Source organism: Neophocaena asiaeorientalis, unplaced genomic scaffold, assembly GCF_003031525.2.
Source record: "Neophocaena asiaeorientalis asiaeorientalis breed wild unplaced genomic scaffold, Neophocaena_asiaeorientalis_V1.1 scaffold79, whole genome shotgun sequence".
Lineage (NCBI taxonomy): Eukaryota > Metazoa > Chordata > Mammalia > Artiodactyla > Phocoenidae > Neophocaena > Neophocaena asiaeorientalis.
Window position 1 is genome coordinate 4,681,369 of NW_020175402.1, and position 113,713 is coordinate 4,795,081.

Below are 113,713 nucleotides of genomic sequence, written 5' to 3' on the forward strand. Positions count from 1 at the left end.
TAAAAACTTTATTTATTTATTTATTTAGGCCACACCTTGCAGCATGAAGGATCTTAGCTCCCCGACCAGGGACCAAACCTTTGCCCCCTGCAGTGGAAGCATAGAGTCTTAACCACTGGACCACCAGGGAATTCCCTAGAAGTAAAAACTTTAAATAAAATAGAGGGCTTCCCTGATGGCGCAGTGGTTAAGAATGGCCTGACAATTCAGGGGACATGGGTTTGATCCCTGGTCCGGGAAGATCCCACATGCTGTGGAGCAGCTAAGCCTGTGCACCACGACTACTGAGCCTGCGTTCTAGAGCCCGTGAGCCATAACTACTGAAGCCCACACGCCTAGAGCCCGTGCTCCACAACAAGAGAAGCCACTGCAATGAGAAGCCCGCGCACTGCAACGAAGAGTAGTCCCCACTCGCAGCAACCAGAGAAAGCCCGCGCACGGCGACGAAGACCCAATGCAGCCAAAAATAGATAAATAAATTAAAAATAAAAAAGAAAATGTTTCTTGTATTGTTCCTGTTAAGCATTTCTCATATTTTGGCATCACACACCAAAACATGATGTCAGAGGTGTGGGGTGGGGGGGGGAGCAGGTAGGGGTGAGGGAAAGATCAGGTTAGATAGTACAATGTGTGCAGTGGTGAAGAATTTACTAAATTTAATTAATCTTCAATTAGCAGATCACTGAGGATATGAATCACTCACTGGCAGTCAAAAGGTGATGTCAGTGAATGGTTATGGCTCAGCATGACTGCTTCTGTTTGCTCCTGTATTTACTCCTAGCACTATTGCTACTGCAGGGCTCTCCTATGAATTTTTTTTGGTTTTTTTTTTTGCGGTACGTGGGCCTCTCCTATGAATTTTATTGTGGGACTTTAGAAATGTCTACTGCCAAGGATAGCATTAATAAGTATTCCAGTTGATAGAGCAAGGAACAAGTTTCTTAATGAAGTTTATAAATATGGCTTTGGACTGATCTTATTGGCAATAGTCATACTATTAATTTCTAGTTGAAAGAATAAGATGCTCACAGGAGTACTGAGCCTAAGTAGAAGACTCATTTTGGTGGAAATTGGGTTAGAACAGCACATGCAACTCAAGGATTGCTGAAGAAGGGCAGGTGCATAAAGTTGCTTCATCATGAAAGGTGACTATTCAACGTGGAGACTGAGCGCCCTTGGTTAAATTTATAAAACAGTTTCTGCCTAAACTCTCTGTAATAGTTACCAATTGTGCTAATAATGGATTACAAAAGTCCTCAGTAGCCAATCAGGTTGTGACCTCCTTACTTCTAAGCATCTTCCTAGAGACTATCTTATGAAGGTTATGTAGTATCTCAATCTTCCTATGATTGTATCTTGGAAACACTGGCTGCTAGTTCATAAAAAACCAGAGAGTATGTACAGAGTCAACTAGAATCCTTCTTTTCTAGATACTTTGGACTTCCAACTTTAGCTGGGCTAAAGTGGAACAACATGAGCCATGAACTCCAGGCTTTTCTGGACAGAGTGCCATATTTTTAAGTAACCGTGATTGACGGTTATGGGAAAAAAAATACTTAAATGGGCTCTTGGACTTTGTTCTGAGGTCAAAAGGGACCGCATTAAAAAATGTGTATTCTATATCCTGATCTTGGTGTTTGGGGCAAAAATAGTGCCTAATGTTGTGTGATATTGTGTATTCTTTTGTTTGAACATAGTCTGTAGATAGACTCTATTGGTGAAAACACACCGTGGTGGAGAGGAATGTGTGTGTGTGTGTGTGTGTGTGTGTGTTTCAGTGCTGTTTTTATTTATTTTTATTTTTTATTTTTTTTGCGGTACGCGGGCCTCTCACTGTTGTGGCCTCTCCCGTTGCGGAGCACAGGCTCCTATGTGCAGGCTCAGCGGCCATGGCTCACGGGCCCAGCGGCTCCGCGGCATGTGGGATCTTGCCGGACCGGGGCACGAACCCGTGTCCCCCGCATGGGCAGGCGGACTCTCAACCACTGTGCCACCAGGGAAGCCCTCAGTGCTGTTTTTAAATGGCCTGTTGGGTAGGCTTGATGAAATGTGTTAGGTTATTTCACCTTTGTCTCCTGTTCTCTCCCTCCACAGTAAGACTGGAAGAACAACACACTTATACCCAAGCCTCCAGTAGTCTCTTTGGAAGGGTAGGCCAATTAGAACCAAACTGCTGGTCCCCACCCCCAGCCACTCTGGTAGGTTCTGAATCCAGTTTCAGTGTTGTTAAATTTCAGGGCAGAAAGTGATAATTTGGAAAAGTGCCAAAACCCACTGTAATTTTTCCTGGCAGCTTTCCCTTGGTGTCATTGGTAAGTTCTGCATTTCACTGGAGTACCGCACCACTACTACTACAGTACCTCGCAGCAGACATTTTCATTTGGTCCACTTTTATCTTTGGAAGAAGCCGTTTTTCAGTAGGGATAGACGGATTTACACTCTATTAAAGCTAGTCAGAATGCATTCCCTTAAGGGTCATTCACTTCCTGCCTTATGCTTAATAAGTTCCCTTGGATTTTCCTTGATGCTTACATAAAAAGCCTGGGATGATCATGCTGGAGTATTCTCTTGAGGCGGCTGTGTTGCACACTTGCTGTTTTAGGCTCCTATCCTGTTTCACAGGACTGCATGCCTACCTCCCTCCATTTTGTCAGTGCTCACTGGGTTTTTCCTTCTCTTTCCACCTCTCTTCTACAGACTTGTGTTGGAGCAAAAGACTCCATTCCAGATCCGTTCCAGAGTTACTATGAGAAACTTCCCCACTCTCTGACTTTTTTTTCCTATCTCAGTAAAATGGCAGTGTAAGAAAGCTCTATGCAATCAGGGCTGAAAGAAATACCCAGCTAGAATATTTGATTTTCCTTCTGATTTTCTTCTCTACTCTCAACTTTCAAAAATTTCCCCTACAATCATTTTACATGTGTGAAATTCTCTAGATTGGTTTTAAAGAATAAAGCAGAACAAATGCAGCCTGGATTGGTTTAATATGGGAAGTCAAAGAAAACAGACTTTTACTGTTCCTAAGCAATACCTTCAATATTAAGATTGGTGACCTTAACTTTCCTTCGTAGTGTTGTTAGTGTTTAGCTCTCCAGATCCAAAAACAGCTTTGTGTAATACGTACCAAACACAAAATTGTCGTGTCTCTTCTGATGGACTGTAAAGTGGCTTTCAAGCTTCTTTGTAAGTAGGTTTTTCATATCTGCACTATTTTTGTGTCAGTTGGTGAACACAAACCTTCAGTGAGGCTCAGCAGAAATGCCCAAATTCCTGATCTGCCCAGTGGTTTTATAAAACTCCAGTATGGGTTGGTTTGTTTGTCTATAAAATATTATTAATAGTTTTACTCTATCTTCCACAAAAGAATCGTCAACAAGCTCACCAATGAGATAAGTGGTTAAGGAAAATGTATATATTAGCGTGTGAGAGAGCTTGTGCTTTTTCCGTCATGTTAGATTGACTCTGGGTGCTTGCTTTGTTTGAAACCCACCACAAACCAAACTAGCCTGGACCTTTATTTATTTTATTTTATTTTAGATTTCAGTTTTGGGGTAGGTGATGGTGAGGGTAATTCTTATTTTATATTGGTACAAAAAAAGCAAGTTGACTTATACCTAAGGGTTTTTTTGCAGAGCTACTCTTCTGGTGAAAAAAAAAATGCCTCATTCAGAAATTAACATTTCTCAAAATGTGTTCCTTATTCTGAAATGTAAATTCCTTCAAATTGTTTATTTTAAAACTCTGAGATGAATGGAAGAAGGATCTAGACAAGGAGTTGTTGAGCGCCCACCATGCTTGATACTTCTGGGGTTGCTCCTTTGGAATTCTAGGTGCTGGGCAAGCGCAATTTTACCTGGGCTGTTGCGCGCCATTCGGACTCCATTCCATTTTTCTCCGTGGCGATCCAGTTCGTATCTTACAGCTCCCGCCTGGAAGCCGGTAATGTAATGAATTGCCTTGACTCTTGCTTCAATCCACTTTCCTCGCTTAATATGCAGTCCAAAGTTTTGCAGCTCGCTGTCAGATGGTACTGCTAGACTTTCACACTGCTCCCAAAGCCTACGCTGGGGCTGTTTCAGAACACAGAGTTACAAACTTTAAGAAACAGACAGCTCCAGACGGAAGTCCACGCCAGGCTTTGAGCTCTGCTTCTGGCTTCCGTCAACTGACATAGTTGCCCTTTTGCTCAAACTCGCAGCTCCAGTTCGCACTCGGGAGAGCTCCGCTGGGTATCTGCTCGCTTCGGCGCGGCGGGGACGCGTGTGAGGCTACGAGCTGGCGCTCCACGTATTTCGCCGCGCCTTAGTTCAGAACCGAGGCAAACCTTCACTTGGGTCCCTGGGCTTAAACGTCTTCCTTCAAAAAGAGTGGGGAAAGGAAGGAGCCGGGCCCGATCTTTTGTTTGTTTGTTGAATTTTGTATTTCGGACACTTGGGAAGCAAATTGCCAGAGAGGAAGGGCTGTCCTCCCTGCAAACGTTTCCCTCTCTTAGCAAACCCTCCAGGCCTCGGTTCCACATTTTGCAGTTGACTGCGTGGATTTTAATAGGCTGTTCCCTTATTCTCGGGCCCAATCCATGCACACTGTGTAGCCAGATAAAATGAGAGCACATTTTCTGCCATTTTCAGTCGGTTTGTCCTGGCAGCCCTGCCCCCTTCCTTGGCTGCGGCAGCCGCGGGAGTTAATGCTGCGCGCAGAAAACTCCGCCTGATCCTCCGGGCCGGAGATCCAGTCCACGTTTGCCAGGTGCCGTGCGGTAGGGGACGGCGATAAGAACTCTCTTGTGACGGAGCGAGCGAGACTTTAGTCCGGTTTCCATGTCAACGATACAGTCCATATTTGCCATCAGGCTGTTGGTGGCAAAGGAGCTTTCGTGCGGGTAGCGCTGTCCTAGTCCTAGTTCTCCAATCGGCGCCGGGATTCCTGAGCTGCCTAGGTGTGGGGTTAAAAGGCAGGGGCCGTGGAGGAGAAAACTCCACCAGCGGGAGGACCCACAGCCCCAAACCCGGGTCTCGGAGCTCGGGCCAGCCACGTGCCCTGTTCCTCCCCTCCCCCCCTTTCCCGCAGCCATTACCCCTAGGGAAAGCTGATGGGCCAGTTTCTAAGAAAGTTCCCGTCAACTCGGGATAGTGATGTGGGGCTCTAACGGTAGGGGTGGAAGAGGACCCTAAAGGATTTGAGATTAAAAAAAAAAAGTGGGAAAGGAGAAATCCGACATTACTACCTCCTCCAACCCAGGTGGAGAGATTTTTTGCGCACTTTATTGCTAGACAAAAATGGTGGCTGTTTTCAAAACAGCCTGCCCACGTGTCGGACAGGGATTTTGGCACTTTCCAAATTTCACAGCCATTGAAGAAAGGGGATGAGGGCTTCCTCTGGAGACAAATTCATTCTGGCTTCCAGATTTTCACTGGGCTCCAGGTTTCTCATTATCCTCCACCTCTGAGGGAAATGGCAGGGTAATTGCATGTAAAAAATTCCTCATTTGTGTGCAGGACTCAGGACTGTTTGCCAGCTCAGAGGCAGTAGATTAAATGGCCAAGCTCCATTTAAGAGGCAGCCTATAATCTGGTTTCTAGGACTGAATGCACTGGGCGAGTTGTTGCCCCTGAGGACTGTGAGTGAAAGGAGGGCACTGGTCCATTCCAGTCAGTCAGATCCTGGTAGGCCGGTTTGGTTCTTGGCTTGGGGGGAAAGAAAACACCAGTAGGAAGTTTTTGCTTTTTTAGTGTAAGATGCTCTTAGGTTTTCTTGGGGGTAAGAATGAGTTCAGGTTTTCGGAATTATTCACAGTGACCAGTGGCATGGCCAAAACTCCAGGGGCCTGCAGAATCTGGAAGTTCTAAGGTAATGGTTCTGTGGCCATGAAGTCTCCATTTACAGACTCTAAGGGGGAAAAAGGCCCTGGTGTCTAGTGACTAGCTGGCTTGGCCTCTCCCAAGGCAGCCTTGGGCTTGGTGAGGAGCTGGAATCCCCTCTGGCTTTTGTAGCCTGTCATGTCAGAGCATTCCAAGTCAGCCAGAGGAGGAAAAGGCTGCTGCTGGGGTTCGGTGGGGCCTGTGGATCTAGAATTTTCTATGTATGCCTGTAGCTCAATCAGCATCTCTTAGAATGTAATGGTAAACTTTGATGATTCTTTACAGTGTAGGACAGAAAACAAATTTGGGTTGCATCTGTTTTCTAAGTGACCTCTTAGACTGCACCTTTTCTCTCTTTAAGGCGAAAATAGTTTCCTCCATTTGGTCATCCCTCTTCTGCAGTGGTTTCTTTGAACACTTAGGTTCCTCCAGTCCCTGAAGCCTCTTCTGTGATCTGTTTACAGTTTTACAGGTACTGTCTTTGGAGACTGGGGCTCTTGATCATTGTGGGCCAAGGTGGGGCTTGTGTTCTCCCGCTAGAAGGCTGTCATATGCCCTCAAAGTAGCTTCAGTGGTGACTATTTTAAGTCAGTGTTGAGATGACCAGCTTTGATCTCAAACCCATTCTGATGTTCTGATCACATTGTTGAATATGGCACAACTTGACCACTGTTTTTTTTTTTTAATTAATTAAAAAATTTTTGTCTGCATTGGGTCTTCGTTGCCGTGCACGGGCTTTCTCTAGTTGCCGTGAGTGGGGGCTACTCTTTGTTGCGGTGCGCGGGCTTCTCGTTGCTGTGGCTTCTCCTGTTGTGGAGCACGGGTTCTAGGCAGGCGGGCTTCAGTAGTTGTGGCTCACGGGTGTAGTTGCTCTGCGGATGTGGGATCTTGCCCGGTCAGGGCTCAAACCTGTGTCCCCTGCATTGGCAGGCGGATTCTTAACCACTATGCCACCAGGGAAGCCCGTGACCACTGTTTTTTGTTTGTTTTTAATGCTAAGTAGTTAGGGGCAGCTGTGGGGACTCTGCTGCTTTTTAAAGCCACCCTCCTCTGCTCTGACTTTAAGTGACAGGGCAGTCCCCTACACTCTGTCTTGATTCTGTAAAATGGAGATAATAGACCTCATGCCCCCAGGGCCTGTGAGGACTGGCTAATGAGGGCAGAGGAGTGGGAAAACGGAAAGTCTAAAACAATGATCTGTCATTCCATGCAGCTTGCAAAGGGGATAAACTGTAAGACTCAGCTGGTTCTTTGGAGCGGGTTTGTAAAAGGTTTTGAAGAAGAAAAGTGCTGTAGAGGTGCTAAGTAGCAGCCAAGAGACCAGGCCCGCTGCCAGGGGGTCAGGCCTGGGCCGAGGCGGCCGCGGTCTCGGGCTCAGGCCAATTTTGCAGCCCCAAGTAAACTTCACGGTTGCCCGCTCCCCTACGCGCGGCCTGGAGGGGACCGACCTGGGTAGGAACGCCAGGAGGGAGGCGGCGCAGGCTCCGGAGAGGCGCGAGCTCCGGGCCGGGTTTTCCCCGAAGCCTTCGGCGGCGGCGCTGCCGAGCGAAAGCGGCAGAGGGCCTGCCGCCGCCGCGGCTGGTTCTCTCCCCTCCTCCTTTGTGAAGGGACGGGAGCGAGTCCGTTCCACGGCCTGCGCCCGCTCCGCGCTCCGCTCCGGGTTTGCCAGGCGGCCGCGACGGCGCTGGGTAAAATGGCAGTGCTGAGCCTCGTGTCGGAGTGAGGGGGACTCGGAGGAGAGTGGGGCGCTCTAGCCGCTCAGTCCGGCCGCCCGCCCGCTCGCCCGCCCGCTGCCGCGCAGCAACCTCAGCCCGCGCCGCGGCCGGGGAGGGGAGGCAGGGCGCCCGGCCCGGCCTACGCTCCGAGCGGGGTGGGAGGGGGAAAGAAGACGAAGACAGGGCCGGGTCTCTCTGCGGACGAGACAGCGGGGATCATGGCCGCGCAGGTCGCCCCCGCCGCCGCCAGCAGCCTGGGCAACCCGCCGCCGCCGCCCTCGGAGCTGAAGAAAGCGGAGCAGCAGCAGCGGGAGGAGGCGGGGGGCGAGGCGGCGGCGGTAGCGGCCGAGCGCGGGGAAATGAAGGCAGCCGCCGGGCAGGAAAGCGAGGGCCCCGCCGTGGGGCCGCCGCAGCCACTGGGAAAAGAGCTGCAGGACGGGGCTGAGAGCAATGGGGGTGGCGGCGGCGGCGGAGCCGGCGGCGGTGGCGGGCCCGGCGCGGAGCCGGACCTGAAGAACTCGAACGGGAACGCGGGCCCTAGGCCCGCCCTGAACAATAACCTCACGGAGCCGCCCGGCGGCGGTGGTGGCGGCAGCAGCGACGGGGTGGGGGCGCCTCCTCACTCAGCCGCGGCCGCCTTGCCGCCCCCAGCCTACGGCTTCGGGCAACCCTACGGCCGGAGCCCGTCTGCCGTCGCCGCCGCGGCGGCCGCCGTCTTCCACCAACAACATGGCGGACAACAAAGCCCTGGCCTGGCAGCGCTGCAGAGCGGCGGCGGCGGCGGGGGCCTGGAGCCCTACGCGGGGCCCCAGCAGAACTCGCACGACCACGGCTTCCCCAACCACCAGTACAACTCCTACTACCCCAACCGCAGCGCCTACCCCCCGCCCCCCCAGGCCTACGCGCTGAGCTCCCCGAGGGGTGGCACTCCGGGGTCCGGCGCGGCGGCGGCCGCCGGCTCCAAGCCGCCTCCCTCCTCCAGCGCCTCCGCCTCCTCGTCGTCTTCGTCCTTCGCTCAGCAGCGCTTCGGGGCCATGGGGGGAGGCGGCCCCACAGCGGCCGGAGGGGGAACCCCCCAGCCCACCGCCACCCCCACCCTCAACCAACTGCTCACGTCGCCCAGCTCGGCCCGGGGCTACCAGGGCTACCCCGGGGGCGACTACGGCGGCGGGCCCCAGGACGGGGGCGCTGGCAAGGGCCCGGCGGACATGGCCTCGCAGTGCTGGGGGGCTGCTGCTGCGGCGGCGGCGGCGGCGGCCGCCGCCTCGGGAGGAGCCCAACAAAGGAGCCACCACGCGCCCATGAGCCCCGGGAGCAGCGGCGGCGGGGGTCAGCCGCTCGCCCGGACCCCGCAGGTACACGGCTGAGTGGGGAGGGGCCTGGGGCGAGCGGGGTCATGGGAGTGGGGGGGCGGCGGCGGGGAGCAGGCCACAGCCGTGGGCTACCCCCAGTCCGGGGCCCCCACTGCTGGGGAGCTGCCATTGTCTCGCTCTTCCCTCTTAAAATGGCTGCCTGTCTGCCTTACTCTCTTTCCCTCCTTCAGCCTTTGTGTGGGGCTTTCCCTGAGGTGTCTGCTCCCCTTCTCCCTCTACCCTGGTGCCTTCCAGCTCTGGGAGTCTCCCAGGGGGTGCGAAGCAGAGTGTGCGGGAAAGGGCCCGGCCCGGGGTGACGGGGTGCTGGGGGGTCAGGTTAGGGGTATAGGCAGTGCTAGGAGGTCTGGAGTTGAGTGAACAGTTATTTGCTCACCTGCCGCTCCTCTCTGCTCCTCCCCCCACCGCCCACCTTCTTCTAGGCCGGTCCCCATCTGTGTTTTCAAGGAGGGGCCCCTCGGGCTCGGGGGGACCTCGAGGGAGGGCAGGGGCCTGCTTGGGAGCAGCTAGAGGACGGCTGCGGTCCACCCAGGGCAGCCCGGGCCGTCTCCTGTCTTAGTCTCCGTCGGCCCTGTGGCCTGGGCTTCTCCCTGGAAGTGCTGGTAAACAGCTGAGTGATTGGAGTAGTAAGTGCAGATTGCTTTGGTTTGGGATTTGAATTATGGAGGTAAAATCCTTCTGTCAAAGCCAGGAGACAGTTGGTCTTAGGTTGACATCCTATCTGTGATCTGATTGGCTCCCCATCTCCTGCTCTTGGCCATTTATAATTGCCTCTGATGTAATGGTACAACAATCCTGATGAGCTCATAAACTTTTACACTCTGCTTTTCTACCAGTGATAACCCAAACCATCGCTGCCACTATCTGCCTTTTATTCCAGAGCTGAAATTGGCTGTGACCTTGAGGAGGGAGGTTTAAGCAGCAATACTGTATCAGCAGGAGCAGAGTCCCAGACAGGCTGCCCTTGTTACATTGTGCCCGAAACAAAAGAGGAGGCAGTGGCATTTTGCTTGTACCTTGGATTTATTTTGCTTGTTATGTTTTATGCAGACTGAAATAGATTCTGTGTTGTCAGAACAGTAGCTGAGTTTTTCTCTACAATGGGTTTGCTGTTTGTTTTGGTTTTGTGACTTTCCTGATGGTATAAATGACTTCTTTGATGGCTCTGTAGATGCGTTTGTCTTGAGTAATTTTGACCCTGTTCGCTTTGCAGAACTGATATTATTTTACTGACCTTTTTATTGAGTGGCAAATGTGGGAACTTTATCAGAGGGGGTAGGAAAAAACTTTGAGAACTGAAAGCTTTCTGAAAGAGAATTTCATATTTAGGTGTTCTGTTTTAAGGAAGGCTGGCCTCATTATTTGTTTACATGTTAACACTTTCTTTTGTTAATTGAACTTGGGGAGAGCAGATCAATTTAAAGGGAAGGGCATCTTTTTTGATCTTGAGAGGGGCTGTTTCTTAAAGGCTTGGCTTGGTGAAATTTATCATTTGTTCCTGGAAATATCAAAAAGCCTAGTTTTCTATTTTGTCATCATTCATTTTACAGCTTTGAAATAGAGGTCAACCAGTTTTTTTCTTTGCATTTTAAGTTCCATTTATTTCTGTCTTCCAAGATAACAAAGATATGACCTACAATGATACTTAAGACTTGCTTAGAAATTACAACTTTTAGGTGTGTTTTTATGTATTCTGTTTTATTTTGCCCTTCCTCTTCATCATGTTCTGTCTTCAGTGCTTTGGCCAGGAATATTGGGTATTCTTTGGAGTCATCTATCTTTTCAAAGCAGAAAAAAGTCTTCCTTCATGTCTGCCCCTCTCCCAGCAGTACCCAGTTGTACCTTTGTCCTATGAGATTTTGTTCACATTTTGTTCACTTCGGCGGCCTAATTAGATGTATTCCCTCCCCATCTTAGAACTGCTTTTCTACTCTTACGTTGAGCTGGGAATTTTGAAAATATTTATGTCAGGTAGCAGGTTTAGAGGTCTGTGCCTTGACTCCGTGTCTCCCATGATGTTCTACATCTGGGCAAGAAATAGGGGAATTTTAAATTAGATTCCTAGTGTCTGGAGGAGAAATTTTGTCTTAGAACATCTTCTCTCTGGGTCATTCTATAGTTTATCTCTTTTCCCTCATTTTTTCCCTTTTGAGGGTGAGGGGGAAAGGAGGCTAAGAAATTTACTATTCTTAAACCATTAGATGAAATAATTTGGGGTAAGTCAAGGCTCATTTAAAAACAAAAATTAATTTGAATTCTTTCAGCTTGGGGATATTCAAGCAAATTCTTTTTTTTTTTTTTTTTTTGGTAAAACCAATTTTTGCCGTATAGTAATTTCTGTTTTTCAGTCATTAAATATTTGAGCACTTTCTATGTACTAGGCACTATGGTCTGTGCTGGATAAATGGTAGGAAAGTAGATACAGTCCCTGTTTGGAAGCTTGTCTGTGCTGCCTTTGTGCAAAATTTCTTATTCCCTTTTAACATTAACAGGCCTAGCACTTCACACAACATAGATTCCTGTAGGATTTCAGTTCAGTTACCTGTTCTCCTGAGACCCAGAGCATGGGCTGGTGAGCATTCACTTGTAGAAGAGACAGTGCAACTTCCAGTTTTGTGGGTTGCTTCAGGTGTGTCATCTAGATGAAGGTTGTAGGTGGGTAGATTTCGTTCTGAATTCCTTTTTGCTACTTAAGGTTAAACTACTTGTCAGACCACGATGCCCTATTCTTAAGCATTCTTAAATAATAAGATCTTGGTTTGTTCTCTTCTTTCCCTAACTCAGTCGTGAATTAAGAGTTTTTTGCAAGTGTTTCACTTTGTTATAAGGCAGAAACTAACACACCATTGTAAAGCAATTATACTCTAATAAAGATGTTGGAAAAAAAAGTTTTTTGCAGGGACTTGATTAACACAGCTAAGGTGGTAATGTTCATTTGACTGAATCTTAGGTATGTGTGTGTATTGTGGCTCTGTCTTTTTCACAGGAGCTGGTTGGATCCCATCAAACAAACTTTTCCTTTATGCCTTTCCATAAGTAGTATTGTATCTCAAGGTGTTGAATCCTGCTACTGATGAAATACTTTTCAGTCACCTATGTTCTTGAACCTCGTGTAAAGCTTTTTTTTTTTTTTAGCTGTAGTACCTTGAGCTGGTAGACTACGCTCATCAAAGTAAAAAATCCAATAGAATATGTAGTCCAGGATCAAGGTGGATTTGATTGTAGAAGCTTGGCTGTTAGTTCCTGCTATGGAAATATCAAATGATATTTCCGACTCCTGGGAAACAAATACAGGAATCCTGGGCTTATGGGAATGCCTACTGGCAGAAATTCTGGGCTGGCTGAAACACAGGACTCTTGGAGCTCTCTCAAGTAGGAGGGATCAGGAAAACCACACTGAGACGGCACTTAGTTGTGAGGGCTTCATGTTTCTCTGCTTTCCATGAGAGAACTGGGCTGATGAAGGTTGGGATGATGGTGAGAGAAGAGAGAAAGCAGTCAGGACCAAGTCTGGCTTCTTTGTATTGGGCCCTGTGGGGATTTTTTAAGGTTCCTTCCCTTGTGTGTGGCACAGAGTAACCATGACAAGTGGCACCTGCTGTAACAAGATGATTTGGATTGCATTAAATATTCATATGTTAGATTGACTCCTGTAGGGTGTGAAGTCTACAGTCACCCTTTTGCAAAGTTAGCGAACCTTATTGTGTGTATGTACGTATGTATGTATATATTTATGGCTGCGTTGGTCTGCGTACGGGCTTTCTCTAGTTGCGGCAAGCAGGGGCTGCACTTCCTTGCGGTGTGTGGGCTTCTCATTTCGGTGGCTTCTCTTGCTGTGGAGCACACGCTCTAGGTGCTCGGGCTTCAGTAGTTGCAGCACGCGGGCTCTAGAGCGCAGGCTTGGTAGTTCTGGCTCACAGGCTTAGTTGCCCCATGGCATGTGGGATCTTCCTGGACCAGGGATTGAAGCTATGTCTCCTGCATCAGCAGGCGGATTCTTAACCACTGCGCCCCAGGGAAGTCCCAGTGAACCTTTTTTAAAACGTGGAAATAAGCTAACAAAGTAATGGTCAGGGTCTTTTCCCATTCCCATCCCCCAAAGTTTGTATTGATTGGCGTCAAATCCCAAAATTCTAGAAGCAACTGAAGCATGCAAATATGGCTAAAATATGGCATTCAAAATGAATTGGCACTAAATAGTTCTTTCCTGCCAGTGAGATGGGATGATACCTTGGTCTCTGAAATGGAGTCCTGATTCCCTTGGCTTTCATTTCTGGGTTTTTCCCTGTTTAGATAGGTCATTATCATTACTGATGTGCATCGAGTTGTGTGTGGTATAGTAGTGAGCAGTAAAGAGTGCAGGAGTCAGAAGGAAGAGGAGCTTTGGTTCCAGATGCAGCTCTGGATTAAGCTGTGTGACTTTGGGCAGGGCATTTGCCTTCTCTGTTTCATTTTCTCTTCGCTGGTAAAGCAAAGCTGGTGAACTGCATAACCTTCTCTGATGCTACACATCTGTCTGTGCTTCCATACGTGGCTTGTTAGGAGGGCAGCTTCTTCCTGTACCTTTTTCAACAGGGATCCTGAGACCATCTTTCTTTCCCTGGGCTCAAGGAACTCAAGTCTGTTTTCTCTTGAGGACTTACAGGAACAAGATCTAAATAGTTGGGTGCCACTGTGGTCTGTGGCCCTTCACAGAAAAGGCCCTGCCAGATTGTTTTGCTTTGAGACTGTTAATCTGGTTGTCATTAGTCATTCCACCTGGCTGGTGGTATTAATACACTAAACAGTAATTGAAAAATTAGACTTCATTAGAGCAAGACTTGAAAAATAGTTCCTTCAGAATCTCCATGAGGGGATTTTGGCTAGATTAGGGAGGGGGTGAGGAGTGGATATTCATAAATTCAGCATTAACACTGTTTCTTTGGTGGGGGGTGGATAGGAAGGTGGGGAGAGGTAGTATTAAGCTCTCCAGACTCTTCTGGTGTTTGGGCAGTTCTAGGTCTGGTTTGGGCAGTTGGTTGTAATCTGAGTGCCTGAACTTGCCCTGTAAGTTTTGCTGAGAGAGGAGCAAAAGTTCCTGAGACTGGAACAGGAACAGGAAAAGCTAAGCGTCTCAGGGTCAGCTTCATAGGTGTATTGCCATTTCTCATACCCCTGTTGTTTTTTTAAAACTATGTTGTGTGGTTTGCAGTTGGTCCTGGAAATGCTGTTCTTTCGGCTGTTCTCCAGTATACCAGAATTTCCAATTTTTCTCCTCCTGGTTTAGTAGTTAAAAAGTGTAATTTAGGCATCTTAGAGGTGTGCTAGAAGGAAGCTTCCCTTTATGAAAGAGGGAAAAAGGTAAGAGGGAAAGGTGTTTGATAATTCTTTGCTTGACACAGCAGCTTCTTCTCTCTGAAGGAGCCAAGTGTTTCAGAGCTTTGTGTAAATACTTGCTGAGCTGTCAATATGTACCCAGGAGGTTTCTATAGTAAGATGTAAACGGCTCTATAGAATGTTTGACAGGCAAATTAATAAACAGTTTTCAAGCAAAGATAATGCTAGTTTCTTCTCACGTGGTGGAATAAAATAACATTGGAGAAAAAGACTTGGGGGTAGGGAAGAGAGGGTAATGCTGGGGGGTAGAGGTGGGGGTGGAGAGCATGGAGATGAGAAGAAATGATCTAAAAGAGGTTTGAAGTGAAAAGATGATGCCCTGGAAGAGAAACCTCCCTGTTTCTGGCTCCATGCTGAGTTCAGGGCACGTGGAGCCCTGTTTAAAATCAGTTGCAGTTTCAGAGTGAAAATAAACAGAAGTTTGGAAAGAAGGTCCTAATTTTCAGTTAGTGAACTAAGTGTGCTCCTAAAGCTTGCTTTATGAGACTGTGAGTTTTAAATTTAAAGCATTGTTCTTTCAGAACGTTTCTGTAGTTTGGTGAGATGTTTTTAGGGTTGGGTTTGCATTTTTGGAATACCAAAAAGGAAAAAAAGATACTACTACTTCAGTGCTGTCCTCAGCCTCTGTTCTGCTTTGGCTCGCAGGATTATAAGCCCACTCCTCCAAGGGCCAGGTTTAATTTTTTTTTTTAATTAATTAATTAATTTATTTATTTTTGGCTGCATTGGGTCTCCGTTGCTGCGTGCAGGCTTTCTCTAGTTGTGGTGAGAGGGGGCTACTCTTCATTGTGGTGCGCGGGCTCCTCACTGTGGTGGCTTCTCTTGTTAGGGAGCACGGGCTCTAGGCGCTCGGGCTTCAGTAGTTGTGGCACGTGGGCTCAGTAGTTGTGGCTCACGGGCTTAGTTGCACCAGGCTTAGTGGGATCTTCCTGGACCAGGGCTCGAACCCGTGTCCCCTCCTGCATTGGCAGGCGATTTTTAACCACTGTGCCACCAGGGAAGCCCGGGCTGGGTTTAATTTATATAGCTTTTACTGGACTCCTGTGCATCACTTATTTTTTGTTTGTTTGTTTTTGTTTTTGTTTGCGGTACGCGGGGGGCCTCTCACCGCTGTGGCCTCTCCCGCTGCAGAGCACAGGCTCCGGACGCGCAGGCTCAGCGGCCATGGCTCACGGACCCAGCCGCTCTGCGGCATGTGGGATCCTCCCGGACCGGGGCATGAACCCGTGTCCCCTGCATCGGCAGGCGGACTCTCAACCACTGCGCCACCAGGGAAGCCCCATCACTTATTTTTATATTAAAATTGATGCCCCAGGTTCCTGGGTCATTACAGTGTTTGTGGAGTCGCTAAGTCCTGCCTGAAGGGTTATGTGAGTAGATTCAATCTTTGTTTTTAAAATTGCCATTTTAGGATTAAAAACGTTTCTAGTTCTTCTGGTGAAACATTCTTTTTATGGAGGAGGAGGTATTTTAGAAGTGTTTTATCTGTCTGCCTATGGTACTCTCCCTTGGTAGCCTTGTGAGATGACCGGATTTACTTTCTCAAAGTCTCTTTTTAAACGTAATCCACTGACTCTGACACCAGTGTTCTTCACAAGAAGTGTTCTTTAGACCAGAGTCCTGGAAGTGCCTTTTTGACTCAGCATAGTAGTAGGGAGTATGAATGTAATTATGGCCCTGACCATAATTTTTAGTTAGGTTCAGCTAACTCACCAAAGGCTATCAGCTTGTTTTAAAACAAGATACAAAAACTTGGGTTGACACTGACATTGATTGCCCAGGCCTTTCCCCAGTATGGTGGTAGGGAGGGTATTAGAACTTCAGGCTTGTTGCTGAGAGGATGATTTCTAGCTCAGGGGGGTCTGGAGATTCAAATGGGGGTGGGATGTAGCTCTTTGTGAACATACCTACTAGATACTAGGGAGGGACTTAAAAGATAGAGGCAATATCTGCTTCAGAGGAATTTAGTTTTCTTGGGAAGCATGCTTACGTGTACACATTTGGAAAACTTGCAAAGCAGGGTTTTACAAATGGATACAGACCAAACTAAGTGTATGGGCTGAAGGAATCTGAGAATAAGGAGCAATGACATTTGGGCAGAGTAAACCTGGGACAGCTTTCCAGAGGCAGTGATTTGTGAAGTTAAATGTCCAAGAAGGCGAAAGTTAAAATATTAATTTGCTTCTTCATAATGCTACTCTGAGTTTCATGGGCTTTATAGAATTCAAGTTACACATCCATCCCCAGACCTGTAGTTGTCTCATTCTGGTGACTTTGAGAATTTGGACTGTAACCAGTTCCATGAAAGAGAGTGGTTTCAGGGTCTTAGTGGTTCCTGTGGTTATGTGGGGCCTTTAGTACAACCTGCCAAGTTCTTGGCTCGTTCAGAGGCCCTTTTGTAGTAATTTTGGGTTTGGAAGGTTGTGTCACCTTCAGAGTTGTGTGCCCTGGACAACTCTACAGTGATAGTCGTTCAACTTTGGTTAGAGAGCCTGAGTTTTTTCTTTTTCGGCAAAGTTAATTGACCTTTCTTAAAACAGGAGCCATGAGGTACCTGTCTGGACTCAGGCTGCTGCTGTTTCTGAAGGTTTGGGAGCTGTGCTCAAGCTGAGTTGCTTGGATCAGACCTTATATTGAGGGTTGTTGGGTGGGTAAGCCTGCACATACGCAGTTTGCCCATCTGTTCACAGAAATGGTCTTTAATATTGTTTTTGATTAGGTTGGCTGTGGCCAAGAAGCTCATAAATGCTGCAAACACATGCTCATTCCTTATGGGAGCCTCTGAAATGTAGTGATTTTGGTTTCTCTTTACCTGCTAGTCCATGTGTGATTGGATCACATGTGATTTCTGGCACTTTTCAAATGGTAAGTGGATGCTTAACAACTGAAGATGCTTGGAGGGTCCAGTACCGGGCTACTACAGTGCTTCCACCTGGAAGAGGAGGGTAGGTTACACTGTTCCAGTATAAGGATATGGAGTCTTGAATACAGATTCTAGTTTGGAAATATCTCTTCCACCATCTTTACCTTGCCATTCTGGCATTTTGCAAAAGTGAGTTTCCAGTAACTCAGAATTGGGCACAGTGGTTCCAGCAAGTGTGTAGGAGCTTGAGATGAACTCCTTAGTCAGTCCAGGTTTTAAGAATCCAAGTTGGGGTGAATGTTGACTTAACTGCCTTGCTGAACTTGCTCTTCCCTGAACTTGCTCTTCCCCCTATTTAAATGGATGGCATTAGTATTTATTGAATTTGAAGGGACATCTGAGTGAACTTTTATTTTTGTCAGTCATTTGTGCATACTAGAAGATGGTCTTGGGACAGGTTGAGTCTGTATTTCCCAGTGGCTTCTGCATTTTCTAAGGGTGGACTGCAGTGGGAAGAAGTCTAATGCCAAGAATGCATTCCAACATGCTGCAGAGTAGGAAATTTGATCCCTAAAATGTTGACTTAGTGTTGGTTATGGTACATATTAGAAATCACTCAGTAATCCAGGACAGATTTTTGTCATCCTCCAGGAAGTTAATGTTGGTATGAAATACTAAGGGGCTTTGGGCACTGGGCTATGCGCTCTGCAGGCCCAGAGTGCTGCTTGAATATGAAGAGGAAATGTGCCATGTGCGTTTTTTTTTCTCTTTTGCATTTGGGCTTCCTTATGGCTTCATTGCTTCTGGGTTCGTAAGTCTGCAATGTTAGGTATTAGACTTCCTCCTCCCTTGGCACTGGCACGTTCATGATTTTTTTGTGGCTCATCACCAGCAGCCAAGATTTTTGTATGCTTTTCCCTCTTAAACTTGTTAGCTTTCAGCTTGCTTGTTTATAGACGTCTCTGTTAAAAGGAACTCCCCCCTCAAGATCTAGCACCAGCATGACGGCAGCAGGGGAGTTTAGGGATTGGTGTGATATTTGAAAACCCATTTGCTGTGCGCTTAGTGTCTTTATTTTGCCTCCTGTTTTCCTTGAGGTCACAACTTGCATGAGTGCATCTGGGTCCAGCTGTTTATTCTCAACTGACTGGTGCCTGGTGTACTTTGACTTTAAGAAGAGGGTGAGTTCAGCCACGTGGTAGAGGATTAAAGGCTACATCGTGCTGGGTGCTTCCTTTAAGAGGAAACAGATATGTCTTTGGGCTCTTCTTGCCCAGTGATTTCCCCTCTCTCGGGTAGACCTTATTACAGCTTTCTGTTGTTCTTAGAGAACAAATCACCTGAGCAGAATGCTGGGAATTGGTTGCTCTTTGTTACTACATCTTTTCTGGTGAATACAGATGGCTTTGTCTCTTGCCTTTTGGACAAGATTCTGTTCTGGTTGGAAGGTGATGGAGTTTCATGGCATTAGTTTAGGAGTGTGAAACTCTTGATTCACATTCGGATAACCTGCCTTTCGTTTCCAGACTTCTAACTTTTTACCTGTTTAGGAATCTGGGCTGCCAAAGATATTAATAAGGATTTGGGGATCAATTCTATAGGTAGTTTGTCCACAACTTTGTCCTGGGCCAGGGGTAGGCCAGGGACCTCACTGAGTTCCCTGTTTTCAAGTGATGCTGTGTTGGGGGTGAATATTAATGATAATTACCATGTAGTTGAGTACTTGCTATGTGCCAAGCACTATGCTTGGGTCTGTCCATGAATTTCTTTATTTAATCTTCACAATCATGAGAGGTGGGTTCTAGAGTTATTCCTCCCACTTTACAGATGAGGAAGTAGAGTAAGAATGAGAAATTCGCCCTAGGACAAAAAACTAGTAAAAGGTAGAGTTTAGGTTTGAATCAAGGTTTGTCTGATTCTCCAGAGCTGTGTAACATTATAAAATACTAAGTTTGCCTCTCCAAAATAAATTATTCAAGCACTAGACCTTGTTGGGACATTATTTTTTGCAATAATCTAGAACTCTTTTTTTAAAAAACTATTTAGTTATTTAGGCTGTGCCAGGTCTTCATTGCGGCATGCGAGACCTTTAGTTGCAGCGTGCATGTGGGATCTAGTTCCCCGACCAGGGATGGAACCCGGGCCCCCTGCGTTGGGAGCTCAGATTCTTAGCCACTGGACCACGAAGGAAGTCCCTAGAACTCTTAAATGGGGTGAAAGACTGAAAAGCCTTTAGTTACAGTTTGACATTATGCCTAGATTTCTGTCCCATCCATCTCTTCCATTTAGAATTTTATTTAGGTTTTTGATGAATGTCTATATGATCCCGATGGTAAGAATTGGCAGGATTTGGTCCTTAGGCCCTTTTCTCTTTGAGAGTGGGGATAGAGGTAGGATTCAGGCTCAAAGATAGAGCCCTTCACTTTGACCTAAATGAGAGTAACTTGCATTATGAAAATATTTGCAGAGTGATTTTACTTTCTAGAACTTGGAGCACTCACTGGAGAGATGAGGATTATTGTCTCAATTTTCCACTTCAGGGAAGTGAACACGTAAAGGTTAAGTGCCTCACACAGTTTCATGTCAGAGTCAGCTCTAAAAGCGAGGTTTAAAGTTCCCTTAGGCTGTGTGACTTGAGGCAAGTCACTTCTCTGAATCTGTATCCTCAACTGTATGATAAGGAAAAATATCTACTTGCAGCTGTAGTAAACATTAAATAACATATATGTAAGTATTACTTGTTATCCAATAAAATTCGAACACAGCTCCTAGTTGGTAGAGGCCCCTGCTTGAGAGGGGGATAGAATTGAATGGTTAAAGACAAACAGCATTAGTCTGTGCTGAATTAAAAGCTATCCCATAGTTTTTATCTGGGCCCATAGCATTTTTACCTGGGCCCTGTTTAGAAATGCAAATACTCATCCAGACGTACTGAATCCAAAACTCTGGCAGTATGTTTTAACAAAACCTCCAGGCCACTATAATGCACACTCAAGTTTGAGAACTACTGGATTTATGCTCAGCTAGGCTACAGAATATATCTGAAATACCTGAGGGGCTTCTTCCAAATTATACCAAAGGCTAATGTTTCAGATGTATCTGCCCGTCCCATGATGTTGAAAGTGTGTTATTGGTTGGAGAAAAGGTTAAAAGTGCTAGGGGTTGGGGGAGAAGAAAGAAAGTACTTTTGAGATGGATCTTCTATACAGTAATGACACACTCTGTTTGTTTATAGGACCTAGGGACTCCCTGCCCTCCGTTTCTCTTTTAGCTCTTTGGTGGCGTAGCATGAGGATGGTTCTGGTTTGATGAAGGTGGAAAAGCTCATTTTAGGGTGGTGGCCTCCAAGTATGACCAGTTGATAAAACTGCCCAAAAAAGTCATTCTTGAAAATGCGCCTCAGAGGCTAGTATTTGAAACCTTAATTAAATGCCATGATATCCTTTCTGCTCGTTGATGGCCAGCTGATCTGAGAATCTGGTGGTCTCTGAGTATAGACCATTCTTAATGACTTCCCTCTGTCTCTCATCCTCCACCCCTCAGTGCCCCAGTGGCCACCTTGAGTTTTGCTGTGATTCCTTTCCTTGTGTCCCTTGTTGTGAAGTCCTAGTAAATAAACCCTCTAAGAAGACTCCTGACAAGTTACCCCATCTCTGAAGTGTATGAGGTCTCTTCGAGGAATGGACATTTGAGCCAAAACCTGTCCCTAGTTGTATGACTTAATAAGGATTGTGCTTGGCACAGAGATGGAAGTTACAGAAATGGTCAGATAATAAACATTAATAATGCAAAGACCAAGTGGAGAACCAGTGTTGAAGTTCATGGGGGCTTTCTGAAAACCTGATGTGGTTTCTCAATCCTTCCCATTAAAAACATGTTTCCTGTACCAGACCTCTTTTCCCTCCTGCCTGAGAAGGGAAGCTGTGATCACTGTGACCTGGCTGCGATGAAGGCAGAGGCTTCCAGGAGGCAGTATGCTGACAGTTTGATCTGTGATTTGATATTTGTATGTACAGACAATACTCTGGTAGTCATATGTTCCGTGTGTGTGTTTTTGTGTTCTAGACTCACTTTATCATCCCTCTGCCATTCAGCTTTATTTTCTCTCTGTTCTTGTTTTTTTCCTTTTTCATTCTTTCCTTTGGTTTCTAACTGTTAGTAGAATGCAAAGCACATGGAGACTTCAGTAGCTTTAACACACCAGAGCTGACAAAATGTCTTAAGAGAACCGGAGAGGCAATTTATACCACTTTCAGATCAACATCGTTTCAGTGAAGATTCCTGGTATCTGCTTACCTCTGTTGGAATGGCCTGGCTAACTAGAGGCAGGACGTGTCTTTGTCTAATAAACTAAGAAACAGAAGTTTCCTAGATGATCTCTCCCTCTTCTCTTTTCTCACCTTATTGCCTTTGGTCTGGAGACTTTCTTAGCCCTCCTTAATCTGTTTTGGAGGATCTGTTGGTCTAAGACAGATTTGTAACATTCTTGTTTTTCTTTCTAGTCTGTGATTTGAATCTTCTGCTTTCCCAGTGCAGCTTTGAATTGGCTTCTTTAAAACCCCTACATAAAACCTCAAGTGACCAATATGTGGTCTCATTATGGTATTTTGGGTTAAAATAAAATGAGATTGAGATTGCCTTATTCAAGGCACACAGAATTTCCCTTTGGTAAATGTGTCTGGGTGAGTGAACACAGCAATCTCAAAAGAGTGTATGAGCCAAAACAGACTAGGGGTGGGGTACGGATAAATATTAGCTAGATTTCCATAGCTTAGCGTGACAAGTATTCATCGCAATTTGATTATACTGGCCACAGATAGCAGGAAAGACAGCTGGTAACTTTGGTCTAGTCTCACGCATTTCTCGTATAAATGATGAAGCCAGGGTCTTCAGTACACATTTGTGTGGACAGTGGTGTAGAGGAGGGGAGGTTGGTACCAATGTACTTTTGGAGCTCTGAAAAGAATAGGAGAATCTATAGTACTCTATGGCTTTTCATTCAGGGAACTGCTGACCTTAAAAAAGCCTGAGGATTTGGAAGCATCTATAATCTTAATAAGGTAGGCTGTGCACTTGGCCGTTCTTTAACGTATTTTATTGTGCCTGTTATAGTGGACATAGGGGGACCAAGGGAAAGGCTGGCATTTTTGGAAAGTGGTCCAGGGAAGCCCTAGGAATTAATGAAAGTGCCATGGCTGCTGCTTCTCAGTGTCTTTATCAAAATATAGTACTTGATTGGATTGATTACAATCAAAGCATGATGGCAAACAGATTCCCCTACTGCATGTGAATCAAGTTCCTACAGCTAAGTGATGTCACAGATACCTTTTTTAGTATAGAAGGAAAAACTTGGGCAGAATGTAAAACTGTGCACTTAGAGATTTAGAACCTTTTTATATGACCCATGCCAGACCAAGTTTGGAGTTACAGATAAAGTAAAAGGAACGGGGGAAAAGAGAGCTTTTTAAAGGAGAAGGCAAGGAGGCCTTCAAGTTTTTTGGCTAGAAGCAGGTTTTGCCTTTGCCTTTTTTGTCTATTTTTGAGCAGTTATCTGTAAAGCAATTTAACATATGGAAGAGGGAGTAGTATTTTAGAAACTAGGTCAAAAGAACTAGGTGTGATTTAGAAGTGTTGTCTTTACTGAAAAGTTGATATATACTCTCCTGGGTAAAGCTCTGTTTGAAAGGCTATGTGCCCCTTGCCTCTCCATGTATCCCTTAAGTGTACCATATCAATTCCTGATAAATGACAAATAGGTAGGGAAGAAAATGTCTAAACCTACTTAGTGCTTCATTCTTAACCTACTCAGTTGGGCTGCGGTCCATCCACAATAAGGTCCTTTCCCTAGTAGAAGCACCAAAGGATGGTTTGTGGGAGGAAATACTTTTTTCTGATGTCAACCCATAACACCTCGTGTGGGTAGTCAGGTCTGTATATTGTTAAGTTTTTAATTATTAAGCATATACTGGAAGGCAAGTATACCAACCTGTTTTCCTTGTATACCATCAGGTTTTCTTGGACTTTGATCATATGCCCCATTTCTCAAGAATTTTCAGGATAAGAACTTGTTTTTTAGCTCACTTAATTGTCCGGTCCTGTTACTGAAATATTGTCTAATTTAAAGCATACAATAGTTGGGACTTGCCAGTGTAAGAAATCTTGTGGCAAAACTTCTTTTGAAAAACCTGTGAGTACCTGCCTACCATTTGGCAGTTGCTTACAGTAATGTAACAGCTACTTAAGGAGCTTCTACGGTGTATCAGGCAACAGGGTTCATAATGCCATGGAGTACTTTCTAGTAGGGAAAGATATATATAAATAATCACAAATAACTATATAATTATAATTGTATTAATGCACTGGGGAAGTACCGCCTTCAGTAAATTATTTTCCAACTATTTCATAAAGTAAATTTTGATTTATGATTACCTTGGCTAGTGGGTGACTTTGTACTGTTGAGCTCTTGGGATAGGTGCCAGTCAGTTCTGATTCCCTTTCCCATCACTGCTCCAGGGTCAATTGTTACAGGAAATTCTCCATCTCAGACTGGACTTGTAATGGGCTAGAGTCCATTATTTCTCAGTGAGGCTCTTCTTTGTGTGGAGATGCATTGCAGGACATTTGGCATCCTGCTCCCCAGGTAATAAATGCCGGTAATACCACAGAATCGCTGTGATAACCTAAAAGGCACTTTCGTACATTGGTTTCCAAACACTTCTCAGGGGCTAGTATTGCCCTGGTTGAAAACCGTTGGGCTTTACTGTCAGGATTCTTGGAAGGAGCTATTGAACAAATTCCTTTGGGAGAACAGACTGAAAGTAGGTAGAGCTTGAGAACTGGACTGGTCAACCCTTTTGGTGTCTAACTTGTGTGTGTGTTTAAATTTTCTTTATTTTAAAAAAATATTTATTTATTTTTGGCTGCGTTGGGTCTTCGTTGCTGTACATGGGGGCTACTCTTCGTTGCAGTGCACCAAAGTCGTCTTATTGCGGTGGCTTCTCTTTGTTGCAGAGCACAGGCTCTAGGCACGTGGCCTCAGTAGTTGTGGCACACAGGGTTAGTTGCTCCGCGGCATGTGGGATCTTCCTGGATCAGGGCTCGAACCCATGTCCCCTGCATTGGCAGGGGAATTTTTTTTTTTTCTTTTTTGCGGTACGCGGGCCTCTCACTGTTGTGGCCTCTCCCGTTGCGGAGCACAGGCTCCAGACGCGCAAGCTCAGCGGCCATGGCTCATGGGCCTAGCCACCCTTCGGCATGTGGGATCTTCCCGGACCGGGGCACAAACCCGTGTCCCCTGCATCGGCAGGCGGACTCTCAACCACTGCGCCACCGGGGAAGCCCGGCAGGCGGATTCTTAACCACTGCACCACCAGGGAAGTCCTGTAGTATTCTTGTTTTTTAAGTGGGTATTTTGAAACTGCTTTCAGCTCCATTCTGCTTTTTCTCCTATTGAGTATGGAGAGAGGGAAGTAATTTATTTGATTGTTAGTTAACTTCTAGTTGACCACTTTGGGTTTCTGGTCTTGAGTGTGTGGGACCAGACCTGGGTCTGGTTTCTAAGCTTTATTGCTTAGAAATTTGGAACTTGTGTAGGATGATAATAGCTAACATTTTGGGTGCTGGAGGTTATAGCAATCAAACACAGACACATACCTTGTATTCTAGCCTTGTAGCTTATACTAGTCTAGGATATAGACTTTAAACAAGATAAATAAGTAAACTTTAGTATATAGTATGCTTAGTGATATGTGCTCAGGAGCAAAGTTAATCAGGGATCAACTATTAAGAAGTGTGCAGGATTGAAATCTTAAATGGGTACACCAGGGGAGGCCAAAATGAAGTGATACTTGATGTGAGAGAGCTATACTAATACCTGAGAGAAGAAAGAGTATTCCAGGTGGAGAGATCAGTGAATACAAAGACTCTGAGGCTGGAGCATGTCCAGCTGGTTTGAAGAACAATGTTTTGTTTCGTTTTAATGTATTAACTTATTCAACCTTGAGGGTGCTACTACTGCCGTCTCTATTCTGTTGATGTAGAAACTGAGGGACAGAGAAGTTGAAGGCATTGTGGAGGCAGAGCTCTTAGGACTTACTGTGTTGAACCAAAGCGTTTCCTCTCAGCATGAAAGAGGTTAGGAATTGCCAAGACCTCTAGAATTCCACTTTCTCTTTCACAGTCCCCTTTCTTTTCCTCTTTTAAAGTAGGAAAGTTTGTTTTACACACGGATGTCTACCTTCCCGGAGTTTATGTTCTAGTCTAGGATACAGACAGTGAACAAGGTAAATAAGTAAAGCATATAGTATTGTTAGTAATAGGTGGTCAGGTGAACAAGGCAGTTGGGGATTAAGTATAAGAATTTGGGAAATCTTGGCTTTGAGAATGCTGCTTATTTGGGAATCTGAGGTCCGTTCCTAGTTTTTCTCTATTGGCCAGGCACTGCCCTCTTCAGACCATAGGATGGCTAAGGAAGCTGAACGTGATTCTGAGTTCTAGGGTCATTCTGTGCTGGAGATGGGAGGAGATTTGGAGGGAGGCCATGCAGCCCAAATGCTCCCAGACTGGACATGAGAATTGCCCGAGGAGATTCCTGGCCCCATCCCAGAGCTGCTGATTCAGAATCTAGAGGGCAGGATTCAAGTGTGTAGCTGAAGAGGTTAGGTACAGCCTGATTAGTGCCTACCCCTCTCTCCCCAGTTGATCAGAGAACTGGGATTGAAACTCAGGCATTGTCTTAGTCTATCTAGTGTACTCTTTTCACCGTGTTGTAATGCTGTCTTACTCTTGAGATTAAAAAGTTGTAAACAGGGGGATGTTTAATTTTATCAAATGGCATTTCATTCTTGTTTAATCATTGTCTTGGGGCCTTACTGTTTTATATATTATATACCTGGGTTTTAAGTAGTACCTGAAGAATTCTTTCTCAAGAAGGTATGTGTCTTTCTTAGAGGCTTTTGTAATTCATTGGAAATTGGGAGAAATCGGTTAGCTAAGTTTGGTCTTCTGAAAAAGGGATCATCATTTTTGGAAGAGCACTTTCTCTTTGAAAGGTGGCTAATGAAAGTGCTCTGGATGAGAAGAACTTTATCATTTGTTGGGGAATTTATTACTTTAATGCTCTACTTGCTTTATTTGAAGAGCTCTTTCAGGACCCAGCGAAGAAATAAAGAAATGCCAGCCACCTGGTTGTGGTTTTTCTGTCACGCCTCTTCTGGGGGACAGCTGCGAGGTGGTTATTACGGTTGGCTCTCATAATTTGTTTGAGTTTTGTGGAAGATTCAGTGACCTTTCCCCATTCGGTCTCTTTTTTCTACCCTTAGTGAGTTTTTTTCTGATTTTTCTGGTCTGGAAAGATGGAGCACAGTAGCCTAAATACCTCTGAGCCAGGGAGAGAGCCAGGCATCTTGTCTTGTTCTCTATCACATTAGAGACAGTGTGGGTTGGAAGGTCCTGAGTCTGTTGTCAGGTTGCAGCCCCTCCTAGGAGTTCAGTCAGCTTGATGCTTCAGGTCATGTCTTTGAAATGGGCTCTTAAGGCTGCAAAGGGGAATGTGCCCTGATCTTCAAGAATCGTTTCTGTAAACAGAATGGGGTAGATAGAACTTTTAATTGACTTTGGGTTTTTTATTTATATTCAACTTGGACACTTACGGAATGCTGAAAGAATTTTTTAAAAAACTGTCTCTTTCAGGTGGTAGTTGTAAACTAGTTGTTGGTAATTCCTCTCTCACCATAGGCATATGGCCAGTTTGTTGAGAACTGGAATGAACTAGAGCTAAAATGAAAGAATTGTTTTCAGTCTCTTGTGAAGTAGAAAAATGGGGTGTGATTCTCAGGTTATGAATGATAAGAAACATAGGCTGAGTGGGTTGATCTCCTGGGTCAGGTGTTGGTATATCTGATGAGAGATTTTTATTTTCTTATCATCAGTATAGCTTCAGGAAATCAGTGATGTCTCTGGTGAGGCCAAATAGGAAGTGAAGAATCTCTTGTTATCCTGGGTCACATAAACAGTGGGCACATGACTGTTTAAATGCAAAACAAAATGAAGGGAAGGAATCTCCTTATTTTAGGAGGCAGGGTCTGGGGATAGAACTAAATGCAGGTTTCTGGGCAGTTTTTCCTTGATTGGGGTTGGGCCCCTAGACCAGTCTTCATAGCCATGAAGTGTACTGGAGGAGTGAGAAAAAACAGGATGAGGATACAGATGTCTGTGTGGCTGGGGAGGGGGGCACTGTGAGAATGATTTATGCTGGTCAGCTCACGTGTATCGGGGTGCAAAGGGTGGTTCTCTCTATGGAATCTACTCTGTCCTTCCTCAGATCTGAGTGTGGGGCCACGTGGAGCTTGCGGGAAGCTGAGAGCACGTTGGTTGGGAGAGGCCTTAACTTTTGTATTTATCCCTCCCTGGAATGCTCCTCAGTAGGGGAGCGTCCCATAGGGAAACTGGATCAACAGCTGCCGCCTGTCCCTGTAATCACAGGAAGCCGAGGCTGGGTGCCTTTGTATGGGAGCTCCACAGCCAGACAATAGTTTGTGCTGGCGGGGCCATGTGGCGAGTCACGTGACCTGGGGCTGTTTTCTGCCGGGGTCCTTACCCATCTGTTCTTTCGGCTCTTTCTGGGTTATCAGGCGCCAGTCCAAGTCCTCCCAGGCAGCCAGCTTCATGGCCAGAGATTCCGAGCACTAACCTTCCTGGCAGGGGTGGTGCGGCTTCGCGTTTATGCAGATTAGCCATGTGTTTCTCACTTCAAGGCGTTCCACAGGAAAAGCCTTTTCCTGTGTTTGGCTCTCAGTGGGCGGTTCCCAGCTTACTGTACTGGGACTCAGCAAGCAGCAGGCGTGCACGAGAGGGATCACAGTACACTGGCCCCCTCCCATTCCACCTCCAGTGCTACGTCACCACAACACAACCGCTCGAGCTCTCATACTGTTGGTGTCATTCATTCGGTGCCAAGATTGCTTTAAAAAATTCCCTTGGCCCCAGTTCAAACAGGAGTACAGCTGGGATGTGTTAGATTTTAGGCAGTCTGCCCTCAATTTGAGATGAGTTATAAATAGCAGTGCCGACTTCCTTAACTACCGCTCTCTGAGGTAAAATGCAGGTTAATTACTGTGGGAATCAATTAGGTGGTTCTTTTGGTTAAAGAGCCAGGGATGCTTTTTTTTATTGTTGTTATTAAAAGTCATACAACAAATCTGGCCAGGAATAAATTGAAAGCGCAATGAGTAAGAAATAATATTCTAGGTTTCTACTAGCCTCAACTAGTTGGCATTTAGGGTGACAGGACAAGTGGTAGTCAGGACTTCTGCTTTCTGATGGACACATTTTTGGCAGCCCGGTCCATCTCTCTCCAGTCATGTTCTTGCTGGTCCTTGGGTACCAAATCTGGCTCCTTTGGTTTGCTACACGGTCACTTCCTTTCTGCATCTTTGGATTGGGACTGAAGCCTGGAACTTTCCTCAGTTGGACTTTTATTTCAAGAAAATTAAGAAGTTTCTCTTTCCTGGTGCCACTGCATGTGGTGTGGTGCATTTTGGTGAACAGTATCTCTCACTTTGAAGTTGGAGTCCCTGGCCCCGCCTTCTCTGCTCTCTTCTCCATCAGTTGTGATCAGAAGTTGGAGAATTTGAAGTCCAGTGTGTTATATCTCAGCAACCCCTTAGGTCGTTATGGCTTTCCTTGGTGCAATAAGAAGTTGTAAGGGATTCCATTAGCCCTCTGATCTGGAGGGGCTTTTAATTCCATTTGCTTAGAGCAGGGAAACTCTGTGCAAGTGGTTAGTCTGTAAGCTGTTTGTTCTGAATATATTCAAAGGGACCAGCCTGCTAGGCATCCTTGCCTTTGATGCCTAGGGAAACTGCAACTTTTGATGCATTTCATTTGGCAGGCAGTTTGTAACACGTCCAGTGATCTGGAAAGAGATAAGTGGTGAATAGAGATGGGGGTTTTCTTATGGCTCTTTTCCTCTTATTTTTATTTTTTATGAATGCAGGAGAGTATATAGCAGGGGGCCCGACTTCCCTGATCAAGGGGGCAGCATTTTCCTCTCAATTATGTGTCTTTGTGGCAGAGCCTTTGCTTTTGAAGTGTAATCACAGTAATCTACTCCTGTGGTTTCCCATTGAAGGGATTTCCTCTCTGTCTTTCCCAGAGAGGAATCTCTGGCTCTTTGGTGTTTCCCATCCTCTGCCTCTTCCTTGGTGCCTGCAGACTGCTGATACTGGTTTTTCTATCTTGTATGTAGTAGGGATTTTTCTCGGCTGAAATTGCTACTTTCCAAAAAAACTGATTAGTGAAGATTTAAGGCCCCTTCTCTGTTATGAAAGATTGGAAGATGACATTTCATCTATAACTGCAAATCACAAATCTTTCACAATGGTATTAAATGTCAGAAGTGTGAGTTCAGTCCCTGCCTACCTCCCCTTCCGATATGAGCAGATGTTTAACTTTGACATGAGACCAGAGTAATCTGGTTGAACCGAATATATTTTAGTTGCTAGGCTGTGTATTCCGTTTATTATAACTCTTTAGTGAAGGGAAGGGGTCAGAAATCTGATGTCCAGGAAAGGGAAATGTCTTAATCTCATTTTTTAGAATAAGAATTTTTTTTTTTTTGCGGTACGCGGGCCTCTCACCGTTGTGGCCTCTCCCGTTGTGGGGCACAGGCTCCGGACGTGCAGGCTCAGCGGCCATGGCTCACAGGCCCAGCCGCTCCACGGCATGTGGGATCTTCCCGGACCGGGGCACGAACCCATGTCCCCTGCATTGGCAGGCGGACTCTCAACCACTGCGCCACCAGGGAAGCCCTAGAATAAGAATTTTTTTAACTTGCGTTTATTTTTAGTCTGCAAGGAATTTCTAAAGTAATGGAAGAATCCTTGAACCCTTTAGTAGCTGTCCTCAATTGGGAGTGCAGGCACCCTGATGTGAGACATGGGGCGGGGGTGGTGAGTAGGGGGGAGTAACTTGCCTTTAGCCTTTTGTTTTTAAGCAGTGTGTTTGTGGATGCCTGTGTGGTTTGAAGACCTCTCTGGTTATAGGAGAGGCACTTAAGGATGGCACTTAAGAGTCTCCTCAGAGCTGTGCTCATTCTTCCTTGACTGTTTGTTCTACCCTCCCCTTTGCTTTTTCAGTTCAGTCCCCATTTTTTTCTGCCCTCAAAGTCATAACCTGGTTTAGGGTTTAGGGGTGTCCCTGGCCCTTTGGCTAGGTGGTTTAATCTAGGCTTTCTTCCCATAGTATCCCCTACCCACTTGTTAAAGTAGGGCAGCCTGGCACAGTGAAGTTCCTGAGCCCTAGTTCTGCACTTGGGGTCTTTCGGGGGACTTTGAAGATAAAATACCTGATCTCCGATTGCTGAGAACTTAGTCTCGAGAGATGCAGTCAGTTAGCTGGACAACTAAGTGCTAAACCTATGATTCTGACTGATTTTACAATAGGACATTTAGAAGTGTGAAAGAACAGAATGTGCTAAAGAAGTGGGAAGTGGCTTCATGTTGAAGGGTTGGGTTTCTGCTGGTGGAAGCCATTGTGGACAGGAGGGCATGGCAGGGTACTATTGCGTAGAGCTGGACACGTGGGAAGTCTGGCATGAGGCTGAAAAATGCGGAGAACTGGAGCACTGTGGCACATTTTAGAGCCAGGCAGAAGCACTATTTATCATTATTGATAATAGCTACTATTCATTGGGTGTTTAAGTACCAGGCACTGTGTGAAGTGTGTTATGTGCATTTTATGTTTTTTTTGTTTTTGTTTTTTGGCTGTGTTGGGTCTTTGATGGTGCACGTGGGCCTTCTCTGGTTGCGGTGAGTGGGAGCTACTCTTCGTCGCGGTGCGCAGGCTTCTCTTGTTGCGGAGCATGGGCTCTAGGCGTGCGGGCTTCAGTAGTTGTGGTACATGGGCTCTAGAGCACAGGCTCAGTAGTTGTGACGCACGGGCTTAGTTGCTCCGCAGCATGTGGGATCTTCCTGGACCAGGGCTCGAACCCGTGTCCCCTGCATTGGCAGGTGGATTCTTAACCACTGCATCACCTGGGAAGCCCCAGTTATGTGCATTTTAGTTAAAGAATTGATGTGCTCAAGGTCAGTGACAAGAGTTAGGATTTGAACCCAAGTCTGTCGATTTATTACTTTCTTTGCTCTTTCTATTTGATACTGTACATGATGTGGTAGGTAGGAAGTTTGGGGCTGTTGTTGAGCAGGGGGAGGTGAAAATGATTTGTGAGTATTGCTCTAGAACTGTGCGATCCAATATAACCACCGGCTGCGTGTGGTTATCTGAATTTAAAGTATATAAAAAGAATTCAGTTCCTAAGTCACACTAGGCATATTTCAAGTACTTAATAGTCACACAACACAGAAAATTTTATGGGGCAGTGTTTCTCTAGATCACTGGTTCTCAGCTAGTAATATATATTAGAACTAGGGAACTTCCTGGCAGTCCAGTGGTTAGGACTTGGCGCTTTCACTGCCGTGGCCTGGGTTCAATCCCTGGTTGGGGAACTAAGAACTAAGATCCCACAAGCCATGCATTGCCACACACACACACACACACACACACACACACACACACACACACACGCACAGACACACACACGAATCATCCAAGGATCTTAAGGGGTTTAGGGGGAGGGAGCCCAAGCCTTTCTAGACTCGCTAAATTGGAATCTCTAGGGAGAGGCCCAGGCATTTGTGCAGCTTCTCACAGGTGATCGGTAGCTGTGGTTAATAGCTGCTGCTCTAGAAGCTCCATAGTAACCATGGTAATGACTGCCCCTTGTGTGTTGAGATCTAGACTGACAGAGATACCCAGAGTGGGCTGGTCTCTGTTCAGCAAATGTAGTCTCTTCACCTGGGGGCCACGTGGACAGCAGCTGCAGTCTAGGATAAGATGAGGATCTCCTTGTTATTTGCGGCGTGATGTGTCTGTGTAAGCCCCTGAGCTCTTTGTAGGAGAGAATGGTGATGTTTTGGCTCCATTGCCAGGTGTATCTGGGGAAGACCACATGCTATTTATTACTCACTAGTTTGATTGTTGAATTTGAACTTCCTAAACAGGCCCAAAAGAATCCACGTGGCTCCAAAGTTATGATCGGGAATGTTATTGGAGCTTCTGATACAGAGGCAGGTCTGGGCAAAAATTGTTTAGTTATGATTGTTGGAAATAGCACTTTAATGATATTGACATGTAGTAGTGATTTGGGACACGGTTTTACTATGATTCTCGTAGTTTGGAAACCTGGGAGGTTTCAGTGTTTACCTTTTAAGGTGAGATTTCAGCTGCAGCCTAAAAGAGAACTTCGTTTCTGCTTTTTTTCGGTTAATATTTAGAAGAATAGTCTCTGTGGCTTTTTATCTTAGCCATTTTCCTCATGACAGCTCGACTTCTTCATTATTATAAAACACTTAGGTAGTGTGCTGCAAAAAAAAAAAAAATTAGAATAATTTATTAATTATAGAATAATAGAACCAGAAGGGAGCCTAGGTGTAATCTAGGCCAGTGGTTCTTAAAGTATGGTGGTCCCTGGACCAGCAGCATCAGTATCACCTGGGAACTGCTATAAATGCATATCTTAGGCCCACCCCTCAACCTACAGAATCGTACCCTGGGGATGGGTCCCAGCAGTGTGTGTTTTAACAAGCCCTCCGGGTGATTCTGATGCATTCTGAAGTTTGAGAACCACTGAATTCCTTAATACCTACTCCCCATCCCCAATTTAAGATTCAGTTTTCAAGTTTTATGTCAGGTGCAGGCCTACTTGGCAACTTGGGTGTATCTATTTAAGTGCTTAGAGATACTCCTTCCCTTCTCACCACCAGTAGATGTAGGTAGGCATCTCTGGGAGGGGAAAGTGTGCTGGGCCTCTGTTCTACGTAGCTCCAGTAAGATAAAATTATGTCAGAAAGTGAATGAGTTGACTGATCCTGTTGCACCACAAAGAGCTGGAAGTTATGTTTGTAGCCAAATACCTATGAGCTTTGAGGTTCCATTATTGGTACCTCTGCATCTTGTTTTTTAGAGAGACATAATCTCTACCTGCCTTACACCCTCAAGCTCTTGAATGTTAAAGGAGGTGAACTTTTCAGTTGAATTGTACAAGGCTCTAAATAAATTCAGGGTCACAATTCCCTCAACAACTGTAACTTAGCTATGATACCCAGTTGGAAGAAAGCATAAATTTAAGTCCTCGTGCCATAGCACAAATGGGCTCTGGATGTGCAAGGAAATAAGTTGCCACTGTTTAAAGAATAAAAACATCTAGAGGCTTGTGTATTTGAATTCCCTACCACAGTATTAAAGCATCAGTTCTGGTGTTATTGAACAGGATCATGGCAGAGTATAGCAGCACCATCCCCTCCCAACTGAAGGGCCTTTGTTCTCATTTTTCTGTACCATAGAGTACGTGTATTCATTGCTCCACACCTGGCCCGTTCCTTGGATCTCAAGTAGTACCACACTTATAAAGTAGTATATAGCTTAGAAGATGCTTTCACAAACCGGTGGTGTTTCCATTTTACATATGACAAAATCAAGGTTCTGAGGAAGGTTAAATGACTTGCTCAAGGGTTATTGGGTCTATACCATTACTTTATTTCACAGTAACTGTTTTCCTTTGTGGCATACAGACCTGTATGCCAAGGTTTGTGTTCATATTGGCTAGAGGACATCAAAGCTTCAGGTTAATGAAATGCTCTTTATTTTGTAGCCATCCAGTCCAATGGATCAGATGGGCAAGATGAGACCTCAGCCATATGGCGGGACTAACCCATACTCGCAACAACAGGGACCTCCATCAGGACCGCAGCAAGGACATGGGTACCCAGGGCAGCCATATGGGTCCCAGACCCCGCAGCGGTACCCGATGACCATGCAGGGCCGAGCGCAGAGTACCATGGGCGGCCTCTCTTATGCACAGCAGGTAGATGTTGACTCCGATTACCTCAATCCTTGTTGCTGTCCAAGATCTGGTCTTCAGCTATAGAATCAGAATGTGTCTTTGGCTTCCAAACCTCTTGAAAGGAACATAGGCCAGCTGACTCAGTTAGTTTCACTGTGCTATGTACAAGGCCAAGGTTGTGGTCACCATCGCATGTGTGTGCTTGAAGGAAAACTGCTCCCTGGCCACCTGCTATACGTATCTGTCTTCTTTGACCTGGCTGGCCTGCTTGTACCCACTGAATGGCGATCTCTGAAGGAAGTGGGAAGAAAGAAAAAGGCAGTGGCTGAGCACCAATCAATCCACTGCTACCAAGAAAAACCGCTCATACCATGTGCCCTGGGGAGAGAAGAGGCCCTTCATGTTCTCAAGGCCTTCAACATACAGCTGTCTGGTTTAAAGTGAATGTTTAGAAGGGACTGGGAGTAGCAGGAAAAGGGAAGATTGAGCAGTAAAGATGCTAACAGTGCTATTGCAGATGCTAAGATTTTACTCATCTCCTTTTATCTGACCATCCGCACCATCATCTTTTTATTGCCATTTTTTGTTTTGACAGCATTTTCTACCATTTATATGTGAGTGATATTCATACCGAAAATGGTGAGGGATAGAATGTAAGACGTAACTTTACTTCTAAGACTTGAAAGCAAAGTATGCCCTTATATAAAATCACTTTTTTTTTTCAGTGAGAAAATGGAGGAGAGTTGGGAAGGATATTATTGGTCTTTTTTTACCCCCTCCTTGCCAGATATATCCCTGGTGCCTAGAGTAGTGCCTGGTAACAAGTAAGCAAGTAGGCTGTCAGATACTTTTTGAATGAAGACTAAATGAAAAAGAGAACCAGGGTAGTTTAGTGATTGGCATACCATCTGGCTTACTAAACCCTAGGTTTTCAGTCGGCTGAGCCAGGCTGCTCTTGACTCTTCGTTGTGGCTAGGATACAGATTCCTAGCGCTTATAAAAACAGTCTAGGCCATGATAAAAAGAGTAGACTCATTGGTGAAAACAGCTGTTCTTGAACTCTTGTAAGTTGACCAGATTTTTATTAAATAGTGTAAATTTTCTGCGAATGAATGTAATCCACTTAAGAACAAACCAACTAGGAACCCAGCCTGGCTGTCCTTCCTGGCTCAGTTTAACAGGGTTGGTAGAAAAACCCTGGGCTTTCTAAATGTGAGGCTTGGCTTGCCGGCTTTGTATACCCATCTTCAGGGCATGGCTTCTGACATAATCACCTTTCTTCATCCGGAAGGGTCAGTGCTAAAAGTATCCTTTCCTTTTACAGATTCCACCTTATGGACAGCCAGGCCCCAGCGGGTATGGTCAGCAGGGCCAGGCTCCATATTACAACCAGCAAAGCCCTCACCCCCAGCAGCAGCAGCAGCCCTACTCCCAGCAGCCACCATCCCAGACCCCTCACGCCCAGCCTTCATATCAGCAGCAGCCTCAGTCTCAGCCACCGCAGCTCCAGTCCTCTCAGCCTCCGTATTCCCAGCAGCCATCCCAGCCCCCCCATCAGCAGTCCCCAACCCCGTACCCCACCCAGCAGTCTACCACCCAGCAGCACCCCCAGAGCCAGCCCCCCTACTCACAGCCGCAGGCACAGTCTCCTTACCAGCAGCCGCCACCTCAGCAGCCAGCATCCTCGACGCTTTCCCAGCAGGCTGCGTACCCTCAGCCCCAGTCTCAGCAGTCACAGCAAACTGCCTATTCTCAGCAGCGCTTCCCTCCACCACAGGTAAGAGGCCCCTTCCTCATGCCCTTCCCTACGTGTGACCGCAGACTTTGGGGGCTGGTGTCATGAGAACTTTGCCTTACAAAATTGGTTCTCTAATTGAAACTAATAAAGATATAACTGCATAAAAACCTGTAGCTCTCCATACTCATGAAATAGGGCAATGGAAAGTTGCATAGGCAGAAAAGAAATAAAGATAATGGGACTGATTTTTTTTTTTTCTTTTTTTTTAACTCAGAATTCAGAACTTGAGCATCCAAGTTAGTTTGGTCTTTTTTAAAACAGTCGCTTTGGGAGGCTGTACTGTACATTCATCCAACTGCCATTCCATTCTGCTATTGCTCAAAATATTTTGGAGCCCTTCATTTGAAACTGCTGTCAGAGCTGACATCACATTCTTTAGAATAGTCTCAGTGGTAGCAAATCTCTTATTTTTTTGAGAGTGGATTTGATTTTGGGAAATAGCTAAAATTCATCTGTAGCCATGTCTATGAACAAGGTAGGTGATAAAGTCTAAATAACAACTTGGGCTTTATTCTTTAAGGAGCAGAAAGAGGAGAATGACTGAGTGATGACAGGTCCATTAAAGATTTTGTGCATTGATGGCATTGTTGGAATAAATATCTTTAAAGGAAGCAGTACTCATTTTAATGCAGAGGTCCTAGCGTGAGTTTTTTGTTGGTGTTTTTGAATCAGGTGGTCTCATTCCTTGATAGATATAACTTGTAGTTAGCTAGACTTTAGCATTTATCCCCAAGTAACAGCTTTCTGTGGGTGGTGATAAATGGTCAAGAGTGCCATCAGAGAGTCTTATGTCCACTGTTGACATTCTTAAGAGCCACAACTTGTTTTTTTCTGCCTTTGGGTAATATTGTGTGTGATTGGGCAGTCTCTCACACCTAGCTTCCCCTGTTGAAGAGAGTCCCATAGGCCTTTCATCATGAAGCAAGCTTGCCTGGTTTATCAATACCAAGCTCTCACAGCTTTTGTTTTTCTTGTTTTAGGAGTTATCTCAAGATTCATTTGGGTCTCAGGCGTCCTCAGCCCCCTCAATGACCTCCAGTAAGGGAGGGCAAGAAGATATGAACCTGAGTCTTCAGTCAAGACCTTCAAGCTTGCCTGTGAGTATTTCTGCCACCCTCTAAAAGATGATGGGGGCAGAGAGAAAAGCAAAGAAAACCAGTTTCTGATTGGATGTGTTGGTGGTATTGAGCTAAATGAATGATGAGCTATTCCTTGAATTCAGGCTCAAAATTCTGAATAGGAATTTATGGACTGACCTTATAGAATGTCTGTTTTGGTTGCCTGCCCAGGGAGGAATATGTGTGTGATCTCTGTTTAGAGATCTAAACACTGTTTTAAAGTTTTTTGTTTGTTCATCTTACTTTTGAGGGCGTAATTTTTAGGTGTTTGTCTGAGCGGTAAGCTAGGAGGTAGGATCTGGGGTGCATTCAGCATGGATTGTCACATTGAGCATGACGGAGTAAAAGCAGATTTTCTAGTTGTTGTTTTGTGTGAATAGGTGCTTTTGTCTAGTAGAGTTTTTGGTGCCCAGGTGCTTGGTTAGTGTTTATAGAATGGACTGACAGTATCCTGAGAAAGGCAGTGTGGTTTGCTGGTTAAGAGCTTGGGCTCTACACTCAGAGTTCCTGGGTCTGCATTTTGACTCTGCCGCTAACTCTGGATCCTTGAGCAAGTCACTTAACCTCTCCGTGCCTTAGTTTTTGCATCCGTAAAATGAAACTCTTTAAGTACCCACTTCATGGAGAGGTTAATATTAAATAAGTTTATATAAAGAGAGTACTGGTGCTTGTAGGTGCTCCATAAATGTCAGCTGTTATCATCATCATCTTAGAGGGACTATACTTGATACTCAAAGGCAGTTAACACCAACCATTAAATAGCAGGCTGGTTCTGGGAACATTTACCTTTCGTCTTAGCTCTGCCAGTACACGTAGGCAAGTCACTTAGGCTGGGCACAGGAATAAAATGGGATGTTCTGAAATCTAGTAAGACTGCAGGTAGCAAACCTTCCATTACAAATCTGGCTTCGGTTTAGGAAATGGAAATTCAGCCACAGATGCAAATAAGATTCTTTTGAAATTTTGATTCTACTTGGATTTGAAGCTTGTCTCTTCATTTATTCTGACTTTGGAGAAAATGGTTTTGGGATCTTTAAGGAATAGGTGGGAGGCAGGAACTCACTTCATCGTGAAGCCTCCGTGGCTTCCCTTGAAGATCTCTGAGCCATAACCTTAGTAGGGCAAGGTCTGTGGAGTCCCTCAGCACCTGTAATTCAGGCTTCCCAGGCCAGGATGAATAGCTATTGTCAGATGGGACTTCGGAGACTGTTGACTTTCTCAGCTGAGGAATTGGGGGAGGAAGTGTCTGAATAAGGCAATCACTCTTTGTTCCCTTCTCATTAATGTCTGTTGCAATCCTTTTCTGCATCCTGAACTTCACTGGAATGTGCTTTTTAACCTGATTCAGTCAGAACTGTGTAACCACTCCCTCATCATCTACGGTCTGTAGCTGAATCTGGGTGAGGTACACAATATTGTGGCAAGAATCCAAATCGGTGGATTTCTACCAGTGCTGTAAGTTGCTCCTCATCAAAAAGTTTCTGCTTGTTTCTAGTGACCTTTTGATTGGACTGTATTTGATAGTTTTTAGTCCTGAGAAACCTAGCATACAAACATGTTGTGTGTCTTTTGAGGGTTGAGGGCCTTATACTGTTGAATCCAAGAGCTTGATTTGACCTTCTGAAGTGAAGACACTGGTAGCCTCTTGGGCCCAGGAGAGGGTTGTCCCTGGGTTAGCCTATCACAAGGAGCATTCCCAAGTTCCGGCTTCTACTGTAGATTCATACAAATGGGTCATTTGCTTTGTAGTAGAAACTCCATGTGAGAGGTGAGCAGGCTGGGTTATTGGCATCTTGTTTGTTGAATTGCTTTTTATCCCTCTGCTACTTGGACAAAGGAACAAAAGGTGGTTTACTCTTCGAAATTTTGGTTTGATGCCAGATTTGCCTAGCCAGGCTGGGGAAATAGTCACATCTGAAGAAGGGAGAAGGCTGGATTCCCTGCAAGGGGCCCACTCCTTTCTGTAGCAGGTGTGTTAAGGGAGCCCTAAGTTCGCCCGTGAATCCCTCCACTCAGCACGTGTTTGTTTGGCTCCAGAGCAGATGCTGTGCTGACTGGAGGGCAGCCCCATCAGTGTTCCACATCCCTCTTTTCAATCATTCGCCTTTCTGGCTTAGCCCTAAAGGCATTACGATTGTGACCCTTGACTTAAAGGCTCAGTATGGTTTCTGATCCTGATTATTACAAAAATTAGATTTTGAGGAGTTTTTGCTCAGCTATTAATGCCAAACCATTTAGCTACTATTATCCTGATTATGTTATCCCTCTATTAAAACCTCTCAATTATTTTTCATTAATCTTAGAATAAAATCCAAAATCCTTATTATTACAAAGGCTATTCTCCGCCCCCCTCCCCGCCCTCCCTTTCTGACTTAGTAGGTCTGGAGTGAGGTCTCAGAATTTGCATTTCTAACAAATTCTTGATGCTGCTAGACCAAGGATGGCACTTTGAGAACCTCTGCTTCATCCTTTTTTGCTCTCTGCCCTCTCAGTTTCTGTAAGGCCCCATGCCTTTTCTGCTTCCAGCCCCTTGCACACAATCTTCCCTTTGCCTAATACACTTTTCCTCCTAACTTTTCCCGTTCATATTTCAGACTACATTTTCAAGATCATTTCCTCAGAAAACTCCTTCCTAATCAAGCTTCAAAACTCAGCTTAAGGGGCTTCCCTGGTGGCGCAGTGGTTGAGAGTCCGCCTGCCAACGCAGGGGACGCGGGTTCGTGCCCCGGTCCGGGAGGATCCCATGTGCCGCGGAGCAGCTGGGCCCGTGAGCCATGGCCGCGGAGCCTGTGTGTCTGGAGCCTGTGCTCCGCAACGGGAGAGGCCACGACAGTGAGAGGCCCGCGTACGGCAAAAAAAGCGTAAATAACTTCTATGATGCCTTCACTGACTTCAGACAGTTTTTAAAATTAATTAATTAATTAGATTGTGCTGGGTCTTAGTTGCGGCAGGCAGGCTCCTTCGTTGTGGCAGGTGAACTCTTAGTTGCAGCATGCATGTGAGATCTAGTTCCCTGACCCGGGATTGAATCTGGACCCCCTGTACTGTGCCACCAGCGAAGTCCCTAAAGGTAGTTTTTATTTTATTATTTTAAAAGCCTGCAATATTGAAGATATATGAAAAGGTATAAAAAATAATTAGTTGCCTGAGTACCCATCTTTAGAAACCAAACCTTGCTGGAACAGGTAAAAGCACCTTATATAGCCCAATGGGATCACTTCCCTACCCTTGTGCCCAGAGAAGCACTATCCTGTATCTGAGGGTTTTTTGCTCCATCTTGCTAGAGTATTTTGCTGATACTTCTACGTTGTTGGGTCTTTTCCCCTAGACAGAAAGCTCTTGGAGGGTAGGCACTGTGCCCATAACACGTATCGCATTATACCCAAAACCAGTGGTTCTCTACCTTGGCTGCATGTTAGAATTACCTGGGAAGCAAATGATCTTTAAAACCAATGGCCAGGGTTCACAGAGTTCTGATTTGTTTGATATGGGGTGAGGCTTGGGCTTTGGTATGCTTAGAAGCTGTCCTGGGTGATTCTGATTTACAGCCCCTGTAGAGATCCACTAGTCCAAACTATGTCAGGTTCCTTTACTGTAATAGACCATCTTAGTGCCCATGCTTCTTGTCAGTGCTTATCTCAAGGGTAATTTCAGTTACTTATTCCAAGCTTAGTGAGGGTAGACTTGCTTTGTCTTGCTCAATGCTATCATAGTGCCTGGCATATAGTAGGTTCCAACTCATTGAACAAATAAACCTGAGCAGGTTCATTGATCATCCAAAAAGTGTATGGCTGACAGGGGACAGCGTGACCATATTACCAGATTGTTGTTTTCACTGCTAGTGCAAAGCGGTTATCACAGACTGATATGGGAATGCCCAAACTTCATTTTAGAGGATAGATTAATTTATTTGTGCTGCCTGACAGTGGCCTTAGGAAGAAATGGGGTTGGGGTTTGTCATTATCTTATAGCTACCACTTCACCTTATGTTAAGAAGGTCCTTGGGACTTCCCTGCTGGCGGTCCAGTGGTCAAGACTCAGTGCTTCCATTGCAGGGGGCACGGTTCAATCCCTGGTCAGGGGAAGTAAGATCCTGCATGCCACACGGTGCAACCAAAAAAAATAAAAGAAAGAAAGAAGGTTCTTGTAAGGGGTGGGTGAGCAAATCTCTAGGTGTTTCATTAAGTCTTCAGTTTTCTTTATTTTGGGTCAAAATCTGTAAGGGAGTCATCTGTAAATTGGTTTCTGACTTTTGATTATAGTCATTTTTGAGAATGACTTGGAGTTGCATCTTGAAAAGCTTCTATTTAAGTGATTCATTCAAGTGTATGTGGTTTCCTTGGAGTAATGACTGCTTCCCAAATTTTTCTTACTGCAGCACATTTGTAAATTTACATGTTAGTCTTGAAAGTGTACCTGGGATAGAGTTTCCATTCAGTGGTGCAAAATGGATATAGGATTAAAAGCCTTGATCTGGTAGAGGTTAGCTGTATCACTGCTTCTCAAACTTCAGCATGCATTAGGAATCATCTGGAGATCAATTAGAACAAGATTACTGACCTCTACCCAGAGAGATTCTGATTCAGTAGTTGTGGGGTAGGACCCAAGAATTTGCATTTCTAAGAAGCTCTCAGGTGGTGCTGTAGTTCTAAAGACCATACTTGAATAACAATGAGCTTTGGTAGTCCTTTGAAAAGGGAAGAAAAAAATGACTAGACTAGGAAGCCACAGTGGCAACTTGAATAAGAGTGGTGGTGACTTACACTGTCGTTTGACTCTTGATGATCTGGAGGGAAGACTGCGGGTTGAAAATGAAGGAGGGGAGACCTTGGGAGAGACAGACTGCCTGCAGCTGTGCCCCCTGCAGTTTATTCCGAGGTTAGGGCAGCCCTTGCGTTGCCAGCACACCCTGGGAGCTCTCAGCTCTGTGTCACTGATTGCTGGATCCCTTGTATAAGTTGTTCACCAAATCCTAGTCTACCTCAGAAATGGCTTTTAAATCCCTTGTCCTTCCTCGTTCGTTGCCTTTCTTTCAGGCCCCCATTATCTCTCACCAGGTGTTTTGCTACAGAGTCCTGACCTGTTTCTTTTCCTTCCAAGTCTGTCCTCAACATAATCACCAGAGTGATCATCTTAAAAAATCAAACTTGGCAAGTTACACTATTGTTCTAAAATCTCTGGGTACTTGTTGCCTATAGGTTTAAGCCCAAGTGTGACATACAAGTTCCTTTGTGATCTGGAGGATTGAGGATATTTTAAAAAGAAAAAGAAAAGTAGGTAAGTTCCCTGTCTTACCTGTAAAACCTGGCACCCTGTTTGCTGTGGTTGTCATATAGGAGGCAGAATACGCATTAGACAAGGGTTGAACTTTGATGACTTCTGAGGTAATCTGAGCTCTTAAGTCGGTGAGTCTGAGTATGACATGGTTGCAACCCTCAAGGATCCTCCTCTGTTTCATTAGTAAAATAGATGGAAGAATGTGTGCCTGAATGTTACAGTGAGTGCTATCAGGGCTTGGTGAACTCAGTGATCCATTTATGTCTAAATAGTAGAGGGAAGACATCATGGCAGAAGTTTAGTTAGAATGAACTAGGTATGGATGTATTGGGGTGGTTGGAAAGGAAAGTACAGCCTGAGCAGAGGCTTGGTGGGGGTGGGATGCAGTGTGGATGACACTTAGAGGGGCTGGTCAGGATCAGGCTTCCCGGGGTGGGGAGTAACAAACAGGATGGAAAGCTAGATCACAGGGGCTGGAGCCCTGGTAGGATAAGGGAGCCATTTGGATCTTATCTCATAGGCCTGCAGATATGTAATTAGGGCAATTACATGATGAAATTAATGTTTTACAAAAATGATCCATTGGTGTGTAGTATAGTTTGAAAAGGGGGTAGTCTGCAAGCAAGGGGATAAGTTAAACTGTTGAAATAGTTCTGGTATTCAGTGGAGTTCTACCCCTCTGTCTCATTTACATAACCACCTAGTCTTAGTTGTGAGATGCACAGGAAAGAATCTAGAACTGAGAATAAGTGCATTCTACTGGCTGGAAAATTTAACCATGTTGTATACTGGGTTGGGGCGGGGGTGGGGGGATCTCATTGACGGAAATAGAAAGGTTAATAGGAAAACTCATCTTTGAGGAGAAGTTAAGTTCCATATAGTGAGATATGGAAAAACAAATGCTTAGTTACTAGTTGGAGATAGGAGACTGAAACTTGGGTAAGAGCTGAGTCTGGATAGAACTTGAGAGTTGTCTGCATAGTGGTTAATAGTTAAACCATGGAATGAAGTTAAACCATGGAATAGTTAAACCACCCAGACCATGCAGCATGGAGAGAGGAGCCAGATGGAGCCCTGGACAATGCCTGTGGTCACTGAGTAGAAGCACCCAACACGTAGCTGGAGAGATTGGAGGGGGACCAGGATCGTGTCATATTTCCATATTTCTGGAAGCCAAGGAAGGGACAAAGATGGTGTGCATCTAAAGTATTTTCAAGGAATATAAAGTTAGATTTGTCATGAAGCAGGTTACTGGAATACTTCTGAGGTAGAGAGAAAACCTAATTTCTGAGGGCTGGAGGGAAGGAAATGAGCAAGGGAAAGGTGTAAGGGTAACCAGCACCCTCGAAAGGCATGGAAAGGGAGGCAGCTGAGTCGGCCTGAATTCCTAAGCTTCATCTCAAGACCCACATGTGTATAAAGCAGATAGATACAGAATGGTGACGTTGCTGGCAGAACATTAGGAAGGTATAAACAGGCACATCTTTCAGGAGTTGCGAGAGAAGGGAATCAGGGACACTGGGTTAGCTTAAAAGGGACACTATATATCCTTGACTGAAAATGTCTCAGACACTGCCATTGAAGATCTCAACCATATTTGTTTGCTCTGGTTAGATAGGAGTGGAAGTTGTTGATGCCAGGAGTGAGGTGAACTGGAGTAGGATTTTTTTTTTTTTTTTTTTTTTTTGCTATACGCGGGCCTCTCACTGTTGTGGCCTCTCCCGTTGCAGAGCACAGGCTCCGGATGCGCAGGCTCAGCGGCCATGGCTCATGGGCCCAGCCGCTCCACGGCATGTGGGATCCTCCCGGACCGGGGCATGAACCCGTGTCCCCTGCATCGGCAGGCGGACTCTCAACCACTGCGCCACCAGGGAAGCCCAGGAGTAGGATTTTTAATGTCTGTTAAATTATCTAAAGATACTGTTGTATCACTTGGGTTTCCAAGCCCTTCTTTAGATTTCTGCTTAACAACAAAGTAGCTATTAGCACTCATGCTTTACTACTGTGATGTTCTCAAATCTTGAGAGCTTGGGTTATAGTGATCTGGAAAGAGGAAATGGGAGGGAACTCTTGTAGAATCTGAATCTTAGAGGACAGGAGTGAAGCCAGGAAAGGATCTACAGCCAAAACGAATCTTCCTGGAAAGGCAGGAATTGAAATGTATTAAGTTGAATAATCACTTCTATTTTACATAAGAAGAAACTAAGGCTCGGAATTGGGATTTGAATCCAGTTTTTCTCTGATATTTTAGATGAAATATTTCCTTTAGCATCCCACCCAGCAGAGGAAAGTCATGGACAATCTGATTCTCTCTTAATGTTTAGCCAAAAGCCTGAACCCTTTGTCATTTAACATTTACTAGAATTGTCCTAAAAGAAGAGTATAAATGTATTTCCATTTCCCTTTTTTGCTCAGACCTGCCTGTGATGGAGGCATAGATGAGTTGTGAACTGAAGGCACAGGGAGGAGTGGGAGAGGGAAGATGGCCAAATCTATAGGTCAGGCCTGCTGGAGGTACTAACCAACTGGGGAATCACCTCAAACTGAAAAGTTGACAAAAGTGGTTCTTTGGTTTCCTTGTGTTGTATGGGAGCCTGCTCTGTCTGTGCCTTTTAAAAAATTTTTTAAGTCTATTTTTAAAAAATATTTATTTATTTATTTGCCTGCGTTGGGTCTTCGTTGCTATGCACGGGCTTTCTCTAGCTGCGGCCAGCGGGGGCTGCTCTTCGTTGTGGTGTGTGGGCTTCTCATTGCGGTGGCTTCTCTTGTTGGGGAGCACGGGCTCTAGGCATGTGGGCTTCAAGTAGTTGAGGCACGCAGGCTCAGTAGTTGTGGTTCACGGGCTTAGTTGCTCCGTGGCATGTGGGATCTTCCCGGAACAGGGATAGGACCAGTGTCCCCTGCATTGGCAGGTGGATTCTTAACCGCTGCGCCACCAGGGAAGTCCCTGTGCCTTTTTTTTAAAGCAGTGTCCTGATTAATGCTAAAACTTTAATCAGTTAGATCCTTGGTACTGGGGGAAATGTGGTCCATTATCTAGCAGCACAGATATCACCTGGGAGCTTGCAAGAAATGCAGATTCTTGGGCCCCACACTAGCTTTATTGAATCCAACACTGTTAACAAGATCTCCAGGTGATTCATGTGTCTTATGGTTCTGAAGCAAGGAGGAGTTAGACCCTGAAAGCTGAGAGTAATATTTTCAAATAAAATATCATGCCAGAGACTTTGGAATACAATAAATTTTACCGTGTCTAGTAAACCAGTTGTTTTGTGGGTGCTCTGGGGGCCCTGACTCCCTGTGCCTACAGTCCAGACACTATTATGGGGCCATCTACAGCTCCCAGCATACCTCTGCAACCTCATCTCTGGCCACTCGCGTGTGCCTTAAGCTCCTCACAAGCCGTGGTCCTTCCTGCCATTGTCCTTTTGCTTAAGGTGTGCGTGTGATCTCTGCTTCCCCCCCACCCCCAACCTTTTTTTTTTTTTAAAGCCCAGCAAACTTCTACTTTGGCTTCAAAACCTAGCTGTGAAAATGCCTTCTCTGGGACTTCTTCCCATTTTCTTCATGTTGACGTAGCATTATGCTGGTACTTCTGCTTGAGTACTCAGGCCTGTGTCTAATACCTGTGTCAGGCAAATACTTAGTAAACCTTTGTTGACTAGCCCCTAGGTTCTTGCTACCTACCTGATCTTGGGGACCAGCTTTTTGTTGTCTAGGTTTATTGGTGAGGGGCAGGGGGGCGGAATGACAGAAATTCTCTAAAGGCTTAAAAAACTGGAATGTTTGTGAAGGATTTTAATTTTACACTGTTAGTGTTTCCTTTCATCACATTTCATGGTAAAAGGAGGCAGGACCAACGGTTTTTGCCTAGGTTTTCGATGGCTTAATTTTAAAGGGATAACAGAAATGTCACTAGCAATTTTGGTACCCAGAGAAGCTGGGCCATTCTGAGGTTGGTGACCTGTTTTCTTTATATCTGACTGTGTATCTATGCTTGCTCCCCTTGAATTGTAATCCAGGTGCTCTTAGAAAGTCTCATAAAGGAAATCCCCACCCCCTCTCACATATCTGCCCAGACTGCTCAGAGCAGCATGTACCCTGTGCAAGTAGCTGTCCCTTCTCTAGAACGCCGGTTCTCTGGCAGGACTAGCCAATCTGCTTCTCCATCTTAGTCACGCTGCTTTGGCCCTGATACTGCCTGGCGCCTGCTGGAGCCTGTGCTGCTTGCAGCAGATTACTGTATGCTTGTTCCTGGGCCCATTTCCTGTTTCTATTCTAGTTGCTGGTGGCTCAGCTCTGCTTCCTGCCTGTGTGTCTCACACAGATTCCTCTTGCTGGAACCTTTTGTTTTCTTCAGAACAACTTCATTCTGAAAACTAACTGAGCCTTAGGTCTAGTGTTATGGCTCCTGGGCGCAGTTAGCGTTACTGAGGACTGGTGGGAAGTACCCCATCCCCACCAAGCATATCACTTCGATTTGACCTTGTTTTTCAGTTTGTCCCCAGTCCTGCTACAGGAAGCTGGTGGTTCGTTACTTCAACCAGAAATTGGTATAAGAAGATAAACTGGGGTCTTGTAGGCCAAATGTATCTTCACTTATTAGCAGTGCAGGGCTGTCAGGACTGTTGTGTCCTGGTTCTTTACCACCTGGAGTATGTAAAACATACTTCCTGCTGCTGAGGAAGACATTGGTACCCTTTCTAGCCCAAGCCCGGAGAATACTTATTTGGGCTTGGGCAGGTAATGCTATCTCAGCAGAGTAAAAGCTTACAGAGAATATAGGGATGGAAAGGAAAGCATGTGCTGACTCAACCTTCCAACTTATGTGAGCAGTTCAACACCCCTCAGAGCTCAGAGTGGGAGGGAGAAAGTACAGGAAGGTTGTAAAAAAGGAAGAAGTGAAGGAGGTTGTCTTGGGCAAATGTATTTTAAAGTTCTAGGCTTCCCCATCTTGCCCATTTTTCCCCAGAAGACTCTGACTCAGGGAATATGCTTTGTGAATAATTCTCTTCTTTCTCCTTCACAACTACTCTCTTGGGATCATCTGACAGTACTGTGTCAGATAGAGTGATTTCTACACTGAACCTAGGCCATGCTAAACCCTAGGTATGTTTAATAGAGAAGTATTTAATATAGGGAATTGGACTTAAAAATTGTTAGGAGGATTGAGGGAGCATGCTCTAGGCTCATCCTCCAGGAATTGGGATCTAGACCTAGATTTGACCCACCACGGGAACTCCTGCTTGTGAGTCACTATCAGATTGAGGGCTCTAAATCTGCTGTCTAGGGATCAGTAAGCTGGAATCAAGAAGCAGCAGCTGCTGCTACCAGAACCAGCACCCAGTTAACTGGGAGATGAAACCAAAATGCGCCTGTAGAAACAAGTGAAGGAGACAGAAGTATGATCACTGCCATACTTTGATCTAATCTTGAGTCTGATTCTAATTAGCAGAACCTGAATTATAGCCAAAACCCATCTGCAGGGATTCTGGGAAATGTAGTTTTTAGCTTTTTAATCTCTGCAATTAGGAAAAGAGTAGAATGAAGTTAGCATGAGCTACTCCACAGAATATTCACCACACTTAACACAAACACCACCATCCCCCCTCACCCCGCTCTTTACATATATGAGGAATCCAAGACCCAAAAAAGTTAAAGGACTTGACCAAGGTCATTCAGTAAATGAGAACATGGGCTTCCCTAATAGTGAAAACCCATTGCTTTTACTATTAGGACAAACTCCTATAAAGGGTGAGTAAAAAGCTCCTTTAAGGGAAGGAAGAGTGCCATATTCAGAAAACAGACTTTGGGGGCTTCCCTGGTGGCACAGTGGTTAAGAATCTGCCTGCCAATGCAGGGGCACGGTGCGAGCCCTGGTCCGGGAAGATCCCACATGCCACGGAGCAACTAAGCCCGTGCGCCACAACTACTGACCCTGTGCTCTAGAGCCCGTGAGCCACAACTACTGAGCCCGCATGCCTAGAGCCTGTGCTCCGCAGCAAAGAGAAGCCACCGCAATGAGTAGCCCGCACACCGCAACAAAGAGTAGCCCCTGCTCGCCGCAACTAGAGAAAGCCTGCGCACAGCAACGAAGACCCAACGCAGCCAAAAAAAAAAAAAAAAATACATTAATTAATTAAAGAAAAAAAGAAAACAGACTTTGTCTTCCATATTCTCTTCTCTTTGAGGAAAGGGAAGGAGGAGGTATGGAGAGATGTGGGGTTGAGACTTCTAGGCAAAGGTAGTGATACTGTAGCTTCTGGATTTGGGTCTCTCCTCCATAGGAAGATGTAGGAAGCATTTACTATGGAAGGAAGAAACCTCAAAAACTAGAATTTCTTGAAATTCCTGAGTCACCGTATGGATGAACTCAGTTGCCTAGGTGACAGTAGCTTTCCTCCATCTAGCTCCCCTTCTCCTTCTCTCTTGTTGGTGCTTTTATAACCTGCAGAGCTGTCTGGGAGACTGCCTTGGTGAAGTACATGCCCCAGTTCTGCCATTGTCCTTCTCCAAGAAGACCAAACAAAATCCAAAAGCTAGCCCCTAGATTTGGGATTGTGAAGCTGTTTCTTGTCTGTCTGGGGAAGGTGGGTGAGGGGTAGCTTGGACTTTCTGAACAAAGTCCTCCTAGAAATGCTATATTTACAGAAACCACTAGGGCCCCCCTGCACCAGAGTGTGAATCTTGGTCCAGAGAGGAGGGCCCATGGGTGTGAACTATGTTAACATACCTGATAAAGCAAGCATGGAATCAGCTCTGTTGTCTTTTTCTCATATTTCTAAGATATTTGATGTTCTACCTGAAAGTTGTGATGAAACTGGTATGTGATCTAGTGCTGTCCCTTTGGGGGCCAGTGCTTGATCTCTTGCTCCATCTACTTCCATGGCCAGAACCTATTTCTCCTCCCTGGTGTCAGCATGGAATTGGCTGGTATTGTGATGTAATCTCTGATTGCTGTGAGGCGGAGCTCATCTCCAGGCTGTTAGCTTGCTTCCCATTGACCTTTCCCCAAGGGAACTAAGAAGCCGTGCCTTGTTGAAGGTGGGAACTAGAGGTTGAAGGTTCAGACTGAGAGCAAATCTGTCCCTTAAGGCCAGCTTTGTTGTGGGAGGAATATTGACGGTTGTTTACTGAGGTGAGTGAAGGTAATTTCCTGATATTTGAGGGAAGGTAGGAGAGAAACCAAGTTCCAAATAAATTCACTGCATCTGTATTCAGAGGAACTGTCATCAAGAATATTCGTTCTTTTCCTTCCTCGTCTTTTGCTTTTAGGACTTGACTATGTCTTTCCCTGTGTACAGAGTTGTTGTTGTTTTTTTTGGTTTTAAAGGCCTTCAGGGCTGTCTTTTCTGGTTTAGGATTCTATCCATTCCCCACTCTCAGATTTCTTTGTTCCACCCCCTCCCCCCAAATCTTTGGATTTTATCTAGACCCGTAGGTCATGGTAGGGAAGACCACTGGCAAATATAAATTTAGGCCTTTAAATATCAAACCAAGGAGGCCATCCAGCCCCCTAGACCTTGGTCTACGCTGTGTTAAGCACAGTGCCAACTTTACCTTCCCTACTTGTGCACGTTACGTCCTCCTTGCTTTCTGGTTGCTGTATTTCTGAGGAGCAGCCAAATGAGGTGAAGCCTAAGGCAGTACCCCTCCCCCTTACACTTCTCAGATCTAGAATTCTGCCGTCTTTTCCTCTCCCCTTTTTCCTGTTCTCCTTACTCAAGTTCTAGGATCCAAGCTGATGATCATGGTGGAACACGGTCTGTGTGGTTGGCCTTCTTGACAGGGAATGCAAGCTTGGAGAAAGTTGGGGGTTCTTAACTTCTTTGTCTTCTGTAGCTTTACAGTGCTCATTTCCTGCTGGGGTTAGAATAGCCCTATTCCATAAATATGCACGGATCTTGACTGCTCTAACTCAGGCCCAGCTCTGACCTAGTTTCATTTTTTTTCAGATTTGAGTCTTAGCAGCTAGTGACCCTTACAACACTGTACACTTTTGGCCAAGAGGTGGTTTCTGGCTAGATGAGACATTCTCTAATGAGAAATGCCTAAGTGAGAAGAAACCTTGGCAGGGGAGGGGTATGTGTCAGAAGGCTGGTCAGGTAGGTAACATGGGTATTATACAGACGTGGTGGGGTCTGTGACAAACTAGAAAGCGAGGTTTCAATCGATCAGCACCTCTGGGAGTTCTAGGATCTATTCTTTTCACAAGTTGGGAACTTGAATTTTTTTATGTAAAACATCTGAATTATTAGAAAGGTCTCATGGGGATGTTGGGCAATGGATTAAAAGGTTCTCTGGGGCCTGTGGGTCTGCCCCTGCAGCTTGTGGATTGCCCAGGTAGCTTTGGTTCCCTTGAGCTGGTGCTTACAATTTTTCTGGGTTTAGGGGCCAGCTGTGGGAAACACCATCTATCCGTTGCCAACTCTTATTGTGTTTTTGGTGTTGTTTTATTGGCTTGGGGAGGGGGAAGTGCAAGGGAGATGTTGAGCAGAAGCACTCAATGTGATTAAACCTCTAGCCGAGCAGATCTGTGGGAGCAGAGTATCGACCCCTGGAAAATCAATGGCTGCTGCAGTGGCCGAGCTGCTGTTTGAAGGGGCGCCCACTGCAGGAATGCTGGCAGCCCAACACTCTTTCTTCTCCCCACTTTTTACCTCAGCAGCGCCCTCAGCCTCCACCCAAAGGGTCAGACCTACGTCAAGAGATTTTGCTGAGGTGGATTAGAACAGCAGGTTCTTGTTTTTTGTAATTAGATTGAAATTTCTCCAGTGATACAGAGCCCCACCTCCCGACAGCCTCCTTGCCCGACGTTCCTTCCCTGCACTGCAGTTCTATCAAGAGCTCTTATCAAGTGGCTGAGGCCCTTTCAGGATTTCACTTCTCAGTCTTAGGCAGGAGAGTCAGTTCCCTTGATGACAACACCCAAGAGTCCCTCCTTCATTGTGGAGGTCTGGAGTGGAGGTGTGCAAGGTTAGGGTGGGGGAATGACTATTAAAGGAAAGAGACTAATAGAGATTGGGTCTAAAGAGGATGCTTTTGAGTAATATTTATCAAGCATTTATAGTATTTTGTGTGCCTGGCATTTTTCTGGTCACTAATAACATAGGAGAATATAGCTCCTAAGGCTAATGAGGAAAAAGGCAGAAAGAGCACAGTACCATCAGTCCTGAACACTGGGTCTAGAGGACCTTGAAGGGACTCTGGGCTCTGCCTGCGGAGCGAGCGTGAGGGGTCAGGGTAGTTACACTGTGATTGTGGAGGCTTTGCCCCCACAAAGCTGTTCTCATCTTTGAAGATCCCAAGGCAGAAAACAATTAGTCTGTAGTTGATACACCTATAGTGCAACTTCAAGCAACTGTTCTTCCCACCCAGTTCTCTTTGGTGGCTGGGAAATGGGCTCCCCTGTTGTGTTAGAGGAGAGCTCTGTTGCCCCATTGTTGGAGCACGGCTGTGGGCAGGGGGTTGACGCTTGCTTGGCACATGCCCCAGAAGGGAGTAGTTTGGGAGTTGGGGCTCCTAAACAAGACCCAGTTGTCCTGCACTTTGCAACAGTGGCTGCAGGGCCGGGTGAGGAAGAAAGTGTGAAATTATCCGAGATGAGGCCGACTGGAGGCTAGGAGTGTTTTGACTTCTCTCTCTGGGCCACACCCTTATGCTTGATAATAGGATTAGGGCCCAGGAGTACCTGCAGAGAGAGATCAGACACCTACTTTCAAGGGACTTAACTTCCTGCTTATCTCCCTAGATTCTAAGTCACTCTCTCCTCCCTCCTCACCCCCGTACATTGAGTATCCTTCTAAGGACCCAGAGGAGAGGAAAAGTACTATACCCTTTAGTATAGAAAAAGTAGGTTTAAATTAAGTGAGTTATAGGTGACAGGGCTGACTTGAAATAACCATGAAAGGAAGAGTGATTTATAAGGAAGAGTGGCTAGGAAAGAGAGGAACACATAGCATTGTAGACTTGTAGAGTTGGATTATCTAGTTTTATTCTTTCCTTCTGCAGAAGAACTAAGTGATACCTAGTGAGGTTAGCCTCTTAGAGTCATGTAGCTAATCACCCGGTGTGTCTGGAGACAGACTGTTGTTGCCTCACCTTGTTTGGAGCGTGGAGCCTAGCCTTTGATAGTGGCAAACTTCCACCTTAATGGTGGAAAGAGTGCAGGCTTTGGAATCGAAAATATGGGTTTAGACCCAGTTCTTCTGTTTAACAGCTTTCTCTCCTTGGGTAAGTCATTTAACTGCTGAGCCTCTTGCTGCTTTGTTAAAATGGGGATGGTACCTACCTCAGAAGATGGTGAGAGTGAAATGTGAGACAGCCACGCACCTTAGGGTTGAACACACGATAGTCACATATTCGTGTCCGTTCTGAATCCCTTAAAGAGGGAGACACGAAGGGACTTGGCTTTTATTCCTCTTTCCAACATCCTTTGAATTTGGAGATTTGGTCTCCCAGAGCTTTCTTTATGAAATTTGTTGAGTATTTTTAGGGGATTTCGTCATGGAAGTGGGCCCCTGAAAAGCATTCTGGAGACAAGAAAAGTCTGACCTTTCTCTACTGTGCATTTCCCACCAGGCAGCCAGAGGGTACCAAGAAGAAATGATTCATTATCGCCAAAATAAAAGCTTGTAGAAAAAGAGAAGTGGGAGTTTGGTGAGGGGTTTTTGGGAACTTGGGGTGGGGGGGTTAAGAAATAAGAGTTCTCTGAGCCTTTCCCAGAGCAGTTTCTTCTATTCCACACAGTGAGTGTAGTCCAGGCAGGAGATGGTGCTTGGTCCTAAGCTGCAAGGATAGTTGCCAGCCTCTGTGTCTTTTCTTTCCCCTTCCTTACCACCTGCTTAAATCCTGACTTGGAAGTAAGAGGCAGCCTCTTCTGTGTGTTGATTCGTTCTTGGCATTTCCACCAGCACCGCTACCGCTAGCCTGCTCTCAAGGGAGGGATGGCATTTAGTCTCTTGGACTAAGACCACTTATTAGAACAACAGAGCCAGCAGTCCTGTAACTCTGGAGTCCCTTCTAGCCTGGGTGGGTCAGATCGCCCATCTTTCCATTTAGCAAAGACTGAGGAGAAAAAAGAGAGAATTATTGTACTGAATATTTTTTTGTGAGTGTATGATAGAGGTAGCCTCTTCCTCCCCTGACCCTTGACAAATATGTTGCTTAAAGAAGGCGTGATGAAAAATCAGCTCTCCCCAAAATTTATTTGCCTTAAGTAGTTCTGAAGTAATTAAGTTTGTCTTTTTCCTTGAAGTTTGTTAAAACTATTGCCTCCGTTCCTACCATCTGCCTTTCATCAAAGTTAAGTTTCCCAACCTCTTCTGTGTTCTTCAGGATTTCCTCCCATTCTCCAGCCTGGGAGCAGCCTCCCACAGGGACCGTGGATCTGTTAGGTTGGGCAAGTATGTGTGTAGAATTTACCTGGGGCGGATGGTTTCCCTGCCAGTAGTCAGCACAACTTGGCAAAAGCTCTTCACAACTGAAAGAATATGAGGACTCCATCTGGGGGTTAACAAAAGCTCTATTTCTCGAGGATTCAGCCAAATTTATGAGAAAACCCTGAATCTGAGCATTGCTATGAGCTTGTTCTTTAGACTTCCTTATTGATGTTGCTTAATCTGTTCAGCAAAATGAGCTGATGTCATCCTTGTGAGTCTCTGTCAGAAGATTGTTTAACCCCCCCCCACCCTTCTGTAACCCTGATCTGGTATCTTTCTGCTTGAAAATGTACTTAATCAGGCAGCCAGTTCATGTTAGAATTTGTAGCTCTTCCTGTGAGAGCACTGCAAACACCCCCAACCCCACCCCACCCCACACACACACCCAGTGAGGTGTGGACTGTGTGATTTGGGGCATGGTTTTGTTGTGGTGTGAAGAGGTGTTAGCTGCTGAGTTCTGTTTGTCAGCAGAGCCTGACAGACCCATGCTGGCACTCGCTGGGGCTGGGCAACCAATCACAGCTGGAACAGTTATCGTCATGGAATCCCTATGGGCTTCCTCTATCAGGTCACATCCCAAAATAACATTGGGCAGTATTTCAAGTGAAGAAACGAAGGCTTTCGGGGCTGTAGCCAGCCTGGAGTGTGAGATTCTGTGTGAAATAGTTGGACCTGCTCCAGCGCTTTTGATCTGCATGGTAGATGAGCAATAAGATGCATGAAACACGTTGGAAACACGTGAGGAAATTCTCCCTGGCCCTGCTGCTTCCTTGGAACTGGCAGGGCACTGAGTGGGCTGATCCTCACCTCCTATCTCTCAGCAGGATTATGCTTGGAGGAATGCAAGCCCGGGAAAAGAGGTCTTTCCACTTACAGGGCATTGCTGCAATTCTTTCAGCAGTCCTCCTAGAAGACATCTGTTAGGTGGACTCTTTTGGGAGAACTGAGAACCTGAGTCCTGAAATGCTAAAGGTCGCCCCACCAGGGAGAGAGAATAGGGGCTTGGACTGATTGAACTTTGTGTGATGTGTGTGCTGTAGAAAGCCGAACTTGTTAGGCACATTGAAGTCTGACTCAACAACCAGACATCCGGCTTTTTGTGGAACAAAAGACCTGAAAAACTGGCTTTTTGTAGGGTAGAAAGCAGAGGTGTGTCCTGTGCAAGAAAAGGACGTGGAGTTCAGAGCAATATCTGTTCATGTAGGTAGAGGAGGGAGACTTCTTTTGGAGTCTTCTGCTTTTACCACTCCCTCTCATTTCCCAATAAAAACATTTACTGTGATTAGCCGCTCAGATTGATGGGTGTGTCTTACATCTTATACTGCTGTGTGTAGGTAGTTGTATCCCTCATTCAGGGTATTGCTGCTGGTATTGCATTTTCCATATGGCCCTGACTATATGGTGCCGGTAGAGTTTCTTGCAGATGCCCCAGACTCAGATTTGTCACAGACTCAGATTTGTCCAGTCCTTTTCGTCGTATAAATGAGAAAACGGAAGCCCATCTTGTTGCTAGCTTGCCCAAGGTCACAACTGATAAGTACCAAGAGCTGGGCTTTGGTCTCCTAACTCAAGGTTATGATGCTTTTTCCTCAGTCTATATAGTATCACAGCGTAGTGGAAAGAGAAAGAACATGGGCTTTGGGGTTCAGCAGATCTGGGTTCAAAGTCTGATTTCTGCCACTTCCTGGCTGGATGGCCTGGGCACGTAACCCCGTCTCTGAGCACCCGCTTGCTCCTTTTCCACATGTTGGTGGTGGTAGTACCTGCTTCCAAGAATTGTAGAAAATTAAGTAACTCCATGAAATGCCTGACACATTGTAGATGCTCAAATGATAGTTACTGTTAGTATTAATATAAGTGATCTGTTCCTTCCTATGCTAACATTCTGGTTCTTAATATCTTTTTAAATTCCCCCCCATGCTGACCAGTTGCCCTCTGATGAAAATGACAGTTTGAGAGACTGGCTTCAAACCAACCAAATGAGAGAGATAAGAAGATTAATGCTGATTCTTCCCCTACGGTTACTCTGTGCCCGGGCATCCCAGCCCAGGTGGACTGCTGTTGACAGTGGTTTACTTAGTACTTTTTCTCTGCGAAGCTCAGGGCACTTTACCAAAACTGACAGCTCTCCTCAGAATGCCTCTGTGAAGGAAGCCACCACATTGCCACCACAGGTGCCTCCAGGGTGCTGAGAGCCCAACCCCAGGGGCTGCCAGTGGTTTTTTTCAGGCTCCTGGGATCCCTCAGGTGGGCTAGGACGTTTGCTTGTGTATCTGTGGAGAGCCTGGTTTTTAACAGATGTGTGGCTGAAAGAGCATCTGTAGGCCCCGCCCTGACCCCATAGCAGCGGTTGTTGGGTTGGTGGGGTTTTTTCCTTTTTATTTTTTTATTGATATATATTTGATATACAATATTATATTAGTTTCAGGTGTACAGTATAACGATTCAGTCTTTGTATATATTGTGAAATGAGTAACACAATGAGTCTAGGTAACATCGTCACCTGTATAGTTACAGAATATTTTTTTCTTGTGATGAGAACTTTTAAAATGTTTCAGATATACAGTTTTATTAACTTTAGTCACCATACTGTACATTACACCCCCATGGCTTATTTATTTTATAACAGGAAGTTTGTACCTTTTAACCCCCTTGTCTGATTTCTCCCCCACCACCTCTGGCCACCACCAGTCTTCTCTGTGAGCTTGGTTTTGGTTCTGTTTTGTTTTAGATTCCACATGTAGTGACATCATACAGTACTCGTCTTTCTCTGTTTGACTTACTTCACTTAGCATAGTGCACTCAAGGTTCATCCATGCTGTCACAAATGGCAAGATTTCATCCTTTTTTATGACTGAATAATAATATTCCTGTGTGTGTGTGTGTGTGTGTACACCACATTTTGTTTATCCATTCATCTGTCATTGGACATTTAGGTTGCTTTCATGCCTTGGCTATCGTAAATAATGCTACAGTGAACATGGGGGTGCATCTATCTTTTCGAGTTAGTGTTTTGGTTTTCTTTGGATAAATACCCAGAAGTGGAATTGCTGAATCATGTGGTAGTTCCTTTTTTTTTTTTTTTTTTTTTTTTTGAGGGACCTCCATACTGTTTTCCATAGTGGCTGCACCAATTTATATTCCCACCAGCAGTGCACGAGGGTTCCCTTTTTTCCACATCCTTGCCAATACTTGTTTCTTTTCGTCTTTTTGTTAACAGCCATCCTAACAGACGTGAGGCTTATTGTGGTTTTGAATTGCATTTTCCTGATGGTTAGTGATGTTGAACATCCTCTTTTTTTTTCCTCCTCAGTTCCTCAGAAGGTCTCCAAGGATATACACCAGATGGAATAGGGATTCCTCTATTGAAGGCAGCAGAAAGAGAGCAAAGGGGACTTTTAAGTTTACCTATACTGTCTCAACTGTTTTTACCATGAGAATGTTCATGTTTTACTTGTTTAATCAAAGACAGAAATGTTTAAAACATTTAATTTTTCAAGGCCATTTGAAGAGTTCTTGTCTTATGGATAGACCTTCAATTCCTGTTCTGTTCCAAAGTATGCTGATTTCTTTTTCCTCTAAGCAAGTAGCTCTTATTATTAGAAGCTGGTGGTTTGGTAAGGAATGGAGAGACAGTAGGAGGGAATGCTGAGGAAAGCTACTGGTCCCTAAAACAGAGCATTGGGCTGTGGTTTCTGTTATAAACCAGGGCTTAACAAGTGGCTTTCAAGGCCTTTTCTGGCCTACACAGTTGGCTCCTCTTGTCATCTTGCTGCCTCTTTGAGTTTACTCTCCTTGGTTCAGAAGCTCGGTGTCCCTGGTACAGCTTAGCCCTCAACGTGGGAAAGGAATCCTCCTCTCTTGGGATGAATCTAGGGCTCTTCATAGCTCCAGGTACTTTAATCCTTTGAGACGAAAGAGGCCCTTTGGTGTTACCTAGAGGAGGGCTTCTTGAGTTCTCTTCCATGCTGGGACTAATTCTAGTTGCAGTTTGTGAAAGCATGCTGTGGTGTACTGGGTCTGCTTCTTGTAGGAAAGCTAGCATTTTCTGACTTCTCAGCTAACACTGAGAGCTGAACACAGACACAAATGCACACCTACCTACTTGCCTTGCCTTCAAGGCAAGCTTTGTTCCCACAGAACTCAGCAGAAATACTCCCAGTCTAGTGAAGTAACCAACTGGTTTGCAAAGGTCCAACCAACCTGGATACTTAGGGGAGAGCCTAAGAGGTGCTCTTTGATCTCCAGTGTTACTGTCCGACTCCAGGGTCAGAATCACCTTGAACTGATCTCTCCAAGGTGAGCTTGTTGTGGGAATAGGAATAGACTCAAATCAGGCCATTTTGGATTTCCTTCCTCTTCAGCTGTGTCTCTTTAAGAGAACTCTTTTTCTTAACTATTTGAGTATTAGGGTTTTCACAGACCTGAGCGTGTACCGAAAGCTTTCATTCTTCCTTCAAGGTACGGTTAGTTCCCAGCCTGAAGTTAATGCGTGATGTTGAGCCCATGGTATTGCTAGAGAGTGAACTTGGGGCTGGGAGTGGGTTGGGGGCGCGCTTCCTGGGGTGAATATTTTTATTTTTTTGGTGCGCCACGCGGCATGGGGGATCTTAGTTCCCTGACCAGGGATTGAACCCACACCCCCTGCAGTGGAAGTGTGGAATCTTAACCACTGGACTGCCAGGGAAGTCCCTTTTTCTATTTTTAAATATTTTTCATATTGAGCTCCTGATTGCTAATCTTGGGGTTTACTGACCTAGAGTGAACTCTTTACCGATTAATTCAAGACAAGCACAACCTCCAAATAAATACCAAATTCTCATTGAAAAACTTAAAACTAGGGGAAAAAACTGGGTTTGTTCAGTTGGCAAACATTTGTTCATCCCTGTTGTTGGCCAGGTGTTAGGAATGTAGTCCCAGACCCTCTTGGCAGTTAAAGAATTGTCTGTGCAATATATCCCTTTCTTACCTCCTACCCCTTATGTTTTAAAGTATGGTAACTTGGAGTGAGTTCTTGGTAAATGTAGGTTATAATAATTTGATGGAGAGGGGATCTGTGAATGTTGCCCAAACTTGTTAACATTTTCTTATAGCTCCTGATGCTGTCCTGGCAGTGTTTTGTTAAGTTTCCTCGTTGGAAAAGAACTAAAGGCTCGCTGAAAGAGCTGCTCTCTTATGACTAGAAGTTGGGGCTGGGAAAGAAGATGAAAGTACTACACGTGCTTCTGGTAGATAGACCAGAAGATAGACCAGATAGACCAGCAAACTATAGCTTGTGGGCTAGTTACTTTTAAAAATTAATTAATTAATGGCTCTGTTGGGTCTTCGTTGCTGCGTGTGGGGGCTACTCTCGTCGCGGTGTGCGGGCTTCTCGTTGCGGTGGCTTCTCTTGTTGCGGAGCACGGGCTCTAGGTGTGCGGGCTTCAGTAGTTGTGGCGCATGGGCTCAGTAGTTGTGGCTCACGGGCTCAGTAGTTGTGGCTCGCGGGCTCTAGAGCGCAGGCTCAGTAGTTGTGGCGCATGGGCTCAGTTGCTCCGCGGCATGTGGGATCTTCCCGGACCAGGGCTCGAACCCGTGTCCCCTGCATTGGCGGGCGGATTCTTAACTACTGCGCCACCAGGGAAGTCCCTAGTTACTTGTTTTTATAAATAATGTTTTGTTAGAACACAGTCACATCCATTTGTTTATGTGTTGTCTGTGACTGCTTCTGCACACTGGTGGCAGAGTTGAATAGTTGTGACAAAGACTATGTGGCCTTTAGAGTCTAAAGTATTTCCTCTCTGGCCCTTAATAGAGAGCTTGCTGTATGTAAGCTATAGTATCACGACTGCATAAATGTGTGCAGTATGTTTACTTCGGGTTGTTTAAGAAAAATGTTGACCATGTAGTAGGATTGTTGAAAAAAGAATCTTTCTGCCTAATACTGCTAATCCATGTCCTTGTGTGTATGTTCCAGGATCTGTCTGGTTCAATAGACGATCTCCCCATGGGGACAGAAGGAGCTCTGAGCCCTGGAGTGAGCACATCAGGGATTTCAAGCAGCCAAGGGGAGCAGAGTAATCCAGCTCAGTCTCCTTTTTCTCCCCATACCTCCCCTCACCTGCCTGGCATCCGAGGCCCCTCCCCGTCCCCAGTTGGCTCTCCTGCCAGTGTTGCTCAGTCTCGCTCAGGACCACTCTCGCCTGCTGCAGTGCCAGGTACCCACGAGTGCTGACCTTTGGGGAAAGGGAAAGAGGACTGGCCCCCAGCAATATTAGGGAGCCCCAGCCTTCCACTGGCAGAGAGTTTCCCTTCAGCATTTGAAGAAGGGAGATGGGAGCCCCTTTGCTGGATCCTTTTGTGAATGGGATACTGGGAGGTTCTTGGCCTTCTCAGAAGCCATTTCCAGTTCTAACTTGACCTTCTGGCTAGAATTTCCAGGCTATGGAATTCTAGTTGCGGCAGAATTCTAATTGGAATTCTAGTTCCAATTAGTCATAATTGGCTTACTTCTTTCTCTGTCTGGAGCAGGCAACCAGATGCCACCTCGGCCACCCAGTGGCCAGTCGGACAGCATCATGCATCCTTCTATGAACCAATCAAGCATTGCCCAAGATCGAGGTGAGAGGCTGGGCTTCAAGGGAGGGGGGAGCAGGGCAGAGGCCGACCTTTGATTGATTACCTGTGCAACAGCTTTTGGAGAACTGTATGACCATGAAGCTTAGGACAATCTCAGCAGCAGGTTGTGAAGTTAGGATGGGCTTGGCCATCTTGGTGTCTCCAGAATTATGTTCCCCCACAGTCATTCTTTGTTGGTCATGTGTTTTGATGGATTTCCCCCCTACATTGTGCCTAATTTGGTCAGCAAATACTAAATACTCAGCGTTGAATCTTTACCCTTTAAGTCCTGCCTCTTTTTGGGGGGAGAGGGGGGGTCATTGCTGTTTGTTTTTTCAAACCTCCATTTACTAGAAACAGTTGGCATGCCCTGGTTAATGGCTGTGTCACTTTTGAGTGTGCCTAAAAGAGCACACAATTTATACAGCAAATAAGAGCCCCCGTGCAAGTATTTGCTAAAGAAAACGTAGATGGTGAAGTCCTAGGGTAAGGGAGAGCATTTGTTCCCATTGTATTGAGGTACTAACTTTATGGACACTACCCACAAATAGGTTACATGCAGAGGAATCCCCAGATGCCCCAGTACAGTTCCCCCCAGCCCGGGTCGGCCTTATCTCCACGTCAGCCTTCTGGAGGACAGATGCACACAGGCATGGGCTCCTACCAGCAGAACTCCATGGGGAGCTATGGTCCCCAGGGAAGTCAGTACGGCCCACAGGGTGAGTATACTACCGTAGGAGTACATGGAGGTGAGACGAGAAAAGAGTTCCTTGTTTGATATGCTGCTCTCTGGGTTATTAGAGTAGAACTGTCCTTTGCCTTAAGTCCACCAAGGCCAGGCCCTAAAGTAGGGCAGGACTGCCATCATGGGAAAGTCCCTGAATATCTCTGAGCCTCTGTTTCATCTCTAAAATGGGGATGAGGTATTTAGCCCAAGACTGAGCACAGACACTTAGTAAATGGTAATTATTGGTTATTAAACTTTTTTGAGTAAATTAGTCCTACTAGAGTAGATCTTTGCTCAAAATCAGCCCTAGGTGGATCTAAAGCTGAATTTCTTAAACAGAGCATGGAAGATGAGTATGTAGAAAGGAAAGAATTCTGGGAGTTGAAGGGCCTGGATAGCAGCATAGCCAGCCTTGCCTGCCAGACAGCCTTGCTGTGTGCTGTGCTGTCCTTAAGATAAGGGGACGACTGAGGCCTGCCTTTAAATACTCCTGGGCCCCCCCACCCTGACTTTTTTTGTTTTTAAATGGATCATGAAGTTTTGTTGTTGTTGTTGTTTAAAGAGACCATGAAATTGGTCTCTTTCCAGACCAAATATTGAACGATTCCCATTTTTTGTTATCTTCGGAGTTTTAGAGTTGAGTGTTATTAGTGAGTTGCTAGTGAGTCACTAACCAAGTCTCTGCATCTTCTCTCCTTCCCCTCCCAGGAGGCTACCCCAGGCAGCCAAACTATAATGCCTTGCCCAATGCTAACTACCCCAGTGCAGGCATGGCTGGAAGCATGAACCCTATGGGTGCTGGAGGTCAGATGCATGGGCAGCCTGGCATCCCACCTTATGGCACACTCCCTCCAGGGAGAATGAGTCATGCCTCCATGGGCAACCGGCCTTATGGCCCTAACATGGCCAATATGCCACCTCAGGTTGGGTCAGGGATGTGTCCCCCACCAGGGGGCATGAACCGGAAAACTCAAGAAACTGCTGTCGCCATGCACGTTGCTGCCAACTCTATCCAGAACAGGTAAGGCCTGGGAAGTAAAGAGGGAGGGTATCAGTGCTAGGAAGCTCATTGTAGAGTCATTTAGGTTGTTGAGATACTTCTGGACCTAAATCATGTTATCTTGGTAAATATGCATTTTATTGAGAGCTCTTTAGAAAACCAGGTTTCTTTACAGTGAAAAATATAGCAGGAATGCTGATTTGTAAGCATCTTAGATCGGTATCAAATTTCACATGACCAGATATCATATGTAAAGAACTTTATAAAGTATACATTATTTTGATTAGTAAAATAAGTCTTCAGAGTTTATTTCTTCTGCCAGTCTAGCTTCTTGGTTTCCAAAAGGAATTTTTTTTTAATGCAATTTTATTTATTTGTTTATTTATTTTTGGCTGCGTTGGCTCTTTGTTGCTGCATGCGGGCTTTCTCTGTTTGCGACGAATGGGGACTACTCTTCGTTGCGGTGCCCAGGCTTCTCATTGTGGTGGCTTCTCTTGTTGTGGAGCACGGGCTCTAGGCGCGCAGGCTTCAGTAGTTGTGGCACGTGGGCTCAGTAGTTGTGGCTTGCAGGCTCTAGAGTGCAGGCTCAGTAGTTGTGGTGCACGGGCTTAGTTGCTCTGCAGCATGTGGGATCTTCCTGGACCAGGGCTTGAACCCACGCCCCCTGCACTGGCAGGCGGATTCTTAACCACTGCGCCACCAGGGCAGCCCTCCAAAAGGATTTTTAATGATTCACATGATTTGGATCTACGATGTAAGAAATGGAGGGTGGTGAGGTTGTGGTTTGCCATTTCTCCTACTCTTCTGTGTGGTCCTGTGTATTTGACTCTGGTGCAAAAGTGTAGAAGGCTCGTGTGATTTGATTTAATGACTTCAAGATTTATCTCTTCTTCCTTGGTCACTGACTTAAGTGACTGTGATTCTGCTGTTTTTGAAGACTCTGTCTGTGTACCCCATTGTTGGTGCCTACAGTTCTTAAAGTGACTCTTACTGGAATGTTGAACCATGGTAGAATAGGGTGATTGACTATAAAGAGGTGGATTTGGTTCCCTGGTGGCCTAGTGTTTAGGATTCTGGGCTTTCACCTCCGTGGCCGTGGTTCAGTCCTTGGTCAGGGAACTGAGATCCTGCAAACCATGCAACACGGCCCAAAAATAAGTAAATAAGGGTTTTTTGAGGTATAATTTTAAAAATAAAATAAAAAGAATGCAAAGCCCCTCCAGGTGCCATGCTAGAGTAATAAAATTGAGCATTTAATCTAGGCCTTTTGCCCTAGTGAGGGCCCTTAAATGGAAACACAGCTTGACCTTGGAGATGCCTTAAAAGGAGGCAGTATTTAAGAGGCACCGTAAGACTCCATTCTTCAAGGAGTGTATCCTTTAAAATTGAGCTATGAGTTCCTTTTGGGAGCTTGCACCCTCTTAGAACCGTTTGTGGGTGGTAGAAGATAAGAATATTTCTGTGCATGGTTGTGGTTTGCGGGAGCCATAAACTTTTTCCTTGTAAGCCTAACTAGATGATCTTGGCTCACACAGCCCTATTTAGCTCAAGTCCAAATCTGAAAGCTTAGTGTCTCTAACTCTTGTCTCTCTCTCACACTTTGCATCTTCTTCCTCAGGCCACCAGGCTACCCCAATATGAATCAAGGGGGCATAATGGGAACTGGACCTCCCTATGGACAAGGGATTAATAGTATGGCTGGCATGATCAACCCTCAGGGACCCCCATATCCGATGGGTGGAACCATGGCTAACAATTCAGCAGGTAAGTCCTAGTCATTGTTCACCCCAGGGATTTCTTCCAAAGTGATCTTCATGTCACAAACCTATTGGACTTTTTTCTCTTTTATAGGGATGGCAGCCAGCCCAGAGATGATGGGTCTTGGGGATGTCAAGTTAACTCCAGCCACCAAAATGAACAACAAGGCAGATGGGACACCCAAGACGGAATCTAAATCCAAGGTAATGATTTATATCTTGACCCCTCAACTTTCTGTCCCATCCTTTCAGTGATAGGAAGGAAAAAGAAGAGAGGGGATCAGATTCCAGCCTTTTATGACACCAACTAGATAATCTTGGAAAAGGGTGCTGTCGCCTCTTCTTACCATGAAGGGTCCCAGGATAATAGTTCACTGAATTGGGTTTGAGTTAGCCTAAGGGGTCCTAACGTAAATAACATGTTCTCACAGCTGTCTGATATGGAGGAAATGCCAGACCTGCAGAGTAGAATTCTCTGCACTGCTCTCTCTGAAACTGTGACCCCTGTCCTTATGCATTGATAGATGGTGTATGCCATGGGGGACTAGTTCTTCTCTTCCTGGACCTTACTCAGAACAGCAGGAATGGTTGGTGTCCTACGTTCTATAAAGTGGGAGACGAGGCAGGTGGGGTTTTGGGTCCTTGGCCTCTCTTAGATTGGTCCTGAGTGTGCTGTTGGTTGGGCTGTGTGGCATTTTGGGGACCTGCTCAGTATTTAAGTCATTTAAATTATTTCGGCCCTTTGTCATACCTCATTTTCCCTATCTTATAAAGTAGGGGAAATCAAAATCATAACTGCCACCTCTTGTGGACGTTCACCTCTGGCTTCCAGACCCTTTTAGTCATCATCCTCATGTCTTGGATAGGATATCCAAAGCCATTCAAGCAGGACCCTTCCTTTCTTGAGAGGAGGAAGAGTTGGCTTTCATTTTAGTCAGTTGTCTCAAGGTCATGTTTTGTGTTTCTTGAGTTCTCTGAAACAGTCTGTAAGAGTGTGTCCAGGCTCCTGGGTAGTAGTATGGGAGTAGTGACATGGATGTCAGGTGGACAAGGGTTTGACTCTCAGTCCTGCTACTTAAAAGCTATGAGATCTCAGGCATGGCCTCCTTGTGCCTGCTACCTTATCTTTTAAGAGAAGGATAATTTATAATACCTAATGTGTAAAGGCCTTTAGCACAGCACTCAATACATAACACATAGGCAGTGTTAGCTTTCTTTCTTTATAGGAACGTCTATCTCCCTTTTGGTTTTTGTGAAGGCAGTGCAGATGTTAGTGACCACCCCAGAATGAGAAGCTTTACCACTGCTCTAATCAAGGGATTTCTAAGACCCCTAGCATAGGCTTTGAATCTGACCAGTTCCTAAGAATCTTGACCTGCCCCTTTCAGAAATCCAGTTCTTCTACTACAACCAATGAGAAGATCACCAAGTTGTATGAGCTGGGTGGTGAGCCTGAGAGGAAGATGTGGGTGGACCGTTATCTGGCCTTCACGGAGGAGAAGGCCATGGGCATGACAAATCTGCCTGCTGTGGGTAGGAAACCTCTGGACCTGTACCGCCTCTATGTGTCTGTGAAGGAAATTGGTGGATTGACTCAGGTGAGTGCCTGGCACTTGGCTTCCCCTGTGGTTTCAACAAGCCTCTCTCTAGGTACTCAGTGGCATCACTGGTGCCATGCATCCCACAGGCACATCACCCTCTCCTGCTGCTCTCTGAGTCACATACTGATAGACCAGGGAGCTCGGGCCTTCCAGAAGATAAGGCAAAGGGAGGAGGCTGAGAACTCCGTGGGTAGTCTAAAGTATTAGCATTAACTTACCATGTGTCCAGAGTCCCCCTGGGTTGCAAAAATCGGGCAAGTCTGTGGGCATTCTGATTCCATGGCAGGCAGTTTGGAGTAGTAGACAAGGGCAAGGTTCAGGGATGGGTCTGGAAAAAAAAAAAAAGAGATGGGTCTGGTTTTGAATTCTTTCATAGCCACTTACGATATATGTGACCTTAATTGAGGTATATAACTACTCTGAGCCCTCGTTTTTCTTATTTGTAATGTAGGGACAGTGTGTATCCTGTTAAGACTGTCGAAAGCTGGGGATAATCAAACAGAGCTTTCAGCAAGATTTCTGTCACATAAATTGGTCTACAGTATGGTACAAGGGAAGCCAGAGTGGTTGCTGATCCTTTCATTCTAGGAAGCTTCCCAATGGAGATGGGATTTCAGGAGCTATTAAATAGAAATCGTTCATGAAGGAAGAAGTAGGTGGGAAATTGTGTTTAGTCGCTCTGTATGGGAGACTTAAGTGATTGGGTTAATCTCCACTGGAAACCTCTGAACTGAGCACCACCCTGAGCCTTGCGCCTGCCCTAATAACTTGTATCTTTGTTTTACACTCAGCCCAGGAGTCAAACAGGTGAGGCAACGCTGGCAGACCAGCCCACTGTGCCTTGCAAACTTTCCTCCTATGTATGTTCTGTAGTCATCATACCAGGAGCCTGCTATTGGATCTGAGTGTGTGGCTGAGCTCAGGGGGAGGCGTCGTGGGGAGGGGTGTATTCCAAACCTTCTAAATCAGAAGAGAAAACAGCTGTCACCAGCAGAAAAGAAAATGATTGGAATGAAGCCAACCAGCAGTCAGTTATGAATTCCTTCTCCCTCAGGCTTTGTTCCCCTCCCCCACAAAAGGAAAACAAAATAAAACAAGACACGTGCACACCACCACATAACGAGCGTGGGAAGCCGAGCCACAGCAGGCTTCTGAGGTGACCCTGGGTTCATTCCTGCCGTTCTCCCTGGTATTGAGCTCTCGTAGTCAGGGCTCTTCTACCTGAAGGGAAAGGGGGCATTGGGTTAGGTTTGGCACACTGTTGATTGTGTGGGCTTCTGGGTTCACTGGATCTAAAATGAGGTATAGAGGGAATCCCAAAGCCTGGGTCTGTCTTCCAGTTTGCAAAAGGTTGCCAACCTTTTAGATGCAGTGATGTGATTGAACTCTAAAGACAGAGTTCAGAGGAGAAAGAGTGCTGTTACGAGTTAGTCTGTGAAGGCTCCAAGAAGGCAAAAGATGAGACCTGAGCTTTTCTGAAGGATTAGTAGGGTTTAGGTAGAGGGCGGGGGAGGAGGGAGGCAGTTGACTGGCCCAGCTGGCATGCTGATGGGAAAGAGTCTGGAGTATACCCTACCAGTGCCACCTCCAACCTTCAAGACTCTGCTCAGATATTGCCTGCTCTAGGAAGTGTTCATCTAGGTTGTTCCTTTCTTTGCTTCCTTATCACTCTTCTCTGGTGTCACAGGTACCAGACCAGCAGGTATCAAAACATATTGAACTCCCTGTGGATTGGGACTGGAAAGCCAGTGTTTCTAGCCTTGAGAGACAGGCTTATCACATGGTGGATGAATAAACATAAGAATACATGAAGGGGACTTCCCTGGCGGTCCAGTGGTTCAGACTCCACGCTTCCACTGCAGGGGGCATGGGATCCTTCCCTGGTTGGGGAACTAAGATCCCGCATGCTGCGCAGAGCGGCCAAAAAAAGGAATACGTGAAGGAGGAGACCTGCCTGGCTAAAGCAGACAGACCAAGTGTAGGGACTGGGGGACTGGTCTTGATCAGTGTGTGCTGAAGCTGAGAGGAGGCAGAACTGTAGGCCGGCCGCTGGGAAGGGGCAAAGGAGTCATAGGGTCTGAAGCATCTCCCAGACAATCAAGACAGTGACTGCTGAGGGAAAGGGGCTTGTAGTTACATGTCCTTGAGATGCAGGGAGCAGTGACGCAGAGTATCAAATTTGGAAGGAGCCCCACACTGAGAAAAAAAATCAGATATGAAAACCCCCAGTTTGACAAAGTAAAAGTCAAGTAGCGTGGTCGTTGATATTGCCACACGTCTCCATTTTATAAAATGTTAGTTTTTATCAGTTCATTTAAAATATGATTTGGATCTGATGGTGATTTGCACATCATTTCTCAGCAGTACACTTGTGTAAAGCAAAGCCCATACCTTCTGAATTCCATTCTCTCTAATAGTGGTGTAAGGTTTGCCCTATTTTGAATAAGCACTGTCTGACAGTTGCAGTGATCTGTGGATAAAACCTGCTGAGGGTAGAGGGAAGCCATGGATTTAATGTTTATTGTGGACTCTCCACCAAGCAAGGTTAACTTTTGTGGTTAACAGAACTGTGATATCACAAGATGAGTACCTGGTAGCCTGATGAGGTTTGGGGTATGTGGGCAGGAAGACCAGATGGAAGATGTACCCCCAACTCTCCTGGTTGGTTGTACAGGTCAACAAGAACAAAAAATGGCGGGAACTTGCGACCAACCTCAATGTCGGCACCTCAAGCAGTGCTGCCAGCTCCTTGAAAAAGCAGTACATCCAATGTCTCTATGCCTTTGAGTGCAAGATCGAACGGGGAGAAGACCCTCCCCCAGACATCTTTGCAGCTGCTGATTCCAAGAAGTCCCAGCCCAAGATCCAGCCTCCCTCTCCTGGTAAGGATTGGGTGAGCAGCCTCACCAAGGCTCACCCTTCAAGGGTAGCATTCAATGGACTTGACACGGGGAGTGGGAAGGGTAAGCTGGGACGAAGTGAGAGAGTGGCACGGACATATATACACTACCAAATGTAAAATAGATAGCTAGTGGGAAGCAGCCACATTGCACAGGGAGATCAGCTCGGCGCTTTGTGACCACCTAGAGGGGTGGGAGAGGGAGGGTGGGAAGGAAGAGATATGGGGATATATGTATATGTATAGCTGATTCACTTTGTTATACAGCAGCAACTAACACAACATTGTAAAGCAATTATACTCCAATAAAGATGTTTTTAAAAAATGAAAACAACAAAAGGGGTAGCATTCAGGGTCCAGGTTCCTTATTCACCAGTGCCTGCCACCAGGGATGTGTGCTTTGCCTTGTCCTACCGCAGAGCTTAACAGGTTGGCAGACTAAAGAGCGGGCAGTGGCGACTCCCTTGGGAGATAGTTTGCAGCAGCCCTTAAGTTTTAATTTTCATTGTGCACCTGGCGTCTTGCCAAATGTTTGTAAACTAGTGAGTGGGAGGGACACCAAAGGAGTCGGGAAATCTGACAAATAGCAGTGAGGCAGGGCCATCTGGGAGCTTTGGCTCACTGATGTCAGCGCCTTAGAATGCAGCTCAGACTAGAGCCCTGAATTCCCCAGGGAGCTGAGATGGTAATGAATGGGGAGGAGGGGGTGGGGAGGGAACATGAATGGAGCTCTCTGCTGGGAGTGCCTCTGCCCACCCTGCTTTCTGAGAGGAGGATGGGGCCTGGACAAGCATAGGGAGGGAAGAAGGCCAGGGCTCCTAGAAGGTGGGTGTAACCACATGCGCCCTGGTGTTGACCTCTGAGGGTATAGTGAGTGCCTGAGATGACTCATCGGCTGGGGAGGCCTAATCGGTGGGGTGTCTGCTGCTGGGAATGGCAGCTAATGGAAACGTTAACTGTGGGTAGTTCTGTGCTCACCAGCTTAAGGGAACATTTGAAACTGCACAGTGCCACTGGGTTAGATGCTTGAGAATAGGAGTTCCTAGGCTGCTGCAGTGTTCTGCAGGTTTGGGGCAAGATGGAACCTCCCCATCTAGCATTCCAGGGCCTCTTACTGGGAGCTTGTGTACCAGCATAACAATGTGTAATAGGTTAGGTAGGGTCCTTGGGGGAAGTAAAGAAAAGTAGTCAGGGAAGCTGACAGACTCAGGGAATCAACAGCATGTTGATGGCATCACCACACCACTCCTGGTCTCCAAATGTGAACAGCAGCAAAAAGCGATAGCGCTCTCGGATTTCCTTCTTTATTACTGGCCTTGCAGATCCTCTCTTGAGAAGGGTTATTTAGGTCTTAAAGAACCCTAGTTCTAGCCTTATAATGATCTGCTTCAAAGAGATCCTAGGGCATTTGTGTGTTGCTGTGAGAGTTAAACACTTTCCTGCTCACCCTGCATCTCTGTCCACAGCGGGATCAGGGTCAATGCAGGGGCCACAGACACCTCAGTCAACCAGCAGTTCCATGGCAGAAGGGGGAGACCTGAAGCCACCAACTCCAGCATCCACACCACACAGCCAGATCCCCCCCTTGCCAGGCATGAGGTAAGGCCTGGAGCAGGGACAGGTGGTTTGGGGGATCCTGGACAGATGTGCACGAGCTCCTGTGCAGCCCAGGGCGGTCCCTGCTCTGCCTGTCAAGCCAGTGACTCCCGTGTGCCTTGCATTATTGGAGGAATTCCTTTATTTGGGGTCTAATTGGCTTTCCTCACTCTGGAGCAGGAGCAATTCGGTCGGGATCCAGGACGCCTTTCCTGACGGAAGTGACCCCACATTCCAAAAGCGGAATTCCATGACTCCAAACCCTGGGTACCAGCCCAGTATGAATACCTCTGACATGATGGGGCGCATGTCCTACGAGCCAAATAAGGATCCTTATGGCAGCATGAGGAAAGGTGACCAACTGCTGTTTGCCTTACCTCCTTGAGGACGGGGAATTGCGGGGGCGGGGGGTAGACTTGAGAGTGATTTAAGGTTTCTTGTCGAGCCATCCTCCCTTCTTGTCTCCCTCTCCCTGGCCTCACCTTGTCATCCCTTTATAAGTGTGTCTTCTTTGTTGGTTGGGGCCGTTTTAGATCTCTGTTAAAGACCTGGTAGTTGGAACAAACCTGAGCTCTGAAGAGGGCCTGGGTCTTTGGGGCAGGCAAGGTATAGGCTGCTAGGCCCACTGACGAACCAGTTTGCTCATCGTCTTCCCTTTTGCTCTTAGCTCCGGGGAGTGATCCCTTCATGTCCTCAGGTCAGGGCCCTAACGGCGGGATGGGGGACCCCTACAGTCGAGCTGCCGGCCCTGGGCTGGGAAATGTGGCGATGGGACCGCGACAGCACTATCCCTATGGAGGTCCTTATGACAGAGTGAGGTAAGCACGCCCCACCTCCCACCCCTGTCCCACACCAGCACCCCACAGCTATCATGGACTCAACCTGCTTCTCCAATTTTGTTTAGGACGGAGCCCGGAATAGGACCCGAGGGAAACATGGGCACTGCAGCCCCACAGCCGAATCTCATGCCTTCCAACCCAGACTCGGGGATGTATTCTCCTAGCCGTTACCCCGCACAGCCGCAGCCGCAGCCGCAGCCGCAGCAGAAACGGTAGGTGAAGCCTGGCCTCAGTGCCACTGTGGCTCAGGCTTCCCCACTTCCCACCCTGATCCTCTGTTTCTCTCCTTCCTGCAGACATGATTCCTATGGCAATCAGTTCTCCGCTCAAGGCACCCCTTCCAGCAGCCCCTTCCCCAGCCAGCAGACCACGATGTATCAGCAGCAGCAGCAGGTGAGGAGGGTAGCGGGTGAGCTGACACACAGGTTCCCCCGAGAGCCAGTTAGAAGGCTAAGTTGTGTGGTCTGCGAAGCCCACTTTAGATTCTTCGGTGTTCTTCTCCCACCCCGACGGCCGCTTCTGTCTGAAGAGCCAGGCCCTCAGTCTCTTCCCTGTTTGGAGTCTAGTCCCGTCTCTAGTTCTCCAAAAGGGTTAGAAACAGGCCTTATTTTGAGTTTTGAACTTTTCCACATTTTTCTACTTAGAGCAAGGGAGAGCCAGAGGGAATAGAGAATGATTCTTGCTTTCAGAAACAAGTTCAAAAGATAACTCATAAAGGTGATTCCTTTGTTCCCTTGGAGTCTGTGTCCTCTCTTCTAGAGGGGCAGAAGTAAGCCCAGCAGGTGTCTGGTGTAGCATCTGGGCAGCTGTGGGTCCTGTGTCCCTGAGTGCAGAGTATTAACCTTTCCTGTGCTTGTCCCCGTCTTAGAATTACAAGCGGCCGATGGATGGCACGTACGGCCCTCCTGCCAAGAGGCACGAAGGGGAGATGTACAGTGTGCCATACAGCACGGGGCAGGGGCAGCCCCAGCAGCAGCAGTTGCCCCCAGCCCAGCCCCAGCCTGCCAGCCAGCAACAAGCTGCTCAGCCTTCCCCTCAGCAAGATGTGTACAACCAGTATGGCAATGCCTATCCTGCCACTGCTGCTACTGAGCGCCGACCGGCAGGCGGCCCCCAGAACCAGTTTCCATTCCAGTTTGGCCGAGACCGTGTCTCAGCACCCCCTGGCTCCAGTGCCCAACAGAACATGCCACCGCAGATGATGGGCGGCCCCATACAGGCATCGGCTGAGGTTGCTCAGCAAGGCACCATGTGGCAGGGGCGTAATGACATGACCTACAGTTACGCCAACAGGCAGAGCACGGGCTCTGCCCCGCAAGGTGCTGCCTATCATGGCGTGAACCGAACAGATGAAATGCTGCACACGGATCAGAGAGCCAACCATGAAGGCCCATGGCCTTCCCATGGCACACGCCAGCCCCCATATGGTCCTTCTGCCCCCGTGCCCCCCATGACAAGGCCCCCTCCATCCAACTACCAGCCCCCACCGAGCATGCAGAATCACATTCCTCAGGTATCCAGCCCTGCTCCCCTGCCCCGGCCAATGGAGAACCGCACCTCTCCTAGCAAGTCTCCATTCCTGCACTCCGGGATGAAGATGCAGAAGGCGGGTCCCCCGGTACCTGCCTCACACATAGCAGCTGCCCCTGTGCAGCCCCCTATGATTCGGCGGGACATCACCTTCCCACCTGGCTCTGTCGAAGCCACACAGCCTGTGTTGAAGCAGAGGAGGCGGCTCACGATGAAAGACATCGGTAAGGAGACCTCCTTGATTGGGTTGCTTAATCTGCCTCTTCACATCTTGTTCATTGTGCTCTCTTCATCCTGATGTTCTGGATGAATTAAAGTCTGGTCCAGTGTTGACTAAAGTAGAGCCAGAGAACTTTGGGTAAGGAAGAAATCAGCTGATGTCAGGCTTCACTAAAGGAACTGCCACACAGTGGTGTCCTAAGAGAGCCTAGACGCCATGAGGGGCAGGTGTGTGTCATCTCCCAGATTGGAACTGCCTCTCACCATGTGTTCTCTTCAGAGTAGCCTGACTGATGAGCCAGCTCTGGGGTGGGGGGTGCCTCCTGCCAACCTGGGCTTGGTGGATGGACGACGTGGAGGTTTATTTCAGGAACCCCGGAGGCATGGCGGGTAATGATGTCCCTCAAGTCTGGGCTGCTGGCAGAGAGCACGTGGGCATTAGACACCATTAACATCCTGCTGTATGATGACAACAGCATCATGACTTTCAACCTCAGTCAGGTGAGTACAGGTGCCCGGGGAAGATTGGGAGGGCCTGGGATCTTCTTGAAGGAGATGATGCTAAGTGACCAGGGAATTAAGCCATCCCTGGCCAACATGGTCTCCTTTCTCTCACTTGCTGTCTGATACCTCCTGTGCCAGTACTTTGCCACCAGCCGTGGGCCTAGAATACTGAGAACAATAATTGTGTAATTTAGTCAATCAGGATTGACTTCAAAGGGAGAAACTTGTTGGTATTGGTAAGAAATGCAGATTCTGTTGATGTCAGTGAGGACACCATATTTTTTAGACTACCAAGAAGAACCTGTTGTCTGTCAGTGAGTAGAGCAGTTTCTTTATTTTCCCTTTCTTTCTTCATCGACTCCGAATAGAAGAGGTCTTTCTTGATCCCATTTTTCCTAAGGTGTAGACTGGGAAGGGTAAAGAAGTACATGCTGCTGGGCGGGGCTGGGGGGGGGCAGTTAATGTAGAGGTGGTTTTCCAGACCTTTTCTCCATAGACACGCACCTGGCGTTCTCTCAGCTGGGCAGAGTTCCTGCTGCGCTGTCCGGCTCTTGCTTTTGATCGTCCTCAGCACCTGCCAGCCCCTCTGCTAAGGAGCGGACTAGGGGGGCGTCGTTACTAATAGTTCCCATTTACTGTGCCCTCACTTTGTGCTAGGTACTTCATATTTTCTTTTGTGTCATCCTCACTGCAGCCTTCTGAGGCAGATGTGGCCTCTTAGAGATGAGTAAATAGGCTCAGAGTCTTATCTTTGCCCAGGTTCACACAGCTGTTAGCAGTCTTTCTGAATCCAAAGCCTGCTTCCCATGAGAAAGAAAAGGAACAAATATTGATTGAGCAATTTCCATAAGCCAGGCACTTGACATATTCCATTTAGACGTTAGAACAACCCGGTAAAGTTTAGGAATGTGCATCATTTTCGGTGGAAAGATAGGAAAGCTACAGCTCAGAGAGTTCCTGGAAAAGCCAGAATTCGGACCTGGGTCTTTTTTTAAGTATAAAGTCCTATTTTTTCCTTTCTGCTGTATTCTTCAGCCAGAGATTAATCTGACTGGAGATTAATGTTTTCTGCTGGGAGTAGTAAATGGCCTGTACAGAATCTAAGCTGAAATTTGGGTCTGTCTAGCACCAGCTTGGAACAGTGTTTAGAGAATATAAGCCTCATCCCACTCATTATGTTACATGATGCACAGAGGTCCAGCCTCCTGGAAAAGTTGGGGAGCTTGGGGAAGAGAGCAAATGAACATCTGTCCACCCTGCATTGTGTTGGAAGGTGTTATCCCACCATTCCTAGCCTTGGGCTCCACTTGGCAGTGGGATGTAGAGAGTGTCCTAAGAGGGACAATGGCAGTGACCAACGGGTAGGAAACTGGGCCTGGTGAAGAGAAGCAGAAATTGGTTGAGAAAGGTGAGGCTGAGAGGTGGGTGGCACTGGTAGGTGAGGTGCAGGGTTGCTGGTCAGTGGTCCATCTGCTGAAGCAGGCTTGTGTGAAGATTGTTTGGGCAGAAGGAAGAATTTTGTGCTAAGCAGAGGAGAGTTCAAATGACTTGCTTTGTGGAGAGCCTTTGGGAAAGGAGAACTCTGACTCTCCCAGTGATACAGACATCTGACCTAGAAGGGAAGAGGGGAGATTAGATAGAAGACCTTGGCAGGCCTCTCAAGTCAAGGATTCTCTTCTTAGCCCACTCTTCTCCCTGAATTTACTTCCTGTTCTTTCTCTTCTAGCTCCCAGGGTTGCTAGAGCTCCTTGTGGAATATTTCCGACGTTGCCTGATTGAGATCTTTGGCATTTTAAAGGAGTATGAGGTGGGTGACCCAGGACAGAGAACACTACTGGACCCTGGGAGATTCAGCAAAGCGTCTAGTCCAGCTCCTATGGAGGGGGTGGAGGAGGAAGACCTTCTAGGTCCCAAACTAGAGGAGGAAGAAGAGGAGGACGTAATTGAAAATGATGAGGAGATGGCCTTTGCGGGCAAGGACAAAGCCGCCTCAGAGAATAGTGAGGAGAAACTGATTAGTAAGTTTGACAGGCTTCCAGTAAAGATCGTGCAAAAGAATGACCCGTTCGTGGTGGACTGCTCAGATAAGCTTGGGCGCGTGCAGGAGTTCGACAGTGGCTTGCTGCACTGGCGGATTGGTGGGGGGGACACCACTGAGCATATCCAGACCCACTTTGAGAGCAAAACAGAGCTGCTGCCTTCCCGGCCTCATGTACCCTGCCCACCAGTCACTCGGAAGTATGTCACAGCAGTAGAGGGTACACCAGGGACAACAGAGCAGGAGGGCCCCCCGACTGATGGCCCTCCAGAAAAACGGATCACAGCCACTATGGATGACATGTTGTCCACCCGGTCTAGCACACTGACCGAGGAGGGAGCTAAGAGTGTAGAGGCCACCAAGGAAAGCAGCAAGTTTCCATTTGGCATCAGCCCAGCACAGAGCCATCGGAACATCAAGATCCTAGAGGATGAACCCCACAGTAAAGATGAGACCCCACTGTGTACCCTTCTGGACTGGCAGGATTCCCTTGCCAAACGCTGCGTCTGTGTCTCCAATACCATCCGAAGTCTGTCATTTGTGCCAGGCAACGACTTTGAGATGTCCAAGCACCCGGGGCTGCCGCTGATCCTGGGCAAGCTGATCCTTCTGCACCACAAGCACCCGGAACGGAAGCAGGCGCCACTGACTTACGAGAAGGAGGAGGAGCAGGACCAAGGGGTGAGCTGCAACAAAGTGGAGTGGTGGTGGGACTGCTTGGAGATGCTTCGGGAAAACACCTTGGTCACGCTCGCCAACATTTCGGGGCAGTTGGACCTCTCCCCATACCCCGAGAGCATTTGCCTGCCTGTCCTGGATGGACTCCTACACTGGGCAGTCTGCCCTTCAGCTGAAGCCCAGGACCCCTTCTCCACCCTGGGCCCCAACGCCGTCCTCTCCCCACAGAGACTGGTCTTGGAAACCCTCAGCAAACTCAGCATCCAGGACAACAATGTGGACCTGATCCTGGCCACACCCCCCTTCAGCCGCCTGGAGAAGTTGTACAGCACCATGGTGCGCTTCCTCAGTGACCCAGAGAACCCGGTGTGCCGGGAGATGGCTGTGGTACTGCTAGCCAACCTGGCGCAGGGTGACAGCCTGGCGGCCCGTGCCATTGCAGTGCAGAAAGGCAGCATCGGCAACCTCCTGGGCTTCCTGGAGGATAGCCTTGCTGCCACACAGTTCCAGCAGAGCCAGGCCAGCCTGCTCCACATGCAGAACCCGCCCTTTGAGCCAACTAGTGTGGACATGATGCGACGGGCTGCCCGTGCGCTGCTGGCCCTGGCCAAGGTGGACGAGAACCACTCGGAGTTCACGCTGTATGAGTCACGGCTGTTGGACATCTCGGTATCACCGTTGATGAACTCATTGGTTTCACAAGTCATTTGCGATGTACTGTTTTTGATTGGCCAGTCATGACAGCCGTGGGACACCTCCCTCCCTGTGTGCGTGTGCGTGTGTGGAGAACTTAGAAACTGACTGTTGCCCTTTATTTATGCAAAACCACCTCAGAATCCAGTTTACCCTGTGCTGTCCAGCTTCTCCCTTGGAAAAAAAGTCTCTCCTATTTCTCTTTTCTCTTCCTTCTCGCCCCTTCTTCCTCCCGATCTTTCTATTCCCTGTCCTCACTTTACTCCCCTCAGGACCCAGCCCTATTTGAAAAGACAAAGCTCTGCCTACATAGAAGACTTTTTTTATTTTAACCAAAGTTACTGTCGTTTACAGTGAGTTTGGGGAAAAAAAAATAAAAATAAAAATGGCTTTCCCAGTCCTTGCATCAAGGGGATGCCACATTTCATAATGTTTTTAATGGTTAAAAAAAACAAAAAAAAAAAAAAGAAAAAAAAAAAAGGAAAAAGAAAACAAAAAAAAAACCCTGAAGGACAAAAATGGTGACTGCTGAACTGTGTATGGTTTATGGTTGTACATTCACAATCTTCCAGGAACCGAGAAGTTCGCAGTTGTGGACAAACCCTGTTCACTGGAGAGGCCTGTGCAGTAGAGTGTAGACCCTTTCATGTACTGTACTGTACACCTGATACTGTAAACATACTGTAATAATAATGTCTCACATGGAAACAAGAGAAAACGCTGGGTCAGCAGCAAGCTGTAGTTTTTAAAAATGTTTTTAGTTAAACGTTGAGGAGAAAAAAAAAAAAAAGGCTTTTCCCCCAAAGTATCATGTGTGAACCTACAACACCCTGACCTCTTTCTCTCCTCCTTGATTGTATGAATAACCCTGAGATCACCTCTTAGAACTGGTTTTAACCTTTAGCTGCAGCGGCTGCGCTGCCACGTGTGTATATATATGACGTTGTACATTGCACATACCCTTGGAGCCCCACAGTTTGGACCCCCTCCCAGCTACCCCTTTATAGTATGACGAGTTAACAAGTTGGTGACCTGCACAAAGCGAGACACAGCTATTTAATCTCTTGCCAGACATCGCCCCTCTTGGTGCGATGCTGTACAGGTCTCTGTAAAAAGTCCTTGCTGTCTCAGCAGCCAATCAACTTATAGTTTATTTTTTTCTGGGTTTTTGTTTTGTTTTGTTTTCTTTCTAATCGAGGTGTGAAAAAGTTCTAGGTTCAGTTGAAGTTCCTGATGAAGAAACACAATTGAGATTTTTTCAGTGATAAAATCTGCATATTTGTATTTCAAACAATGTAGCTAAAACTTGATGTAAATTCCTCCTTTTTTCCTTTTTTGGCTTAATGAATATCATTTATTCAGTATGAAATCTTTATACTATATGTTCCACGTGTTAAGAATAAATGTACATTAAATCTTGGTAAGACGTTTGTGAAGCTTTTTATTTTTGAACTGTTTAAAATCTTGACCCTTTTGGGGGTGTTGGGGAGCTGGTCCTGTCCTTGCGAGTCCCCCTTGGTATACTCTCTCCCTAAATGGTGGCATCCTGGACCCTGTCATTTCTGCACCATATTCACTTGACCTTCCACAGTGTAAGTCTGACTTTTAAGAAAGCTCTAGAGATGATTTTACCTGCAGAAGAAGTTCTAGGCATAAAAAGCTTGTTAGCCTCTTGAAGTAAAGTGGGTTTAAGTAGCCAAAGAAATTGATGATACTCTAGGAAAAAACTTTTGGAAATAGTTGGCAAAGGGAGGATCTCCGTTTTTCTTAGAAATATTTTAAAAGACCATTATCTGGAGTCAGCCTCCAACTTAACCATTTATTTCTCCAGACCAGCTCTCTTCCCTGATTCCAGATTAGAGCATTCAGCTGCCTTTTTAAAAAAATGTTTAATCTATTTATCTGTCTATTTATTTATTTATTTATGGCTGCGTTGGGTCTGTTGCTGCGCGTGGGCTTTCCCTAGTTGCGGCGAGCAGGGGCCACTATTCATCGTGGTGCACGGGCTTCTCATCGCCGTGGCTTCTCTTGTTGCAAAGCATGGGCTGTAGGCGCACGGGCTTCAGTAGTTGTGGCTCATGGGCTTTAGAGCGCAGGCCCAGTAGTTGTGGCGTGTGGGCCGAGTTGCTCCATGGCATGTGGGATCTTCCCGGACCAGGGCTTGAATTCGTGTCCCCTGCATTGGCAGGCGGATCCCTAACCACTGTGCCACCAGGGTAGCCCTCAGCTGCCTTCTTGACATCTCTGCTTGAAAGTTTAATATGAATATGCCTAAGATGCCCTGTCTTCCCCTAGAAACCTGCTTCTCCCATAGTTTTCTCAGGAAATGGCAACTCCCATCGCTTGGCCAAAAACATCCTTGACTCCTTTCATTTCCACATCCAGTCTGTTAGCTCTCTTCAAAAAATAATCCTCAGTCCAGCTACTACCGCTGTAGTTCAAGACACCATCGTATCTTTCTTGAACTCAAAATATCCTCCAAACTGGCCTCCCTGCTTCTGCTTTGCCTGGTGTTTGAACCTATTTTCAACATAGCAACCAGAATGCTCCCTTTAAAACCTAAGGTCAGAATCCTTCAGTGCTTCAGCCTTACTCTGAGTAAAAGTCCAGATCCTTGTAATGACCTACAATGGCCCTCAGTTATCTTACCGTTACCTCTTTGGTCTTCTCTCTTCTCCATTGCTTGTTCCACCATACAGAGCTGTTAATCACCAGATAAAACGGCATGGCTCAAGTCCTCATCTCCTTCAGGTCTTTGCTCAAATATCAGCTCAGTGAATCTTTCCCTGGCCACCTTATTTAAAATAGCAATCTGGGACTTCCCTGGTGGTCCAGTGGTTGAGACTCTGTGCTTCCACTGCAGGGGGCACGGGTCTGATCCCTGGTTGGGGAAGCTCTGCATGCCGCGTGGTGTGGCCAAAAAAAATAATAAGATAGCAATCTGTTCCCCTGCCTCATTTCCCTTCTCCGCTTGATTTTTCTTTATAGCACTTTTTACCATCTGGCTTACTGTATATTGTACTTACCTACTGTCTTCCACTGTAATTAATGTAAGTTCTCTGAGGGCAGGGGGTTTATTTGGTTCATTGCTATATCCCTGTCCTACAGAACAGCCTGGCACATAGTAGCCACTTACTAAGTAGCTGCTGAATGAAATGGTAGATGTTGGCCAGATGCAGTTACATTCATAAGGCTAATGTTGCAATATATAGCTTCTCTATCCAGAAACAGTAACAGAGAAAATGCTATTATTGTGGACACTTAGAAGCAAAACAAGACAAAAGGTTTCTATCGGGTACCTACTTGTGTACCAGACATAGTACATCAAATAATTCCACAACAGTCCCATGCCTGTGAAGTCAGTATTCTAGCTCCCGTTTTACAGCTGAGGAAAGCAGCTTGTTTGAGTTCACATACAAAGGTCCCCCTGACTCCAAGGCCCGAGTTCTTCCTAATGCACCACACTCCCCCTCCTTCCTGGGTTGGAGAACAACCAGGAGTAACTGGACCCAGCTGTGGAGCACAGCAGGCAAGTTTCGTTTTTTGCTGTGTTTAGCATGAGGTAAAATTGTCCCAGGAATTTCAGTCAAGTGTCCATCAAACTAAGTGTGGTTGTTAATATTTGGGTCAGGGACAGGAATGACTAATTCATACTTCTCCATTGAGAGAGGGGGAAATAGAGACAATTGGCTAACGTTTGTCAACTAAAATGCCTTCCTAGGACTCTTCTGGAAAAAACGAAATGGCAAGCTTTTCATATCTATATTTTGGTGAGTAATACTGCTCTTGGCTATTTTTGCTCTGGGCTTCTGAAACTCCAATTTCTAGTCAAGAAACTGCATTTCTGGGCTGTGTGTGGAGCATTGCCTAGGAGTTTGGTTTCCTGGGTTCTTTTCATCTGCTCTCCTGCAATGCAGGAGGAGCCTAGCCTGGTGTCCAGTTTCTGACTGGAGTTACCGCAGGCGCAGGCCGAAAGGGCTGCTAGCCACTGAGCTGTGAGTAATTTGCTTTTGAGAAGTAAATAGAACCTCGCTGGTAGAGAACCCAGGGGTGTGGCCAGTAAGTAGTTCTTTTCCCAGGCTCCTCCCTCCCCAGCCCCGCAAGTGACCGTAACCTTCTTTCAAGGCTGGAGAGCAGCCAAGTCCAGCCTAAACAATACTCTCAACCTCATTGGCTCTTTTGCCTTGCGGCCACTACCACCCCCAAGTGGCTAAGGCCCTTCCCACTGGGCCTCTCGGTGGGGGTCAAGGTTTTCTAACTACCGAAAGGCAAACACCGAAGAATGGGTGAAAAACACCTAGTATCCGTGGCCTTTAAATGATCAGCATTTTGGTTCCTGAAATTGGCAGGAAGGGTGGGGTCCTTGTCCCCCGGTTGGATGGGCATCAGTGATATGTATGGCCAGAGCCAAAAAGGATGTCCAAGACCTGATTGGTGCCACCCCTAGTTTCAGCATGGATTTAAGTGTCATCCAGCATCCTTGGAAACTGCCAACGAATGCCCACGAAAAGAATCCGCACGAAAAGAAGTAGCATAAAGTTTCGGTAAGGTACAGCTGCCTGTCATCACAGGCATTAGCCCTGCCTGCTAACAGCTGGCCGTGACAGAATCAGAGGCCAGTGTGCTCACATTTTGTCCCATAATGGCCTGGCCTCAAAGCCAAGATCAGGATCAGCTACTCCGTCATTCCCCTAAGATTAGGACCACGGAAAGTTTGGTGTCTGGAAGCTGAGTTACTGGCCAAGGCCATCTCCAGATGTGGCAGCAGAGCAAAGCAGCTACAGAGAAAAATGAGTCGTCAGGTTGCTCCAGGGAAGTGAGTGCTCCATGAGAACTCCCAAACTTCCTTCACATCTTCAGTGGGAAAATCACTTGCTCCCCTTTTTGTTCAGGGAGTTGTAACAGTGCACCTTTTTTTAAAATAAAATATTTATTTATTTAGTTTTGGTTGCGTCGGGTCTTAGTTGTGGCACGTCGGATGTTTCATTGCGGCGCACGGGCTTCTCTCTAGCTGTGGCGTGCGTGCTTCAGAGTGTGTGGGCTCTGTAGTTGCGGCACTCAGGCTCTCTAGTTGTGGCGTGTGGGCATAGTTGCCCCACGGCATGTGGGATCTTAGTTCCCCAATCAGGGATTCAACCCGTGTCCCCTGCCTTGGAAGGCGGATTCTTAACCACTGGACCACCAGGGAAGCCCCTAACAGCTCATGTTTATCAAGCACTTTGTGCCAAGCACTATAAAATCCATAAGGTAGATGATACTATCATCTCCATGAGGACAAGGACTGTGTCTGTCTTGCTTAGTGTTACAGCCTCATCCCCGTCACATAGTAGGCACTGCTATTTCGTTGAACAAATCAAAAAGATAAAACTGTAATTTAATGGAGGAAAGAGTAGGTAGGAGCTGTTAAGACTTGGTGTGCCTTATGTAGAATTCTCGGCATAGCCCGTAAAGACTCTTAGTTGTGTGGGAAAAAAAAGGAAGAGAGGGAAACAGGTAAACCTGAGAAAGCTACTGTGGGATGGTAAAAAACAAAACAAAACAGCCAGGGAGGCTGAAGACCTGAATTCAAATCCCACCTCTGCCCCTAGCTGTGTAACTTCAGGCCAGTCACTTCTTCCCGAGCCTTAGTTCCCTCATCCATAAAATGCAGGTATCAGGTTAAACAAACGGATTTATTCACTAGTTCCTTACTGAGTACACACAATGTGCAAGGCATTGTTCTAAGTGCTAAGTTCACTTTGGTGAACAAGGCCCCTGCTCTCATAGAGCTTCCATTCCCTAAGAGGAAGACAGACAATGAAATGAGGAAAATTCATGGACAGGACAACCAGGTGATAATAAGTGCTGTGATGAAAGCAGAACAGTGATGGGATAGTACAGAGTGGCAGTTGTGGCTGGGTAGACAGAGAAAGCTTCTCCAAGGAGGTGACGTTTCAGCTGAGACCTGAATATAGTGCGTTGGCCAAAGAGTGGTCGGCAGTGAAGCATTTCAAACAGGGGAAACAGCAAGAGCAGAGCCAGGCAAGTTCAGAAACAGAAATGCTGTCTCTTACATTCTAGGAGTCTAGAAACAGCGATGCACTGCTTACGTTGTTTAATTCGGTCCGGGATTTGTATTATGAAACCGTTTCTTGGTGGTGTGGCATATTTGCTTCTTTATGGAAGTGTTTGGGCGGTGTAGAATCTTTTGGGAGCCCTGGGATACGTCCCTGTCTCTCCAGCTCTCCCACAGTGCTGGCCGCTCAGCTGGCTCCCTGTGTAGATGCAGGCTCCATTTTAGCTGCAGACTCTAAAAGCAGACTGGAGAGAGCTGCCTCCTCCACTACTTACTCACAGCCTTGAAGGCCCAGAACCCCTCCCACCCCACCTAGTCCTCTTCCATTCTGACAAGCCAGAGCGTTGAGAGCACAAGATTCAGCTTCCTTGTTTTCCAGTTGGAGCAGCAGCCAGAAAATGAAACAGGAAACAGAGCGGAAGAGAAGGGGGGTGGGTAGTAGAGAAGGAAAGGAAGGAGAGATTGCAAGAAAGTAGGGCTGAAGAGCTGGACGAAGTTCTACCTCTAAAGGGTGACAGTTGAGCTTTTAAAAAACATTCTGATGTGTCAAAAGAGACCCCTGTCCTTTTTACAAACAGATTTTTGAGGCAATTTGGTGTGAACAGAGGGAACCTAAAGAATGCATGTCTTTTTCCCTTGTGAATCCACAAAGGAAGGATAGTTCATTTCTCAGTTTTGTCTCTGCAAACACAGCACTGCTTGGAGCCTCACAGACTTCTAGAGATTCAAGCCACAACCTTAGGCCCCAGGCATGAGTGTGCCCCACGGCTCTGCCGATTCACTCACATCCCTCCGGAGCTGAGAACAAGGGTATGTCACCGAAAAACCTGGGGTTCTAAACTCCATTTTCCCCCTTCTCCTTCAACACACCACAGCTAAAACGTGATTTATCCACCTTACACACAACAAATACCTGAGGACAGTTGAGGTCCCAGGGCCTGAAATGAGCTATAAAGAATCAAAAGGCACAGTCCCTGGCCCCCAGAGAACTGCTGTGGATTCGCTGTCTTCGCCTGGAGCGAGAGCAACCACCTCTTTTGTTCCCACCCACAGTAGTAGCTGTTGCGGAAGATAAAGCCCTCCCTCCGCCAGGGCTGTGGCCAGAGGCTAACCCAGACCCTAGCTTCGTTTGGAGGGCAGATAACTGAAACCACAGGCGGCTTTGGAATCCTGAGAAACGAGAAATCCACCAACGGAGAAGGATTTATTATCTATTTCCTTTAAGGAGGGTGCAAAGCTGTTCTAACAGTTTCCGTTACAGTGTTCCCAACTAGCCGCTCCTCCCGAACAGACAGTTCTGTTGAGTTAGCTTCTTCCTTTCTTCTGCTTTTTTGGGCCCACTTTCTACGAAAGAGAAACTGCTTGAGTAAGGAAGGAGAAAAGAGTCCTGGGGGGGTCGTTCTCTGAAGTTTCCTTCACCGCCCTCGTCAGCCACGGGAGGTGGGGCTGCGGGCTGCAGCGGGAGCGAAGGTCCCGAGCAGCCGGAGGAGGGGAAAGTCGGGGGGAACCCCCACTTTCTTCACGCCCAGGACGCAGGGGCCCGCTCCTGGCCACAGAAGCCCCAAGCAGGCTTTTCTTTCCCTTCAGAGAACAGCTATTTTGTGCTAGGCCCTGTACTGAGCTGTTGTTGCCTGACAGCAGGGAAAGTGCGGCTCTGCCTTCCGTTTAGAGGCCGCGGGGCGGCCCCCAACTCCGAGGGCCTTGGCCCACACGGGAACTCAGTGGATGTTGGTGGGGTGCAACTGGGGCAAGAGCACCGACTCGGAGACAGCAGCCCCAAGCGGACTAACTGAAGGCGGGGGGAAGGGGCTGAGGAACCCCTGGTGTCACCAAAGCGGGAAAGTGCCAAAGCGGAGGAGAGCGGAGGATCCGGCTTACGCCATCCACTCCCCGCTCGCCCGGACTCAACATGGCCGCTGCGGCGGGGGGCGGGGCAGCTCCGAGTCCCGGCAGGAGCGGGGCGGGGCCGCCATCAACGGAGCCAGTACGCAGGCGCGGCCGCTCGGGGCCCCGGATGGAGGAACTGTGGTTCGGGCCCCGCCTGGGAGGTAGAGACCGGCGAGCGCTGGGGATCCGGCGCCAGCTTGGGAGCCTAGGAGTTCTGGGAGGAGGGAAGTTGTCAAACGGAGGCCGAGGGAAATGAGGCGGAGGCCGCCGAGAAGCGAGGAGCCCCGCCCCTCCGCCATAGCGGCCTCCCAGGGCCGCCTCTTCCGTTACAGCCTCCTGCCCTCCCCTGCCTTCCGGCCCTAGGCCGGGCGGGGCCTCGCCGGCCCCCTCGGGAGTAACCTCTGAGCCGTGGCCCCTTTGGGGAGAGGAGATGCCCAATCCCCTCTTGGGACTGTGTCCGAAAGGAAAGGGCTAGAACGGGCTTCGGACCCGCCTAGGCTGGCAGAAGGCGGCCCCTGCCTCGCGGCGGCCAGCAAGACCTCTGGTCCTGAGGACCCTGGGTCCGAACACCACCACCCACCCCGCGCCCGCTCCCGAGGACGTTAGTCTTACAGCCCAGGATGTGAGTCCTGGGCTCCGATTCAACAGGTTTTCCTATCTGCTCAGATAGGGCCCTCCCTGCCCTAAGCGTAGCCAGCAAGAGCATGCGCTGTCACTGGACAAGTCCTGGGCTGGGAGTTGGGAGACCCTGGTTGTAATTCTGGCTCTGAAAGAGCGCATCCCCTTTGGCAGGAGTGACGGCTGGTGGAAAGATTGATGTTTCAGACAAAAAAAAAAAAAAAAAAATTCTCCTTAAATATAGCCTTGGGAGTGCCACTTGACCCCAGTGAGCCTCAGTTTCCACATCCATAAAATGGCGATGGTAATTACACAGGGTCTAATGAGATCTCTGACGTAAAAACTCTGGAGAGTCTTATTACTCACCTCTCTGGGGCATATTTATCTCACGGGAAAATAGAGTAAAACTAGTTGCTCTGTAAGTGTCCTGCCAGTTCAGAGGGCCTGTGATTTCGTAAACGGGTTGTTGGGAAGTGAAGCCCGCAATTAGCTGAGAGGGAGAGTTCACTGGCTTTATTTTTGTTTTCACATGGTTTACCTGTAAACTAAGTGTAGGCTACAAGTCGTCTGTGATCGCTGGGTCTAGAGCTTGACTCTGGAGAAAGGAAAGGAAGAATGGAAGCCTGGTGAAGAGGCAGAGGTGGGTTCCGTGCTTTTCTTTTCCCAACTCTTCTGCATGTGGGTGGGAAATGAAGGAAGGGAAAAAGTGAATTCACCCTCGGATGGAGAACCAGCGGCCGTGTAAGGTCGGCTGTGCTTGTTTCTACGATTCCTCTCGATTCGGCGAGTCAGATGTTGGCAGTGTTGGGGGGATTTCAAAAGCTTGCCTTTGAACTGAATTTTGATGAGCAAACCGGTGTGGCGTTTGTGGCCCCTCCCTTCCTCCAGGCCTCCTGGTGATGGAGTAAGCAACAGGCGCCCCCTTGTGCTGAGAGGAAAGAGAACTGTTGCTTATGGCCAGTTTTCTGGAGAAATTGTATTTTCCTGTGGCTTCTGTGACTTTGTCGTTTTGCTCTCAACATGAGATATGGTGGGAGGAGTACTCGGAGCAGGGATTTTATATCCAGAGCCAATGAACTGGTGAAGCCATATCCAGTGCTTACTACTTCCACTCAATTAGAACACAGGCTTAAAATGCTTGTTTGTAGTGCTAGGCCCTGGGGATATAGTTGGGAGCGAGATAGACAAAGCCCCTGCCCTCATAAACAACCTAAATAAGCAATAGCAATAAAGACGACAAGGCAGAGTGTAATGAGAGCGTATCACATAGTCTAGTGAGAGTCAGAGAATTCCAGAAACAAGTGATAACCTAAAGGTTTGATAGGTGTTAGCCAGATAGGAGAAGGAAGAAAAGTCTTCCAGGCCTCTCTGTTAATTTCTCAGTTCTAGTGTTTTTTCCTTTAGCGTTAGTTCTTCACCCCAAGTTGATGAGCTGCCTCTGATGCTCTTGCCCTTCCTTCTGATTTCTGACTGGTTCCGTAGGAGCCATTGCTACTTCTTTTAGCACAAGGAATTGTTAAAAAAAAAAAAAAAAAAAAAAGCCTTAAAGTGCATTCCTTCCCTCAGAATGGCTTTGCAGTTGTTTATACATTGCTGCCATTCCAACAAAGAGATGGGAAATAACAGTTTTCCCCATCCCTAGTAGTCGACTCTGTCGTCCCCCTAAGTTTGTTTTAGCAATGTGAGCTGGCTGAAGTCCTGCTGAGTGGTGGTTTTCTTTTCCTTCTCCACTTAATTTAACAGACCAGCTGAACACACATCAGAGAGCTTAACTAGAGTGTGTAGTCATTATGGTCTTCCAGTTCAGTTCTATGCCCCACTTTTGGGACTCTGGTTTGGGACCTAGTTTATTATTCTGGGCAACAGAGAAAGGGCACACACTAAATAACGGCAACCACAATGTAGATTTGGTACTACTTCTTCACACTTCAGTCCATTTCACCATCGTGACCATTTCATGAGACAGGCAAAATAGTCCGATCTCATTTTTAAAAATTAATTAATTAATTTATTATAAATTTATTTATTTATCTTTGGTTGCATTGGTCTTTGTTGCTGTGCGCGGGCTTTAGTTGCTGTGCGTGGGCTTTAGTTGCTGTGAGCAGGGGCTACTCTTCTTTGTGGTGCGCGGGCTTATTGCGGTGGCTTCTCATGTTGCAGAGCACGGGCTCTAGGCGCATGGGCTTCAGTAGTTGTGGCACGCAGGCTTCAGTTGTTGTGGCACGCAGGCTCAGTAGCTGTGGCTCACGGGCTCTAGAGCACAGGCTCAGTATTTAGGGAACGTGGGCTTAGTTGCTCTGCGGCATGTGGGATCTTCCCGGACCAGGGTTCGAACCCGTGTCCTCTGCATTGGCAGGCGGATTCTTAAGCACTGTGGCACCAGGAAAGTCCCCCGGTCTCATTTTATACACAGAGAACTGAGGCTTAGAAGAACAAAATGAGAACTTATGAATGACAAAGTCAGGACTTGAACCCAGGTCTTTAGTTCCTGGATAGGGGCACTCAACAGGCTTTTAAAGGTTTTCTGTGAGCGTAGCTTTCCAGCTCCATGCCTATCTGTGTGGAACTTCCCCTACAAGAACACAGTGCTTCAGAGTGACACCAAGAGGTCCCATCTGCCTTTGAGATGCTTTTTCCTCATCTGGAAAGTAAGGTGGTTAAGTCTGCCATAGTAGTCCTGAAGCAGGGGTGATGTTTTCATGAAGAATGCTTTCAAGAATTTACTTTCTGCCCATGTGTGACGTTTCCTCCTTGGGTTTTGGCGTTTAGAAGCCTGAGGGAGTTCAGCCCTGGCAGCAGCCCCCCTGAATTCCTGGTGGTGAGAGGATGTGGCCCCTGGACACATCCCGGAAAGAGGTCCTGGGGTTTGCAGTCAGCTGCCGTGTCCTGACTCTGGTGCTGCAGGTCAGTCTCTGATCTTTTGTCCTGAACATGCCATTGCCACATGACTGGGCTAGACATTAAGAATAGGCCTCATCTTCTTTCCCTTTCCCAGATGCGCCCCCCGCCCCCAACCATGTGGTTAGAACTATAGAGACCTAGACCACATAGCTGAAAAGTGGGCAGGACTCTTAGATATGACCTATTAATCTCTTGTTTTATATTTATTTATTTAGATCTATTAATCTCTTATTTTACACATGAAGTAGCTGAGGCCCAGAAAGGATAAATGGCTTCCTTAAAGTCACAAGGCAAGTTAGAGAAGGACCAGAATCAGACCCCAGGTTTCCTTACTCTTGGGCTAGTGGTCTTTCCAGCAGACCATGATGTTCTGTAACCAGAACAGGTGTGTTCTGGTTTAGGGTGTGACAGCTCAAAGCGTTGCCCTGGGTCCCCTGACCGGGAGACTGAGCGTTGCATCAGTCAGTTGAGTGGGAGAGAGGTGGCACTGTCCTGAGACCCTCTGTGTATATTTGTTTAGTCCGCAGTGTCTCCTGCTCTTCCCCCAGCTGTGTCCCCTTGCTGTCTCACCCACACACAACCTGCAGAGTGCATTTTGCAATTCCCTGTCCCCTCCAAGGCTGCCCTTGATACGTATTTTAATCAAATTTCAGGTATATATGAACTATGTATGGTGCCTAGCGCAGTGCCCAGTGCTTAGTAGGTCTTCAGTATCTGTTATTGTTGAATGTATGTCAACACCCTAGGGATGTTCTATTAGCATATTATATGTGCCTCTCATCACAAGCACATTCTCTCTGAGGCTCATCGGTGGTTCCTTTGTGGAAAACTCCTTTTTTCTCTCCTCCCCCACTATATGAGGCATAACAGCCTCTGCTGGGTCCCAGGTTTAGTTAGAAGTGTCTTCAACTCGGAGACTAGGGCTGTTACCTGTGACTGTCACTCCTGTCCCACTTGTTTTCACTGTTTGAAGTGGCCTCATAAAGAAACTGACCGAAAAAGGAAAGAGCCTTAAAAATGAGGTTATACTCCTGTTGCTAGGCTGGAAAACTGACTTGCTGATGGCTTTGAACCAGCATCAGCTGAATGATTGACAGAACTAAGGGAGCAATACTGAGACTCGGCATCTGGGATAGGGTACCGGGACAGCTGGGTTCTAATTCAGATGGTGATTTGGAAACAAGTATGTTTCCTCTATACTGTTCGCTCAACCAACCAAATTTTATTAAGTTCCTGCCCTGGTCAAAGAACTATGCTAGGTGGGAGTATAAAAAGTCACGATCTCTCTTCCCTTAAGTAGCTGACCAAATCTAACGGGGCAAAAAGACATTTAATAATAATGCTATTGCATTATCCTCCCCTCCCCCCCTTCCAGCTTTAAAGCTCACGCCATCAGGTTATACCCCAGTTACCCTTTGTTGTTGCTGTCATCTCTGTTAGCGACAGCTCATTCCTCCTCATTCCTTGAAGGTTTTAGCTCCTGATTCACTGTTACTCTTTCCAGCACTACTGTATATTTCTTGGTGGTTTCAATATTAGTAAAGCTGATACATCTAACCACTATCTCCTATCTTCCCAGTTCACTCCCTCCACTACCCCAGTTCTAACGATTCTTCCACTCCCTCAGGACTTATCCATTGATTCTACCACGGTTTCACTGTCCCTCACCTACCTCATGGCTTCAGCTCCACTTCTTACCCAGCTTAGATTCCATGGTCCACCATGCATACACGTACAACTCACTCGCTCCCTTCCCCCTATGTCTTAATCACAAGACAAAAGCCCAGCCATGGTTAAATTCAATTCTGTGTCTACTCCACGCATGCATCTGCCCAGAGAAAAGCACACAGCTGTGTTAACTAGTCTCTTTGTATTCAATATCATTAACCCAAGTGAGTCCTTAGTGCTGCCTGGCAATCTTAGTGTATTTCCCTGGTCCAGTCGCTCACCCATTCTCTCAAACTTTTCTGCACATCAGAATCAGCTGGGAGAGCTAAAAACAATCTAAACGGCCAGGCTGTACCCCATATTGGTTAAGTCATCAATGTTGTAGCAGGAGGGAAACCCAGGCATCAGTATTTTTGAAACTCCTTGGGCGATTCCAGTGCACAGCCTATTTTGAGAACTAGGGTCATAGATGACTTATTTTACACATTTTCCTCTTAAGTCTCTAGCACCTTTTCCCCAGCTTGTTTTCCTGAGTGAAAATTCAGAAAAGTAGAAGCAATAAGAAGTAACCTTCTGAATACTTCCACCACAGTCATCAGCATACCTCTGCACCTCTGTGCCTTCACTACTGAAGGGTGGATGAACTGTCTGTCTCCTCTCTAAGGCCAGTTCCACCTCCCAAGCAGATTCCATCCCCTTTTGCCTGCTCCAGCAATTCTTCCCTTTCTCGCCTGCATACTCAGTGGTTTCCTTTCCACTGGATATTCCCATTGGCAAACAAATACTTACCTCCCACCTTTGGAAAAAAAAACAAGATTTCTCTTGACCCCACAATGTCATTCACCTACTACCCCATTTCTCTGCTTCCCTTTACAGGAAAACTCCTCCAAACCGTTGTCTGTATCTACTGTCTCGCTTCTCCCCTTCTCTGCTGAACCCAGTCCAGGCAGTCTACTCTCTCCTCCACTCCACTGAAGTAGCTCTTGTCAAAGTCACCAATGACATTCCCATTGCTAAAGCCAGTGGTCAGTTTTCAGTCCCCATCTTACTTGACCTATCAGCAACATTTAAGAGCCGATCACTCCTTTGCTTTACTTGGTTCTATGACACCATGCTCTCCTGGTTTCCTCCCTACCTCGCTGACCTTCCTTCTTTACCTTTATTGCTAGATCCTCACTCTCTTCCGAGCCTCTAAATGTTGACATGTCTGAGGCCCAGTCCTCAGATCTCTTCTTTTCTCTATCTGCACTTCTTCCCTGGGTGATCTCATTCAGTCTCACACCTTTTAATATCATCCATACACTTATGACTCCCAAATTTATATCTCTAGCCCTGATTGCTCTCCTGACCCTCAGACCCATATATCTCATTGTCTCGTTGACCTCTGCACTGGAATGTCCATCTCAAACTTAACTTGTGATTCTTCCCCAACATGTCTGTTCCTCCTCGTTTTATTAAATGCTAATGCTTCCACTGGCTCAACCAAAATCCTAGTTCTCCTTCATCCCACAGGCTCTCTTCAATGCCATCATCCCAGACCATCATGCGGAAGCCTTCTCACCTCCTCGCCTCGCCCCCTCCGGCTCTGTGGACCAACTTGTGGAAAGTCTCCTGGGCGGCCTGTCTCACTGGGATGCTGAACACTTCCTGTTCATTGCTGAGCATGGCTACCTGTATGAGCACAACTTTGCCTTCTTCCCTGGTTTCCCCCTGGTCCTGTTGGTGGGGACTGAATTGCTGAGACCCCTGTGGGGGCTACTGAGCCTACGGAGCTGTCTGCTAATCTCAGTAGCATCGCTCAATTCCTTGTTCTCCGTGCTGGCCGCACTTGCGCTTCATGACCTGGGCTGTCTGGTTTTGCGCTGTCCCCGCCAGGCTTTTTATGGAGCGCTGCTCTTCTGCCTCAGCCCCGCCAATGTCTTCCTGGCGGCTGGCTACTCAGAAGCTTTGTTTGCCCTCCTGACATTCAGCGCCCTGGGGCAGCTGGAAAGGGGCCGAAGCTGGACTAGTGGACTCCTCTTTGCCCTTGCCACTGGTGTGCGCTCCAACGGGCTGGTCAACATTGGCTTCCTCGTGCATTCTCAGTGCCGAGACTTTTTCTCTTCTCTCATGGTGCGGAATCCTCTGAGACAGCTCTTGAAGCTGATGGGCTCTGTGTTCCTGACAGTGCTCACACTTAGCCTTCCCTTTGTCCTCTTTCAATATTACGCCTATACCCAGTTCTGTCTGCCAGGCCCAGCCTACCCCATTCCTAAGCCCTTGCTGCAGTTAGCTGTGGACAAGGGCTACCGAATCGTAGAGGGAAATGAGCCGCCTTGGTGCTCCTGGGAACTTCCCCTAATATACAGCTACATCCAGGATATCTATTGGAATGTTGGCTTTTTGAGATACTATGAACTCAAGCAGGTGCCCAATTTTCTACTGGCTGCACCAGTGGCTATACTGGTTGCCTGGGCAACTTGGACATATGTGACCACTCATCCTTGGCTCTGCCTTACACTTGGGATGCAAAGGAGCAAGAACAGAGAGACCCCAGAGAAGCCTGAGCCTGGGTTCCTCAGTCCTCGGGTGTTCGTGTACCTGGTCCACGCTGCAGCGCTGCTGCTGTTTGGCGGTCTGTGCATGCATGTTCAGGTGAGGTGGACTCCTGGCTGGGAAAAGGTGGGAACACGGGCCAAACCCCTCAGTCGGGGACAGGGAAGACCTTTAACTTCTCCCATTTGAGTGACTTGTACCCCATTTATTCATTCAACAACTATTTGGGGGGTGTTTTTAGTCTGAGTCCCTGGGTCAGATCACTGAGGTTAGAACATAAATAAGTTAAGATTGCTGCCCTAGTAGGTCCTATGGTCAAAATGGAGAGACAGACATTTTAACGGCTTAAATTATAGTATGGTGGGATGGAATTGGAGATATTTTTGAGGTATAGTACTGTGGAAGCACAGAGGAAAAAGTAGCTAACTGGCTGAAGGAGGTGAGGAGGGCATCATATTTAGGCTGGGTCCTGAAGAGCAAGAAGGAATTCCATTTAAGAAGCAGAGGAAGAACATTCTGGGCAAATGGAAGGGCATGTGCGAAGACAACGAGAGTTGTGAAAGGACCTGATCTGACTGAGTTATAGGAATAGCACAGAGGGTATCTCTGGGACCTTCCCCTAACATACAACTATACCCAGAATGTCTGCTTGAATGTCGACTTTCTGAGGTACTCTGAGCTCTGGCAGGTGCTCCATTTTCAGAGCGGCTCTCTTGTGCAATGTTTGGTTGGTGGGGAGGATAGAGAGGGATGGGAAGGGTTTGATCATACATTCGATTTTTTTTGGTTCCTGGTTGTGGCCCCAGGTCCACCATAAACCCTGAGGAAGTCTTTTTGTCTCCATGCTGGCCACTCCTCAGCAGTTTCTGCCTCTTGGAGGCGCACATTGGCTGTTTGTAAAGTTCTCTGAGCTATGTGACTAAGAGGCACAGGGGAAATAGAAAGGAGCACTCTGTGTTTGTAGCTGGATGAGCTAGTAGAGTGAGTGCCAGTGAAGCTTAGAGTTTCAAGGATAGATGAGGGGGGGCCATTTGGAGACCTGGCTCTGAACTTCCCTAGAAGGACAGTGTTGAACCACAGGATCCCCTGCCCCCTTTCTCCGCTTTGCCATCCCCATGGGATGAGGGAACCGTTTCAGGGGGCAGAGGATCAGAGTCCTGGCCCTGGGCTAAAAGTGGACCCCACAGACTTTTTTTTTTTTTTTGGCCATGCCGCGTGGCACGTGGGATCTTAGTTCCCCAACCAGGGATCGAATCCACGCCCCCTGCGTTGGAAGCACGGAATCTTAACCACTGGACTGCCAGGGAAGTCCCCTGACCAGCCGCACCCCCCCCCATAGAATTTTTAGTATCAGTTGGCCCATTATTGTGGTAATTAGTGTGTAGCCATGTTTATTTGTAACATTGCAGTCACCTGGCTGGCGTCATGCACAGCTTTATAAGGCAGATCCTAAGCTCTGCTGCATGAATGTCTTTTCCAGTGTCATACATTTGTAGTCTTAGAGCCATAGCTCACCCAGCAGCAGGGAAGTCCCAGGCTCATCCAATTTGAGGCAGTGACATTCCAGTAAATGTGTGGGTTTTCCCCCTCTTACGATTTCCAGGTTCTCACCAGGTTTTTATGCTCCTCCACTCCTATTGTGTACTGGTTTTCAGCTCACTTGCTTCAAGATCAAGAACCACTGCTGAGATCCCTAGAGACTGTGCCTTGGAAGCCTCTTTCAGGGGACTCCCCACCAGGACAAAAGGTCCCCAGAAACTCTATCATGGGACTCTTGTACAACTGGAAAACTTGTTCTCTGGTCACACGATGCATTCTAGGCTACTTTCTGACTTACTGGCTCCTGGGACTACTCCTGCATTGCAACTTCCTACCTTGGACATGACTTGGAGACTTAGGGGACAGGCTTGAAGCAGACTTAACCAGGGTCTGAAAGTACAAATACATGCTGGGGCTGCCTGTGCTGCCCTGGAACCCTTACTCTGCCTGTTAGAACCTCTCTCTCCTTGAAGGTTGGTTAGGAATGGGAGAAGTGTGAGCCTCTAGAGAGGCACCTTCTGGTCCTGGCTATGGCAGATTTTAGGGTAGTAACTATTTTCTCTGTAAATGAAGAAATCTTATTCCAGGTCTAAAGCATACCTGGATCTGTCTTGTCAATCAGCCATAGCAGAGATAGTCTTAAACTTACCACCTACCCACATGTAAATTTAAATGTAAATTATTTAAATGTGAATTTCATCAAAGGCTGTAGCTGACAAGCTGGTCATAGTCCACACAGTGATGGCGGAGGCCTGGACAGTGTAGCCTAAGTACAATGGGACCATCTTTTCTAAATGGGACATTGTTTCTGATTATTTTTTTCATTTGTTCACTTATTTATATGAAAAACCTTACAAAGATAGGCAAATTAAACAACTTTTGATTATATCTGCAATTAATTACCTTTTTACTTTTTAAATTATTTTATTTTGTTTTACTGGCTGCACGGCTTGCGGGAGCTTAGTTCCCTGACCAGGGATTAAACCGGTCCACAGCAGTGAAAGCACCGAGCTGGACCACCAGTGAATTCCCATAAATTACCCTTTTAAAAAAATAATACAAATTAAGGGCTGAGACCCTGCCACATACTCTGCATCCACCCTTCATTTGGATATTAAAGGTCAATTGAGGCAAAAAAAATTAATACAAGTTACTTGGGGGAAAAAAGTCATGGTAAGAAGAACATTGCATGAGGAGGCAGGAGGCCTGGATTCTGGTCCTCTCAGTAAAGCCCCACTTACCAGCTGTGTGACCTTGGGAGAGTTTTCAGAGCCTTAGTTACCTCTTCTGAAGCTAGGGGAAAATTACATTATCCTACTGGAAAAAATATCCAGTTCGCCTCTTTTCAGCACTCTGAGGAGTAATTTCAGTGACGTTTCCTCTGAAGGAGGAAGAGCAGTGACACTTGGCAAATAAGGCTCCCCTGTCCTGTGTAAGTAAGCCTGCCCAGGGGCAACTAAATGTTCAATGTGTGAGCAGTGACTGGTTTTCCTGCCCTGCCCGAGTGCCTGTGCTTTCTTGATTGGTAGGTAAGGGTCAGATGAGCCAACACAGCAGCAGGAATTGACAAATTGTAGGTAAGTCCAGGGTTGAATGAAATGGTATCTTCCGGGCCCCCATTTGGTAATGGGCTTGACTCTATAATTGTAGTAAAATCTTGACCCCTGCTGAGCTATTTTTTCTCATTCTTTGAGCCAGGTAAGAGGCTCTGCATCATCACCACTCTTTCCCCGTTTGAGCCAAAAATTCCAACAAGCAGAAACTTCGAAATAGATGGATTGACACGCTCCCTCTGACCATGACTGAAAGTTAAACTTGCCAGCTGAAGGGAAGCTCCTGGCTGAGCCCCAGCACCCTCTATTGGAGCTCCTAGTCAGCCTGGCCAATAAGCATTTCCCATCCATCGCCCCAGCTTTAGCACAGCTGAGAGAATTTGGTCCAGAGTCAAGTGCTTCTGAAAATGTACACACAGATCGGGACAGCCCTCTGCCTTCTGCCAAGACACCCGAGTGCCCTTCTTGGCAAAAGATGATCACCCCTGCCCTAGTGTCCCTCCAGTTGGCAGAAACTGTTCCCTCCCTCCTCACCCACAGCTGCAAATCTGGGGACTTCCACCCTGTGTGCAGGAAGCGTTGAGGGCCTGATTCAGCTCTTTATTGCAGAGGTAGGAGTACTAGATTGTTTGCGCTCATGGATTGACCTCTTTGCCTCTTTTGGGGGGGATAATCAGAGCTGATTGTTTCCCTACTGGAAGAGGTGACTCAAACTCCGCAGGGTAGGGGGTGATTTCACTGCCTTGGCAGTCTCAGCTTAACGTTACTAGATCTCGTCACCCCCAGAAACAAGTGATTTCAAGGACCGGAAACCCTATAAATGCGAACCTCTCATTTCTCAACTAATACCAAGGAACTACTAAATCACTCTGGTATTTTGCAAAGACCATTCTGGTTACAGCCGATCATAGAGGAGTTAAGTGAGGACCACAGCTAGGTGGACGTACCTGGTGTGACCTGGAGATGGACACAGTTTTCTCTCTGACCTTGGAGGGATCTAGTTCTCTAAGGAGCTAAGGAATGGGCTGATTTTATGGCCAGCAGCTGTCCTTTTACTATCCTATTAACAGCCTTTAATAACCTTCAAGAGGGATATGAAGGGCCCAAGGCAGGAAGCTTCCTGTTTACCCTGAGGTCTAACAATGCTGCAGCTGGGTTGGGCGTCTACAATTTCAGAGAAAAGTCATTTCCTTCTGAGACCCAGCTAAAACAGAAACCAGACGCTTTATGTACCTAGAAGTAGATGCTTTTTTGTTCTTTAATGAAGGTGGGAGGAGAGGGAGCGTTTGACATGGCTTTACCAGTCCCCCTGGAAAAAAAACAATCACTTTTCTTGAACAGACCCTCTCACCCTCCTCCAAAAAATGTAGTGTGTGCAGGCTCGTGGGATTTGCAACTGATTGATTCTTTCAGCAATTGTTTAGTATTGCCTGTTTTAGGGGTCTAAAGAAGACTCGCCCTGCTTCCTGTCCTCAAATAGCTGCCTGATAGAGTTTCTAGCAGAAACACAGGAACGTTAATCAAGGAAAAAACTAATAAATTCTGGGGAATGAAGAGATACTTTAACTTCTTGCTCAATATTCTCTACTTGAACTTTTTATGGTGAGGATGAATTAAACTTTTACTTGTATGCTTGGGAAAAGGTAAGTGTGGTACAGAGTAAGTTCTCTGTAAATTCACACAAGATGGAGATCCCTCCCAGCTTGGAATACTTGAAAAGACTTTGTAGGGAATGGCCTTTGAGTTGGACTTTGAAGGACAGTAGGATTTGAAGTTAAGGGCAGAGAATGAATATAGGAAGCAGGAAATAGAACAGGACAGGGAGAGCTCAGTTTGAGTGGAACTGAGGTATTGTCATTTGGTCTAAGCATTGAAATCAGCCCCAAGCCCAGCTCCACTGTGTACTAGCTGTGTAAAGGTGAGCCAGATACTGAATCTCTAGGCCTCTGTTCACTCATCTGTAAAACATGGATAACACTATCTACCTCATAGATATGAATAATAATATTATCTATCTCAGAGTTATGTGAGTTAAATGAAAAATGTTTAGAACAGTACTAACAAAAGAATAGCTGCATTTTGGACATGTTGAGTTTACAATGCCATCAGCACATTCATATGCCAGGAAATGTGGACCAGGAGACAAGGAGAGGGGTCAGGGAGCCATCCACACAGACATGATAAGTATAGCAGCCATGATATTGGATGAGATTGTCAACAAGAAAAAATGTAGAGAGAGAAGGAGGGCCTGTAAAACCTTGAGCAAGTGACTCAGCTTCTCTAAACCTGTTTTCTCATCTCTAAAATGGGGGTGACATCACTTACCACACAGAGTAGTTATGAAGATTAAATGAGATAAAGCACTAGATAAAGCACTAGCATAGCACGTAGCACATAGTAAGAACTTAATGAATGGTAGCTATTTTTTATCATTATCATTGTCATCGTTGTTATCGTCGTTGTCATTAAAAAACCAGAAACAAATATTATCTGCTGTACACAACATTGTAAATCAACTATACTTCAATAAAAAAAATTTTTTTTAATTGCCTTTCTTTTTAAGGCTGAATAATATTCCATTGTATGTATATACCACATTTTGTTTATCCATTCGTCTGTTGGGGGGTGTACTTGGATAGCTCCACCTTTTGGCTATTGCGAATAATGCTGCTGTGAACATTGGTGTACAAATACCTGTTCGAGTCCCTGTTTTCAGTTCTTTGGGGTATATACCCAGAAGTATATATTGCTGGATCATATGTTAATTCTATGTTGTTGTTTTTTAGGAACTGCTATACTGTTTTCCACAGCATTTGCATCATTTTGTATTCCCAGTAGCAGTGCATGAGGATCTAAATTTCTCTACATCCTCACCAACACTTATTTTCCTTTTTCTTTCCTTCTTCTTCTCTTTTTTTAAAATACTAGCCATCCTAGTGGGTGTGAAGTTGTATCTCACTGTAGTTTTGATTTGCATTTCCCTAATGATTAGTGATGTTGAGCATCTTTTTATAAAGTGCTTATTGGCCATTTGTATACCTTTGGAGAAATGTCTATTCAGATCCTTTGCCCTTTATTTATTTATTTTTTTTGGCCTCACCACGTGGCATGCAGGATCTTAGTTCCCTGGCCGGGGATGAACCTGCGCCCCCTGCAGTGGAAGCGCGGAATCTTAACCACTGGACTGCCAGGGAAGTCCCCCTTTGCCCTTTTTTTTTTTTTGGCTGCTTTGGGTCTTCATTGCTGCACGCAGGCTTTCTCTAGTTGTGGTAAGCAGGGGCTACTGTTCACTGCGGTGCGCGGGCTTCTCATTGCGGTGGCTTCTCTTGTTGCGGAGCGTGGGCTCTAGGCGTGTGGGCTTCAGTAGTTGTGGCACATGGGCTCAGCAGTTGTGGCTCGCGGGCTCTAGAGTGCAGGCTCAGTAGTTGTGGCTCACGGGCCTAGTTGCTCCGCGGCATGTGGGATCTTCCCGGACCAGGGCTCGAACCCATGTTCCCCGCATTGGCAGGTGGATTCTTAACCACTGTGCCACCAGGGAAGGCCAGGTCTAACATTCTTACACATGTGAATATCCAGTTTTCCCAACACCATTTATTGAAAACACTGTCCTTTCCTCATTGAAAGGTCTTGGAGGTCTTGTCAGAATCTTTTGACCGTATATGCAAGGGTTTATTTCTAGGCTCTCTATTCTATTCCATTGATCTATATGCCTTTCTTTATACCAGTACCACACTGTTTTGATTACTGTAGATTTGTAGTAAGTTTTGAAAACAGGAGGTATGAGACCTCCAATTTTATTCTTCTTGTACAAAACTGCTTTGGCTATTCAGGGTCCCTTGAGGTTTCATATTAAATTTAGGTAGTCAAAGCTTTTTTCTTTTTTCTTTTGGGTTCATAATTTCTTTGGCAATACAGTTACCTCAAAATATTTTTGGAGGTGGGCTTCCCTGGTGGCACAGTGGTTGAGAGTCCGCCTGCCGATGCAGGGGACACAGGTTCGTGCCCCGGTCTGGGAAGATCCCACATACCGCAGAGCGGCTGGGCCTGTGAGCCATGGCTGCTGAGCCTGCGCGTCCAGAGCCTGTGCTCCGCAACGGGAGAGGCCACAACAGTGAGAGGCCCGCGTACCGCAAAAAACAAACAAACAAACAAGCAAACAAAAAACAAACAAAAAAAATTTTTGGAGGGACTTCCCTTGGCACAGTGGTTCAGACTCCGCACTCCCAAAGCAGAGGGCTCGGGTTCGGTCCCTGGTCAGGGCACTAGATCCCACAGGCATGCCACAACTAAGAGTTCGCATGCCACAACTAAGGATCCCACGTGCTGCAACTAAGAAGCCCACATGCCGCAACTAAGGAGCTGGCAAACTGCAACTAAGGAACCCTTGAGCCACAACTAAGGAGCTCCCCTGCTGCAACTAAGACCTGGCGCAACCAAATAAATAAATAATAAAAATATTTTAAACTTTTTTTTTTTTTTTTGCGGTATGCGGGCCTCTCACTGCTGTGGCCTCTCCCATTGTGGAGCACAGGCTCCGGACGCGCAGACTCAGTGGCCATGGCTCATGGGCCGAGCTGCTCCGCGGCATGTGGGATCTTCCCGGACCGGGGCACGAACCCGTGTCCCCTGCATCGGCAGGCGGACTCTCAACCACTGAGCCATCAGGGAAGCCCTAAAAATATTTTTAAAAAAGAGACAACATTGTAAATGCACTTTACTCCAATAAAAAATAAATATTAGGGACTTCCCTGGTGGTGCAGTGGTTAAGAATCCACCTGTCAGTGCAGGGGATACGGGTTCAAGCCCAGAACCAGGAAGATCCCACATGCCACGGAGCAACTAAGCCTGTGCGCCACAACTACTGAGACTGTGCTCTAGAGCCTGTGAGCCACAACTACTAAGCCTGAGTGCCACATCTACTGAAGCCCACACACCTAGAGTCCGAGCTCTGCAACAAGAGAAGCTACCACAATGAGAAGCCCACACACTGCAACAAAGAGTAGCCCCCACTCGCCGCAACAAGAGAAAGCCTATGTGCAGCAACAGAGACCCAACGCAGCCAAAAATAAATAAATTTATTTTTAAAAAAAATATTACATTAAAAAAAAAAGAAGTAATGAGTCACAAGCTTTAAAGATATATATATATTTTTGGTATATAAGTCAGAATTCTCCAGAGAAACATAACCAATTAGATGTACGTGTGTGTGTGTCTGTATCTATATGTATGTATGTATCTATATACATAGAGAGAGATTTTAATGAATTGGCTCATATGATTGTGGAGGCTGGCAAGTCCACAATCTGCTGGGTAGGCCAGCAGCTGGAGACCCAGTGGAAGAGCTGATGTTATAATTTGAGTCTGAAGGCAGTCTACTAGCAGAATTACCTCTTTCTCAGGGAAAGTCAGTCCTTTTTCTGTTAAGACCTTCAACTGATTGGATGAGACCCACTCAATTTATGGAGGATAATCTGCTTTTACTCAAGTCTACTGTTTTAAATGTTACTCTCATCTGAAGAAAAACCTTCACAGAAACATCTAGATTATTTGACCAAATATCTGTGTACTGTGGCCTAGCCAAGTTGACACACAAAATTAACACAACAGATTTCTGCTCTATTTGCTTCTAGTCAGATCCATGTGACACTACCCACACTCAAGTTCTTTCCTAGATAGAATTCTCAAGCTGATATATTTATATCCTCATCACCCCCTTGCCTCACTCTCAGCGTAATAGTGGAGTCATATGAAGTAAGTGGAAAGGCCACACTCTTCACCTGATATTTGCCTTAGAGGTAATCACATCTTTCACCTCATGTTGTTCAAGACATTTTTTGATCTTATACAATTTGTAGTCAAGAAGCAGTCATCTTTTCTGACACTGAAAGGCCCATCATTTTTGGACTTTCTCCATTTCCCTTTCACCTCGGCTTGAAAATCAGCTAATTTTCACCTAATTTCACCTCTTTCTTCTAATACTTTATAAAGACACTTGTGCTAGTTATTAAGTTATTGTCTCAGCTCCAAATCCACCCTTCTACTTTCTACTATGAGATAGTAGAGCAGGGACTCTGCAAATCACTTTTCTGCTGTTAGCTGACTCTACTTTGGGCTCTGCCAATAGGGGCCACTAGAGGGCGATAGTGAGGTCACAGGAGGAAGAAAGGACTCCTTTCTTCCTTCTGCTTCCTGTTCGTGTGAGGTCACCCTAGCAATGCTCCTTCACCCCAGCAGCAGCATTGCCTTCCTATAGCAACAGCTGAATCCACTTTTCAGTTTTTCCCAAAAGTTACAAACTCAGCTTCATGGTGTCCCAGTCAGAGACACCAGCACCATCTTGATAGCACCTCTTTCTCAGAAGTGTTGGTCCCTCCTCTAAGTACAGAGACACCAGACACCAGCACTAGACTTAGAGGTCTGAGTTTCAGCTCTGTAGGGCCCCTCTTCTTCTTCTTTTTTTTGGCTGCGCCACACAGCATGCGGGATCTTAGGTCCCCAACCAGGGATCAAACCTGCACCCCCTGCAGTGGAAGCAGAGTCTTAACCACTGGACCGCCAGGGAAGTCCAGGGCTCGTCTTCTAAGTTTTAGTAATTCCAAACTCTTTCCTTTGTTCTCCTAGCCCTAGGAGTTATAGATGCTTCCTGCTGTTGCTGCCTTCATGGTATCTGTTTTCTTTTCATCCTTTTAGTTATCTAGTTAACAACTTTATACCTAGTTAACCATTCTAACCATACTTTATGTTAGATTTTCCCCAATGACTGGTGTGGTTTCTGTCTCATTGGCGGGACGCTGACTGACACAGAAATTGGTGCTAGGAGGGGTCCCAGGAAACAGACCTCAAAAGATGGGATTAGGGAACTGGTCCGGTTGTGTCATTGGGTTTGAATGTGCTAAAGCTGCTTGTCAATGAGAAACGTGATGCCGCTAATCCACGGCATGCCGTGGCGACATGATTAATTAAATTATCACCTGTGGTTATTTGTGATGAAGTGCCAACTAAAAAGCAAGTGCCTTGGGGGCCCAAGTGGTTGTTGCACCTGACTGTTATGGCAGTGATGATGACTTACAGGGACTTTGTATGGGAAGAATTCTGAGTGCATCAGAGTCCTTGCAGAAAGAAAATGACAAGCTTCGGTCTTTAGATTTTTTTGATGTGGACAATTTTTTTAAGTCTTTATTGAATTTGTTACAATATTGCTTCTGTTTTATGTTTTGTTTTTTTTTGGCTGCGAGGCATGTGGGATCTTAGCTCCCTGACCAGGGATCAAACCCACACCCCTTGCATTGGAAGGCGAAATCTTAACCACTGGGCTGCCATGGAAGTCCCAAGCTTGGGTCTTTAAACTCTCGGCTCAAGACATGGTCAGAGAGTCACAGAGCTTCCATGATAGCCATAAAATAATCTCTTATTTCTTGTAGCCACCAGCCTTATTTGCTACAAATAAAACAAAAATATGGTGCATGTTGTAGAATTTCATCAGTTGAATTCAGTCTGACTAAGCCTTTACTGTGATTGAGAAGTGGGACCCTAAAACTTGGAATGGAGACATGTGGTTTGACTCTCTTCTAGGTTCTCAGAGTCTCCTCCATTCTGCCAGCAGATGGAAAGGAGAGCGGAGATCAGCACTTGAGAGTTTTATGGGACAGTCTGTCACTTCCACTCATATTCCATCAGCCAGGATTCAGTACCTCTCTGTAAGAGAGGCTGGGAACTGTGGGTTTTGGTGAGAACGGGTAGTGTATGCCACACTAAATGGGTCACTAGTGACATTTAAGATAGAATTCTCAGGGGAGTTGTAAAAGGTTAAGAAATGATTAAGTGACAGAGAAGTGGTAGCTACTTTTTAATAAGAGTGGCTAATGAGGGAGAAAAAGATAAACCTGAAGCTCGAGTGAGGAGGTAGCCAACACGGAAAGCAGTTTCTGTTGTTGGTTTTTTAGTTTAGTTTTGCATTTTAATTGATAAAGGAGAATTGAGATGCATTTGTAGTCTCAGAGAACAGGAAGAGAGATAGGACATGAGTGGAGGGTTGGCCATAGGACAGAATGAGGCCCACATCTTTAAGATGAGAGGAAAGGATTGATACAAATAGAAATTATGAGGTCGAGAGGAGGGTCGCTAACAGTCAAGCAGGATAGTTTTGGTTTCTGTAAAGTGACAAGGAGCAAGAATTAGGGTTGCAAGAAGATCCAGTTGAGGTGGGACAGGAATCTGTATTTGAACCAGTATGTCCAGTTTTGTGAATTTGTTCTACAGCCAAAGAGCAAGAGGGGGGAAGTCCACAATATGGTTCACTCCAAGGTGGCGCTCATCAAATCCAGAATCTTTGGCACCAAGGGCATGGTTCTGTGGCCTCTGTCATGTGTAAAAATGACAGAACCTTGAGGTCATTGTTGCTGTCTTTCTACCCCTCTGCATCGTGTATTCTGACTTCTTACTCTCTCCTGTCCTAGTCTCCAGCTCTCTCTTTTCCTATACTTTTCCTTAGGTTTTCCAGTAACCCCAGTGCAATGGACAGACCCTAAGGTGAGCCTCAGTGATTCCTGCCTGCTGGTATTCACACTTTTGTGTGATCCTCTTGAGTTCAAGTGGGACCTGTGATTTTCTTCTAACCTATAAAATATGGTGAAGGTATTGGGCTGCCACTCCCATTACATATACGTTACGTTATGTAAAACTCTGTGTTAGCAGACTGGGGCTAGAGATTCTCCTTGTGGGCTTGATGAAGTAAGAGGCCATGTTGTAGAAGCCCACGTGGCAAGGAACTGTGGTAACCTCAAGGAACTGCAGATGGCCTCTGAAACCTCAGGGAGGCCTCTGGGTGACAGCCAGGCCCTCAGTCAGACAGTCACAAGGAAATAAGTTCTGCCCACAAAGCCTGAGTGGGTTTGCAGGTATTTTCTTCCCCAGTTGAGTCCCCAGATGAGCATGCAGCCTTGCTGACATCTTGATTGCAACCTTCTGAGACTAAGCAAAGGGCTCAGCTAAGCAGTCCCAGTGCTCCTGACCTGGAACCTGTGAGATATAACGTGTGTTATTTTAAGTCACTAAATTTGTGGTAATTTGTTACACAGCAACAGAAAAAGAATACACCCAGAATTCCTGAAAAACCCTGGGGCTGGGGCTTCCCTGGTGGCTCAGTTTTTAAGAATCCACCTGCCAATGCAGGGGACACAGGTTCGATCCCTGGTCTGGGAAGATCCCACATGCTGTGGAGCAACTAAGCCCGTGTGCCACAACTACTGAGCCAGCGCGCCTAGAGCCCGTGAGCCACAACTACTGAAGCCAGTGCACCTAGAGCCCATGCTCCGCAACAAGAGAAGCCACCGCAATGAGAAGCCCATGCACCACAACGAAGAGTAGCCCCCGCTCGCTACAACCAGAAAAAGCCCACGCGCAGCAAAGAAGACCCAACACAACCAAAAATAAATCAATAAAATAAATTAAAAAACAAACAAACAAAAAAACACTGGGGCCCTGTGGCATCAACCTTGCATTAGGTGATAGGAAACCTGGGTCTGGGTCCAGGTCACAGAGCTGGGTGAGGGAGGACAGGATGTGCCACACATACCCCTTGGACACTTCGAACTTCAACACAGTAATTAACAGGCCCCTGGCTTTCAAAGCAGATTGTATCCCCATCCCCACCCCTGCTGGCCCCCCAAAATGCCTGTCCAGTAGGTCATCAGAGATGGGTGAAGCCTGGCCCTGGAAATACAGATTGCCAGAAGTAGTTCACGAAATCCACCTCTCAAATCTCGGCGCTCGGCACGGCGCCCGGAATACAGCGGACGCCCAACAAATGGTTTGATTGCAAAAGAACAGAAAGAGTCCTGGAGCGCGCCTCTGCTGCCCCGTCATTGTGCAGCAGGGATCGGGGCGGCAGGGGATTGGTTGGGGCCCTGCAGCGGGTCAGGACCCGGCCGCGGGGCCCGAGCGCCATCCCAGGCCCAGGCGGAGGGGGCGCTGCGGCGGGAGGACGCGCTGGAGCAGCAGCGGCAGCGGCAGTGGGAGCATCGGCCGCCGCCCGCGGCGCAAGTGGGAAGTGTTCCCGGGCCGCAACCGCTTCTACTGCGGCGGCCGCCTTATGCTATCCGGCCACGGCGGCGTCTTCGCCCTCACGCTGCTGCTCATCCTCACCACCACCGTCCTCTTCTTCGTCTTCGAGTGAGTTCGGCGGCGTCCCCGCCCCCTGAGGCGCCCCATACCCCCCGATCCCCTTTGCCGCCTGCCGCTCACCCCACCTTCTCCAGCCCTTGATGGACACTCCAGCCCCTCTGGTCCCCTGCTGGGCACCCCGTCCTCTCCCACCTCCTGGGCCCTCCACCTTTCCCAGCACCTGCCAGGCACCCTCCCTTCCCAGCTTCTCCTTGGCGCCTTTCAGAATCTGCCCTCAGGCCTCTCCAGTCTCCTTGCTTATCTCCCACCTGTCCTTTCTGGTCCCCTCCCAGACTCGCCATCCTTCCGTGACAATTTGGATCACCATCTAAGCTGGTCCCCTCCATCCCTGCCAGCCATCCCATCCCCTCTGGCCCCTCCCTAGCACCCCCATCCTTCCCTGGCACCCTGCCTTTGCCAACCTCTGCCAGGATCACTGCCCTCCCATGTCCCTCCAAGACCCCTATCCTCTCTGCCCTCTCAGAATCTGCCCCAGGCCTCCCCAGCTCCTTAGATAGATTCCCCTCTCCTCACCTATCCCCTGGACCATCTCTTGTTCCCAGCTTCTTTCTGACCCCTTGAGGCATCTTTTCTTTATATCCTTTCCAGACAGCTTCTGAATTTCTTCCTTGTCCTTTGGCTATATACCACCTCAGATTTCCCGGCCATCTTCCCTGTTCCCTCCAGGGTCCCTCTAGGGTCCCCTAGTCATCTCTCTACTCTCAGACCCTCCCCCCTTGCTTTCCCTTCAGTCATCCTTACCCTAGGCCCTCAAATATCTTTGGGCCTCTCAGACCTCCCCTTTTCTCTCCAGCACCTTCCTTAGTTTCTCCAGAGCTTCCTGTCCTTCCCTCCTCCTCCTCTGGTCCCCCCAGACATGTCCCAGGCCCCTGCCCCCCACCTCCTGACCTCCTGGCTTTCTTTCCCTTCCCAACACTCCAGAGTACCTTCTGGCCTGTTCCACGGCAGGGACAGTTGCAGTGCCTTGTTATTTTTCAAGAGTCGAGAGGATTTTCGTGTGACAGGTCATATTTGCCCCCATGGCTTTTTGACCTCTTCGTATCCCCAGTGACTCAGGATTGGCCCACACAGCGTTCTCCATTTCATGGATGGAGGAAGGGATGCCTGTCACTTTACCAGGGTCACATATTTGTATCAGAAGTTTTCCACTCTACCATTGATCTCTAGCTTGAGCCACCTGCTTCCTGATTCCTTTCACACACACTCACACATACACAGAAACGCACCCCTACCCATGCTGCGTGAGCCCCACCTTTCCCTCCTGGTTCTACCCATCCTTTGTGGTCTTACTCAATTTTACAGGTGGTTAAGAACTCCATCTCTGCAGGCAACAGAGCTGGTTCACATCTCAGCTCCACCATGCACCAAGTGTGTGACTTCGGGGCAGCCACTTCACTACTCAGAACCCCAGTTTCCTCATCTATAAAATGCGGTGTATAATAGTACCCCTTCCTCAGGTTGTCATGAGGGTGGCAGGAATTCATGCACATAAGCTTTTAGCTGGTGATAAGCATTTAAAGCTGGCTGCTGCTGTTACTTGTCATCACCAAAAAGTCCTTCCCAAGGGCCTTGATAAGGCTTCCACCAAGACACTGGCCCCCAGGTACCCTTTCCAGCTGCCAGATCATGTATCTGCAACCTTGGGTTTCCCCTTGAAGCAAGGTGAGGACTTCCTACCAATTAGCTTCTCCCTTTCACCCTTTCCTTTCTGACTCAGGGTGGATAAAAAGTTCCAGAATAATTAACGAGCAGAAACTCTGGGGAGCCCCCAGCCTCCAGCATGGCCCTTGGGCTGAGTTTCAGATCCACCCCACTGGGCCCGCCCATGTGGGTGTTTTGGAAGTTCCTTTTCCAGCATCCCTCAGGCTCCACCAGATCCTCCCAGCCAGGGACGCAGCTGAGGCAGGAGGAAGTGGTGCTTGGCAGGGCCGGCCCCTGTGACCCTGCAGTGTGGGATTCGGTCAATTCAGAACCTCTGGGCTGAGGGGATATCTTCACTGGTGACAGATTTGTCCCCAGAGAGGGAGGAAGTGAGGACTTCTGGGTTCCAGGAGAGCTTGTGAATCGTCTCGTCTTTGTTGCAGCTTCTCCTCACTTGGGCTGGTGGTGTTGGCAGGAGGGTTTGGGTTTGGGCTGGGGTGGAACCTCAGGAGGGACCTGGCGTATGGGAACGCTGTTGGCGAGGGCCTGGAGGGCGAGAGGTGCTCACACTCTCCCAAGGCTCTGGGGAAAGGTAAACGTGGCTCTAGGGCCTTTCTTGCTGTGAATGATTTTCTCTAATGTGTGATTTGGTGCATTATTGCACAGGCCTCCCAGCTTCTGCCCTGCTTCCCACCCCCACACAGCAGCCAGAGTGCCCCCTTTACTTCCAAGTCAGATCTGAATATTCCCTGCCTCTCTGGATAAGAGCTAGAGCCCTCGTGGTGGCTTCCTCTCTGTCCCCATCTCCTCCCACTGTCCCCTGTGCATTCCCTCCCAGGCACATTGGCCTCCTTACATACTCCGACCTCAGGGCCTTTGCATGGTTTGGAATATCCTTCCTTTAGATAGCGTCCTGGCCCACTCCCTCACTTTCTCCAGTCCTTCCCTGACCATCCCTGTAATATAGGAAACTGGCCCCCTCCCTCCTGTCCCCTCTGCCCTGACTTATTCTCCAAAACACTCGCCACTATCTGACATACTACACTTATGCTTCTTGTTAGCTTCTTGCCTGTCTCTCTCCATGAGAACAGGTATTTATTCTCACTGTTGTATTCACAGTGCCTAGAACAGGGCCTGGTATGTAGTAGGCACTCAATACAGTAAATACATTGCAATACAATATAGCAAATACGTTTATTTGTTGAATGAAGTGGACAGAGCATTTGCTGGGGGCTTGGAGACCCCAATCCTGCCATCGCCTGGCTGGGTGACCTTGGATCTGGCTGTGGGCTTTGGAGTCCCGTCTGTAAAACCAGGGGCCAGGACTTGGTGTTCCTGAGGGCTCTGCAAATCTTCTCCATCTCCCAAGAAGTCTGGTTGTACATGAACTGGTTGAATTGTCATGTGGGTGACACAGAGGGCGCTGCACTGTTTGAGGCTCAGACCTGGGGACCACTGAGATGTTTGGAGCAGAACATGGCCCACTTGGAGCCCTTGGTTTTGGCAGTCTCTGCTCCTCAAGGGAAGGGCCTCTCTGGAGGCCAGAGCCTCCAACAATGGAGGCTCCAGAAACAGCGTGTATACAGATGCCCACGGGTTTGCTTCTGTGACTGTGCCAGCTCCTGGGATGTTGGCTGATTCAGGCCTCCCAGCGGTCAGTCATCCCCAAATAGCAGTTCCTCACCCCATCAGGTGCCACTCTGGCTCTGGGAGGGAAGGCCACATAGGATGGTGGTTAATAGTATGGGCGGGCCTCAACGTCAGACCCGTGCACAGGCTGTTGGAGCCCACTAGGGTCAGGGGGCCTGATAGAACTGACTCCAGATGCCAGCCCTTGGGTGACAGTGGCAGTGGCTGGACCATGCTCTTCCCCCTACACCCTTTACCTGGCTGACCCTACTCATTCAGGTTCTAGCTTAGGAAGTCTCTCCTTCATCCAGTCTTTCCTAACTGTTCTACTACTTTCCCCTTCCCCATTATAACATGCCAAGCCGTGTGTGGCAGTTCTCTGCTTACAGGTCTGTTTTCCTCACTAGGCCATAAGCCTCACTGAGGGAGCAGGGGGCCTCTTGTCTTATTCACTGCCGTTATCCCTGCTGCTTGTTGAAGTCATTGCCTTTAACACAGAGAAGACCTCAGTAAATATTTGTGGAGAGACCGAATAAATGAGTGAACACTGTCTTGGATGATTCATCTCAAGTGACAGTCCAGTTCATTGGTAGTGGCTGCCTGAAGCTGTGTTTAGAAGGAATCTGAGGCTGCAGCCAAGTGCAGGGATTGAGTGCTGGGATCTGTTGATCACATCTGCCAGGGGCTCAGGGAGGAAGTGCAAGGATCAATTAGTGATGTCTGCTCTAGGCACGGACGGGTGCAGGGCTGCACTCATCCAGGGACCATACATCTGCCTCTGTTCAGGACCGTGGTGGTGTTTGATGGGATGACAGCGCCTGCCTGGTGCCGTAGCCCTGAGCCCCAGGCAGCCCTTGGAGTGTCTGCTTATCTCTCTCTCCCTCTCTTTTTCTAGCTGTCCCTTCTTGGCCCGCCAGCTGACCCTCGCCATCCCCATCATTGCTGCCATCCTGTTTTTCTTCGTCATGAGCTGCCTGCTACAGACAAGTTTCACCGACCCCGGAATCCTGCCCCGGGCCACCGTCTGTGAGGCAGCGGCCCTGGAGAAACAGATCGGTGAGGCTCCTACTCCAGCTGTGGCTGTGTCTCCCAGCTCTGCATTTCTTGATTTGAGAGGAGGCCTGATTTTCTCTTCCCACACTGTGCTAGGCACTGGGGGTACCGTGGTGAGCAGGGCAAGCTGGAGCCGATGCTAGAGTGGAGGAAGCAGAGGATAAGCACGTGAGCAAATAAGCGAGAAATGCTCCCACGTGAGGGCTGGTGTTGAGAGCCACACGGTACTGAGTGCTCACTGGAGCCCAGGCACTGTGTTCACCTCTTTATATGCATGATCATATTTAACCCCCCAGTAATCCTGTGAGACAGGTACTGTTGTTATTCTCCTTTTACTGATTAATTAAATTGAGTCTCAGAGAGGTTAAGTAAATGGTCGAAGGTCACACAGTCAGTGGAAGAGCGCGGATGAGACCCCGGGCACTCTGACCAGAGTCCCTGCTCTTAAACACACTTACTCATTCACTCATCAAACATTTATTGAGCCCCTACTATGTGCCAGGCACTTTTCTAGATACAGCAGTGAACAAATCTGACGATAATCCCTGTCTTCTTGGAGCTGACATTCCAGTGGGAGGGGAAAGACAGTTAACAATTAAATATCTAGCCTGTGACACAGAGAAGAGGGAAGCTGGGGGAAGGAGGGTGAGAGCTGGGGGAGGGTGTACAATTTTAAATAGGGGGAAAACATCGGGGGGTGGGGAAGGCCTTGTGAAGGAGGTGACATCTGAGCAAAGACACAAAGACCTGCAGAGATGAGGAGTTGAGCTGCATGGGTGTCTGGGGGAGAGCACGGTGGTGTGGGGAGTGGGCTGGTCCAGACGAGTCGGTCAGGGGGAGCCCTCTGGAGGAGGTGGCACTTGAGATGAGCCAGTAATGTGCGTTCTGGACGTAGCAAAAGCAAAAGCCGGGATTGGCGACCAGACTGGTGTGTTTGAGAAGTGGCAGGAAGGGCAGCGTGGCCAGGAGGGACCTGTGTTCCCAGCACCCAGGTGGCCCTTGGTGCCTCCCTGAGTGCTGAGTGGGTGTCCTGGGTGGCTGGGCGCCACGGCCACGGCCTTAATCTCAGCTTGCTCCACCTCAGCTCCTTCCTGCTGAGAAGTGACGTGGGGATTCACACACCTCAGGGGTTTCCGGTCCGTGGTTGGCTCCTTCCCCTAACAGGGTGGCTTTCAGACAGACTTAAATAATACCCAGCTGCCTCTGAAGAGCCCTGGCAGCCTGTGAGTGGCAGAGCCCTGCTGCATCCGTCCTGGAAGTCATTCCACCGATGGTCTGGAGCAGCTCAGGAGGGCGGGCAGGAGGGGAGAGGATGTTCTCCCACGCTTGTCTGTTCTTTGTCTCTTTCCTCTGCCCTGGCCTGTCTTCAGCCACGCCCTCGGTTGTCGTCTTCCTCTGCCTGCATCCAGCTTCCTTCCCCCTCACACCCCTGAGCCACTCGCCGCCCAGCCTCCTGGTCTCTGCTGCTTCAGGTTCCTGCGGTCTGATGCAGCGGCCGGCCGCTGGCAGCAGGGGCGGCTCGGGGCAGCCCTGTTTCTCCTCTCTCCGGGTCGGGGCTAATCATGAGGCAGGATTATTGTGCAGCTCAGCCCAGGCTCAGAGGTCTGGCTGCCTGGAATCCTCTGGCCACCTGTGAGCTGTTTGGGTCATACTGACAACGGTAATCCCCTGTGTTTGGGGAGAGCTTGACTGTGCTGGGTGCTCCCCAGCCATTATCCCCACAAATCCTCGCAACAGCCCGCTTGTGCTGATGCAGAAACTGAGGCAGGGGATCCCACGGCCGGGAGCGGGGGCGCAGAGACAGAGCCTTGACCCCCAAGCTGTATGCTTTCTCTTCCGAGATGGCGGCAGGGAGACATCCCAGTCTTCCGCGGCCACACGCTCTTTATTCGGAGGTCTCAGTTCAATTGACTGGGAAGCCTCTGTGACCCCAGGTGGGCTACACCTTCGTGACACCTTCCCAGAGCACCTTGTCCTTCCACCATGGCCCTGGGCTGCATGGTGGTCATTACAGAATTGTCAGGCAAACCCAGCGGCCTTTCCTGGGTGGTAAGTGTCTTGTTCACCTTGTCCGTCACGTGGAGGGCTCAGTGACGTTGGCTGAACGGACCAGCCTCTGCAGAGGTGCTCCTTGCTGTCCCCTGGTGACTGGTGGAGAGACAGTTGGAATTTCTCCTAACTAGGCATTATATGTTTGGTCGTTTATGTGTTAATTCCGTATGCCGACTCCAGACTGCAAGGAGAGGAGGCAGGGAGGTTGCGGGGGAGGGGATATGAATCTGATGTGAACCCTCCCGCTGGTGGTTTCCAGCTTAGCCCAGTCCAAGCTGGAAGGCCTGACTGGCCGCCACAGGTTAGAGGAGGTTTTGGAAGAGGATCGAAGAAACCAGGGTGTCTTCTGCCTGGAGGTTATGTGGGAGGCTTCCTGGAGAGGTGCCCTGAGCCAAACCATAAAGTTTGGGTGGAGTTCAAGCACAGGAAGGTGTGTGAAGGGAGCCCTCTGTGCAAATGGAACAGGAAGAGGGGAGGACAGAGTGGGAAGGAGGGGGCAGGTGTGGGAGCTGAGCAGGCCGTGTCGGCTGGACACAGGAGTGCTTTAGAGAATTTGGAGGGTGCGTGGAGTCAGTCTTGAGGGCCCCTGAGTGTCAGGGTCAGAAACATCCCTTTGAGAACAGTTCCCAAGCCTGGAAAATGGCATCTTGGGGGTCTTTGAATCTAAACTTGAACTGGAGGCTTCTAATCAGGGTGAAACATATTTTCTTAAAAAGGACTAAAGTCACCGAGCCTTTTCGAGAAGGTCGGGGGCCGGCTCTGAGGTGGGTGGTGCTGTCCCTATAAACGTGTGCTGGTTACCGGGGCCCGGGCCTGTGCAGACAGTGTGACCTTCTCATTTTGGCCCCATAGGCCAGCAGCTCCAGCCCCATGGGATCTGGTTCTAGGGCTCCCACCGTGCGAGGACCGTCCCAGCTGGGGTGGCCAGCGCTTCACAGTTTGCCCAGAACTGTCCCTGTTTTAGCACTGAAAGCCTCATATCTTGGGGAACCCCAGAGTCGCAGGCAAAAGGGCTGGTTGGCCACCCTGGCCTGAGCTCCTGACTTGTCAGCTGGTGAGCCGTGGAGCTAGACTCCCCCATGGGCTCTGGGCAGTTGGAAAAGAGGTAGGAGGAGGCGGCAACATTGCCCCCACGAAGCTCCTGGTCTGATGGGAAGTCATAGGAACACCTGAATCTGAGTGACAGACACTCACCTAGCCACGGTTACAGCTCACACGACAGACACAGAAGCCGCCTCTCCCTCCGTCACCACACAGCAGGTCGCAAACCGCATCCTGTCTGCCCCCAGAATGTCTCCCCTCTGCTCCTTCTGAAGCCCACTGCCCCGGGCAGTCACACCTCATTTTCCACCTGGATTGGCTCGGGACTCGCTGACCAGGCCCTGTCCTCTCTCCCTTCGGTCATAGTTGTCTCTCCAAGGTCCAGATTTGACCTGGCCCTCCCTGGCTCAGAATTTGGGTGACACCCTACTACCCTCGGCAGCATTTCCTGAAGATCGGCCATTGGAGTACAACCTCGGTGATTTTTGCGCTTCTGCATCTCCCCTCGTACCCTCCTTTCTTTAGTATTTTCCTTTACATGGCTTGCTTTTAAACGATTTTTACAAGGAAAATTTATATCAGCCCTGTTAGCAGAAGCCAGTTGCTCCAAATAGAAGATAATCGTAAGAACAAAAGCATGACGGTGTTACAGAATTCTTGGTGGTTACAGTCGCCTGTGGAAAGCAGTCACCTTGAGGCCTGTGAGGGTCACAGGTATTCGGTGTTAAAAGTTGACACTTTCCCCTGGATGGAGTCGAGGCTCGAAAGAGAATTGAAAAGGGAGTGACTTTCTCATCATGTGATTCAGTGCTGCTTAGTGTCACGGCCAGGAAACAACCCACCTCCCACCCCCTCCTGACAGCTCGTCCTCGGAGGCGCACTCGCCTGCAGGATGAAGGAGGCTCCGGCCCAGCCTTCCCTCGTCGTCTCACTCCACTCCCCGGTGCCCAGGCCACACTGCATGC

General features: G+C 47.2%; 3 protein-coding genes across 9 annotated transcripts in view; all 3 read left to right on the forward strand.

Annotated features, from left to right (window-relative positions):
- Positions 1–7,727: 7,727 nt before the first annotated feature.
- On the forward strand, positions 7,728–77,824 carry ARID1A (AT-rich interaction domain 1A). 2 transcript variants are annotated; one of them, XM_024766812.1, is made up of 20 exons: positions 7,728–8,928; positions 33,891–34,103; positions 35,407–35,859; positions 36,861–36,977; positions 59,673–59,913; positions 60,227–60,316; positions 60,865–61,032; positions 61,749–62,061; positions 63,659–63,804; positions 63,892–64,001; positions 65,186–65,395; positions 68,073–68,280; positions 69,764–69,896; positions 70,071–70,246; positions 70,561–70,711; positions 70,798–70,944; positions 71,029–71,125; positions 71,601–72,486; positions 72,852–72,982; positions 74,712–77,824. In XM_024766812.1, the coding sequence occupies exons 1-20, from the start codon at positions 7,792–7,794 to the stop codon at positions 76,440–76,442; spliced, it is 6,858 nt and encodes a 2,285-aa protein (XP_024622580.1). In that variant the 5' UTR covers positions 7,728–7,791; the 3' UTR covers positions 76,443–77,824. The 2 variants fall into 2 exon arrangements, with proteins under 2 accessions (XP_024622580.1, XP_024622581.1); XM_024766813.1 differs by having other exon boundaries at positions 70,074–70,246.
- A 6,626-nt stretch (positions 77,825–84,450) lies between these two features.
- Positions 84,451–97,665, forward strand: PIGV (phosphatidylinositol glycan anchor biosynthesis class V). 6 transcript variants are annotated; one of them, XM_024766803.1, is made up of 5 exons: positions 84,451–84,497; positions 85,505–85,594; positions 87,724–87,858; positions 91,036–92,157; positions 93,662–97,665. In XM_024766803.1, the coding sequence occupies exons 3-5, from the start codon at positions 87,781–87,783 to the stop codon at positions 93,941–93,943; spliced, it is 1,482 nt and encodes a 493-aa protein (XP_024622571.1). In that variant the 5' UTR covers positions 84,451–84,497; positions 85,505–85,594; positions 87,724–87,780; the 3' UTR covers positions 93,944–97,665. The 6 variants fall into 6 exon arrangements, with proteins under 6 accessions (XP_024622571.1, XP_024622572.1, XP_024622570.1 ...); XM_024766804.1 differs by having other exon boundaries at positions 84,459–84,497; positions 85,510–85,594; XM_024766802.1 differs by lacking the exon at positions 84,451–84,497 and adding an exon at positions 84,513–84,958.
- Positions 97,666–103,439: 5,774 nt separating this feature from the next.
- The window catches only part of ZDHHC18 (zDHHC palmitoyltransferase 18), a 25,523-nt gene continuing 15,249 nt past the window's right edge, over positions 103,440–113,713 (forward strand). The window contains exons 1-3 of the mRNA XM_024766880.1: positions 103,440–103,496; positions 105,022–105,320; positions 109,498–109,658. Of these exons, the coding sequence (XP_024622648.1) occupies positions 103,440–103,496; positions 105,022–105,320; positions 109,498–109,658 (517 nt within the window). The remainder of the gene's footprint in view (positions 103,497–105,021; positions 105,321–109,497; positions 109,659–113,713) is intronic.

Coding starts and splice junctions, on each gene's coding strand:
- PIGV (XM_024766803.1), top strand. CDS start 87,781: ATGTGGCCCCTGGACACATCCCGGAAAGAGGTCCTGGGGTTTGCAGTC. Junction 87,859..91,035: donor TCCTGACTCTGGTGCTGCAG/GTCAGTCTCTGA, acceptor TTCATCCCACAG/GCTCTCTTCAATGCCATCAT. Junction 92,158..93,661: donor GTCTGTGCATGCATGTTCAG/GTGAGGTGGACT, acceptor TACGATTTCCAG/GTTCTCACCAGGTTTTTATG.
- ARID1A (XM_024766812.1), top strand. CDS start 7,792: ATGGCCGCGCAGGTCGCCCCCGCCGCCGCCAGCAGCCTGGGCAACCCG. Junction 8,929..33,890: donor CGCTCGCCCGGACCCCGCAG/GTACACGGCTGA, acceptor TTTATTTTGTAG/CCATCCAGTCCAATGGATCA. Junction 70,945..71,028: donor CCGCAGCCGCAGCAGAAACG/GTAGGTGAAGCC, acceptor TCCTTCCTGCAG/ACATGATTCCTATGGCAATC.